This window comes from Ptychodera flava, chromosome 13 (assembly GCF_041260155.1).
Source record: "Ptychodera flava strain L36383 chromosome 13, AS_Pfla_20210202, whole genome shotgun sequence".
Taxonomy (NCBI): Eukaryota; Metazoa; Hemichordata; class Enteropneusta; family Ptychoderidae; genus Ptychodera; species Ptychodera flava.
The window spans coordinates 12,985,510-13,097,512 of record NC_091940.1 but is presented as its reverse complement, the minus strand read 5'-3'; the positions used below and the strand labels follow the sequence as shown (position 1 = coordinate 13,097,512).

Below are 112,003 nucleotides of genomic sequence, written 5' to 3'. Positions count from 1 at the left end.
ACATAAAATATTTGATGTTCTTTTTGAAACTATTAAGAGTGGATGACTGGCGCACTTAACTAATGGGACATTGTTCCTGGTGAGGGCTGTGCAGCGCTTGGGATGCACGATTGGCATAGGTTTGTCGGTTACGACGTGGTACATAAAGCAGAACTTTGTCATTAGATCAAAGAACCCTAGGCGAATCTTTCGAAACTTTGAGATGGATAAGGTCCGATACTTAGGTAAGAGTATTGATGTATTGTTGTTCAGAGCTTTATAGGTGATGAGGAGGAGTTTATACCAGTTTCTGGTGTATACCGGTAACCAGTGCAATTCTATGAGAATGGGAATGATGTGGTCAGACCTCTGGGCGCGAGACATAATTCAGGCCGCATAATTATAGCAACTGAAGTAGAAAAATGGAAGCTTATGATATACCGTACATAAGTGAATTACAGTTATTTAGTTTTGGTGTGATCAGGGTGGCATGAACCAACGTCTGAGAGATTTCCTTGGTGAGGTATTCTCGAATATAGCTTATTTAACGGAAATGGCATTACATTTAATGTCTCGTTGATGTGCTTACGCTGAGAGTAGACTTCATCAAATGCCGATATTAATTGCAGAGTTGACAATTTCAAATGAACTTGATCCAATGTTCATGTTCAATTCGACGAGGTGATTAGTTGAAGTGAGATCGTATCACAAGATCGTATCACAAGAACTTTAGCTTTTCCCTCATTGAGTTGGAGTTTATTATGGTCATCCAGGTATATATCTAATGAACTGCTTTTGCCTCCCATGTACTGTCAGACTGCGTAGGGGTGATTTTCATCGGCGCACTGGTGAAAGGTAATATTGTGATGTCGAATTAGCTGAGCAAGTGGTTAGGCGTAAAAGATGAACAAGAGGGGGCCTGGCACTGAACCTTGTGGTGCTCCAAACTGCAGATGTTGAGATTCTGATATCGAGCCATGTATGGACAAAAACTCTTGTCTGTTCTTTAGATATGATGAAAACAGTTTCCAATAAATTGACTTGGTTTTGACATCGCTTTTTGTCAGACCATATTTCTCTAAGTCTAAAGTCTCATAGTTTTCTTCATTTCGGATGTCTGAAGTGATGATTGTTTCCAGGAATCTGGAATAGAATTGAGGAGTGTTTCATACTCTGTCTTAATTCTCTTGTCATTCCTCTTGCACATGTCTATTTGTACCTCCTCTAATTTTTGCAAGTATTTCTCATTGTTGAAACCAGCCATTTCTGTTATCATTCCAGATATCTTTAAACCTTAAAATTCTACTCTTTGACCATTTTTCATAAAAAGGACACTTTCTTCATTCTTAATATAGTCATTATACCGCCGAACTTCAATAAGAAGATTCTGTTTTGATGTTGGTAAGGGACTGGTCAGTTTCTTCGGCCTGGGGGTGGATTTATGGGGGGGGGGTCACCCTGTTTTTGACTTTGGTGATAGGGGAGTCACCATGTTTTTGAAATGCCCAATTGGGGGGGTCAGTGTGTTTTTGAATTTCGACATGGCTCATACTTGCGAAAAATGCATTGTGCTAGCCACAAATTTCATCTTTCAGTTGCATTTTTCGGCGCACCCTTCGGGCGCGTTACTTTAATAATAATAATATGACATATTTTTCAGAGCCCCATCCTAGTGCAAAACTTCAATATATCAGACATATATATATATATATATATATATATATATATATATATATATATATATATATATATATATATATATATATATATATATATATCTGAGATACAATGTTTAAAATTTTTCGGCACGCCCTTTGGGCGCATTTCTTTAAAATATCAAACAATATTTTATAGCATGCCCTTCAGCTGCATGACTTTCATATATCAGATATGTATATATATCAGAGATATCTGCATGTTTAATATTTTTCGCAATAAATTAATATATCAGAGATACATGTCAGATATATCTTGATGTCTGTAAATTGAAAGTCTGTTTTGCAAAGTGTATCATTATGAAATCTGCAGTTCATATCAAAAGCATGACAAGTTACTGAATTAGATACTTTTCTGTTTTATCTATGAGAATTCAGTATTAGAAAGCAACATGTACTAACACTTCACAATCACATTTTTCTTACAACAGTTCTGGACATCTGCTATGCATAAAAAGAGCGGAGTTCATTCACTGCTCATTCAAAATACTGTATTCAAACTGCGGGGGGAGGGGAGGGTCACCCTGTTTTCGGAAGTTGGAATAGGGGTCACCCTGTTTACGAAAGTTTGAACTTTCGAAAGTTGGAATAGGGGGGGTCAGCCACTTTTTGACGTCGGCAAAAAATAATCCACCACCCCCCGGCCGATGAAACTGACCAGTCCCTAAATTCACTCTTGTAAGTCTAAGTGACTTCCAGGTATTCAACATATTTGCATACACCATTGGATTCGGTTGTTGTTGACTTTCAAATTTAGATTGAGATCGTCACTATTCAGTTTATTGCCAAAATTTGCAATGGAATACTTTGATAGCTGGGCCATTTAGAGATTCCTTTATTTTCATAAGGCACTTTAATTGAGTGCGTTAATTTTTTCTTCAATGTCGACAACTTTTTTGCCACAGTCATCATATCTTTGAAGGAAAATGCCCCTTTTTATAACTTCTCGTTTGCCTCTCCAAATAAAATTCAATAATTTACTATTTGCTTCATTAATAATTTCCTTAGGTACGTGATCAAATGATACCAGGTACCAAAATTTTGATGCAGCCAGCATATAAGCTACTATTGCCCCTGCCTTTAAAGGACAGATTTCTAGTTTTCCAGATCTTTAGGCAGTTCGTAAATTTCTCCATCACTGTTTCAAGTTTTCTCTAGATGTGTTACTGTTTCTAAATCCAACTCCCAAGATCTGTAAAACCTTCTTTGAAAAATCGATCGCTTCCACTTAATCGGTGCGGTTTTTAAAACTCCTAGCCTATAAACCTTTGGATTTCTTCTTGTTCTGCTTTGCATCTGTTGCTTTTTCATATTTGTTTAACATTTTCGACGACTGTATAATGCTTTCTATATATATATATATATATATATATATATATATATATATATATATAATATATATATATATATATATATATTATATTTCTCAAGTATAGAGTCGTATCCTCTGCATAACTCCTAATTTTTCCTCTTGTTTGTCTGGCAGTATGAATCCCGCTATGCTGTCATCTTTACGCATATTTTTGGCTAGCACTTCTGCTGGCATAATATACAGTAATGGTGATAAGGGGAACCCTTGTCTCACGCCCTTATGAAGTTGAACACTGCAAGAAAGAAAGCCATTGCACTAAATTTTGCATGTAGTGTTGTTATAAAGAATTTTTATCCGCTTGATGAAGTCACTGCCAAAATTGAATTTGTCAAGGACTTGAAAAAGAGAATGTCTGTTTAGCCTGTAAAAAGCTTTTGTTTGGTCAAGTCTTATGACAATAAGAGGTTCTGAAAACTTTCGAATGTGGATCCAAATCAGAAGCGCCCTCTGGTGGACAAGAATGTGCGTATTGTATCATCTTTTAACTGATAATCGTCGCTGAGTCGACGGCGCGAGGACAGAGAAAAGCATCCATTGTTTGAACAGCATATTGACCGAGAACAGGTCGCTAGCATCAGTGACATCAAAACTGTAGGAGGACCATCAAACGACAAAGCGTTTCTAAATCAACAGCAACGTAATGTTTACTGTAATATCAATATCATCTTTCATGTCGTTTGTCTGAATATCCTTCACACAGTGTATGTTTGTGTTTTTTTTTCTATATTCGCAGACACTGTCCTTTGGTATTCGAAAGAGAGTTCACACGGCTACGTAAATATAATTGTAATGCCATCACTATTCGCATCGCTGTTTCAAAATGCCATTCAAAACATGATGTTCACATAACAATAGAACATTTGTTGCCGGCGGTCCTCATTTACTTCTATTATTATATTTCAAACATCAACAGTTTTATGCATAAATCAGGCTCAGTTCTCTGACGCTGTCCAAAATTGAAAGCGCAAATTCCTTGCTTAAAATTGATTATTTTTAGGATGCAGAACTGAAGGACTTGTCACCAAATTGAACAGTTTCACTGCCTATTCAAATTTTTTCAATGTTCCTTGAAAAGAAAGAAATTTCATCAGTGAAAGTGAGCAAAAGTTAAAAATACAAAGAAACTACTGGTTCGAAAAAAGGTGTTCCACACACAAGACTATGATAGTTTGCTGTTTGGGAATATATCAATTGCAAGCTCGATGTGGATTTACATAATTCAAACTTAAAGGCGCCCTTCTCAATCCCAGGTTCTCGCATTGGCGAATGTGTCAATAGCCCATTAACAGTTTGTCATTCATTTGTTTTCCATTGAATATTTCATCAAGTAACTAATATTTATATTAGATAAATCTGATAATTAAGGGGGGCTTTAAATCGCCCGTTTCGTATAGAAAAAAAACACTTGTCGGAGTGGATCATGTTTACGTGAAAACTATTTTTGATCAGAAACCAAAATACGTCACGTCCAAGCAAGGTGCATTAAAAGTAGTGATTTTGTGTAATATACAGGGTAAATTGGCCGCAACTTTGTATTTGCTACTTTCCCTGTCACTGCCACTATTCCAATCCATACATTTCTTTCCTTTCCTTGGAAGCAATTGCAAGCGGATAATAAACGTTACTCATTGTATGTTTTATTGTGCTCTTTAATTACTTCGAAGTAATCAAACATTGGATATGTAGGCCTAACCGCCCGAAATAACTAATGGATTTATACAATGGCGGACAAAGCCGCTCATTGTCACCGATTAATAAGTACACGTAAGATCGTAGATTCTCATTAATTACATTGAGCTGTTGATCGACTGTTTCAGAGCTTGCTCCATTTAATGAGTCATTGATTGATTGATCGATCGATCGATAGACTGACTCCGATAGTTAGTTGGTTGATTTATTAAACACGGTGCAAAGGCACCTACTAAATAACGTGCCTGTAAAAATATGTATGCACAAAATCCATCTGAGTAAACTACGCATAATTTACTACACATAATACACTCAGCAATGAGAAATATAAAAACTGTATAACATCAATCACTCTACAGATAGGATTTACAGAAAAGCTTGAAGAGAAGCAAGTTAAGGAGAAACATCACGATTAGAATAATATAAAAGCATTTTGAAGGCCTCAGCTCCTTTGATTAAAAAGAAAACTTGTAAACATTTACTCATGCAAAACTAAATTGACGAATGCAAAGCTGAATTTGACGTGATAAGGAAGGAAGGGAAGAAATATGGCGTCCAAACAAACGCAATTATCCAAATGATACAAGCTAATAAAATTACCTGGTGTCATAAACACAAATATTTACAATTTAATGGAGGACCATCTTGAACGACGAATATATACGTGGAACATGGTGTCCGCAATAGGGAAGCGTACCCTGCCAGGATGCTGCACCCGTCAAGAATGGCCCGAAATCAATTAGTAATACAGTGAAGCTACTGAATCAATTTAGCAGTCAAATTTAGAAATACTGTCACATATCATTTGTGTAACAGATATGTTGCATTTTGAAACTATGTCTCCATACCTACCACAGAACGTCTTAAACGATTTTTCAAAGAATTTATTTTATAACAATTACGCTGAGAACGGTGTCTACCTTTTAAAAGTGATAGGTGAAGCAACTGTATAAAAACATGCTCATTAATAAGTTCGTTGAGTTTTATACTGACTGTAAGACATGGGTCTATTGAAGAAAACGGTTCTGTACATATCAGAATTGTTGATCACAACTTTACAAAAAGCGACTATGCAACTGAACAGAACTCAAGTGTACTCGAGTGTACTTCCACCAAGTAAATATACATCCTTTAGGTGCATTACTGTCAAGCTTCAAGGGCGTAAGCTTAAGATCATATTATATTTACGGTAGGCCTAATATATACATAGTTAGTGATGAATTACCATGGTATGTCGCATCTTGGAGTGTCCCCACAAGTCAAATGACGTATTGGTCATTCCATTAACGAATGATCACTTGGCAATATGCAGCATGATATAAAAATGTCACTTACACCTAAAGACTCTTCATGTATATCTGAAATTACATTTTTATAGTGATAATAATATCGACAAATATAGAATATGTGTTTCTATTCTCTTTTACTCTATTTGTATCGTGACTTATTCAAAATCGGGGAACAACTTTTGCGTGCATTTGTCGATCATCTTGTGTATTCTTTGTATCGCTTCTACTGAATAAGGATGTAAAGTAAGAGACAACGGAAACAAGTTTGATTAATTTCAGTTTATAATTTAAATTTAGCGTCTCCAGTCATCAACGTCACTTCTCCCTGGTACTTTGTCGGGCGGATATGGCGGGTTTTTACATAGATGTGTGAAATGACCTTTCATTCTGCACTTTGTGCACTGTGAGTCTTTAGCAGGACAGTCACTGACATGAGGAAATGGACCACCACACCTATAGCACCTTTTATACGGGTGGCTTGGAGATGCAGGATACGACGTTCGAGCTGTTGCATCGTATGTGGCTTGAGAGGGGTTGCGCTGTTGACTGCCATAGGCTAGTGGTAGAGCGATGTTACTTCTAAACGTCAGCAGCTCTCCGGGCTTAAGTTGGTGCTCAACAACATCATATAGCAACCTGTACGTGCCTCGTAATGACGATTTTTCTGCGAACATTGTTTTGATTGCGTTGTCAAGATTTACCTCACGATTAGTTGATTCTAATGTTTCGCATGTTTGGTGAATCGTTGTTCCTTCGTACAATTTTGTCATGTCCGGCATTGGATAGGGTTCACCCAGGACGCTGTTCAGATATGATGCATAGTACATACAACTCTGCCACTGTGCATAGGCCTGGAAACAATGTTTCTCTTTACACACGAATGATTCACTGCTTTTCGCCGTCTGGCGAGCCGCAGTACTTTCGAAATAACCTTTGTGGATGCAATGAAGCAATGCATGTAGTTCAGTGTCAAACACTTTCGGATTTGCATTCTTAATCCAGTAAATGGTAACCGCCATCGGAAGTCGCAGTCCAGGATCATTTAACTGATCATCTAATTTCTGCGTGTTCACTTTCAGAGTTTTAGAAATGATCGCTTTTTTATCAGACTCACTTGCTGATTGAATGTCACCTAGACTTGGTAATGTAGAACAATCTTCATACTTGAGTGTTATTAATGAAGGTACATGGTAGTGTTCGCCATCTTTTCGAATGTATTCAGTTACTCTGACTGGGCTATCCCCTGTGCTATCTCCATCAATTTCCTCTTTCAGCAGTATGCCATATAGAGTTTTCCTGATACTGAGGGAGGCTTTGTTGCAGCTCGGTTGCTCTTTATTTTCAATTGTTGTTCTGGTTATGAGTCGTTTGTTAGTAATCACATTAACTGCACTGGGTGTTAATTTCCTACATCTATAGCTTTCAGTATAGCTGTCCGGCAAATGCTGCATCCTAGGTTTTGTTGAACTACCTTCAAAACATTTGAGAAACTTCGACCCGTCCTTTACATCATACATTGCTAGTGCATTCTCTAATTTCTCTTTCATGTACTCGATCATCTCACGTTTTACATCAGCGACGTTTCTGCCGGACAACCAGTCTAGTATATTCATTATCTTGCCATCTTCACCATCATATTTTGTTATTATATTATTATGGTAAAAAGTTTCAAACATACAACCCGGAATGTAATCATTTCCTACAAGATTTGCAAAGACAGGCATGAACTCCTTTTGGATCCCGAATCTTTCAAGGAACTTTTTGAGGTGATAGATTTTTGCCTTCAAGACCGGACATTCTTGATCTAACTCACTCTGAGGGATATCACGCCACTGCAGCTCGGATATTGGTATATAACCGGATGTGATCTCAAAGATGAAAAAATCACTGTCTGTAGCGATAACGGGGCACCTCAATTCATTAGCAAGTGCTACGATATCATTGTCGGCTTCAAAATCACATACAGTATAAGGTATATCTTTCTTGGTCATTGTTTTGGTAAATACTTCATGTGCAAAAAGTGGAATCATCCCTTCATGAAACTTTGTGCCTCTGCGGCCACTCAAAGATTTTCTGGTTTTGCTATTGGCACGACCCATAATCGTGTGTATCTTGGCGTCCCCCGGGTCATATGCCCCATCGAGGAGTACATACGGTTTTATTCTGCATTTCTCTAGTACTTCAAAAAACATCATGCACTCATCTTGATATTCTTGGTAGTTGCCTCCATGAATATCGTCGATTCTTTTGTCCTTACCAAGGTATAAGTGGTAAGCAAGACTATTGCCATCAATCACGACTTTCTTGTTAAATAACTCATAATCTTCCAGTAGCGAGTCACTGTTGTTTCTGATGAAGCTGGTCAGTTGATCAACTCCCATGGTGGTAATCTGTTTGTTAGAACCAAACAAATGAATATTTCAGCATGTATGGTGTCCAACCCATGCCAAAATTACTACTTTGATTTTACAACTTGACATGCAACTCCGTTTTCTATTTCACTACTCAACATGCTATTCCGCTGCTCCCATTCTACACCTGTGTATGCTATTCCGAATTCTATTTCACAATTCAACATGCTGTTCTGAATTTCATTTAACAACACAACATGCCATTCCGAATTCTATTTCACAATTCAACATGCTGTTCTGAATTTCATTTAACAACACAACATGCCATTCCGAATTCTATTTCACAATTCAACATGCTGTTCTGAATTTCATTTGACAACACAACATGCCATCCGCATTCTACTTCACAATTCAACATGCTGTTCTGAATTTCATTTCACAACACAACATGCCATCCGCATTCTACTTCACAATTCAACATGCTGTTCTGAATTTCATTTCACAACACAACATGCCATTCCGAATTCTATTTCACAACATTCCCATCCCATTCTAGACCAAGTTCTGCATGGCAGGGCTGTGTGTTACCAGCATTATACGGCCTCCCACCACACCCTTGCAGACTGCTATAGGCAAAACCGCTGCCGATGGTAGCTCCTAGGAAATAGGGCACGCAGTTTCTCCGCCGAAAACAGCCGATTTTGAATCCAAAACTTGCATTGATCTTCGTTTTCGAGCACACCCATCTCGCCTAGGTACACGATGTGCTCAGCCGCGCTTGTAAACTTACGCAAAGCCTACTTTTCTCTCTCTATGCGAGGGAAGCGTTCGTATCCGCCGCCATTGTTAATCTCATTCAACCCATGAGCACTCGGGCGAAAACAAGCCTTGCAAACAAAAGAGCATCGAGATGTAGCACTCTGTAATTAACATTATTTCTAACCACCACTCAGCTATGTACAATCTACGATGATCATTTTCTGTTGACAAAATAATTTTCTTTTTCTCTTCAGAAGTTTTACATATTTCACAATTTTCTCTTGTTCCACTCCTCTCAGAACGTCGACTTTCGAAGTTCGACATCGCGATGCTCTTTTGTTTGCAAGACTGTTTTTCGCATACAAAAAACGGTAAAGTACACAATTTACACACACAACAGGGCGGATACTTCTCGATACAGGCTGGAAAAGTAGGAAAAGGTCACCTTTTTCAAAATATATTTTTAATCCTACATTAGAATTAGAAATACGCAGAGTTAAAGAGGTTGGTGTAGTTAAAACATAGTTTGTTCAGCGCTAACTCTAGTAGACAATAACGCAATGTAACCAAAATGGTGACAGAATGTTGAGTTATTTACACCGTGCACTGAACAACATGTATGTCAAAAGAATGGTGTAGCGCAGGTGCTGCACTGGCCTTGTACACGCCAAACAGGATAGCGCGATATTTCGCGATACAGTAAATGTGGAGCGAGATGTTGATATGGACACATGTAACGCGATTTGTGCGCACTGTAATCGAAATACAGCCAAACCGTCTCCCCCTAAACACAGAAGTTACGTTTGCCGTGTTTCAATTATTCACGGCCCTTATTGCGTTCTCGCAAGCGTGGCTTAACGCTTAGAACAAAGCAGTGAAGCCTACCTGTTCGTTGTGGCTGACTGTTTACAGTTTCTTTCGACGAATCGCCTCAACCTCTCACTGTCCACCTCCACGAATTAGCTAGGTTGTTGGCCAAACAAGGACGATGGGGCATACAACATATCCTCAGTTGCCCATTGTTAAAAACCCTAATCAGAATGCGACATCATCTGTGAATAACGCTGCGTTATAAACTACCAGTATCCCCACTTTGACCTTTAAATTTGGCGTAGGTTCTCGGAAATTCCAAAGTCCTGAATACTCGGAATTCCCAGCGTATAATAATGGCGTCATGACAAGGTTGATATTGGAATATCACAGCTGTACTTCTCTTTTCATTTCGTCGTAGTTTTGTCCTGATATGTTCATAGCGTTAAATTTATTATGTACTTGTAATGTTTTTAGGTCAGTTACAGTATTGCAGGTCACGAAAATTTGAAAAACGAATCCAAATCCTAATAGATCTCCAGAAAAATTAGGCCTACTTCGCGCTCAGACTAAACGAAGCCACAGTGTCAGGTATTGTAAAACAAGCAAGACCGAGTAACGTTTTATAAACGCCATCATGAGTAGATGTTACAGAAATAAGCGCGCACAATCAGAATAATATTATATATCGCAAGAGTGGATAAAAATACCCAGTACACGTACTTGCAGTACGGGGTCAAAATACATAGGTCACAGCATTTACTCGGTTTCAGTGGGTAAATTTTAAGTTTTAACCAACCTAATGGTTGGGCGATGGTAAAAGATCGTCAACCTTCCGCCATCATGTGCCTCGAAAGCTAAAGGGTTCTCGCAGAGTTTGTGCGGTGCAGTGTACCCGATTCAATCCTGAAGTTTGCCCATTGTTGGTATAAATTATGCAGGTATGCGCTGCAACACAAACAAATGTATCGTGACCTTAGTTGACCCGTTCGCCGAAACATAGACATGTCGCATACATTGAACAACAGTACTCCAAACATTGCGGTACACCTTTCATAGTCATGATAGTTTTATTATGAAAACATTGACAGGTGATGTCACGTTTACGTGCCTTGATACCATGCTCATTAACAATCCAATGAATTCGAACAGGAGTTATCAAAGTAGAGTTACTTTCATTTTGTAGGCCGTATCCTTTATTTACTAAGGACGAATGTCCATTTCTGGGTTTCAGGAACAGAAATTTCGATTTGAAGCCAGCCATCCTTACGTCAGTGCGCCGACATTGAATCTTTAGTCGCCGACTCGTCTTAGTGTTCAAAGCACTCACCAGACAGCTTATCACATGAACACTGAATCTACCAGAGTTCGATAAACTCAAGCTCGCTAAAGGGGACTGAATTTCTGTCTCTTGAAAATTATAAATCAAGGGCATAGGGGAATGAATACACGTCGATTTTTGAAAATCTTGTTACTCAAAGACATTGAATCTCAGGTCAGACATTGATCTGTTTGAGACACAGACAAACATAGACAGATTCGCAACGTGTATTGTTTAAGGCGTGAAGCGGTTACGTAACTCAGCCATGCTCGCCTCGCCTCAGGTTGCTCTCGCCTCTCTTTTCCGAAGAGTGCCGACCATGCATCCTTCGGTAATTTTCGGACTTTCGTCAATTGTTAAGCGTTTTAATTGGCGTTAAGCAGTGTTTCTGGCCTGAGAGCTCACAAAGTACTATGGTTGCTACGCGACTGGCAGTACGATGCCACCTCGTCGTATTTTTCGCATAATCTCGTGTAATTATCAACCACAAACAAAGCCTCCAAAAAGTTTAACACCTTTGAAGCTCATTTTAATATGATAAGCCAATAGTCTACCGAGACGACCATGGAACAAAACGCATGCAGCGTTTCCAGTCTATCTATACTATTTGTCTGTGGTTGAGATAAATTAAAATTTTGATTAAATGATTATACTTATTTTAGATTAATATTCAACCTTTGGTTATGCTTTTCGAAATTTCACTCCTTTCTATAAATAATTCTCAAATCCAGGCTTGAACGTGTTTAGCGAGAAAAGCCCCATTAATTGTAATTCGAATTCTGTCGTGATCTTCTGAAATTGTACAAAGGTGATAACCTCAACATTCACATCAGCTACTGTGAATATTATGGTTCGATGAAATAGTAGGCGCGGCATTACAATTTGACTTTCGTTTTGTTTAAGTGAAAGTCTTGTGAATACGTGGAATTCCAGGGTCGCGACTTATCATCGCAGCAGTCAGATTACGTGGAATTTCCAAGCGCCTATGTCCGTAACAGCGTACTGTGTTCTGCGTTACCCATTTATGAATAACATCATGAGTGAGTGGATAATACTGCAGTGTAAATTGACGAAAAGGACACGACTATAATGTCTGCATGACATTGTAAGTTCATTCATACGAATATTTCAAACTACGAGCTGAATGTAAAGATATATGTATTCCTTTTCTAATTCTCTACAAAGCAAACAAAGTTGGGGAATTAATTGACCCCTACGTGAGGACAAACAATCGGATGGTAAATTTCCTTAAGTTCAAATAAAATGTTTTCTTAACTCGGTACCCAAAGCTTTCATAAAATGATTTCAAAGGGTATATTTTAAATTGTTTTCTTAAATGTGTGGATGAATATTATTAGTAGGTACTTCTAAACTAAAAATGCACATATCCATATCAATTTTGTACGAGAAAGCAAGATGTAATTTGAAATTTTAGAATACGTACCATCGACATGAAAAAGTATGTTGTCGGATATCGCATACTTAATTTGTTGTACTCATAAAAATACAGATGATGTCACAACTTTTAGTAAAGTGGTCTAAATCATAGTACTTAAGAATTGTCATTACGATTGATGAATACAAATTCTTAAACAGACTGTAACACAAAATGCAGTTACGGTGTCATAAAAAGAATTGAAGAATAATTACAGATTTGATCCTGAAAAAACAGACATTGACCTCAGCATACATATGATTATACAACAGAGAAGCTGATTAAATGTCTTTCAATCAGTTGTATAGCTGGTAAAAGTTAAAGTGAGAAAGTACGAATACTCGTGCAGGTCAAACAACTAGTTGCAGTACAATACTTTTGTCACATGCTTTCAGCTTTAGAAGAAATCTTTCAGAATGTGAGGGCGCTGCTAGAGGAAGCCAATTTAGTGTCAATTATGTCGGGCAGAAATTTATCACAGCACAGTAAAAGGCCAATACTTCAAATACACAATGCTTTATGCTGACTCGCGCATTGTTTTAAAACGTGAGATAAAATCTTGTCTTTCAGGATAACATCGCAGTTTACTTTAAAAGGTATAAAAAGAATAATGGAAACAATGTATAGTGCTTAAAAACACCTTCAGAACGCTAAGCCTTATTCTGGCGTTTCTTTGCGGCTTTCTTCTTGGCTGATTTTTTAAACGCTTCATTTTAAAAATATTTTTTCCCACACCGATATCTCCATCAAAATCACCAGGTTCTCTCTTACGCTTTCTTTTAATGGTTTGGTCCTGCACACAGTGATCCCGTTGCTCTTTAGATGAAGTTTGAATAGTACTTCTTGTTTCGCTAGGAGAAGGCTAAGATTGTTCCTTTTCATTCAATTCGGCATCATGAACTTATCTGTCAGTGTCCTATTTTGAGGCATATTTGGAAAATGTCCGCTACCTGTCCGCTACCCTCCGCTCAACTTGTCTCCTATGGGCTACCGATTTTGACTCCTCAAAACAATCTTTTGCTGAAAATAATGTCTAAAACCTCTCGGCTACCCGTCCGCTACCCTCCGCTGCCTTGTGTTCTATGCGCTACCGATTTTGAGCACATTCCGGATTGGAAGAGTGTCTGCTACCCTCCGCTACCTTGTCTCCTATGGACTACCGATTTTGACTCCTCCAAACAATCTTTTAGTGAAAATAAAGTCTAAAACTTGTCCGCTACCCGTCGCTACCCTCCGCTACCTTGTGTTTTATGCGCTACCGATTTTGAGCATATTTTGGACGGGAAAATGTCCGCTACCCTCCGCTATATTACCTTGTCTCCTATGGGCTACCGATTTTGAGCATGTTCTGGATGGGAAAATGTCCGCAGCTGTCCGCTACCCTCCGCTACTTTGCGTCCTATTGGCTACCAATTTTGACTCCTCCAAACATTATTTTAGTGAAAATAGTGTCTGAAACTCGTCGGCTACCCTCCGTTACCTTGTGTTCTATGCGCTACCGATTTTGAGCACATTCTGAATGGGGAAAATGTCCGCTACCCTCTGCTACCTCGCGTCCTATGGGCTACCGATTTTGACTCCTCCAAACAATCTTTTAGTGAAAATAATGTCTCTAAGTTGTCTGCTACCTCCGTTCTACCTTGTGTCCTATGTGCTACCGATTTTTGGTCAAATTCCGGGAGGGAAAATGTCCGCTACCTTGTAAGGTTAAAAACATTTCACACTTGTACTAATTTGAAATCTTCGGTTCAGCCAAAGCACCCGTTTATCCGTGACCCCATTCATGTGACTACAAATACTGCACATTTAGTTTCACTGGTATTTTAGACAATTTAAAACTAAGCACTCTTTCATAAAAAGTTCCGGTTTTCCATAATAGTCTGACATGTATGATTTAGAAAAAAGTCTGGCTTTCTATAGAATCGTTAACACTTCTACCAGCGCACTTACGGTTTGAAGTCTATGTATTTCAAGATTATTCCGTTACCGCTACCCCCGCTACCGCTCGGTACGTAGCGGAGACATAAGGGAAAAAAAGATTGTGCCCCGAATCCTGCATTGTATATTTAGCCCAAGTGTTCACACACGTGAGCTAATGTCGCAGCAATGTGTGTCTGTCTGTGTGTCTGTCTGCCTGTGTGTCTGTCTGTCTGTCTGTCTGTCTGTCTGTCTGTCTGTCTGTCTGTCTGTCTGTCTGTCAGTCTGTGTGCTCGAAACGGCTCAAAACGATCTCAAAAACGGCTCGTCAGATCAGAATCAAATCTGGTACATTCAGTTTTCAAATGGCAAGAACTGATTAGTTTTTGGTAGGTGTGGCTTGCTTAATTTTTGCTCATTTGCATAATTAATGATTTTAGAAAAAATGGATATATATTTTGAGAACGACTGCACACAATTTAATGAGATTTTCTGCAAATGTTCATCACACCAAGATATATCAGCCGTGAAAGTATTAAGGGGTGACATGAAAGATAATTGCTAATTTGCATGTTTCATGAACTTTTCTAATTAGGGATATATATCTTACTTGACTTTATCAAAATTGACGAAACTTATTATGCATTGTTATGATACCATGACTTAACATTATTGAAAGTCATTAAGCATTTTTACTTCAGCAAATTTCTAATTTGCATATTTAATAAACTTTCCTTATTACAGATATATATCTGAAGTGACTTGACTTAAAGTTCATGGAACTTGCTACGTACATTGAAGATAATATGATATAACATTATTGAAAGTCATTAAACTGTTTTACTTCAGCCAATTCCTTATTTGCATATTTAATGAACTTTACTAATAAGGGATATTTATCTGTGTTGACTAGACAAAGTTGACAAAACTTGCTATGTATATTAAAGATACTAATACACATTATTGAAAGTAATTAAGCATTTTTAGTTTCAGCCACTGCCTATTTTCATATTTAATGAACTTTTTAATAAGGGATATATATTTGAATTGACATGACCAAAGTTGATAAACTTGCTATGTACATTAAAGATACTATGAAGCTAACATTATTAAAAGTCATAAGCATTTTACTTCAGCAAAGTCCTAATTTGCATATTTTGTGACAACATTTCAGTTAATTCCTAATTTCCTAAGAAGGGATATATACTTGGATTTACATGATCAAAGTTGGCAAGGTACATTGATGATTATACCAGGTTATAACAATATTGAAAGTCATTTCGCATTTTCATATCAGCTTAGTTATAATTTGCATATCTAATGAACTTTCACAGTTTGGCATATATAACTTGAAGGACTTGACCAAAGGCAATTACACTTGCTATATAAAGTGGTGATACAATGACAGCAGTCAAAGAAAGTAAGTATTTTATTTCAGCTAATTAAATATTTGAATACTTAATGACCTTTAGAATTAATCTGTGGTGAATATTGTTCATGATGTTGATCATAACACTTTCAATGAAGTTGCAAAAATGTGGTAAAGGTTCAAATTTACACATAACTGTAATATGTAATGAAACACGTGAGCTTTTTCAGTATCTCCATGCATCGTCGTCTGACAGTTACCAAAATATGTGTATATGCCTTGTCCATTCTATTCGCTTGCTAATTTTTAGCCCACGTGTCACGCACGTGAGCTAATGTCGTAGCAATGTCTGTCTGTCTGTCTGTCCGTGTGTGTGTGAGTGTGTTTTTGCGTGTGTGTCTGTCTGTCTGTTACACGATAACTCAAAATCGCCTGAACAGATTCAAATCAGATTTGGTAGACAGGTACTGTATGCTTATTGCAAGAATTGATTAGATTTTGGTTAGTGTGGCTTGCATATTAATGAAGTTATGACATATCAATGAAGTTATGACATATCCTTTTTTTCATATAATGGTTTCCCTATGGAGACAGTAATGACCGTATCGACATAAGAAATACTGAACAAAATTTCACGAAACTTTTCACAGATGACAGTCTCAGAACATGATGATGGTACTGTGAGTGTTATGTCAATTATCTGCTCACTTGCATATTTAATGAACTCTTGTATTTAGTGACATAATTCCGAAATTCCTGCACAAAATTTGATGATACATGCAACAAATATCGACGTGATATATATCTAGTTGTCCCATGAAGCATTAGGCAGTGCTTAGTTTATAAATAGCTCATTTGCATATTTCTGAAGTTTTGTAATTAGTCATATAAATCCGAAATAACTGCACCAAATTTAATGAAATCTGCTGCAGATACTGATACGACAGATATCTGACTGTGGTGTCTGACTGTGGTGTAAAGCATTTAGTAGTGTGAAGTTCATTAAGGATTCATTTGCATATTTAATGAACTTTGTAATTAGGTATATAACTCTGGAATTACGGCACCCACTTTGGTGAAACCTGCTTCAGATATTGATCTGATTATTGTACTCAGAAACATTGGTAGTGTCAAGTTTATTAATAGCTATTTTGCTTATTTTATGAAGTTTTGTAATTAGTGATATAACTCCGAAATAAATGCACCAAATTGTGATGAAATCTGCTGCAGATACTGATCCGACAGATATCTGACTGTCTTTTAAAGCATTTAGTAATGTTAAGTTAATTAAGGGTCCATTTACATATTTTGTGAACTTTGCAATTAGGTATATAACTCTGAAATTACGGCACTAAATTTGGTGAAACCTGCTACAGATATTGATCTGATATATATATAATTGCACTAGAAGCATTAGGCAGTGTTAAGTTAATTAATAGCTCATTTGCATATTTTATGAAGTTTTGTAATTAGCATAAACTCCGAAATAACTGCACCAAATTTAATGAAATCTGCTGCAGATACTGATACGACAGATATCTGACTGTGGTGTCTGACTGTGGTGTAAAGCATTTAGTAGTGTGAAGTTCATTAAGGATTCATTTGCATATTTAATGAACTTTGTAATTAGTATATAACTCGAAATTACGGCACCCAATTTGATGAAACTTGCTACAGATTTGATCTGAATATCAATTGTACTGAGAAGCATTGAGCAGTGTCAAGTTAATAATTAGCTCATTTGCTTATTTTCATGAAGTTTTGTAATTAGTCATATAACTCCGAAATAAATGCACCAAATTTGATGAAATCTGCTACAGATACTGATCCGACAGATATCTGACTGTCTTTTAAAGCATTTAGTAATGTTAAGTTAATTAAGGGTCCATTTACATATTTGTGAACTTTGCAATTAGGTATATAACTCTGAAATTACGGCACTAAATTTGGTGAAACCTGCTACAGATATTGATCTGATATATATATAATTGTGCTATGAATATTGAGCTGTGTCAAGTTAATTAAGGGGTTCATTTGCATATCTAATAAACTTTGCAATTAGTGATATTCCTCAAAATTACTGCATTAAATTTGATGAAACGTGCTACATATGTTGATCTGATATATATCTAATTGTCCCATGAAGCAATGAGCAGTGTCAATTTAATAAACAGCTCATTTGCATATTAAATAAAGTTTGTAATTAGTGATTTAACTCTGAGAGTACTGTGCGAAAGTTGATGAAACCTGCTACATATAATGATATAACAGATATCTGATTGTTCTGTGAAGCGTACTACTATTAATGAACCTGTTATAAAACACGTGAGCACATTCAGTTCACATCTGGTTAGTGTTTGCATTTATCATTTCATCGATTGTAGGCCTGATTCAGAATCCCTTGTTTCCCATAAATTGACCATGTCAACATACCGTTCGGCTTGGATTTAGGACCCTAAATTGATTTTCATGAAAATGATAACCAGATTGAATTTTTGTGCTCTGTATCTTCAAGTGCTACCTTTATCAAACAAGTATGATATAACAACAAGCAGCTCAAGTAAAGAAAAGTGCCAGAAAAGACCCTTCAAGTCACTCAAATAAAACAAATCACTATACATTGCTAAAAAACGTGAAAATTATTTCGACGGTCGCTCAAAAATACTCTGTTTTCAATTTCTAATTTTCTGGAAGTTCCTACCAATGAACTCATGCTCCCATGGTAACCATGGCCATCATATAGTGAGCTTTCTAAATTGTGAAGTGTGGAGGGCATTAAAACCGAAATAAATTGTTCATATGTTCTTAAGGTAACATTCTGAACTAGCTAAAATGAACTCAACATGTACCGTTTCCACGTCTATGATGCACATAATGATATACTGTGGTTTATTAAAAAAGTTATTTTAATAGAGTCACCCTTCTAATTGCCCGACCCAATACATGTGCAAGAAGTGAGAATTGATTGATTTCACATATGACAATGCATCGTAAGACAGCTCAACATAGCTCGATGCGAAACGATATTCATTATCAGATTGAAATGACTATCACAATTTATGATTTTGACAATCACATGTGTGAATAGAAACGGTCGTTGAAGATCACCGCAGCTAAAGCTGGCAAAAATTCTCGTCTACGCTATTGCCAAAGTATATAGGATCATCACTGCCCAACTTGAATACTTTCAAGTATGTTGGGGTTTCAGTCTAAACTTTACTTTGAAGGAATGAATTAATTTTCAACAAACCCTGTCGTGTTTTCATTTTATTCGAGGAGCGAATGTACTGACCGTGAAAGCCCATGGGACAATAGCATTCACCGAGTTTAGGCTTCATTCACATATACCTCTGGAGAAGGGGGGGCGGGAGATTCCGCAAAAAGTTATCAGATGTTTTCAAATACCCCCTACCAACTCACAATGTATTCAAGTCCCCCTTCTGACTTGCTATAATTTTGAAGTCCCCCCCCCCCTTCAAAGGAGGCAACATGTGGCCGACATAGTGCTTCGTCCCAAAAATATCAAATCACATTCATGGTAGCCTATTGGTCACACCTTTAACATTTTTCCCATATCTCCTATATTTATATATGTGTTTTATAATTCATGTAAATGTACTTTGCGTGAAGTGGCAGGTAAAAAGTGAGTGTGTGTACAAAAAATTGATTTTTTTATTTCATCGATAATGTTGCTTCACTGTACAAAGTAGTCTATGAGAAAACTATGAACGCGTATTTTTCAAACTAGCAATATCTGTTCATCTATAGACTTTTGATAACTGATATAAATGTACTTGATTTGCATGGGGTGTTTACAAGTGCACATGTGTACAAGAAAATTAATTTTGGAATTTCGCCGAAAATGTTGATTATCTGTACACTGGAATCTCATACAAAAGTTAATATTTTTACCAGTTTAAACGTTGCAATATTTGTGCATATATGGACCCTGAATAATTGACATATTTGTACTTGATTAGAAGAGGGTGTTACCTGTGCATATGTGTACAGGAAATTTGATTTCAGAATTTTGCCGAAAATGTTGATCCTAGTCCATGACAAAATTGTGAATAATTTTTTTCCCAATTAAAACTTGCAATATTTGTGCATATATTGACCCTGAATAATTGACATAATTGTACTTGATTAGAAGAGGGCGGTTACATTTGCATATGTGTACAAGAAATTTGATTTTGGAATTTCACTGAAAATGTTGATTCACTATACATTGTAGTCTATGAGAAATACGAATAACACATAGGTTATCATCTCCAAAATTGTTATTCAGAGGTTGTTTGACCTGAAGCTTCCAGTTTTTGTTGATGACACTGTGCACTATTCTTAATAGTTTGTATTCTGTCAAAGTCCTCAAAAATGTACATACGGCGACATGAACATTTAACACTGACCTAGACCCGTTATTGTCAATGTGTGAAGGTTATCAAATACGTTATCTCCCAAATTGTTATTGGAAGGTTAAGTCGAAACTTTTAGTCATTATGGAGGACAGTTTTGCACAACAGAGGGTTAAGTAGGAATCATGTCAACCTAAATCTTTTGCCTCCAGGTGGCTGCTTGTATCATCAATATATTGTTTAATATACCCTTAAATTTGCGCTCGACGCAGAAAATGGAAATGGCCGGAAATGAAAATGCCAGAAGGTATTTGAAAAGGAATTTGATATTCACTAAATTTTCGAGTCCCATCCCTTTGTAATGTCAATTTTTTTCAGTCCCCTAGCATGTTGTATATTTTTCAATTCCCCCTCCAGAGGTGTTTGTGAACGCAGCATTATGAAGAGAAAACACTAAGCATCTTTATATAAAACGGAAAAGTTGACGCTATGTCCATATTTTCTATCATGATCAAGTCATCATGACTAAAATGACATCAGCGGTGAATACTAAGTAAGGTTGGTTGATACAAAATTATGATATAATTTCCAACAAAAACGTTCTTGGGAAAAAGCCTGTCTTACCGTAGTTAGAAATGTTTTATACATTTTGTGTGTCTCTCTCCGATGAACCCATTTTCTTCCCTTTCCGAACAAACAGCATACCGTACACATTTAGTCATGTAGATCTTAGAGCTGGGTCTAATATTTAATGTAGTTGTTGTTTTGTTCGCCTTCGTTGGCAATGTTAGTTATATAAAGTATCTATCTGTAAAACGACCTTCCTATCTATCTATCTCTCTGTCTATCTATCTGTCTGTCTGTCTGTCTGTCTGTCTGTCTGTTTTACGTTGTCTCTATGTCTGACTCTGCGTCTGCTTGTTTGTCTATCTTACACCCGCTAAGTAGTTAACGTATTGAATCAATCATTCTATTCATGCACTTTGGTTTAGGTCTAGATTATCGTGCCCATCCTCACAATCTTTATCTTCTTGTTTTAAGATTTTACATGTTCTCAAAGGCTTGAACTGTAACCGACTCTGTACTGTAAAACTCATCGAGTACGAAATCGAAGCCAAATTAAAGCCAGCATGGTTCGCGGTTTGACTACCAACATCTATGAAACCCCTGGGTTTCGGAAGTCTCACGAACTGCGCGGAACTCGAATCGTCATCAATGGCAAGGGTCTCATGCACATTCTCTTCTTTGACTTTGGTGTCGATTTCCGTCACGGCGGCGACTATCAAGAGTCCACAGAGGTGTGCACTAAGTTCTTTCGCGGACTTCAGCACTGCGGTGTCGAACTGTACGTGCTGTTTGACGGAGCAGACGATCTGCAGGATGTCAAGTTTGAAACCCTTGTGGAGCGAGCTCAGAAAGAAATTGAAAACTCCGTCAAAATCAGCGGTGGTCAGGATGGAAGATCAAGACTGCGACCGGCATTCACAGCCGATGTATTCATCAAAGCCGTCTGTGACCTTGACATCCTGCTCATCGTATGCGACTTTGAGGCTGACGAGCAGGTCGTTGCTTTAGCAAACAATTGGAAGTGCCCTGTACTCGGAGAAGACAGCGATTCTTTGTTTTCGACATTAAAGGTGGTTACATACCAATCGAGCACCTACGCTGACGAGAAGTCGATGTCAACAATGTTGGTGAGCGACCCCCCGCAATAAGCCGCAAGATTTATCGAGCCTAAGATTTCTGGCGTCATTTCAGGATGACGCAAGAAATGTTTCTCTTGTTGGCTACCTTACTGGGAAACGATACACAGATGGAAAGTCATTTGACGACCTCTATCACAGCAAGATTAAGAGGCAAGTTAACATCCCAGGAAGTCCAGGTGTTCGCGTACCCCGTATCGTAACATGGGTCTCTCAACAAAGGTCAACTGACGCCTTGTACAGAAAAATAGAGACTTCTCTGATGTCTTCAGGCACGGCCATTCATCAGATGAAAAGATCCATTGAGATTTACGGCGCGGAACTTGCAACTTCAAAGTTTCATGTTTATCTTGCAAATGGTGGCGCACTGCCAGAGATTCCTGGATGGGCACTTCCTCAGTGGTGTGCGGAGTTCTACCGTCGGGGACTTTTGCCTCCTACATTTAGGGAGCCTTCAGTCACTACAGGGGGTGAGCCGGGAGAATTGGAGGGAGGGTCACTTTTTAGAAAATAGTTCAAGGGGGAGGGTCACTTTTATAAACTTATCTTGGGAGGACGGTCACTTTTGACAGAAGCTGATATTATGGCCAAAACATTGATTGTCCATATGATATTTCCTGAATAGGAAATCACCAACAAAATACGCACACACTTATAGACCGCCATGCATAGTGAATTGACATTTTGGTGAAATTCAAAATCAAATTTCTTACACAACCATAGACTTGTAACCACTCTAGTCTAATCAAGAACAATAATCTAAATAATCAAGCATACATAAATGCACAGATTGATCTAATTTTGTACTGAAAAAAATTATTCATAGTTTCATCATAGACCCCAATGCATAGTGTATTGACATTTTGGTGAAATTCCAAAATCATATTTCTTGCACAACCATGGACTTGTAACCACTCTAGTCTAATCAAGAACAATAATCTAAATAATCAAGCATACATAAATGAACATATTTATCTAATTTTGTACTGAAAAAAAATTATTCATAGTTTCACCATAGACCGCAATGCATAGTGAATCCACATTTCAGTGAAATTCCAAAATCAAATTTCTTACACAACCATAGACTTGTAACCATTCTAGTCTAATCACTGTTACACCGTATATACGCAACAGCCAGACTGCAGCAAGACGTTAATCCAGACTAGGTTCAGACTGACGTACTGAGTGGCTCTCGAGCGGCTGTTGCCTTGTTTCGACAAACACTCTCATGAGGAACTCAAGCCAAACTTTTCATTTAATACATTGAAACGCACGGCAAAATTTTATATTGGTTCTCTCAAAACTGATGTAAGAATATCGTTTAAATGTATCTTTAATGACTCAGCCACAAGTGAAATTAAAATAAATATCAAATCTAAAGATGTTCAAACCGTAGACAGTAATATTTACCCTTTCTCGACAACTTGATATTGTGGAAAATTTCATCTGTACATGTTGCGAACGTAAATCCCAACCAATGAGTGTTTTACTTTTTTCCGTATGTCACTCTGCCGGATAAAATTCAAAATAGCAGGTTTTCAAATTCACAGCACAATTATAATGCATAATACGTCTATATGCTATACAAATGGACAAACTTCGAAAAAGTAAAAGGTGAAAAAGCTGTTTCTAGTATCTTCGTAACACACTGTTTGATTGAAATGTTTACATTTTAATGCAGACTCTTCAAATTTAAATGACAATTTAGTAATTCATCAGTATATGTCGCTTAGCAAAAATATTTTATCGTAATTCCAGTTAAAAGATACAAGCTGATTTATTCTGCTGTCATGCGAGATTCGATGGCTTCCGATGCACAATATATCCTGCTGACTTAAAACTTCTCTGACTGTTCACGATAGCAATAAACTAAAATACAGCATCGTCAACGAAGGTAACTCTTATATGATTGATTATGATTGTCTGCGCTGAAGTTAATCACATGGTTCTTAAAAAATATGTTTTTAAATGAAATATAGTGTTTATAGCTTTACTTTTCCCACTGTAAACAACTCTGACTTGTTACGTTGATCATAACAGTCTAAGCTACAATGAGTTCAAACACATGCTCAGTATTAGTTGACGAGTACATAGCAATAAAGGGTTAAATTCACCGCTCTGGAAGTTTTTCTGGCTTAAAGAATTTGTTTTAGAAGGTTTAATAAAATTTGAGACACACTTTGAAAGATCTTTATAACAGCTTGCACTCACACAAATTTCAGCTTTACATCTCAAGCATTGAAACAAAACATACTAAAACCGATTTTTGAAAGGTTATGCAAATTACCTGTCACGTGATAGTTATGTAAACAATGGTGACACTATGGTGAGCAAAATGTTACCCTATATCTAGGCTTCCAGAAAATGTATAATTTACGGGGACTCGGAGCTTATTAATCACCAGAAAACTGTTAGCTTCAAAGGTCAATTTCTTGTCTTGGAACCTTAAGCTTCTTTTGCATTAGTTGAAAGTACATGGCCTGATGCTTAATTTTATCCTAAATGTAAACCCCTCTTAGGCCTAATTGTGGCTTCAGTGATTAGTGGTTTCTTAGTGATCACATGCAATATATTCTCAGTGCAAATCTCCTACACCAATAGTTTGTTTGGCAAGAGTTACGTCTTAGATTTTGTTGACCAACTGTAGAGACGTATGAGAAACTTCAATCGATCCTTTGCTTCCTATATTTCTTGTGTACTCTTTAATTTTTTATTTTTTTAATCAAACATAGTGTTACATTATTAGCGACTTTCCGCCACAAGGACACTTTAGTATATTTATTGTCTATCAATCTTCATCTCCACATTCTTGTATTATGTTTCCCGATGTAGTCGAAAGAGTTCTTTCTTAAGGTTAGCAACTCACATGTATCCATGAACTTTTGGTCATATCGCAGCAATATCACATCTAATGGTAAAACAAATTGAATCAGATGTATGTACGTGTAATGAAACTCTTTGTCAAAATGCCAAGTCATAATACTTATGTATCGTTCAAATTGTAACAAATGTATATAAATTAATTTGGTTTGAACGTCATGAGGTTGTGCTGAAAGTACAATCAATGAAACTACAAGTTTACAGGATTGACAGACATCTAGTATCTGCTGATTTTTGTATCACGCAGTGTGTCATATCATTCAAGTACATGTGAGAAAAAGAAAGTCATTTTGAAGAATGGATGATGTCTGAGCTTACATTACGGCGAGGATAGATTTGTAAATCAATCAATCAATCAATCAATCAATCAATCAATCAAACAAACTAAACCCTACCGGTCTCTATGTCTTCAAATACACAATTTATGGCCATGTAATACACTATCGGCTAGCGTTTGCAGAGAACGTTGCGTCAGTATGAGAGCATTTGTATGGTAAACCCTAAAGAGAATATATACAGACTGTCAGCACTGGTGAAGAATTAATGGCCATCTCTCGGAAAAATGAACTAGGAGGCGCTGCACGTTACGCAGCGTACTTTGCTCAAAATTGGTTTTCGTAAATATTCATTCAAATTTAATTTTGACCCAAGATTTAAATAATGCTTGGGTTAACCTTTATGCTTATGAAGCAGTAATAAGTTGGGTGATAAAAACGTGTAAATTTATGCAGATTTATGGCTTTCTTATATCAAAATTTCAAGCTTTCTAAAGAATTTAAGTCTACTCTGGTTGGGTCAAAATTTCTGAAATTAAATACTATTAAACAAAACAAGCATTTTGTTTGGCAATATGTTCTTATATTTTGAATCAGGGGCATTTTAATTTTGCTTTTCATGACTTGAATCACTTTCTTTGGTGTCAGTCTTTCAACCCCTGTAATTTTAGTATGAGAATACATAATGCAAAATAAAACTTCTTATTCTTCTACATGTACTCATGTTATAAGTGAAATATTAGATTTCAGAAAAAAGATTCAAGTTTTTGACTTAAATTATTTTTCACCATTAATACCAAAATTGAGGCTTTTTACCCGATATTTATGCCCTTTCATTTTTCGAGGAATCTATTGCTTCCACACTAAACTGTAGATTCTCTGCTTTATGAAAAATATAGTTTGAGGGAGGTTACTTGTTATCTTAAATAAGAAATATTGCTTTGAAGAAAAAAATGTGCATGTAACATGCTACTCAACCTTCAATGAATTCCCAGTTTATGAGTAAACTTCGTTTCGGCCACGTTGATATTGACTGATGTATTGCGTTTAATGACAGAAAGATAAATCTGATCGAGTCAATTCACAGTTAGTTCCTTCAAAACAACAACAACAACAACACAACAAAAACAACAAAAACAATAATAATAATAATAATAATAATAATAATAATAATAATAATAATAATAATAATATAATAATAACAAGGCAGTATTGCTGAAGGCAATGAGTACTTGGGCCGTGATAGAGTAATTTTGAGGACAATATATACGACTATTCAAATATGGTCTTGAATTTCCTCCTGTCAATTAGGCATTTGATTAACTGGTTATTAAACGAAGCAATGGCATGGCAATTGGCAAAATATGTTAGCAAACTTTTTGGTCTTTGAGGAGGGGTTCTTATTTATAGTGGAAATGCTTAAAGCCCATATTTGTAACTTTTAACATTTTTTTCATATTTTTGATTAAAATGACATCCTCAGTATGTAAAAGTAGACCATAATTAATACTGAATCGCATGGTTTGCATGCCCAGCCCGCCTCACGATTAACAGTAAAAGGCGTGAAAAATGACTTCTGTCCGGACCAGAAGTCAGCTTTGTTGACACACGAAACGAAACGTAATCACACCACCGCGCATGCTCAACCACATCTACGCAAGTTTTACTGTGGCGTCCGTAGAAACCATACGCTCTTCGAAAAGGTCTGGTCCATCGAAACTGGAGACTTAGCTAAAAACGAAAGTTGGGTGAAATACCGGAAAGATATAAATATGTAAGTTTTTACAGATTGTTCCGACTATTATGAGCCGTGCAAACAAACGTCTTGAACAGCTAACTAACGACGGAGGCAGTCGATTGTAAGCTTCATGCAAGGCACTGCACGTTGTGACCGATGGTACGGAGATCAAGTTTGCTGAATCATAGACCCTAAAAACATAGGGTCTATGGCTGAATGAATTGAGAGAGAAAAACATGTATGAATAAAAATTCAACACTTCACCATTGTAATCATTGAACTAGTCGTTTCTTCCATTATGGAGTATAATGAAAATTTCGTTGAAAATAAATGACGGGACTGATTCTGCTCCGTCTATTCAAACGAAGTTTTGTGTACGGCCAGGCTACGCTGCAGGCAACACAGCCTATCAACTTCGCATATCGTTGCCGTACGGCGTAATTGAAAACGCTCAGAAAGGAAAAATTATATCTTGAATGCAGTACAAAAGTCTTACTCATTAAATTTAAAAGTATGTCAAAATAATATCGAACGTAACGGGTATCTAATCCTCAGAAGGACTACAGTAGTACAATTATCGGCTAGCTGCGATGCGATGGAGCTCCAGGCATTGTAAGCTTAGAAGTTCGAACACAAGAGAGATCCCGGCCTCACTGCAAAGTCGTCCCCTGCGCACCCGGCCCGACAGCAAACTAACCTCTTGGTTTGATTCTGTTGTTTATATATTTTTGTATAAAATTCATGATACATATATCTGACTTTCACAACTGTACAATTTGCTCAGGACTGTGAGTTTGGCTGTAGTCTACAGACGATCGGAGGGAGCTAAGGCAGGCCCCAAATTTGCATGGACAATGTCCGGGACAATTATAGACGCAGCTCGATGAGAAAGTCATTCACATAAACCTAAATGAAGTGATCAATACAAAACTTTTAAACACCACTGGTTCTGAAAATTTATGATCAACGGTTCTGACCTACGGATTTTACACTGCGACGTTGTTTTTTGCGTGTTTGGCCGGCTACTAGTCCTGTAAGGCGGTACTACATGGAGGTAGTAGACTGTACAAGTGCAGCGGGCGGCCGGGCCGAGATTGGTGTGGGCCTGCAGCAAGGTAAAATTGACAGCGTCCATTGCAGAATGCCCGCGTGTTATCCTTTCTCGTTTGGGAGGAAATTTACCGCTGTATTCAGAATGCCTTTTACCAGTATAAAAGCTCAGTAACTGATGCATAAAGAGCGAAGAGTCTGTAAATTTCTTAGCAGTAGCTCCATTGTTTTTTTCTAAATTTTCGCTGAGATACAGCAGTGCGTATACTGGTCCCGATCGTTCTGACTCAGGCGTTCACAGCTGTTTAGGGAGCCGTCATTATTTACGATCTGGGGGTCGGAGGAATTACATTAGAAACTCCGAAATTTTGAGTCACACCCCAGCCAACCATGATGACTTTGAGTAACCCCCTCTCTAACAGAAAGTTTGGCTTACCTGAGCCCATGTAACAATATGTAGATATAAAAGATCACCTAATAAGCAGTCTCCGACCATATAGTATTGCTAAATTTGGATGGGTAGCATGTCATTATGGTATGGTTAAATGTCCAAATGATTGTTGAACTCAAGTAAAATAAAATATACATTTCTATGGTAATATAAAGGATGAAGTCACAACAGTCCAGTTTTGTCCTAGATCCTGTGCACTTACAGTGATATCTGTCGAGAACATTTCTCCATGACCTAGCCTCTCCTTCCACCTCTGATAACAACTACAGAAAACTACTGTGTGACATCATCATCACCACTGTTGATCCTCATCTTTACTGTCGCTGGTGCCATTGCGTACATGAACAACGATATCATTCTCATCGTCACTATCTTCTCTTTCATAAAAAGTATTGCTAGTAGTAGCACCTACTTGTAGTTTTTTTCCCTTCCTTCATCTAGTTGATATTTATTTGTACTGCTAGAGTATTTATTTTCTTTTCATTTAATATGTATCAGAGTAAAATATATCATTATTTCATTGAGGACAGAGTAAGACAAAGAAAAACATTTTGAGCACCCCCTTATAACTTTCAATTTTTAATGACCCCCAGGCCGTAAATACTGACGGTTCCCTTACTTGCCGCCAAAGGCCATCGCGTTCACTGCATTCGACTGCTTACCATACATTGCCAAACTATGTTGCTTCGATTTCGCAATCACCTTGCCGCTAAAGCGACAATCAGCTGAAATTTATTACTTCAAGTTACTCAATTTTGATAGGTATTTGCCTACAGAAGTGAGCCAAGTGTATATAGTGTCGTCTTGATTTTACATCGGTACCCGGAGTTCTGAGTAACCAACTGCCAGCAGGTGGCGCATCGGTGCACTGCCGACTGCAGTTTGAATAATCCGTATATAACGCACACTGTACCAGAATAGAATGTCAGCCTCCTCTGCCAAGTTCTGTATCCTCTGAAATACAGTAGCAGTACGTATTTGAACGGAGAAGAACAAAATAAAACCATTCGCAGGTCATTCAGCCGGCGACCATGGCGATTACCCAGGCAGTGTGGCGTGGCATGGCCAGGCCCCAGGAATGTTGCAGGCTCGACGATGTCATCAGTATCGGCGTTCTCGATCACGTGCACAGCCTACAAGTTGTCAACAAACCCGCGCGGCAATCCAACTCGATCGGGCAATATTTAGCGTTTGTATGTCACTACAGGAGCACAAATTTGGCTTATTTCTTTACTGAACAACATTTCACGATGGATGTAAGAGAATAACATGTAATTTCGAACATAAAAAGGTTAAAAGTTACAAATACTGGGGCTTTAAACTCCTTAAATATTCAAATTACAGCAAATTTCTTTTGTTCTCGATGGTAGATGTCTAATATTTAGATGGGCATATTTAGATTTCTACCCTATAGTTATCCCTATATACCAAAAATCGGACATCCAGCTCTATTGGCTTGCTCAGAATTAGATATGCACATAATTAATGAGGTACAATATGTGGTGTCATAAGGTGTCGCATCATACCAAATATGAAGGGTGTAGCACTTGTGGTTACTGAGTTGTGGACAAATATATATATTTGAGGTCAAAGGTCATTGAGGTCACGTGACTATTTTGTCAAAATAATTGTATTGCTAAGTTATTCCTATATACCAAAATCAGACTCTAGCTGTATTGGCTCGCTCACGACGGATATGACCCAATCTATAAGCCCCCTGGACTTTATCCGTGGGGACAAAAAACTGTGTCACTGCATCGTTTAGGCAATATGAATACGATGAGAACTACATTTTTATTTTTCTTGGCCTTATACATGGGAGTCTATGGAGAACTGCCTTATACATGTGAGTCTATGGAGGTGTAAACTAAAAAGTCCTCTAACACGGCCAAATTCGATCGCATTGTAAACAAATCAACGTGCATCTGTATGGGGTTGGGTACTATTCTTGTGCAAAGTTTGAAAGAAATTGACCAGGGCATGTCTGAGATATCTGCGTGAACGGACGGCCGGACTGACATGACCAAACCTATAACTCCCCCAGGACTTCGTCCGTGGGCACTAAAAACAACACAACAGTTATTACAGCTACACCGGCGGTAGGTTCATATCCAGAGCCCCGTACAGTCTGCCGCCGTCGCTTGAAAACAATCTCATAAACCTGGCCTTATGGACAACTGTGTATGGCAGCATGGATGCTTGACTTCCCGGAGAAGGCGAGCTGTCACGTTCAAGCTCAGGATTATTTGTCGATCAAATTTCAGTAAATTTACCTTACCTAGATGAAATTTTGTCTAAAGGCTGAAATTTCGCCGAAGTTTGACAAAATTGCATCGATTTTTCTGGTTCATATCCGACATTTTGAGTGCAGACACTGTCAGAAATAAGTTTTGAGGCAACATGGCTGCGACCCCATGTTGACCCCTAGCCCTGCGTACGATGCTATGTGCTACAGCTAACACACAGCATCGTACGCAGGGCTAGCGAGAGAGTTGCTGACATCGACGGTTATTTACGAGAAGTGAATAAAAGACTGTCATTTTTGGAAGCGATCGAGTAGCTGGGGTAGGCTGGGATACGACTTGGGCCCAAGAACGCTGAATTTCGGCAGTAATTTGGCTTTTTACGTCAAGTCCCAAAATGGATTTGAAGTCACCGACCCTACGTACGGGTCTTTGCAGGGCTGTGGTGAGCGGGCCGATTAGCTGTAGTGGAACACACAGCATCGTACGCAGGGCTAGTTGACCCCAAGTGAAAATGTGTTCGCGATCAAATCTTCCTGTATTTTTTTCAGAATTTTCGACAAAATCATTGCTTCTTAAATCTTTTGTAAAATATAAAATACTAAAATAAAAATGCGATGTGCCATGTCTCCAGATTTCTAAAATATCGTTCGTTGACCGTTCGACGGAATACTCATTTCGCAAACTTGTGACGCAGTTGAAATTCAATACTGACCGCCAAATAATCTTAATGAGACAAGATCATTCTAGACATCCTCCAAATTATCCAACCATTCGCGTTAGAGTTCAGCTCGCTCAGAGTATCATAACATTCTTCGGCCTTCGTTTAGATCGACCCTAATCTCTCCCATTTAGGAAATAAATACACAAGCTACCTTGACAAAACTTCGTGCACCATCCAGGACCAAACGCACTACAAATCTGTCTGGACGTCATCATCTCCTTACATGGTAATCGGCATACCGTATTTTTTAGCAAAGGAGACACAGAATACGTCGGAGTATTCAGTTTCAAAACGTATTACATTGTGTGATGTTGTCAAAAAAAGGTAATGTTACTGCAGTGGTATAAATTACAAAACACAAAAGTTCAAATCAGTTTATTTTGGACTGGCTTTACCCAACATTTCATATTGTTTCTTATGCCAGATTTGACCACGTGCTTACTGGCGACCCCTTTACATGCAAATTTTGTGTCAAATGGCTGTGTGTTCTCCTGCAAAAACAAACGTACGATTTCTATATGAAGGAGGCGAAATTTGCCCTCAAAACTCGAAACCACCCCTTTATGGGGTGTACCTAGCTATTTTGAACGAGCTTCTCGAATCTGCAGCTCTATTTCGAAATGATGGTCTGGTTTTCTCAGCTCAAGGATAAGTGTTCTCCATCGCTGTGGGCATTACTATTCTCAACTGGGGGTACAGTTCCAGTCGTAATGTTTTTCATTGTGTCCAGGATATAAAACCTCTCCTTTTACACTTTTACTTTGATTATCACTAGTCCACATCTTGTCAGCGATTAAACATGTTTCAAGTTTAAATGTTAAATTCTGGTATCCAGCCCTCTTGTTCGACCAAACTGAAATTACCCCTCCCACTTTGGCTCGTCCAGTGGGTGTAGCAAGGGTCGTGCCATCGCCTAGGAAACGGAGGGTGCATTAATTGTTGCATTTCGATGCACATTTTGATTATATTCAGAAGATTTTGTGGCAAAAACTCAGATAGAGAAGCATTAATATTCACATCTCACTTATTCAAGACTGGCTGAGAGCAGCACTTCCATTCAGTTAACATCATTACGCCATTTATTATGCCAAGAAAGATGAGCCAAGACATTTTGCCCTCCCTGGTCTCAGCCAGAAATGGTTATACCTTACAGAGTTTTTTCCCACGGAATGAAAACAAATGTACTTGGGCCGAGGCCCAAGTACAATAATAATAATAATGATAATAATAATTTGTTGTTTAAAAACCACTACACATATTGTGTCAGCAGTCTGTACATTACGGTAAATTACAAGTTGAAATTTAAAAAAATTGATAATGATACAAATAAACTCAGTGAGAAAGGGTGTAATTAAAACCGTCCAAAAAACAAGTAGACTAAGATAAAAATAAAGAAACCAACCTGTATGCGTTGAAGCTTGCTCAATTTATATGCAGGTAGGCCCAAAAGTGGACTATTACAATAATCCAACTTTGAAATTACAAAAACGTGAACTAATATTTCAGCACTTGAATGGTCTAACAATTTTCAAATTTCACTTATTCGCCAAAGTGATTGAGATGCCACCCTACAAACGTAGCAAATATGCTCCTATACTCGAGGAGTTACTGTTGGTTTCCAGTAGACGGACGAGGTCTGTTTTAAATTTCTTCGTCCGTTTGTTTAAGAATCTCACCTGTACTCAATTTCCGTTCGTATCCCCGCTTAAAAGATGACATGTAATTGACCAGTGGTACTGTGAATTTATCTCACTCTCGGAACAATGACTAACTAAATGAATACGCAGAAACGTTTCTATTTCCAGGATGTAAATTCTCGATAAAGGTTTCATTATTAATTAAAACACAGGTGAGCGGGATACAGTGCGTATTTACAGAATTTGACTGGTAAAAATTCGTTGATGAGAGGATGAAGGCTTTTGTTTAACTTTGTTTATAAACAGGTTTAAAAATACGAAAAGAACGTGATTACGTACCAAAAGAAATCGAAGTGAAGTTCCCTAATTAAACTGATGTCAAACCCCTAAACAAGAGAGTCTCACTGTTGGAACTGATGCGACAATCTTAGACGGTGCCTAAGGGCCAGCTAATTTATTTATGAGTGGATACTACCGGCGTATGCGTTTAGTGTCAAGCGGTTAGTCAATAAGCAGATGTTAATTATGCAACTCGATAATTTATACAGTCCATCAGGTAATGCTCAAAAGGCAAAGTGGAAGGTGTGCACAACAAACCAAAGACACGTAGTACAGAAATTTTTCAAATGACTCTTTTGGGTAATCTTCCAAGGTCGACTTTAACATTCGAGAAGCTTCATGTTTATATACAACTGGTTTGCATTGGTTTGAGTGCATTTGTGTCCTTTATTGTCAACGCTATTGAGATTCCACCTAACAGGTTCAGTATTCAAGCTTTGGGGGTTTTTGACGAAATATTCTTTTTTGAGATCCTAAAGTATGATCTGCATGACCCGTAGATCCACATTCATCACAGAATTTGCTTTTTGCCTGCCGACTATAACTGTTCTCTTTAGAATCATCATTTCGATTATATTCTTTTGAGTATCTTCGACCGTATTCATGTGTTCTACTCACATGACGAATGAAGGTATCTTCTCTAGATTTAACATTGTGTAATAGCTGATGTAACCTCTCGGGTGTCTCTACCATCCTGAGTGCATCAGTTTGAACTTTAAACTGCATTATATAAAATGCTATACTGAGTTCTTGCTGTATTTACATTCTGAAGCAATTTTTCGACGCATGCAACAGCATCCATGTTCTTGGTTATGCCATAGTCTAGTTGAGTGCAAATTCTGTGGACCATTGTTCCCTGGTACAATTTCGTTATATCTGGAACTGGAAATGGTTCATTGAGAACAGCGTTAAGGTATGATGTATAGTATAAACAACTTTGCCACTGCGCGTAGGCCTGGATAGCCTGTGAGTATGCTATCTCAGAATGACTCCCAATCTCTCCTTCGACCAGTGTAGAAAAAAGCGGCGTCTCAAAATACCCATGTTGGAAGACAAGAAGCAAAGAGTGAAGTTCACTCACAAACATTTTTGGATTCGATTTCTGCACCCAGTAAATGGTGGCCGCAACTGGCAGATGTAGACATTTGTCCATTATGGCTTCTTCTAATGCTCTTCCATCAACTCCTAATGTTCGTAGGATAAGCTCTTTACTGCGTTCTCTATTATCATTCATCAAAATTGTGCAGGGAACTGTTGATACTTTTCTCTTATCTGCTTCTCTGTCATGTTCAGTTATGTAAAGGTTGGCATTACCAGGTTCTGTGTGCGCCATTAGAACACCAAAGATAGCTTGTCTGATGTGAAGAGAGGCTCCATGGCAACTGGGTTGTAACTCGTTTTCAAATATTGGTTTCGTGAAATGTCGTTTGTTGACCATAACGTTCACGGCACTTGGAGGGACAGTTCTCGTCCGATATTCTTTTGTTAAGTGGTCGGGTAAACCTTGCATCCTTGGTGCTGGCTCAGTCTCCGCCCTTGGTGAATATAGCGACTGAAGATAGCTTAAGAATTTTGATCTTCTTACTACATTGTACATAGTCAGAGCTCTCTGCAAGGTCTCCCTCAAGCAGTATTTCAGCATTAGCCTCCGCACTTCGACTGTATCATTCACAGATAACCAATATAACGTTTTTTCTATTTTTTCGTCAGAGTTGATAAAAGATGAAAATTGTAAGTCTTGTTGATAGAAAGTGTTAAACGCATCACGTGGAATATAGTCATTTCCTTGTAGACAAGAGAAAGTAACTAGCTGTTCGGATGTAATGTTGTTGAATTCCCGACGGAGACTTTCCTGATTGTACATCTTCACGTCTATGAACAATGCTTCTTCATTGTCCCTACATTTCCTTGTATTTGTGTTACACCAATTGAGACTTGACAATGGAACGTAACCATTTTCGATGGTAAAGATGAAGAAGTCACTGTCTTCACCAACAACCGGACATCTCAACTCATTGGCTAAAGTAACAATTTCGCTGTCAGCTTCAGAATCACAAACTACGTAGGGTACCTGACACTTTTTCATTGCTTGTGTGAATACTTCAAATGCAAAGATTGGTAGCAGAATGGCTTCAGAAAGACCTTTACCGATGCTGACAGAAATTTTTATCTTGTCGTCTGCACGTTTTTTTATGGTCTCAATCTTGCTATCTGCGACATCGTCGGCCCCGTCCAGGAGAACATAGGATTTGATCTTACATTTATTGAGTGATTCGAAAAAGTCAACACATTTCTTTTCAAATTCCCGATAATTGCCTCCATGAATGCAGTCAATTTTTTTATTTTTGCACCTTCTGCTGTGCTGCGTGCAACTGCAAGTACAAAGCGAGGAGGAACTTGTGCCGTGATACAAATAGTACACCAAACCATTACCATCGATAACAATCTTTGTGTCGTGTAAAATTTAACTTTTCAACAATTTGTACTCTTCACTTTTTCTCCTTACGAATGTCGCTAGGCCTTTTACTCCCATTGTGATATAGCTTCAAACGTTGAAATACTGAAGTGGGTGCTCAAGTTAAAGGAAATCTCCTTCCTTTATTGAATAAATTTATGATTCATTCAGATCTTAAGCTTTCATGTTAACATTGGAACGCCAAAAAAGCAAAAGTTTCTAAAACCAAGGATGATTTTTAAATTTGCCGGGGCAAACACTTTAGTGTCCGAAGGTTTCAAATACGGTAGGTCATGTTACAGTATTATTTGGTGTCAGCAAAAGATGTCCTATTCACATGAACCTACCATCAAATGTGGACACCATATGAAAAGCTAAAAAAACACGTTCAAAAGGTAGTGAACATGAAGAAATAAAATTACTACTGGCTGTGGCTACTTTCTACGACCAAAAAGGTTTTTACCACGAAAAAAGGTAAAAAGGTTGAATATGTTCACAGATTGACGGCAGCTATGCGTCACACCTAATTGTCTTCTGGAGCAAAAGTCGCTAGGTAAGTTGCAATGTTTCTAAATAAATATACTCTCAATATTTCCATAAACAGCCAAAGCTAAGGCAAGACACAGCCACAGAAGTGCGATTCCATGGAAGTGAAAGTGCATCTTTCATAAATGTAAACGAGGTACTGGAGCAATAGGTGACCGGAAGGGACAGGCATTTACGAGTTTACAATAATCACCTATTATAGTGAATGTCACAGATGTTTATAACTCATGTATATATAATAAGTTCCACGAAGCACAAACAAAAGTGAGAGATTTAATTTGAAGCGCTAAATATGACAATGTACAGCAGCATTTGATCCGACGCAATAATATGACATCAAATCGATTCCAGCAATCATTATCATTCAAGGCAAATAATGAGTCAAAGTCGGGAATACTGTCTTTCATCATCTGAGTGACAGATTTGCCATATTTAGATATAAGATCTCCATATCTACCATAGAACTTCTTAAAAGATCTAACCAACCTACTTTGTGAAAATCCTTGTCTCATAAGCTTTAAGACTAATAAGCTGTGTCTCTCTTGAAAATCTCCATATGAATCACAAGCTCTACAGTATCTCAGTAGTTGTGAAATGTACACACCATAAGCTGGACTCGACGGAATATTTACTGGTCAAGTAGGGAAAGTTAATGATTTCAAAATTAAAATCATCCCTTTTATCATACAACTTGATGTGTATTGCATTGTGTCTAATTTCAATAAATAGATCAAGATACGATGCTGAGTTCATGCTCTCCGTTGTTTCTTTAATTTCTAATTCATCTGGATATATGTGATGGAGGTAATTAGAAATTCCAGGATTGTTCAAACTGATGAGATCATCAATATATCTATAGGTATTATTAAAGGACTAATAATAATTATCGCCAATAAAGAGTTTTTAGAAGGACATGGCCACGCAGCTACGTCAGTATCTTTGGCTCTTTGTCTTTGTCTGCCCATTAATTATGTAGCCTGCGTGACACATTTCACTACATCAAAATTTTTGAATCATTTCAGCACAATGACTTGAAGGCTATCTATGATCACTGATTTTTATATTATTGAAACAAAATAATGCTACAACCAAACGTGGAACTCAACATTAAGAACGCTGTACACTTATGATAAATACGATTTTCGTCAAGTGAGTATGGAGTATAAATCCGCTATCAAGATCGCACTACAGCTGATTTTTCTAATTGTGTATCGTTATTTTGTGGCTATAACCTAAACATTACCTGACTCGTGTAAGCATTTAAAAAAGCACAAAAGCTGCTAGAGCGATAGAAACAAAATGAATCTCTCACAGTAAGCCCAATTAGTTCCTTTAAATGAAAATTTTGCTTGCTTAGCCAGACAATATGTCCGTTTCTGTGTAAGATTACGTGCTTTCAAGGAAAACGAGTAGTTACAGTTATTTCCCATTTGTTATGATAACAAAGAACTCACCCTAATCTCAAATAAAAGTCTTATAACGTACATTACCATCATCATGTACCATTCACCTACACAAGCATGTTCAACCCTATCCACCTCTACGTGCGCATAATCTATCTAACTTTTGCTCATGTGTGCCAGCTTGAAAAAATGCAGCTTCGCGTAGCGCATCCGCACAAGAGATCTGGGGTTCACTCACATCATGGATGAGGCCACAGTAGGTAGTACGAACGTTAATTTTGTGACTCAAATACGCATCATTTAGTAAACACATTTTACAATATATGTACATGTATATCTTTTCAAACAAAAAGATGCCGTGTACGTTATGAGACGCTTATTTGAGATTAGGGCAAGTACTTTGGTATCATCCGAATGGAAAATAACTGTAATTACGAGAAGGGTAGGTCTGTGGTGAGATGGTTTTTACGTATAATGGGGAACGACCCATAAACATTTGACAAAGTCAAGCGTGATTTTTTCAAAGTAAACGGTCGGAGGCTCCTAAATAGGGTATAGGTGGAGGTACCAGAAGCACAGTGTACATATTTTTTTAATTTGGCCGTACCAAAATGTGCTCTTTGAATTTACCTATCATCTTGTGTTAACAGAATTAAAAACTTATAGAACAGTCAAAGAATAATGAACATGAACATTCCGGAAAAAAACTAGGACGAAACGCAACACTGATGCTAAATTAATAGTACTACTAGCAAGGACTTCTAAATGTTACCAATATGAATTTCACAGGGGAAAAACGACTATAGAAAAAAATGTTACGATAAAAGAAAGCGTGTGCTATCAATGCAAATATTTCAATGTTACCGTTAGCAATGCGTTAAACCTCTTGATAGCCTGGTGTACGCGCTGTCCTGGGGATCCAAAGCTTTCTCTCCTGAAATGTGAAATCGCGAGGGCAAGATAGTTTGTTTCTAAATGAGCATACGTTTGGTTTTTCTACATAATATTAACGCGCTTTCACTTCCATAAATTATAATATGACACTTCCATATTAAATGAGTTCAAAGAAGAGACACGAGGATTTGCATGACAGAGCAAGCGGTCTCTATTTACGGGTTCGATTCTGTCTGATAATAGTAACAGGTGTTCACTTCTTGTATATGTAATGAATTCCAGTGAACACATACCAAGTGAAGGGTCTAATTTGCAGTGTTGAAGTATACAGGTTCCTACAGATGACCTTATTTACATTTGTTAAAATTGTGATGAAATAGGCAAATTTGTATTTCTAAGGCAATAGACTGTCTACATATTTCACAACGTGACTAATTAAAAGATAATTATTGGTCTCTTCCCAATAAATATTGATTATTTTGTTCCCTATTCATCGTCATTGTTTCTGTGACCCCATTGAGTTGTCACAAATAATAGGAGAGTCCAAGGTTTTCAACTGTTGAGCCATAGTAATAGCTTCCGAGAATTTACAGCAGGTGTGAACTTTCATTTCATACCTGTTGTTGACGTTAAGTGCAGATTCTGTCAAAAGTTGTGACTAGAGAAGCATGTTACAGTATTTTCCTAAGCGTTCAAAATATATAGATGAAGAGTGTGACATGTAGCTGTCCAGCTATTACAAATTTATAAATCAATCAATCAATCAATCCATGGATTTCTATAGCGCGAAACGCCGTTGTTTCGCAGAGTTGTATGCTCTATTAAACATAAAATATTTGATGTTCTTTTTGAAACTATCAAGAGTGGATGACTGGCGCACTTAACTAATGGGACATTGTTCCTGGTGAGGGCTGTGCAGCGCTTGGGATGCACGATTGGCATAGGTTTGTCGGTTACGACGTGGTACATAAAGCAGAACTTTGTCATTAGATCAAAGAACCCTAGGCGAATCTTTCGAAACTTTGAGATGGATAAGGTCCGATACTTAGGTAAGAGTATTGATGTATTGTTGTTCAGAGCTTTATAGGTGATGAGGAGGAGTTTATACCAGTTTCTGGTGTATACCGGTAACCAGTGCAATTCTATGAAAATGGGAGTGATGTGGTCAGACCTCTGGGCGCGAGACATAATTCTGGCCGCATAATTATAGCAACTGAAGTAGAAAAATGGAAGCTTATGATATACCGTACATAAGTGAATTACAGTTATTTAGTTTTGGTGTGATCAGGGTGGCATGAACCAACGTCTGAGAGATTTCCTTGGTGAGGTATTCTCGAATATAGCTTATTTAACGGAAATGGCATTACATTTAATGTCATGTTGATGTGGTTACGCTGAGAGTAGACTTCATCAAATGCCGATATTCATTGCAGAGTTGACAATTTCAAATGAACTTGATCCAATGTTCATGTTCAATTCGACGAGGTGATTAGTTGAAGTGAGATCGTATCACAAGAACTTTAGCTTTTCCCTCATTGAGTTGGAGTTTGTTATGGTCATCCAGGTATATATCTAATGAACTGCTTTTTTCCTCCCATGTACTGTCAGACTGCGTAGGGGTGATTTTCATCGGCGCACTGGTGAAAGGTAATATTGTGATGTCGAATTAGCTGAGCAAGTGGTTAGGCGTGAACAAGAGGGGACCTGGCACTGAACCTCATGGTGCTCCAAACTGCAGATGTTGAGATTCTGATATCGAGCCATGTATGGACAAAAACTCTTGTCTGTTCTTTAGATATGATGAAAACCATTTCCAATAAATTGACTTGGTTTTGACATCGCTTTTTGTCAGACCATAATTCTCTAAGTCTAAAGTCTCATAGTTTTCTTCATTTCGGATGTCTGAAGTGATGATTTGTTTCCAGGAATCTGGAATAGCATTGAGGAGTGTTTCATACTCTGTCTTAATTTCCTCTTGCACATGTCTATTTGTACCTCCTCTAATTTTTGCAAGTATTTCTCATTGTTGAAGCCAGTCATTTCTGTTATCATTCCAGATATCTTTAAACCTTGAAATTCTACTCTTTGACCATTTTTCATAAAAAGGACACTTTCTTCATTCTTAATATAGTCATTATACCGCCGAACTTCAATAAGAAGATTCTGTTTTGATGTTGGTAAGGGACTGGTCAGTTTCTTCGGCCTGGGGGTGGATTTATGGGGGGGGGGTCACCCTGTTTTTGACTTTGGTGATAGGGGAGTCACCATGTTTTTGAAATGCCCAATTGGGGGGGTCAGTGTGTTTTTGAATTTCGACATGGCTCATACTTGCGAAAAATGCATTGTGCTAGCCACAAATTTCATCTTTCAGTTGCATTTTTCGGCGCACCCTTCGGGCGCGTTATTTTAATAATAATAATATGACATATTTTTCAGAGCCCCATCCTAGTGCAAAACTTCAATATATCAGACATATATATATATATATATATATATATATATATATATATATATATATATATATATTATATATATCTGAGATACAATGTTTAAAATTTTTTGGCGCGCCCTTTGGGCGCATTTCTTTAAAATATCAAACAATATTTTATAGCATGCCCTTCAGCTGCATGACTTTCATATATCAGATATGTATATATATCAGAGATATCTGCATGTCTAATATTTTTCGCAATAAATTAATATATCAGAGATACATGTCAGATATATCTTGATGTCTGTAAATTGAAAGTCTGTTTTGCAAAGTGTACTAATCATTATGAAATCAGCAGTTCATATGAAAAGCATGACAAGTTACTGAATCAGATACTTTCTGTTTTATCTATGAGAATTCAGTATTAGAAAGCAACATGTACTAACACTTCACAATCACATTTTCTTACAACAGTTCTGGACATCTGCTATGCATAAAAAGAGCGGAGTACATTCACAGCTCATTCAAAATACTGTATTCAAACTGCGGGGGGGGGGTCACCCTGTTTTCGGAAGTTGGAATGGGGGGTCACCCTGTTTACGAAAGTTTGAACTTTCGAAAGTTGGAATAGGGGGGGTCAGCCACTTTTTGACGTCGGCAAAAAATAATCCACCACCCCCCGGCCGATGAAACTGACCAGTCCCTAAATTCACTCTTGTAAGTCTAAGTGACTTCCAGGTATTCAACATATTTGCATACACCATTGGATTCGGTTGTTGTTGACTTTCAAATTTAGATTGAGATCGTCACTATTCAGTTTATTTCCAAAATTTGCATTGGAATACTTTGATAAGCTGGCCCATTTAGGGGTCCCTTTATTTTCATAGGCACTTTAATTGAGTGCGTTAATTTTTTCTTCAATGTCGACATTGTTTTTTGCCACTGTCATCATATCTTTGAATGAAAATACCCCTTTTTATAACTTCTCGTTTGCCTCTCCAAATAAAATTCAATAATTTACTATTTGCTTCATTAATAATTTCCTTTTGTACGTGATCAAATGATACCAGGTACCATAATTTTGATGTAGCCAGCATATAAGCTTCTATTGCCTTGTCTTTAAAGGACAGATTTCTAGTTTTCCAGATATTTAGGCAGTTCGTAAATTTCTACATCACGGTTTTCCAGTTTTTCTCTAGATGTGTTACTGTTTCTAAATCCAACTCCCAAGATCGGTAAAACCTTGTTTGAAAAATTGATCACTTCCACTGAATCAGTTTAACATTTTCAACGACTGTATAATGCATATATATATATATATATATATATATATATATATATATATATATATATATATATATATATATATATATATATATATATATATATATTTCTCTGTCTGGCAGTATGAATCTCGCTATGCTGTCATCTTTACGCATATTTTTGGCTAGCACTTCTGCTGCCATAATATACAGTAATGGTGATAAGGGGAACCCTTGTCTCACGCCGTTATGAAGTTGAACACTGCGAGAAAGAAAGCCATTGCACTAAATTTTGCATGTAGTGTTGTTATAAAGAATGTTTATCCACTTGATGAAGTCACAGCCAAAATTGAATTTGTCAAGGACTTGAAAAAGAGAATGTCTGTTTAGCCTGTCAAAAGCTTTTGTTTGGCAAGACTTATGAAAACAAGTCATCGTTGATGACACAGTCCTCGCTTGTCCATTTTGTTAGGTAGCTATGGTCTAGGTAGCTGTGGAATGACATTGATGCAACGAGTGCATCAGGCCTTTGACTTGCATAAAAAAGTAATCTGAGGAACGTTCAATAAAATTGACCCATCTCTGCCGGTAATGACCATAGAAGGAACTTTTGATTACATCACACATAACGATGCCCTCACTGCCTCTAGTGTCATGATGGCGCATACTATACACATGGTTTGGTGGAATTTTAGAAATGGTATGGGATCGGGTATGTTGTTGTAATCAGCCATTTCGGATCATATAATGAAACAAATTAATGTGCACAAGAATGCAGCCATATCACGTTTAAACTAAATCAGTCCATCGAAGGACAGTGACCTATGTTTATGTTTCAAAGACATAAAAAAGCACACCAAATTGAAATCAAACGGCTGTCAATAGACCATATGGATCAAAGCACAAAATTAGTAGACATGCATATGTATGCCATAGTACTTTGTCTTTGCACCAAGTCTCAACAACATTGGATAAGGAATATTTGCATATGATTAAGCCTCAAAGACATGAAGAAATCCAAAAATGACCATCTGGCAGCGATATTGGGGAAAAATGACAATCTGGCAACCATATTGGAACATGTCACGAAGTACATTGACATGTAAATGTATGCCATAGTGCATGATCTTTGTGCCAAGTTTGGACAAAATCGGTGTAATGACATTTGAATTAAGCTTCAAAGACATGCAAAATTCAAACAAAATGGCAGTTCTGCAGCCATATCGGCTCCTATCGCAAGGTTAATTGATACATGCGTATGTATGCCATAGTGCTTGTTTGAACAGAATCGGTTCAAGGATATTTGAGTTATGGTTCAAAGACATGAAAAATCGCAAAAAAATGGCCGCCTCACGCCCATATTGGATCGTATCGCAATATAATGCGACATGCATATGTAGGCCATAGTGTTATGCCTTTGTGCCAAGTTGGAACAGAATCGGTTCAAGGATGTTTGAGCTAATTGTTCAAAGACACAGAAAAAATTGCAAACAAGATGGCCGTCTCACGCCAATTTTGGATTGTATCACAAAATAATTTGACATGCATATGTAGGCCATAGTGTTATGCCGTTGTGCCAAGTTTGAACAGAATCGGTTCAAGGATGTTTGAGTTATGGTTCAAAGACATGAAAAATCGCAAACCAAATGACTGCCTCACGCCCATATTGGATCGCATCGCAATATAATGCGACATGCATATGTACGCCATAGAGTTATGCCTTTGTGCCAAGTTTGAACTGAATCTTTTCAAGGATGTCTGACTTATGGTTCAAAGACATGAAAAATTGCAAACCAAATGGCCGCCTTACGCCCATATTGGATCGTATCGCAATATAAAATCGACATGCATATGTAGGTCATAGTGTTATGCCTTTGTGCCAAGTTTGAACAGAATCGGTTCAAGGATGTTTGAGTTATGGTTCAAAGACATGAAAAATCGCAAAAATATGGCCACCTTGCGGCCATATTGGATCGTATCGGAAAATACATCAATGTGTATCTGTAGGTCATAGTGCTATGCCTTTGTGCCAAGTTTGAACAGAATCGATTCAAGGATGTCTGAGTTATGGTTCAAAGACATGAAAAATCGCAAAAATATGGCCACCTTGCGGCCATATTGAATCGTATCGCAAAATAAATCGATGTGCATCTGTAGGTCATAGTGCTATGCCTTTGTGCCAAGTTTGAACAAAATTGGTTCAGCAGTGTCTGAGAAACGGCTCCGGACGGATGCACGGACGGACGGACGGACGCACGGACGGACGGGACCCAATCTATAAGTCCCCGCGACTAATAAGAGGTTCTGAACACTGCGGATGTGGTTCCAAATCAGAAGCGCCCTCTGGTGGCCAAGAATGTGCATATTTTGTAGTCTTTAACTGATAATCGTCGCTGAGTCGACAGCGCGAGGACACAGACAAGCATCCATTGTTTTAACAGCATATTGACCGAGAACAGGTCGCTAGCATCAGTTACACCAAAACTGTAGAACGACCGTCAAACGACAAAGCGTTTCGAAATCAACAGCAACGTAGTTTTTACTGTACTATCAATATCATCTTTATATCGTTTGTCCTTGACACAGTGTATGTTTGTGTTTTTTTGCTATATTCGCAGACATTGTCCTTTGGTATTCGACAGAGAGTTCACACGGCTACTTAAATATAATTGTAATGCCATCCCTATTCTCGTCGCTGTTTAAAAATGCCGTTCAAAACATGTTGTTCACATTACACTAGAACATTTGTCGCCAACGGTCCTCATTTACTTCCATTGTTATTATGCATAAATGCATCTAACTCTGGCAAAAATCGAAAGCGCAAATTCCTTGCTTAAAATTTATTATTGTTGGGGGCAGAACCGAAGGACTTGTCACCAAATTGAATAGTGTCACTGCCTATTCAATTTTTTTCAATGTTCCGTGGAATGAAAGAAATTACACCAGTGAAACTGAACATAAGTTAAAAATACAGAGGAACTACTTGTTCGAAAAAGGTGTTCCATACACAAGACTATGATAGTTTGCTGTTTGGGAAGATATCAATGGCAAGCTCGATGTGGATTTACATAATTCAAACTTAAATCGCCCGTTTCGTATAGAAAAAAAATTGTCGGAGTGGGAAGGAAACTATGTTTTGATCAGAAGCCAATAAACGTCACGTCCAAGCAAGGTGCATTAAAAGTTGTGATTTTGTGTAATATACAGGGTAAATTGGCCGCAACTTTGTATTTGCTACTTTCCCTGTCACTGCCACTATTCCAATCCATACAGTTCTTTTTTTTTTTTTTTTCTTTTTTTTTTTTTTTTTTCTTTTTTTTATTAATTTTTATTTACTTTGAAGAAAAAAAGCGCAAAAAACGACAACAAAACAATACATAACACAGAAATCACAGGTGTACGAGGTAAAGAAGCTTACATTACTAGGGGCACAAACATACCCCATTTCGTATTAAATTTCGTTTCACTTAAAACTTTCCGTTCAATGGCCATTATTTCTTTTACTTTCTTAGTGATGGATATTTAAGATGGTGTAATTTTTGTATATCTGCTTGCATACAATAGATATTTCCCAATAAGTATGATATGATTCAGTACATTAGAATCACTTGGAGAACCTAATATAATGGTCTTACATGAAAATGACACACTTACATAGACCTTCAAAAAATTTTCTATAGCTTTCCACAACTTTTGTGCAATTTCACAATGCCAAAATAAATGCTCTACAGTTTCAATCTGGCTACAATGTTCACAAGTATTATCAGTTCTTACTTTATTTTTGAAAAGGAAGAGATTTGTTGCTATGATACGATGAAGAACCTTAAACTGGAAAACTCTAAGCTTTTCCTCCTTGGTAACTTTGTAAGGAAGATGCCAAATTTGTTTCCAGTTACTTCTGTATCTTTAACATAGTCCATTTGCTCAAACTTAATCTCAGCAGTAGGTCTTACAAATTTTCTTTTAACAAGTAAACTATAAAAGTCCTGTGATTTACCTTTACCAATATCCACAACAATCCTCTCACAAATATCTACATTTGAAATGTGGTTACAAGCAAAATTAAATCTTTCCATTCTCTTGGTATGGCATTAATAATGCCCAAATACGTTACAAAATCAGTGGAAACACTATATTTACTAATAAAGGTAGCATATGACATGAATTTACCATCATCATCAATAAGATTATGAATATATACGATGCCCTTGTTAATCCACTTATTATAACAAACTGATTTACCTTCAACTAGAATATTCTCATTATTCCAATTATCTCTGAGATAGCATCTTGAGGAGTTGTAGGTAAACTATAATTTTGTAACTCTTTCCAAAATCTCAGAACATCCCTGTAAAACAAGGGGATGATGGTTTGCATTCTATGAATATTGTAATTACACTTCAATAAAAATTTCAATCCCCCATAAGGACGGAAATAAAATTTGGGTATTATTCCCATGAAGCAGTACTTTCAGCAATACGTACGGCCCATGCTAATTTGAAGGCCTTATTTTGAATTTCAATGTCAATCATACGTAGTCCACCCTCTTCCAACCCTCCAATCAGCGAGTCATTTTTTATATGGTGTTTCTTTCCCCTCCACAAAAAGCTGAACAAATGAGACCTTGTACAACTTATGTCCTTATCTGGAATTGAAATCGAATTCAAAACATAAAGTAAGTTTGAGACTCCAAAGCTTTTAAAAGTACCACTTTTCCTCTAAGAGAAAAATCTCTTGATTTCCAAATATTTAACTTGTCCCACATTTTTTTAATTTTACAACTGAAGTTAAGATATAAATTCTTTGAGACATTGTGGCCTAGAAAGATACCTAAATACCTTATTGGATCATTTGTGGGTGTTATTTCATCCATCGCTTTCCACTGATGTTTCAAAGTACCCAAAAGCAATAATTCTGTCTTCTCTAAGTTAACTTCCAACCCTGAAAAGTCTTTAAAATGGCTAAGCATTGACAAAGCAATTTTAACAGATTTTTGATCTTTTAAAATTAAAGTGGTATCATCTGCAAATCCAGAAATGGTTTGTTTTTGCCCATTTGGTAGTCTTATACCTTCTAAATTACAATTGGAGCGAGCTGCTATAGCCAGTAGCTCTATTGCTATCACAAAAAGTGCAGTAGACAGGGGACAACCTTGTCTAATTCCCCTTTGTAATTTGAACCAACCAGTAGAGTGACCATTGTTAAGAACACAGCTTTCAATATTATTGTAAAATACAGATACCCATTTCTTAAAGGAATCTCCAAAATTAAATAAATCAATGGCTTTGTTCAAAAAATTCCATTCTAAGGTGTCAAACGCTTTAGTAAAATCGATAAACATCATTGCTGCTGGTTGCCCAGTGCTTTCACACAAATCTATAATATCTGAAATTAAGCGAATATTGTCAATAATTTTTCTTCCTGGGATAAATGCGGACTGATCCTCATGAATAATTAACGGCAAAACATTTTCCAATCTTTTGGCAATACATCTACTAGCCAGCTTGTAATCAGTATTGAGCAGAGATACTGGTCTCCAATTACGAAGCTGGGATAGGTCTTTGTCAGGCTTTGGTAATAAAGTAATGACAGCTTGTTTTTGTGAATTTGAGAGCATTCCTCTGTTATAAGCAAAGTTCAGAGAGGCTAACAAGGCATCACTAATTACTTCCCAGAAAAACAAGTAAAACTCTGGAGGTAGACCATCACTACCAGGAGACTTATTTTTTGGAGCTCGTTTTAGTGCTTTAAAGATCTCATCCTTTGTCAGGGGACCTTCACACAGATGAACTTTATCTGGAGGCACTTTTGGAATATTTGAATGATTGAAAAAACCATAATCATCAGATGTATCTAAATCTACGGAAGACGAAGAATACAAATTGGAATAAAATGTTTTTATCTCATGCAAAATCTGTTTTTCACCTTGAATAAGGTGATTACTCACTCTCAGTTGACTTATTGTTTTCTTAGTATAGTTTCTTTTTTTCTAAATTGAAAAATATTTTGAACTCTTTTCACCTTCTTTATACCACTGTTCTCTAGGTCTGACAGCTGATCCATTCACCTTTACATCTGTTATCTTATCTAATTCTATTTTTACAGACTCATGTTGATTCAGAACCCCTTCATTAAGATTATCATCAATTCTTTCTTTCTTCTTCCAATCTATGCAATTCTAAATAAAGTTCTCTTTCCTTATCTTTTCTGTCTCTGGCTTTCTTTTTTGAATATGTAATTGTTGAATCCCTTATCTTATATTTTAAAAAATCAAAAAGAGCACTATCACTTAAGTTAGCATTCTCATGTATTGTTTCTGTAATCAGTGTATTTATCATTTGCGTGTATTGTGTATCTTCTAATAAACTGCAATTAAATTTCCAAAACCTGGGCCTCTTCTGCTTGTTGAGATCTCTAATGTAAGCGTTATTGCATCATGATCTGATTTGATGCTAGGAATAATATCACACTGTTTTACTTGCTTCTGAATTGAAGAAGGTATAAAAAAGTAGTCTAAACGGGATGCCGAGTTGCCCCTTCTCCATGTGAATCTATAAGCGTTTGGATTGCGTATTCTAAAAATATCTACAAGGCTAAGAGTGTCAATAAATTTATGGACCTCACTTCTAAAAACATTTCTAGTGTCGAGAGTATCTCCTCGTTTGTCCATTATTGGATCCAACGTAATATTAATATCACCCCCTACAATAACTTTACTGTGAGGAAAATTTGCATGGAAAGCTGCTGATGCACTTTCCAAAAACTCAATTTGCTCACGTTCTTTGTTTGGGACATAAAAACTTGCAATAACAATCATAAAGTCCTCAATACCGATTTCAGCATATACAAATCTACCAAAAGTATCCTTTACAACACTGTTGAGGTGAACTTAAACTTTCTATGAAAAGAATAGCAGTACCACAGCTATTATTTGTCCCATGCGAATAAATTATATTACCACCCCACTCTGATTTCCATTTGCATTCAACTTCCAAAGTACTGTGGGTTTCTTGCAGAAGGATAATATCTGCTTGTTGTCTTCGGCAAAATCTGAAAATAGCTTTTCGTTTAGTATATTCCCTTATACCTCGTACATTAAGACTTACAATTTTTACAGACATTCAACAAGAAAGAAAACAAAAAAAGGACACAAAATGCTGCCAAACAAAGAAATCAAGAAAAAAAAAAACAGGCAGCTGGAAAGTTATTCCGGAGAACAAATTTCAGTTTTCAATTTACAAAACTTGAAATGCTGTTGATAGTACTATCGGGATATTTTGAGTGTTCAAGCAGAGTACATTTGTCCGTTTACATACAGTTTTCCATTCCGGAAAGACGGCTTCTTCCCTTCAGCGTACGCTTTTTTCATGACCTCGCCGAGAGACCGTTTCTTTTGATAATCTTCTTGTATTAAGTCCTGCGTTACAAAAATACCAGTTTCTTTGAGCACTTTTCTTGCTTGTATTTTAATCTTCTCTTTCGCTGGTCGGCTGTAGAATCTCACAATAATATGTCCGGGAGAATTTTTCTTCCTTTGGCCTCGTACTCGATGGGCGTTCTCGACTCTGTCCACACCTGGTGCCATCTTGAATTTATCAACCAGCAATTCCTCGATTATCTGTTTGCAATTTTCATTTTCCCGTCTCTTTTAGCCCACCAAAGCGCAAGTTGTATCCTCTACTGTGTCTTTCCATGCTCTTTTGTTTTTCATTCATTTTCTGCATATTCTGTTTCAACTCTGTGTTTTCTCGCTCCAGTGTTTCCACTCTCGACGTCAGCACAGTTAGCTTTTGTGTCAATGCATGGGCGCTTTGCTTTTGCGTTTCTACCAACTAGTCAAAGTTTACCTGTCTTTCTTCTAACTCTTTTTCCACTCTAACCACTCTTTCTGTCGTGTTAGCGATATCTCCTACCAGTCTCTTCAGGTTGTTGTCCATTCTCAGAATGGCATCTCTCATGAATTTCCGAAAGTCTTCTTCACTCTGCGCCTCATTGTCCGCAACTGCACCTGTACCTTCCACGTCGTCGCATACTGCCACGTATTGCGTAATTGATGGCTGCGTATCTGCTTTTCCTGTGGCAGGAGTTCCATCCTTTTTTGCCTTGCTTTTAGCTCGAGTTCCTCTCTCCATCCTATCAAAATTGCACTCGTCGGTGTCTCTTGAACGTATGCACTCTGCTTGTAGCACACTTTCGATAAAGTTTCGAAGTTTTCAGCAGAGATAATTTAGTGTTCTCCGGAGCAACGTGTAGGCACGTCCTACCAGTACGCCATTACAAAAGCCATCATACAGTTCTTTCCTTTCTTTGGAAGCAATTGCAAGCGGATAATAAACGTTACTCATTGTATGTTTTATTGTGCTCTTTAATGTGCTTCGAAGTAATCAAACATTGGATATGTAGGCCTAACCGCCCGAAATAACTAATGGATTAATACAATTGCGGGCAAGACCGCTCATTGTCACCAATTCATAAGTACATGTAAGATCTTCGTAGATACTCATTAATTACATTTAGCTGTTGATCGACTGTTCCATTTAATGATTCATTGATTGATTGATCGATAGACTGACTCGGATAGTTAGTTGGTTGATTTATTGAACACGGTGCAAAGGCACCTACTAAATGACGTGCCTGTAAATATATGTATGCACAAAATCCATCTACGTAAACTACGCGCAATTTACTACACATATACACTCTGCATAGAGAAATATAAAAACTGTATTTAGAGGTTATAACCCATTATCGCCTGTTCCTGTGTCGTATCAGCATGAGTGTCATTTGTGCTGCGTCAGACACTCTGACGCAGCACAAATGACACTCATGCTGATACGACACAGGAACAGGCGATATTGGGTATTATTATCATATACCCATGCCATTGCTACATCCTAGTGACGTTCACCGTAAAAATCAGCCGTGATATTTCACAATAACCATAGGGAACCCAGACACCTGGTTGCTGTTGTTGTTTGTATTGTCGTTTATGTGTTAATGTTGTTGTTGACCAATAAAATTCGACGAACATAACTGTTGTGTTGTTGTTAATGTTTCAAACGTAACGTAGATGTCATAAGAAACGCTACAAGGACACTACCATTACTTGGCCCGATACAACTCTCTGCTAACGTACACTCTCTTCATACACTTAAACAAGGGGTGCAATCTCAGCACCCTTCCAGCTCATGCATCCCAATTTCTGAGCCCTAAAATAACCTTCTATTTACGAGCGATCGAGTTAAAAGCAGCATGACGAGACCTCAAATAGACATAACAAAGCTAATGTGGGGTTTACTTTACCTCACATCTCGAAAATCGCTCGAAAAACCGCGATTTTCACGTCGTAATAGCATATTGCACCTTAAAAAGTTCCTTCTGTAAGAAGAAAGAGACCGGTATACAAAAATCGTCATACAGAAGGAACTTTTTAAGGTGCGATATGCTATTAGGCCTACAATTGTAACCTATCAAAAACTGTGCTCAGCTTTAAATCTATCCTGATTTCGATCGTCGTACGGCACGGAGCTCGCGCGGAGAGGAGACGCCATTTTGTTAGTTTACCCTGAGAGTTGCCATGTCAACAGTCGTCGCGCGCGCGACATCGCTGTCACGCCACGCGCTCACTACCTGTTCGGGGGAGACCGTGCACAGTGCCGGCGCCGTGCGAACGGCAGAATGTTTGCTAGAACTTGACAGAAAATACCATGGGAAAACATTTCAAGACTCAACATGTTATTTCCGTATTTTGCAACCAGAAATACCCGTGTTCCTCGAAGCCCTTCAAGTTTTTACGTCGGCGACATCGCTTCGCAGGCGGGGAGCGGCAGCCATTTTGTTGTTTACTTTGTTTACCAACAAACTGCTAATATAGTTCGGGAAAGCTCTAAAACTGATGACGTTCATCGTGCTTATCTCGACGTTTACCGTGAAATATCACGGCTGATATTTTACTGTGAACGTCACTAGGATGTAGCAATATAGGCATTGGTAGGCCTGTATGATAAAACATCAATATTCTTCAGATAGGATTTACAGAAATGCTTGAAGAGAAGCAAGTTAAGGAGAAATATCACGATTAGAATAATATAAAAGCATTTTGAAGGCCTCAGCTCCTTTGATTAAAAAGAAAACTTGTTAAAATTTACCCATGCAAAACTAAGTTGACGGACACAAAGATGAATTTGACGTGATAATGAAGGAAGGGAATAACAAGCGCAACAAACGCAATTATCCAAATCGTACAAGCTAATAAAATTACCTGGTCTCATAAACACAAATATTTACAATTTAATGAAGGACAATCTTGGACGACGAATATATACGTGGTACAAGGTGTCCGGGATGGGAAAGCGTACTCTGCCAGCATGCTGCACCCGTCAAAAATGGCCCGAAATCAAGTAGTAATACAGTGAAGCTACTGACTCACTTTAGTAGTCAAAGTTAGAAATACTGTCACGTATCATTTGTGTAACATTTTGAAACTATGTCTCCATACAAACCACAGAACTTCTTAAACGATTTTGCAAAGAACTTCTTTCACTAATACAGTGCGTTTCACCTAGGTACCGCAACTCTGCGTATGAGACGGACACAATCCACGTACAAAACAAACGATAAGCTTGGGTATCACGACACATTTCAAAGCAACCGACTCATTGATTAATTACAGTAAACCAGCATGTGGCAGCCGCTCTGTCTAGACTGAGAGATACACTTGATCTACATTGTATTGCTTTTTTAGTTAGTTTCTGTTGAGAATACCTTCACCTCTTGAACTCTTAGCTAAAATTGTAAAAGAAACAGTTACATTGTAGATCAAGTCTAGTCAACTGTTTATCTCTCAGTCCAGACAGCGGCTGCCCCATGCTGGTTTACTTTAATTAATCGACGAGTCGGTGACTTTGAAATGTGTCCGTGATACCCAAGCTAATCGTGTGTTTTGTACGTGGATTGTGTCCGTCTCAAACGTTGAGTTGCGGTACTTAGGTGAAATGCACTGTAATTACGCCGAGAACGGTATAAAAGTGATAGTTGAAGCAACTGTTTAAAAACATGCTCATTAGTAAGTTCGTTGAGTTACTGATTTAAAGACATGGATACTATTGAAGAAAACGGTGCTGTACATACCAGAATTGTCGATCACAACTTTACAAAAAGCGATTATGCAACTGAACCGTACTCAAGTGTACTCAAGTGTACTTCCACCAAGCAAATATACATCATAATATATAATGTAACAACTTAGCCGGCTATTGAACCACTCCTTTTTGGGAGTGGAGATTTAGCCAAGCGGTTCCGTCTGTGGCCTCTCAGCTAGGCGACTGATGCCGTATGTTGTGGGTTCGAATCCGATTGAAAACTAGCCGTATTTTTTACCCTGGGTTGGTAACACTGCTGGTGGACAGAATTGTCCCCGAGGTTATCGTTCGCCCAGTTTAAGCGATGAAATTCGTTTCTTCGCTTCGATAAAGTGTGTATGTGCGATGTATGATAGTGAGCATGCGTGCGTGAGTGCTTCACGAACTCTACAACGTGTTGAGCGGTCTCAGTCAGAAAAATGTAACAACTTGCTATTGAACCACTCCTTTTTGGGAGTGGAGATTTAGCCGGGCGGTTCTGTCTGTGGCCTCTCAGCTAGGCGACTGATGCCGTACGTTGTGGGTTCGAATCCGATTGAAAACTATCCGTATCCTTTAGGTGCATTACTGTCAAGCTTCAAGGGCGTAAGCTTAAGATCATGTTATATTTACGGTAGGCCTAATATATACATAGTTAGTGATGAATTACCATGGTATGTCGCATCACTCACACGTTGACTGAAAAACTCACTCAATAATGATTGTTTACCATTCCTAATTCTTTTCCGAAAATGGTAGCTGGAGAAACAGTTTGTCGACTAGTGTACTGCCGATCAATTATTTTTACCATCAGCACTGGCACTGGTCTGAATTCTTGGAGTGTCTCCACAAGTCAAATGACATATTGGCCATTCAATGAACGAATGATCACTTGGCATATATGTCATTTACACCTAAAGACTTCTCCTGTATATCTGCAATTTTAGTTTGATAGTGATAATAATCTCGACAAATATAGAATATCTGTTTCTGTTCTCTTTTACTCTATTTGTATCGTGACTTATTCAAAATCGGGGAACAACTTTTGCGTGCATTTGTCGATCATCTTGTGTATTCTTTGTATCGCTTCTACTGAATAAGGATGTAAAGTAAGAGACAATGGAAACAAGTTTGATTAATTTCATTTTATAATTTAAATTTAGCGTCTCCAGTCATCAACGTCACTTCTCCCTGGTACTTTGTCGGGCGGATATGGCGGGTTTTTACATAGATGTGTGAAATGACCTTTCATTCTGCACTTTGTGCACTGTGAGTCTTTAGCAGGACAGTCACCGGCATGAGGAAATGGACCGCCACACCTATAGCACCTTTTATACGGTTGGCTTGGAGATGCAGGATACGACGTTCGAGCTGTTGCATCGTATGTGGCTTGAGAGGGGTTGCGCTGTTGACTGCCATAGGCTAGTGGTAGAGCGATGTTACTTCTAAACGTCTGGAGCTCTCCGGGCTTAAGTTGGTGGTCAACAACATCATATAGCAACCTGTACGTGCCTCGTAATGACGATTTTTCTGCGAACATTGTTTTGATTGCGTTGTCAAGATTTACCTCACGGTTAGTTGATTCTAATGTTTCGCATATTTGGTGAATCGTTAATCCTTCGTACAATTTTGTCATGTCCGGCATTGGATAGGGTTCACCCAGGACGCTGTTTAGATATGATGCATAGTACATACAACTCTGCCACTGTGCATAGGCCTGGAAACAATGTTTCTGTTTACACAAGAATGATTCACTGCTTTTCGTCTTCTGGCGAGCCGCAGCACTTTCGAAATAACCTTTGTGGAAGCAACGAAGCAATGCATGTAGTTCAGTGTCAAACACTTTTGGATTTGCATTCTTTATCCAGTAAATGGTAACCGCCATCGGAAGTCGCAGTCCAGGATCATTTAACTGATCATCTAATTTCTGCGTGTTCACTTTCAGAGTTTTAGAAATGATCGCTTTCTTATCAGACTCACTTGCTGATTGAATGTCACCTAGACTTGGTAATGTAGAACAATCCTCATACTTGAGTGTTATAAATGAAGGTACTTGATAGTGTTCGCCATCTTTTCGAATGTATTCAGTTACTCTGACTGAGTTATCCCCTGTGCGATCTCCATCAATTTCCTCTTTCAGCAGTATACCATATAGACTTTTCCTAATGTTGACGGAGGCTTTGTTGCAGCTTGGTTGATCTATATTTTCATTAATTGGTCTAGTGATTAGTCGTTTGTTAGTAATCACATTAACTGCACTGGGTGTCAACTTCCTGCGCCGATAACTTTCGGTACAGCTGTCCGGTAAATGTTGCATTTTAGGTTTTGTTGAACCACCTTCAATACATTGGAGAAACTTTGATCCATTCTTTACATCATATACTTCTAGAGCATTCTCTAACTTCTGTTTCATGTAATCGAACATCTCACGTTTTACATCCGCGACGTTTCTGCCGGACAACCAGTCTAGTATATTCATTATCTTGCCATCTCCACCATCATATTTTGTTATTATATTTGTATGGTAAAAAGTTACAAACAAACAACCCGGAATGTAATCATTTCCTACAAGATTTGCAAAGACTGGCATAAACTCCTTCGGGATCCGGAATCTCTTAAGGAAGTTTTTGAGGTGATAGATTTTTGCCTTCAAGACCGGACAATCACGATCTGACTCATTCTGATAGATATCACGCCACTGCAGTTTGGCTATTGGTATATAACCGGCTGTGATATCAAAGATGAAAAAATCACTGTCGTCAGCGATAACGGGGCACCTCAACTCATTAGCAAGTGCTACGATATCATTGTCGGCTTCGAAATCACAAACAGTATAAGGTATACGTTTCTGGACCATAGTTTGAGTAAAAACTTCATGCGCAAAAAGTGGAATCAGCCCTTCACGAAACTTGGTGCCTTTGTGGCCACTCAAAGATTTGTGGGTTTTCTCTTTGGCACGATCCATAATAGTGTGTATCTTGGCGTCTCCTGCGTCATTAGCCCCATCGAGGAGTACATACGGTTTTATTCTGCATTTCTCTAGTACTTCAAAAAACTTTATGCACTCATCTTGATATTCTTGGTAGTTGCCTCCATGAATATCGTCGATTCTTTTGTCCTTACCAAGGTATAAGTGGTAAGCTAGACTATTGCCATCAATCACGACTTTCTTGTTAAATAACTCATAATCTTCCAGTAGCGAGTCACTCTTGTTTCCGATGAAGGTAGTCAGTTGATCAACTCCCATGGTTGTCTTCTGGTTGCTAGAACCAAACAAATGAATATTTCAGCGTGGTTCCACATGGATTTGTTGCAAGCTGCGAAGTTCTGTACATAGTTGAAATACTCCATGAAGAACATACAGTGCGGACGCAGATATGCGATTTTTCCGTTGTTGCTAAGCATGCTTATGCCAAATTCCATCGTTGCCAAGGGGTCCTGGCGTGCGCTTCAGAGCAACATCAGACTGACTGGGTGACGGTTCAGGTAGGTGGAGCTCTCCAAATTTTCGTTTAATTTCGCAAAGTAAGTTTGAGATCGAATATTTTAAGTAATCTTATTTTAAGAATACTGGTCTCCGATCAAAATTGAATGTTCATGCAGTAATCCTCCTCTAAATAATGTAAATATGCCCAAAGAAAATTGACATTGCTGACGATAGTGGATTGCATCGTTAGGAGAAAGTTGTCAGTATTATGTCCTGCTTTCTGATGTTAACATTTCCGTCTCACGGCCTTATCTTGAACAATTTTGGTAATTTCCGTGACAGTTTATTTATAGGAATAGATTTTGTGAATATCGCTTCTGGAGGAGGTCATTTGACAGTGCGATAGCGTATGAAATGCAGACACCTGAAAACCGGAAGTACATTAACTTTCCAGGCGATATAATTGATGATAACTTCGTTCACAATATTCATATTTAGTATCACGGTCGTTTAATCCAGTTATTTGTTAGGGAAGCATTAAGTTGACAACCTTCTGTCGCTTACTTAATGTATTATCATGCAGAATAGCTATAACCGTCGCGGTATTTCAAAAACAATACCATGCAAGTTACCCTCGAGCCACAGTCACTTGCTGTTCGATATACGGCGATGGCCGCTTTGGTATGCATTAGAAACATAGAAAGTCGGGAAATGGAATAGCCGCTATACGCACGTACAGCCGAGTTCGGAGACGGATTTTCCTGACAAAAAGCTATAGTTTACTTAATAAACCAGCATCAATGGCTTCCAATACGTCTCTGAATCCATACCTGTTATAGTCTATCGTCAATAACGACCTTCTTGCATTTTTGGGTACGATTTCCGATTCTTCTCTCGATTTTTCTCTGACTGTCTACAATGTGACGTAGTATTAAACATGAAAAATACAAAGTCCCCTTCCTATGACCCGCGTCTTTAGCCATAGCAGTGACTATTTTTTAGCTTCACCAGTGTACACATTAGCGAAAATGTTAGTCTAGAGGGCGATGCTGTATACTAATTAGGCTGAAGTTCATATCAAGCATATGGAGTCTATTGGGAGTTCACGTCGGATGTGCATTAAGTTTGGGAGATGAGATCCTATCAGAAACAAATGAGAGCATTTAAGTCGGACGATTCCACAGAACAGCTGATATGGAAGGATGTTTTGTGAAAATCCTGTTTTATATAACAATATCTGCTACTGATATTTGTTAATATATCATGCATGTTTATCCATTGAAGTGATAATTTTCAAAGAGTGTCATTCTTTATACAATTTACGCACTAAATTGTCCTAACAATTGACTGAGGACTTGATAAATAATCATTGACAAATACTTTTAAAACATATGTATAATAAATGATAAATTTGCTGGTTTTTAATATGCATGTATATTAATAAGTGGTGTGAACTTATTCTTTCAGATCAACACTACATGGACTGACGGCCAGTGAACGTTATGCGTGACAAGACTGAAACATTTAAATTTCTTTTTGACATGTCATTACAACAATGATTTATTGCCATTAAAGACATTTATTACAATCTAGATTTGCTGCAATTTTATGAATTTTGGTTCAACGAAGTACAAAGATCGACAAAGATTTTAAGATTTATTAGTAATAAAGCTCTACAAGTTACATTTGCTAGAACCGAATTATTTAAGCAGTCTTTTTGAGTAATTACCTGTACAACAATTTGCCTTCAGCAATAAGAAGTTGTACAAGTGTTAGAGGTTTTAAGCAGGCTTGTTACAAATTTTATCGACAAAGCTTTTTCGACACTTTTACATGAAACCTGTCTGTGTTGTAATGTTGTTGTTATCCTGTACTCTGTCTTCTGTGTATAAGTTTCTTTGTGTTTGACCCTTGTGAAAGGAGGCGTATACCTATCATGGCTATAGAGTTAAAATAAAGTTTATAGGGCATATTGTTGTTGTATTGTTGTAAGATACTTATTGCATCAAATTGTAAAAGATTTATAAAAAATACGTATTTTAATTTAGGTAAATCGCATAACCTCATCATTAATTAAACCTGTACTTTTAGAACAATAATTGTTAAAATAATTGAACTCAGGTATAGCCTTGAAGCTGTGATACTTGTAATTTTTTTCCCTTTCTGGCTCAATATGCAAGTGTGCATTTCAGAAAAATAAGTGACAATCAGTAATAGTTCATTTATGCTTTTTTAATAAATTCATATTGGCCACTTTAGAGATACAAGGCTTCAGTAAATCGCCTCATTTTTTCTGCTTAATTTTCTACCCTTTTATAGGGGAGATACTTTGTCTAGTGCAAAAGTTCCGGATGAGAAACGGTAAACGGTAACCGACTGGTTTAGTGTGAGGCCTAGCAGCTAGGCGATATTGCTGTGAGTGTGTGGCGGTTCGAATCCCGTTTGGGTTATAGTAAAAATTATATTTGAGAAGCGCTATAATGAGTATCGTCGCTAGAGGGCAACCTTCACGCATGCGCTTTAGCTGTTATTTTAGGGATTTGCAAGGACAACCTGTACCCGCCAGTGCTATTTTAAGTTAACATTTCCGTCTCACGGCCTTATCGCCAAAACTGAGGGCGTAGCGTTTCAGTTGGATGTCTGTGTAAAAGGACAGTGACAAAATCAAACTTGGAGAAGAAACATGTAATGAGCATGACCGGAAAATTCAGGAGTGAATGAGTTGTATTTTCTGTCAAAACGCACGAGACAACATTTTGACTTCGCGATTTTCAGCGATATAAACTAATAAGACACTAAATAATGTACGATTTGGTAAATCTAACTATTTATCTTTCAATTCGCCTAGTTATAATTAACATAAGTTGAATTCTCGGTGAACTACAGGCGATATTTCTTTACAATGTGTAGCGCTAGATTTAGTGATTTTTTTTGAAATTTTCGCGTTCCATACCACCCACGAAGGAAAATCGATTTTGCGCGTCTCGGGTATCTGCGTCCGCACTGCATAAGCAAGGACAAAGAACAAAAGTGTTGGACAGTGAAGGACGCCTAGAAAACCTAAATAAGTGGCGATACAGGGACAAGAACAAAGTGTTGGACAGTGAAGGACGCATAGAAAACCTAAATAAGTGGCGATACAGTATTTTGTTGGCGTAATTACGTGAAGGACAACATTTTCAGTGCAGGAAAAGATGTTGGCAGGGGTGATTAATGTATGTTTTACTCTGCTGTGAAAGACAGCAGGTCAGGGTAAAGGACGGTACTATCAAAATCCATTAAACAATAGTTTGAAAGACGCCAGGTTTAGATAACGAGCTGTATTAATGGTGCAGAGTCAGGTAAGGAAAAGTATTTCCACCTTTTTCACTACAGATAAGGGTGAATGGCGGTATTTTCACCACAGAATAGGTGATAGGACAATTCAGTGGTTTTATCTGGGTAAAAGATTTTATGTCGTACCAATTCGGAAAAAAAAGATGTCGGCATCCCTCTCCCAAATCTAATGAAACGTCCGTTTGGACACCAAATAGAATGATCGATACCAAAAACGATTAAGGACATAACTTTCACCTTACGACTGGGCGGATACCTCTCCATACAGGCTGAAAAAAGTAGGAAAAGGTCACCTAACATTTCAAAACATATTTTGGTCCTACATTAGAATTAAAATGTACAGCGTTAGAGAGGTTGGTGAAGTTAAAATATGCCGAATTTTAATGGCTATATACATGTAAGGCGTTTCATGGACCAAAATGTCAGGTCTATTATCTGTTATGCTGAGATATGCTGAAGTACGCCAAAGGTCACCCAAATGGGGGTGTGTCCCATAATGGTCTCCCTATCCACCAAACAGCGATGCTTTAATGCTCTTAGTTATATCTGCCTCAATTAATAGTATGCGCGAAACTTCCATATGACTGAGGTCAAGATCATCCAGAACTTTTTTGGCGCACAATCACGATAGCCTATTAATCATTTGTGGTTTGTGTTGTGAATGCTTGTCCTCAACTCTTTGTATTTTGGGAACAAATTGTTCAGTTATTATGGGCAAGTCGATTATTGTTCCTGGCACACTGTGTACAGCAAACAAATATGACCTTTTGTATTTCTCTATGTCATTTCAATACATAATACTCTATACCTGTTGTACATTAACTCTTTTACAAACATTGTGTCATCGCAAGGGGAAACAGGTCATATGATGTTTGGTAACGTCTAATTTTGGCCTCCTGCTCACATTTCATCAGTCCCTGTCAAAATAATTGCACGTATAAATAGCATTGATAGACAGGTTTGGCTACACGCTTTACGTGAACGTGAACGCGTAACGTCACGAATTTCTGCGATGATGTCATCGACTTGTGCGTACGTTCTCCACGTACACGGAGCCGGCGTCGCGTATTTACGTGGAGACAGCTGTTTTCACGTAATTTGTAAACTTGTAAGTTTATTCTCATCTTTAGGTATCAAAACATGATATAAACTGTGAATCATTCATGCACATTGTTAGTTGGATATATGATAGTGACATCCTCAAAGATATTCATGTATTTTCGTTATTTTTATGTGAAATTTCTTCGTCGATTCGCGGCATACCTGGTAACCATTGAGCTATCTCTGTGATGCGAAAACAGACTACGCGGACCCAAGCCGAGCCGAATCATTTCTTGCGCGTGCCACACGAACGGGTGACGTAACGCGTAGCCAAACGGATTTTTGCACGCGAACGTGTACGCCAACGCCAACGTGGATTCTACGCGTTCACGTTCACGTAAAACGTGTAGCCAAACCTTTCATTAATTTTGCTACTCAGCCTTACCTACCAAAAATTTTACTGACAAATTGAAACTCAAAGCTTTTGAAAGGATATCCTTCATTTCACACACAGTGTAAATCATTCTCACTAAATACAGGGTCCGAACATTTCGTCGTCGCAGTGTTTCTTCAAGACCACAAATACACAAAAGTTCAAGTTCAGCCAAAGATTGCACAGTTCATGTTTTTGCACTTTTGCATTTTTGCGCAAATTTTTACACGATATCCGATAAGCTAAATTCAAACAATCATTTTATTGTTCGACTAATGGTCCCTGAATATAACCGACAAGCTTTTAATGAAAAAAAAGAGATTATATGAAATCTGACATGAAAAATAACTGTCCAAGTTAGGACCAGGGTTCAAAATTCCACATTTGAAACGAAATGATGCCTATATTTTTTGATAATTTTTTCAAGTAATTGAAACAGATAACAATGGCTGCCATTGCTGGGTGTATGTTCATGGTGCTCCTGAAATGTATCATTCATAACCTGTACTGCAGCAGTCCATCAGACCCAAACTTTGAGAATAAGTCCATAAAGACTCATGGAATGTTTTGGCCGACCGTCAAGTCCTTTGCAAACTTTTATGGAAAGGAAATTATTGTCCGGTGTTGGGGATAGGGAATTACTGCTCAGCACACAGCAGAAAGTCGGCTAGACGTGTCAATACATCATTCTACCTAGCCTTACTGTGTTTGCTTCTGTCGAATGACATTGACACCAATCCAGGACCAGGTGTAGGCCTGGCCTAGTCGCTGTCAACAGGAACCAGGAAAGTTGTCCCACTACTCTGGAATTACACTCAGGTTGTAACTCTATCATTTATTTTTACGATACGCAAGTGTACTATATTTGCTGCTACAGATCATGGCACAAACAATGTCTTGACGAACAGCTGTTGAAAGGCAGTGACGCAACGCTATTAAAATGGTATTGTGATGCATGCCTTGCCGACACAGAATCACCTGTGCATGCATCAAACATCTCGCCTTGTCCGATAATTATTCCTTGTAACTCTCCGAAAGGCTTACAGATATGCACATGGAATATTAGGAGTATTTACAAACATTTCGACGAACTCAAATGCATACTAACTGAGTCGAATTTACAAGTCTGTGGCATTACCGAAACTTGGCTTAATGACAGCCACAGTAATGTAACCTGCAATATTCACGGTTATACTCTTATTAGAAGAGATCGGCACACTAAATCCGCCGGTGGTGTTGCGATGTACTTATCGTCAACCCTGAAATATATAGAGAGGCCTGACCTTCAAACCAGTGGCATCGAAGATCTATGGATACAACTCAACTTCACAAACTCAAAACCAATTCTCCTCGGTACCATATACAGGCCTCCAGATTCCACCGCCGCATGGTTTACTACTTTTGAATCTACGTTGGACCGAGTGATCAGCGAAAATTTTGAAGTAATTATCATGGGTGACTTTAATGTAGATATTTTAACGGAAAGTAGAAATTGTAAAGAATGGACATCGATTTGTAGTTCATTTGGGTTGGTAAATATGATAAACTCACCCACAAGGGTGATGAATTCTAGTACTTGTATCGATCATATTTTGACGACAGACCCTGAAAAGATAATTCATACTGGCGTAGCGTGTATTGGATTAAGCGATCACTTCCCTGCTTAAATATTATTAGACAAACTTCTAGCAAATCTATTGGTAAAGGTAAACACACAATTAAATACAGATGTACAAAGAAATTTGAGTCGGAAACATTTTGTAGAGATCTTGCAGAAGTTCCATGGTCAATTGTCAGCAGTTCTGATAATATCACTGATATGTTAGACACATGGAATAAGTTATTTCTAGGTGTTGTGAACAAACATGCACCAATCAAAGAAAAACGTGTAAAATATCCAAAAATTCCAGAATGGTGGAATGAGGATATTGAACTCTCAAGCAAGATTGGAGATAATCACAAACAAATAAATCATTTGAATTATACAAGAAATGAGAAATAAAGTCACAGGTTTAATCAGGGCAGCTAAACGTGATTTTTACAATGGTATGTTGAATAATTGCTCAAACGATTTTCGGAAAGTTTTCAAACATCTCGTTCCACGCTCACAATCACAGAATCCTACATTTCTTATCAGAGAAGGTAATGACATTTCTGACAATAAAGACATTGCTGACACTTTAACAACTTTTTCACAAATGTAGCTTCAGAATACATAAAACAAGCAAACAACAACGATGACTTTCTCAACAAATTGACAAATTTTATAACAAAACACCTTCCGGATGATGCAAAATTCAATATACCATTGCTAAAAGACTCAGACATTTTGAAATATCTATGAATTTAAATTGTAACAAATCCACTGGTTTAGACGGCATCAGTTCAAGATTTTGAAAATTGGCGCAGGTCAAATCACACCGAGTCTCACAGCTCTTTTTAATTATGTAATCACAACAAGTACTTTTCCAAGTCAATGGAAGTCCGCTAAAGTAACTCCTCTGTTCAAAAGGGTATCAAAGATAACATCTCAAACTACAGACCTATTTCAGTCCTTCTGTTCTGTCAAAATTGTTAGAAAGACATGTACATAGTCATTTTTACAATTTTCTTTCATTTCACAATTTACTGTCAGATAAACAATCCGGTTTTCGTACGTTTCACTCTTGTCAAACAGCTTTGACTAACATTACCAACTCATGGTACCAGGCAATCGATAGTGGAAATCTAATAGGTGTTTTACTCGTTGATTTTAGAAAAGCCTTTGACCTAGTTCACCATGGTACTTTACTTAAGAAACTCAGACTTTATGGTTGTTCAGAGCAGACAATGGGCTTTTTCACTTCATACCTAACAGAACTCAGTAGGTTTCTTTTAACGGAACCCCAAGTGACCCCTTTCTGTCAGTACAGGCGTACCACAGGGATCTATTTTAGGGCCCTTGCTCTCCCCTCTATTTATAAATGACTTCACACTGGTTTCTGAACATTCTGATATGTATGCTGATGACACTGCAGCTCAGGTGATCAGTCCCAAAATTAACGAAATTGAAACCAAGCTGAGCAGAGATATGAATCTGATCACACGCTGGTGCGATCAAAAAATTCTCTGTGTTAATTCACAGAAAACTAAGGTTATTTTCATTGGTACAACGCAGAAAAAAGCCAGAACGAAAAATCACATCAATGTTATGTGTGGCAATGATCAGCTCGATTGTGTAACCCATGAAAAATTGTTGGGTGTAACCATTGACGACACCCTAAATTCGGAAAAGCAAGTAAATTCAGTTTGTAGTAAGGTAGCCTTTAAATTGCTGCATCTAAAACGTATTCGTCCCTTTTTAACTCAGAGAGCTAAGATGATATTTTACAATTGTTTTATATTACCCCATTTTGACTATTGTTCTATCATATGGGGTCATTGTTCCAACAAACTTTTACTTCGTGTTGAAAGACTACAGAAAGCTGTAGCCAGAGTACTTTTAGACTCAGATTTTAGCACTCCTAGTCGTAATTTATTCGACGTTTTTAAACTGGTTACCATTTAGAGAAAGGATTGTTTTTAATGAATCAGTCTTGATGTACAAAGTCCAAAATAATTTGGCTCCTAATTATTTGAATGTTTTTAGAAGTGTCCAGAACGTCCACTGTCGTAGTACAAGATCTGTAGACAGAAATGAATTATATATTCCAAGACACAGAACTCAAATTTTTAAGAGGAGTTTTACGTATAGCGGTGTCAAAATATGGAATAGTTTACCAGCAGATGTCAAATTTTGCTCTACTCTTCACTCTTTTAAAACGAAATGTAAGTCTCATCTTTTGGGCAAAATGTAATTTTTAAGCCATTTTTGGCGTTTTTTATATTTTGTCGTCTGTTTCTTGCTGTCTTAATGTTTTGTTTTTCTCTGTTCCGTTTTTTATATTCTTTAATGTACATATTGTATATTTCTTGCATCTCGACACTGTGTGAGAAGAGCCTTCGGCTCAACAGTCTATCGAGTTTAAATAAAGTCTAATAATAATAATAATAATAATAATGAAAGCCATATAGACTGTCTACATTGTTCACAGCTTAAATAATTCTTAATTATTTCTATTTCCCTTTTATCGTCATTTTATTGTGTGACGTCATTGAGTTTTCATAAATAATAGGAAAGTCCCGGCTTTTCACCTGTTGAGGCATCGTCATGGCTTCCGAGAATTCACTGCAGGTTTGAACTTTCATTTCATACTTGTTCTGACGTAAAGTGCAGCTTCCGTCGACAAGAACTGCACACTATTTCCCCAAGTATTCAAAATATATAGGTAAGGAGCGTGATATGTAGCTGTCTAACAAGTACAAGATTAAGTTCAAGGACCTATTTTTATACAATGGTTTTGTGCCTAGGAGATAGCTTGCACAGTCCAATCATACCCTAAATGTTTGTATGTGTTGCTAATAGTGATAACCGTCGTGTCAATGGCGATGACCGAATTTCTGGAGCAGAGGAAAACTGCACCAGCTATGTTTTCCAAATATTCAAAATGTATGCATTATGAGTATTAGGTGTCCGATAACTTCAAAGTTCAAGAACCGATCTTAGTACGATGATCAAATATTTTAGCATATCATATTAAATGTCCTGGACGTGACGCCCGTAGTTCAATAATACTTTCAATGTCTGTGTTGTTAAAAGCAATGACCGTTTTGTTTATGGTAGTTGATTAATGTTCCGTAAGCATTCAAGGTTTAACTCTCTTGCCAAACATTAGTTTTCGTTCTGCCCAATATCGTGCAAACTTGAAAGGAAACCTTAAATCATTCTCTTCAATTAGAAAGAAAGAAAAATCAATCATTTCACAAATAATACGGTGTTTACTTTATGTGCTGCGCGAGACGCAAAAATGAGTTCACAAAGAAACATCGGCAAAATAATTACATGAGTTACTAAAAGAGTATTTCAAGTGAAATTGACAGTCACTGAACACATAATTGTGACATGCTTTCGACCAAGAGACAATAAAATTAGAGGATTAGGATTAGAGGGGTATTCCAGAAATGACTGAAATGGTTGACGTAAAAGTATTTTGGCCACCTACAAAATGGCTTCCACTGACGTTAACTCTTCTCTATGAATTGGGGTTTGTTTTTCTGACACAAAGCGAGCTTTTCAGAGTTACGACCTGAAACATTGGCTTTTTGCAGGTCGACCACAATGTAACAACCTGTACGTATTTGATGTCTACGAGGAAGACAAAAACCATAGATTTTGACTGTTGTATGAATTACCTTCACGTCGTTTGGAGCGGCTAGCTTCTTTGTGTGATTCACGAAATGCCTGGGTGCGTTGGTACGGTGCCGTGGTCGACTTTTGACGGTATTGTTAGCCTTTCTTCACCTGGACTGAAATGCGAGCTTACAGGGTACGTCGACACTGAAATATGCAATGTGCCACTAAACTGTCACGCGGAAAACAATGATTAATAAATCAAACGGTAACGTGTTGCTCCTACAATATTTAGATGGAAGGTCAGTTGAGTTCAACATGTCCGTCTTTACTGAGCTTTTCAAAAGACCCGAAAATATTTGTCCTGAAAGCCGGGCCATGGGTTCTTGGAGACGGTCTCTGTTTGTTAAAAACTCAATCTTTTTATAAATTATTTGTGTCCGCAGCTAATAATAGCATCGCAAACTCGGAGTATAAGACAGTAAGGGAAATGTTTTTAAAGAAATTGAGGACAAGACATATTTTTTATTATTTCTAAATGATACAAAAATTGACAGACAAATGACAATTATTGTGTCGATGATGCTAATACCGAGCTATAAGAAATCAGAAGCAACGGAGAAACTTCACCATTTCCTAAAGCATGACCAAAGTGTATGGTAAGTGAATGGTTTAAAATTTCATTGAGAAAAATTTGAGCAAAGGTTTTAGTCTTTCGCTTTCGACGTGCATACACCTTTGTTGTGTCTGAATTACAATGTCTTGTTCTATCATAACACAACTTAATTTACGAAATACCAGGCATTCACAATGTCAATAAATCATTTCTACACTAGACATTAAATATTTTTGCTTTTAAGTGAGTGGAAGCTTTTGGTGTGCAAAATTCACGACTTTTGACCTTTTCGCTACCGGTTGCATTGCGTACTACAGTCACCAGGCAAACCGTTACGCCGCATTGTGGAATGACGTCACAAAGGTAGTTATTTATTAAAGAATTATTTCATGGATACGTCCAAACTAAGATCTAAAATATACCCATGATCGATAAGTCTCTCAGAGGTGACATTTCTTCATATTGAAAAGTCATATTCTCACATATTAGTTTATTTTATATCTAGACATCAGGTCATATTATAGTAGTTACAATGCAAAGTGGATACACTCAGACAAGGATTCGATTTCGGAAAACGTCAAATTATGATAAAACAGAAACAAAATATATGCACAATGATAATAAGTGAACAGTTCAGAAAGAACTGCTTCTCTGGAAGTGAGATTCTGTAAAATGGCATGAGTAAGGCCCAACACAAACTCTTCAGGGATATATTTTAAACGTCCTTAAGACGATATTCAAATGACGTGAAATCCGTGCTCAAACGTAATCACGTAGACATATCGCCAATGACCAGACTGTCTAAATTTACTTAAGGTTCCAAGACAAGTAATTGACTTTTTTAAGCTAACGATTCTGTAGTGGTTGATAAGCTCATAATCTCCGTAAATTATATACTTTCGGAAAGCCTAGATATAGGGGAACATTTTGATAACCATAGTGTCACCATTGTTTACATAACTCCGACGTGACAGGTAATTTGCATAACCTTTCAAAAATCGAGTTTCTCTATGTTTTGTTTCAATGCTTTGAGATATGTGTCTCAGAAATTTTTTAAACCTTCTAAAACTATTTTTATGTCAGAAAACTTCCAGAACGGTGAATAATAACCCTAGTTGATTTCTTAAAAATTGTGCTCCAAAAAAACCTAGCAAGATATAAAAAATCAGACACATTTTGGAAGAGCGTTGTGACAGCTTGCATTCCAGCAAGTTCGAGTAAGATATTTTGAAGTATTGAGACAATCTGCTCATTGCAAGCGATGCTCTTATCACATAGGACCTGTGTAGTAGCAGATGAAAACTTGTTAAACTATTGATGTCATTGAACAAGCATTAACTCTGAATTTGTGAGTCGATCTTTTTCTTTTCAGGATGAAAAAGCTCAAACAGTCGATCCTTTTCTTTTCAGGATGAAAAGCTCAATAAGGACAACACATTTAGGAATCATGATGTTCGATTATCGATCTTCTCCATGTCTATGCTGTCCTTACTAAACACGTTTGATTAAAACAAGATTTCACCTTTTAGATTGTCAAGCAGTCGTGAGTTGCGTGATACAAAAATTCTTAATTTAGGCAAATGTATGCAATTCACCCGATCTCGAATTCCTTGCTTGTTTTTTCCAAATTTCAAGATTTCCAAAGAATTTAACTCCAATCTTGCTGGGTCAATTTTTCCGAAATTTTCTCATTATGTTCTTTAAATACCATATAGCAAAACGACTATTTCGTTTCGCAATAAAGTTCTTACATTTTGAAAAGAGGCATTTTAATTTTGATAATCATGATTGTAATCACTTTTTAGGAGCGTCAGTCTTTCAACCCAAGCCATTTTACAATGAGGATGGATAATGCAAATTAAAGTAGTCGTTTTTTTCTACATACACTCTTCTTTCAAATGAAATATTTCATTTCAGAAAATAGCATCAAGTTTTTGACTTAAATTAATTATTATCATTAGTAACAAAGTTGAGGTTTTTCACCCAAAATATACACCCCTTTTATCCATCGGATAAACTACGTCCACCATACTAAACTTAAGAGTCTCTGCTTTTTGAAAATGTATAGTATGAGGGGGGTTCCTTGTCATCTTTGATGAGAAATATTGCTTTGAAAAAATATGCGTTGGCAACATGCAGCTCCACCTTAACAGTTCATCAAAATTGGTGTTCAGGTGACTTTAACCTGCAACCAAGCGTTCTAAATCGCCTGTCGAGTAACAAGTATTTGATTTTAACCGTCTTCCCCATTCCCTTTTCGTAATAGTTTGTGAATTCAGCGTAAATTACACTGCTGATACATGGTAAACCTTCAACTAAGTACCATGTTTTAGTGTACGCCACTATGAACGCAAAACACACCGGGAAAGTTTATTTTCAAAACATCTTTTCAATTCCCACCGTTAATAGGGTATCAAACACATTAATTCACACGTCTATTTTAATATTTATTTATCATATTACCATGCATTAAATATTGGCAGAAATGCTTTGATCGGTTGATTGAAGAGGCGTCATCCCGGGACCATGCATGTTAGTCTAAGATTGTGAGACAGTCACATTTTAAATCGACAGTTTACAGTATTACCGTAACATCGATCTGTGTCACTGATTCTGGTAAAAAAAAATAAGCGAAATTTATTGAAAATTTAGAAAATTGACCCACACCTGCCTACTTCCATTCTATTTCCTATTAATTGGCAGAATTAACATGGTGGTACAGGGTAGCTAACATTACACATATTTTTAAATAAGTTTTTATTGGGGTCATCAAAATAGTTTACAATCTCAATAGTAGGAGGGTACATACATGTCGATTACAAACACTACAACGCAATGATATCAATAAATGTCAGTCAAGAATTCTTAGAGACTATATGCATATGGAAAAAAATAGAATACGATTTTCCAACTACATTAAATAAATTCACTGCATTGTGGTTCTAGGAATGTGAACAGAGGGGGTCATATAGTCTCTGGTCGCTTCCGTTTTTTATCTACGACACATAGTCAATATCTGTTGCATTTATTGGAAAATTGTCGTGGGAAAGAAAGAAGTTTTTTTTTTAATTTGACGGTAAAAGATCATGTACGTATAATTAAGTTACATTCACGGCATTTTCTTCATGACTTTCTTTTTTGAATGAAATTTATGATGGTAACACCAATCAGTGTAAGCGTAGTACCGCCAATTTCTCTAAGGGATGTCTAGTGGGAATGACCCAAGTATGACTCAACTTCAAACAGTTTCCGTGACTGTCTTGGAATGCTATGTTAGGACAACTGATATACCATAAGGAAAGTTGACAGATAGGCTTTGGTGACAAATTTATTGTAAAATAAGTGAGATATGGTATGGTGTTATCAAATACACCCTACAGACGTATGAAAACAAGTGAAAAATACATGTAAAACTATGAATAACATATAAAATTTTTATGTCTTAAGACGCCATACATCTATACGATATGGAGGTCATCATATCTACAAACTAGTGGTTTTTCATCCTTGTTGCATAATGTGGTAAATTATAGGATCGAAAATACCATACTGCAAAGGGGATCATAACTAGAAGATGAAATTACATACCAAAAAGACTCAGACATCAAACTTTATAATTATCGACCTACTTTGGAGGAAAAACAGAGCAACGACATTGTATCTCTCTATCATCAGACTTTCTAAAACTTTAATATATAAAAATATATAGTATGCAAACTAGCTCTAAGTGTCATGAATAAAAATGCGTATCGTACATTATACTGTATTGAGCACAATATAAGGATGTAAATTCACTAAAATTCCTAGGGATTCTAGAATTAATCAATCAACTTGTTGAAAGTGCATATTGATTCAAATGGAAAAGATCCCGGATGTTAAACATATAAAAAGGGCTTCTTACTACAGGAAAATAACTACCTGATCAAACTGTAAAGAATTCTACTAGAAAGATCACTTCTAGAACAGCAAGGACAAAACTTCCGCGCAATTATTTAGTCCTACAAGGCAGTACCAACCTACTGCATGGAAGCTAAGCTCGACGTAGGCAAATAATTATTCTAGTGACTTGGTTCTTCTTACCAGCAACAAAGACGACATGGATGGTCTGTTTTGCATAGCCTGTGATGTTTTAGGTAGGTCGTCACATTTGATACATTGCTAGATTTAATTTGTAACTCTTCATTGTGTAACAAAAAAACAGGCCCATTGTGAAGCAGATTGATGAGACCATAATTATGCGCTTGCCAGATCGGACCGTATACCAATAGTAGTATCATTAGTAGTAGTAGTAGTAGTAGTAGTAGTAGTAGTAGTAGTAGTAGTAGTAGTAGTAGTAGTAGTAGTAGTAGTAGTAGTAGTAGTAGTAGTAGTAGTAGTAGTAGTAGTAGTAGTAGTAGTAGTAGTAGTAGTAGTAGTAGTAGTAGTAGTAGTTACTTTTTTGCTGTGAATAACATTAAGAGGAAATTGCAACACGATTGTTTCTTAACTTTTTTATTTGTCTAAAAGAATTTTATATGCATTGAGTTTAGCTATTATTATTATTATTATTGTATTTGTTGGTATCCTATCAAGAAGATCTATAATGAAAGATAGATATCAACGTTAGTATTGTATATATAATAAGTAAAAAGAGTATAAGAGGGAAAGGGAAGAAGATTATTAAGGAAGGAATCATACAAAGATTTTATAGTATGTTCCCAAAGACCTAATGACAAGCACGATGGCTATGCACTTTCTCCTGACGAAAACAAACTTCATAGAAAAGTAAGATTATATCTGTTTAAAATAATTATATATCACAATAAAGTCAACGAACTAGTCATAAGCCTTATAAAGAAGAAATCTACACCTAAAAATATAATACTATAAACACACATAAAGATGTAAAATCAATTCTCGATGGGAATGGAATTCAGAGTGCGACATCTTTACTTAAATTCGTTATAATTCTACAATTTAATACATCATCATTGTCAAAAAATATATTGATTCAACTATAAAAAATCTCTTGCGCTTAGTTGTTATTCTAAAGTTTGCGGCTAATGTATCTACATACTATATTTTGACAGATGACATAAATGCATTGTATCCAGTAAAACTGCTAAAACAATTAAAATATGAAATATAAAATGATTTGGAAATACTCACAGCTAAGCGCATGAGATATACACTTATATACCTAACAAGTTAGAAGTGACATGCATTAAGTATGTCATCAATTATTTGTTTTTGTTACAACAGCGAAATCTATTCGATGGCGTTACAGAAACACGTCAGCTTTGCAAACGCAAGATTATGACACATATCCTCGTTGCAGATAAATTCTCTAGCTCGATCGGACTTAAGGCCGGATTACAACAATGAAAACACAAACAAGCTGTGTTGACAGGCCGAACACGAAGAACTTCGACGTGAATCGGGTAGCAGGACAAAACATTGTATTAATAACCAAAATACAAATATCGGTAAACATATTTAAAAATACAGTTACCGGAGCTTTAGAAATACTTCAAGAAAAATTTGAAAGTCGTTGACTGCTTTGAAAGCACACACTTAAAAATAAGCAGAAAATTATTTGGAAATATACGTTTAAAATACATTAATCCTACATCAATGAATAGCTAATACTTTAGTAAAATATCATTCCATGTGAATTTAAGTAAGAAAATCAGAATTTACACTATAGATATTGTGTCATGGTTGATTCATAATAAAGGTCTTTCGACATCATGTCTTACAAATGACAGCAATTACTTTTTATAAAGTAGTGTAATGGGGAAAAACCATGCCTCAGCATGTCACTGAACATGTACAGATAAAACATTGTACAACGCCACTTGTTTCATATACAACATTTTTGTTGCTAAGTCTCATCTGTGCATGTGTGATGTCACACTACTGCAATTTTATTTTCTTATTAATGTCTTTATGATTTTTAATCTCGTGATGTTTTCTTTATACTATTAATGTTCAGTTGTTCTGCTGCAGTCGTTACGATCGCAGGCAATGGAATTGGGCATATGGTATCAACTTCATTTATTTACTGTCCTTTCGATGGAGAAGATCATCATCGCACCTATCTTCTGTGCTGTGTAGGCTTTGTTACTTTGAAGGTAATAAGTATGAGGGGTCACGTCTAAATGGTATCTTTTTAGTGGACTGCCATTATTGATAATAGTTATCCTGTATTTGAGCTGCTAACCTCACAGCGATCCCTAGGCCGCTTTGCGATTATTGCTCGATTGATATGAAAAGAACTTATGAAGAAAGGATCACATGATTGAGCTTACACGACTGGATCCGTTATAGTGGTGGCATTGAACTTTACTCCAATTCAAGGTGGTGGCTGCCTTTTCATTACACCTTCCTTGATTTCACCAACTTCATTTTGAATTGCAGTCAAACATTCCTTGATGCTACCAACATCATTTACAACTTCGTCCACCCTAGCATTTTACCAATGAAAAGATACAAAACATTGTAAAAAATGTAACTTGGAACTTGTGAACAACATATTGTAAGCAACAGTACAAAAAGGTTACGTCAGTACAAACCGTTTGTCAGAAATTATACAGTACGAAAACCGATAAGATGATAAGTATACTAAACAATTGCGTGGGTAGGTAGATGGAATTATATAAACAAATCGTTTACAGTTGATGAATCGATTAATTGACGGATTGACGATTTGAGTGAGGGTGGAAAGGCTTGAACTCACTGGCGGATGATGAGACGGGTGCATGGATGAGGAACCTGAAACCTAAAGCACCTTTTTCTGCGGAAGTAAGGGTAATTTCCACAGAATGTATCGTTTGTTGATTTAACTTTTTTACGTCTCTCTCTTGATGTTTTCCCTAAAAGAGTTTACGATGTGTCTTTTCATTCTATTGGAGTTGTCAAATATCGTATGAGGGTAATCCAGCGTTATAGACCTAAGTTGTTGGTTTTTTTGAAAGCCCAGTTTGAAAACGATTGGTCTGTCATATTGTGAACGTAGCAAGTCGAACGTAACCTTTGTATAAGTATTATCAATACCACTACGACCTCAAACCAATTTTTGTCTAGCTCCCTAAATACTAACAATCAGACTTATTTCGACAGTTTTATGCAAATAACGGAGCGTCGAATAAGGCATAATTATACACAATGGGTAATCTCTCCTCTTTGACAACATGGCGCCGTTGTTGAAAGGCGCAACGAAACATTGGGTGTGCCATGTACTAAGTCTGTACACACCCAACGCTCTGTCCCTATAGCCAGTGTCTTCAAATTCTCTATTTATTTTTTAATTGGACTACACTCGAGGGTTGAATATCCACACTGACAGTGAATCCATCGCACCTTGTGGGTAGCTATATGTTTTCAAATTTACGTCCCATACATATTTTTCTGTACACTGAAATCAGTTTTAAAACTAGGACGAAACCCTTTTTAAAAAATACCGCCAATGATACGGTGTTGCTCACATTCGATCTGAATTGGTACATTTTAGTATTGGTACCAAAGATCAACGATGAATGTTGTTTCTATCTGTTCAGTGCAGCAAAATTCTACATTGATGTTATGACAATGATTTCTACACAGTACAACCAGAAAAACAAGAATAACAAAAGCAAATAACATAGGTACTGGAGGTAAACTTTAGAAACATGCATACCAACTTCTACATCGATGGGACAAGCAGATTCTACATACATTAACAAATGGCAATGAAAAAGTCAGCCAGAGAAGGCTTGACAAAAAGAAAAGGTGAGAGAGTGGAGAAATGTACAGTAGGTGAGTTATTCACAACCTTGGGGATTTTTTAAATGTTATCAGTGCTGTCATTGGAATGTAAACAGCACTGAAGTTAGTTGCAGATGGTAAAATGCCTTCCACTGTGGGGGTGATTATGACATCTGGAATTATCCTGGATCAAAATTTCTTATCAGTTCTTGTGTGTCTTATATGGAAAAGTTGTAAACATTGGTCCAAAATGAAAAAAATAAACTCAGGTTTGTTTTCTGGATCAAATGTCACTACAAATTGATACCAAATATGACAAAATTATGTTCACAGCTTTAACCACGGTCTCACAACATATCCTGGGTTGGTATAGGTCATTTAAGGTCACAGACTGAGAAAAATTACCTAAATAATACAAATTTGGGGTTTCCCAACACTCTGAGCAGAAGATAACATCCTTTAGGACTTTTGTACCAAATTACAAAGCTATCAGACAAGTAGTTTTTGAGAACAAATTTTCTTGACCAAAAATGACAAAATTGTTTTAAAAATATGTGTTCTTGACCAAAAATGACAAAATTGTCTTAAAAATATAAATTTGCATATTTCTGGACATTTTCCATATATCCAACTATTGCCATCCCTGGGCATCTGTATACCAAATACCAAAGCTATAAGATTAGTAGTTTTTGGATAAAAGAATTTTGACCATAAATTCGGAAAATTGCCCCAAAATTGCAAATATGAAAATTTCAATTCAATTTGTATAAACTTGACTGGGGTTATCCTGAGGAACATGTATACCAACTTTCAAAGCAATCGGACGAGTAGTTTCAGAGAAAAAGATTTTTTGACTAAACACTGAAAAAAATTACCCCAAAAACAGAAACATGCAAATTTCATCCCAATTTTTACACACCTAATGAAGAATACCTACAGGAACCTGCATGCGAGGTTTCAACCCAATGTGACCGACAATTACAGAGTTTTAGCACTTTCCAGGGTTTTTCCTTTTTTCCCCTCATTTGCATATTTTTGACACTGACAAGTTCATTTGAACAAATTCACATCTCCACCCCTAGGTGCACCTGTACACCAAATACTAAGACAGTAGGGGTTGCGGTTTAGGAGTTTTTGATGTGAACGGACAGACATACATACATATATACGTACATATATACATATATACAGACATGCAAATGGTATGCAAATGAACTGATTCAGCTTATACGATAACCTCTCATTGGTATACCAAATGTGAGCTAAAAGTAGACGAGAACAAATTTAACACCGACGATCAAACCTCTAAAAATACTTTGGAATAAAGAGTTTACAATTTGCTACGAGAGATTCAGACGAATAAACAATTGTGATTTGGACAGTTATCATAGTGAACACCTATTGCCTGGTCATGAGGGCTATAGCGCCCGTCTATTACCCCGAGGGGCCGTGTGTTACCAGAAACACATCGTTATTCCCCGAGGCCGTAGGCCGAGGGGTATAGCGATGTGTTTCTGGTAACACACGGCCACGAGGGGTAATAGACGAGCGCTATAGCCCGAGCAATGACCAGGCTATAGGTGTTTTATAACACACCACATGCTCATGTTGTATTGTTATAGTTTTAATGTGTTTTGATATTTGCACCGCAACAATCCATTATGACAAGTTTACTGGGCGATGTTTCCACAGCGGTTCCAGTTGTCAGTACGTGGTACCACTATCTTTCAAAAATATTCTAAGCATACCTAGCGACATCCTTAGTTGCACTTTAATCTTTTCCGTCGATGAGCTGTTCAAGTTCCTACGCAGTTGGAATGTTGGAAAATGTTGGAAAATCTATTTCAGAGAATGTGTCGTCACCTATCCCGGACGCACATCACGTTCTAGTCACCCGCCATTGTTGCAAAGTTGCAGACGACACTACGGTCACGTGACCGGGCACTTTTCCAAATTTGGTCAGAACTATTTCCCTAGGGAAATAGCTTTTCAAAAAATACCCTCTGACGTCACTTTTGTCGATCCGGTGGGAACTAGACGTATCTATTTTCTCGTCACGTGACGTATTCTGGCGAATCGCGGCACGGAATGAGCATGTGGTGTGTTATAGTTGCCACTACTGACACTTCGATCGTTTTAATAGCAGGATACCAGAGATCAACCAGAGTAGTGGCTTGTAGATGACAAATAAGAATCTTTATTTCTTAGACGAAGATGCTTACAGAAGAGCCCGCGGATGATAAAAGCTGCTATACCAAACCTAATATTTAACTATATACTTTCTTAACGTAATTATAATGCATATTTGATTCAACCCATTACAGTAATTCAAGGTAAAACTTAATCATTTAAACAATTCTAAAAACAATCAACAAAAATAATTTACATAATAAGTGACACAATGCAATAATTTCCTCTTCAGGGGAAACTATCGTACATTAATTAACCACTAGCGAAAACAACAGATGTTATTACAATTGTCTACCCTCAAACTTCCAGCTTGTTTGTGCTGACATCTGCTTATGCTGACACCATCTCATACTGATATCAGCTTGATGACTTTGTGGATGTTCCGACAATTAAGCGTACGTGTAGATTAGATGGCACTGAAGTGCTAAGTTACCACCAACTTTGTGTCGTTTGTCACTGTTTCAAATTAACACACCACTGTCCGAATTCATGAAGTCGGTTTTACGTTAAATGTATTGAACTTTGTACCAGTATTAACGAGCGTTTTCTGAGGCGCAAATTTCCTCCGTAATACCCCCTTCCCCTAAGGCGATTCGTTCTCGTATTACAATTCATAATAAAGCAATAAAAGCAGCGACAACAACAATAATAACAACAACAAAAATAATAATAATAATAATAATAATAATAATAATAATATGTCAATATCTTAACTATTCCATCGATAAAACTTACATATCAATAATAACACTAAATCTTATGAAATTGCACTTATATCAATTATAAATAACCATAAACAGTTAATTGTGCTTATATTTTATTCCATCACCGACAATTTTTTCAATAATAATAAAGAAAAAATATATACTAGTTAAAACAACCAAATACATATATGCCGCCCAAATAATCTAATACTTATTTATGCTACTCCGTAATTCTTCTTACAACTTAAAAGTAACTCCTGCTTCGCCCGAGTTAAAATGACATAAATTTCAAGGGAACCGTCATTATTTACGGCCAGGGGGTAGGAGGAATTTCATCGGAAAGTCTGAAATTTCGAGTTACCCCGACAGCCAACTATGATGAACTTGAATAACCTCTCTGGCACATATTTTGACTGCCCCCCGACAGACATACACACACTTAGGAAAGTTAAGTATAGGGCCTAAGTACAATTTTTTGTAAAATTAACAAAATCACAGCAATAGTAAAGACCATTCAAATCCTGGTTTACCCTGCTAGATTATCATCGGTCATCTAATGACGGTTGAAAAAGGTGAAACCAACAAAATAAAATTCGAAGTCAAAATGTAGATATAAATTATAAGCTCACCATTATCCAACCATATGATGGGCAGGGCAGACTTTGAAAGTACAGGGGGAGAAAACTTGAGAGGCGAGCTGAGGAGGAAAGTGTCAGAGGGGTGTCCCCTCTCTTGATTGGAAATATTTTTAGAAAGTGATGTTTGAAGTGGTGCAGTCTGGTATAATCTGAGAGGTGGTTTTAATTTGTTTGATTTTACTCAATAAAACTTACGACACCCGAATGGGGAAAGCACGAGAGAATTAAGTGCAAATTTACCATCAACTTTGTGTTGTTTGTCACTGTTTCCATTTAACGCATAACTGTCCAAATTCATGAAGTCTGCTTAAGTAAAATTCATGTACAGTCGATTTACGTAAAATATATTGAGCTTCGCACCAGTTTTAATGAAAGTTTTCCGGGGAGTATATTTCCTCCGTAACATAGTGACGCAAGAGAAATAACATTGTGATTCAACTGAATATGGATAAAATAATTGATCGTTGATCTTAAGGCGACACGATTTTAATTTCTTCCATGGCATGTTCACTTTCCCTGCCTTCACAAAATAATTAAAGTGAAACGAGGGAAAGTATTTTTGGGTTGGTTTTTTTTTCACTTGTTCCTGATTTTCGTTATCTTTGTATTGTGACCGTAGTCACATGTTGGCCTGACCAAAAAAAATCTTGAAAGATCGGAGGCAAACAAACTAGAAAAGCTGTAACGTCAAGTGAGAAACACAAAGAGATATATAGTGAATTGAAACTGTTGGAAGACCTATATTTAACAGCGCAGAAACTTAGTAGACTGATACAGTAAATATTACTAGACACAACTAGTATCATTCTAGCGTTATTTTCACAGTCCACTATGAGATTCTGAGCGATGTAGGTAACCAGAAAAGTTTGCTCAAGACAGTCCGTTCAATGATTCGACCGTCCCTTGAGTTGGGCAAGGACTGCAGACCAAAGCGTTGACCGCCGACTGTCGACTGTAGACTACGAAACAGCTCACTAGATTCGGAATAGCTACACATTTAAAGCACTGGTTTTGTTGACATGAATGTATGCTATCAACCGTCCGACACCAGCTTAGCACACTGGTATTGAAACGACAGCCTGGCACACTGGTGTCTACGGCACAGGGCGTGTACACAAACACTGAGAGAACTGTCTCAATTAACACTGGTGACAGTGACGGCATTTGCATCTTTGACACAAACACATCTTTCCGACGTAGCATTTCCTTGCTACATTTGCTTTAAATAAGTCCATATATGACTCAAACTTGATGCTGATCGGTGCCATACTGACAAACAACAGGTGCTGCTCTAGGTATATGTAGATCACCGTTCATTCACTCGACACTAAATTTTAAACACAGGGTGCAATAAATTTCAATACACAACTGTAATAGTAAGTCACTGTACCACAAAAGACAACTTTTACCCGTGCACCAACCCTCAGAGTCCATTCAGTCAAATCAGGAAAACTATTCATAATTATAATATAAACTACACCCTGACAACCATTAACACAAGCACATGGGGGCAGAGATCGACCTAACTTTATGTATATTGTTATGTAGGTCATTTCCCCCACACTCATCATGACCTGAGTTCAATTAGTCTAGAACATTCTCAAGGTCACTGCCCCTGATGACCTAACAACCTTGAATTCAATTAGTCATGTTTGGAATGTTCTGGAAAGTTGATTAGTTGTGTAAGGGAGATAATTTTAGAACAGTAATTAGCATGTCAATAAAAGTTCTAGATTGTTCTTATATGCCTTTATAAAAGGGACGTGCTCAGCTTCCAGTCAGACTTTTGGGATCGTGTCTCTTGTGTGTTACTAAACTCCAGCAGTAGTCATTCTCAAGACTTTTCAAGACCTTCACTGTCAACGCTGGATTTATACTGTGGACTTTGTGCAGCTTCAAGCCTGCAAGCCAAAGGACTGTTCATTCATTCGACTGACTGTTACAACTCTGAGACTGGAGCTTTGCCGTCCCAGCTGAGATAAGTAGTCTGTACACTTTTAGAGCTTGTACTCTATCCCTGACTTAGCAATTAGTTTTATTTTTGTAATAAATTTTGTTTAAACGTTAACTGCTGAGTTCACCCTTTTGTTCGTTTTCTCTGCACGTAACAAATTGGGGGCTCGTCCGGGAGACGAACATTTTGAGCCGTTTGACAACATTTTGACAGCCTTTTCAAAACTACTGTATACTGTGAACTCAGCGAAATTTAATCATGGCGGAATTTAAACCAGACGAATTTATGGATGACCTTGATCAGGACACATTTAATTCCCTCAGAAAAGACAACCTCATAACACTGGCCAATTTCCTTAAAGTAGAAGTCAAAAGATCTATGCGCAAGAGGGAAATACAGTACCGTATTGCCAAACATCTAGTTGATTTAGGCCAATTTGAGGATCCACCCTGAAAGATTATGAGCCCGAGTCTACCTCTGAACTCAGAAAATTAGAATTAGAAATGCAGCAAATTTGGAGATCAAGAAACTAGAATTACAAATGAGAGAGAAAGAATTACAAATGGAAGAAAGACAGAGAGAAAAGGAGAGAGAATTGGAAGAACATCGACTACAGTTAGAAATGAGACGTTTAGAGCTTGGACAGTCAGGAAAATTCTTCCTTCAGACAAGTTTGACATCACTAAGCATTTCAGGTTAGTTCCCCCTTTCCAAGAAAAGGATGTTGATAAATATTTCTCCATTTTGAGAAAATTGCTCAGAGTCTGAATTGGCCTAAGGAGTCCTGGTCTATGCTTTTGCAGAGTGCTTTGGTGGGTAAGCCAGAGAATTTACATTCAGTTGTCAGTAGAGCAGGCTTCAGATTATGATTCTGTGAAGGAATTAATTCTCAAGGGCTATGAGTTGGTGCCTGAAGCTTACCGTCAGAAATTTAGGGATTGTGAGAAGGTGAAGGATCAAACTTATGTTGATTTGCTCGAACAAAAGAACAACTGTTTGATCGTTGGTGTTCTTCTGAAAAGGTCAGTCAGAATTATGACAAATTACGACAGCTCGTTTTGATTGAGGAATTTAAAAGGTGCATCCGGAGTGACATCAAGACATTTATCAATGAACAAAAGGCAGATACATTGGAGGTTGCTGCACGTTTGGCCGATGATTATTCATTGACCCACAAATCTTCATTTCTCAGCAAACCATCCCAGTCCTTTCCATACAGAAACAATGCAGGTAAATTTAACTCCTCCTTTTCATCCAAGAATTTTTCAAAGGAGAGTAGGAAATCAAATGACAACAGTTCACAAAATTCAAGTAACACTTCCACATCATCAGACATTCCCCCATCATCAGATCCCAAGTCTCAATCTCCTTCTGACAAACAGTTCGGTACACTTTCTTGTAATTATTGCAAGAAAGACGGCCATTTAATGTCAGAGTGTTTCAAATTGAAAAGAAAACGTGAAGGTCAAAGTGGTCAAAGTGGATCTAAGCCCACCGGCTTTATTTCTTCATCAACTCAATTAGAGTCTAATAATGTGTGCAACACATTTCTGAGGTTAACCCCTCTTATCCCCAATTAATGAGGTCAAGGTCAATTCTTCTCAAGATAGCATTATGGTATTTTCGAACCATTTATTCATGATGGTTTATATCACTTTCTAGTGATTTCTCTTCCGCTACCCCTGTCAAAATTTTAAGAGATACCGGGGCGTCCCAGTCTCTTTTGTTGGCAGATACCCTGCCGTTTTCTGAAAAGTCATTTTCAGGTTCTAAAGTTCTTATTAAGGGGGTAGATTGTAATGACTACATTCCTGTTCCTCTCCATAATGTCTATTTGTCTTCGGACTTTGTTTCTGGACCTGTGGCTTTAGGTATTAGGCCTTTTTTGCCTTTTGAAGGGATTCACCTTCTTCTTGGAAACGACCTTGCTGGGGACAAGGTCATTACTAATCCACTTGTGACTGATAATCCTACTTTAGATCAGGATCCAGAGCCAATTGAACAAGAGATACCCGATTTATTTCCTTCATGTGCTATTACTCGAGCCATGTCAAAGAAAACTTCCGAGAATCAAAATACTCTCAAAATAATGTCACAGATGTTGACTTAATGACACCTTTCTCAGTCAGGTGTTTGACACGGATCATTCCGTTATCCCTCGTGGATTTGAAACTTCCAGTAAAACTTCTGCTGACCAAAGTCAGACATTTTCTAGATCAAATCTCATTGCAGAACAACACAAAGACCCAGATATTTTGTCTTTGTTGACAGGGTAGATGATGAAGGTAAAACTTCGGATAGCTCTGTTTCCTATTATACAAAATCTGGTATTCTCATGCGTAAATGGAGACCTCCAGATGTTTTGGTTGATGACGATTGGGCTATAAAACATCAAATTGTGGTTCCAAAGCCCTACCATGCTGAAATATTGCGCCTAGCCCATGAAACCCCCTGGGCTGGTCACTTAGGAGTCAGGAAAACTTATCATAAAATTCTCAGTCACTTTTATTGGCCTAATCTCAGGCAGGATGTAGCACATTTCTGTAAAACTTGTCACACATGTCAAATGGTAGGAAAGCCAAATCAGACTATTCCAAAGGCCCCTTTACAGCCAATTCCTGCATTTCAAGAACCATTTAGTAGGATACTAATAGACTGTGTTGGGCCCCTACCAAAAACAAGATCAGGAAATGAGTACATGTTGACAATTATGTGTACATCAACTCGGTTCCCCGAAGCCATACACTGAGAAATATAAAGACAAAGACTATAGTGAGAGCTTTAGTCAAATTTTTCACTTTATTCGGCCTCCCTAAATGTGTCCAGTCTGATCAAGGCTCCAACTTTATGTCTGGAATTTTTCAACAAGTAATGGATCAGCTAGGCATTAAACAGTATAGGTCATCCGCCTATCATCCAGAAAGTCAGGGTGCTCTTGAGCGATTTCATCAAACTTTGAAAAATATGATTAGGACCTACTGTTTTGACACAGAGAAGCAGTGGGATGAAGGAATTCATTTTTTGCTCTTTGCTGTTAGAGAGTCAATTCAAGAGTCTCTTGGTTTTAGCCCATTTGAGCTTGTATTTGGACATACAGTCCGTGGCCCACTCAAGCTCGTTAAAGAGAAATTCCTATCAGACGATGATGATTGTCTGAATATTTTGCAATATGTCTCAGATTTTCGTACAAAACTCTCTAAAGCATGTGAATTAGCCAGAGAAAATCTTGAGTCATCTCAGCAGTCAATGAAAACCAAATATGATAAAAGCACCTCAAACGGAAGTTTGAACCGGGTCAAAAAGTTCTTGTTCTACTTCCGATTCCTGGCAAACCACTCCATGCTCGTTACTTTGGGCCATATCTAATTGATAAGAAATTGAGTGATTTAAATTACATCATAATAACACCTGACAGGCGAAAACAAAAACAGCTATGTCACATAAATATGCTTAAGCCATATTTGGATAGGGATAATCCTACTATAACTCAGCCTGTCAGTGCAGTCAGTTCAAACCATTATGAAGATAGTGATACTGAAACTGACTTGAGTGAAAATACTCTAAACTCAAAGCTGGGCTCGGTCAAGCTTCAGAACTCAGAAATCTGGAGAAGCTGGAGTCTACAAAGTTGGCACACCTCCAGCCAGAACAACAACAACAGGTGAAAGAACTGCTCCACGAATATAAACACCTGTTTCAAGATGTTCCAACGAGGACAAACGTCATCTATCACGACGTTGATGTTGGGGACAGTAAGCCTGTAAAACAACATCCATACAGACTGAATCCAACAAAAGCGAAATATCTCCAGGAAGAAGTCAAATACCTGCTGGACAATGACTTTATTGAACCCAGTAAAAGTAACTGGAGTTCGCCGTGCATACTTGTTCCCAAATCAGATCACAGTTATCGTATGTGCACGGACTTTAGGAAGGTCAACACCTTAACAAAGACAGACACTTTCCCAATCCCGAGGATTGATGACTGCATCGACCGAGTGGGAAAAGCCAAGTATGTGACAAAATTTGACCTACTGAAGGGATTTTGGCAAGTCCCTCTGACGGATCGTGCTCGTGAAATATCCGCCTTTGTTACACCAGACGGATTGTTCCAGTACAAGGTGATGCCATTCGGAATGAAGAACTCTCCGGCAACGTTCCAACGGATGATCAACGACGTCTATCCGGGCTAGACGGGTGTGCAGCCTACGTTGACGACGTCGTCCTGTATAGTGACACCTGGGAGGAACACATCAAGCTCATGCGGAAGTTCTTTGAGAGACTGAGCAAAGCAATGTTGACTGTCAACCTTGCCAAATCTGAGTTTGGTTGGGCAAGGGTAACTTACCTCGGACATACTGTAGGACAGGGTGAGGTAAAACCTGTTGATGCCAAAATCAGTGCCATTTCAAGTTTTCCCATACCAAACTGCAAACGACAACTGATGCGCTTTCTCGGTATGGCTGGTTACTACAGAAAATTCTGTCCAAATTTCTCCACAATTACTGAGCCTTTGACTAACTTACTTAAAAAGAAAGTAAAGTTTGTTTGGTCAGAGCAATGCCAACAGGCATTTGATACACTTAAAGCCATACTGCAAAGTGCCCCAGTGTTGTCTGCACCAGATTTCATTTTGCCATTCAAATTAGCTGTAGATGCTAGTGATACGGCTGCTGGTGCTGTTTTATTGCAAGAGGATAGTCATGGTATAGATCATCCTGTTTGCTATTTTTCACGCAAATTTAACAAATCCCAGAGAAACTACTACAATTGAAAAAGAGTGTTTATCTTTGATATTAGCTTTACAGCATTTTGAAGTTTATGTTACTTCTTCAAATCAGCCAATAGTGGTTTATATTGATCACAACCCTCTTGTTTTTCTGCAGAAATTTAAAGGCAAAAATCAGAGATTGCTAAGATGGAGTTTAATGTTACAGGAGTTTAATCTTGACATTAGACATATCAAAGGCAGAGACAATTTAATTGCAGACTGTCTCTCTCGTATTTAGAGTTTATTGTTGTTCACTTTCAAGAAATTTTACTTTAGAGTAAAACAAAATTGAGTACTTAAATCCTTTTCAAGATTACATTTGTAAAAGAAAGATTTTTCTTTGAAAAATTTTCTTTTTTTGAAGAGGGGGTGTGTTATGTAGGTCATTTCCCCACACTCATCATGACCTGAGTTCAATTAGTCTAGAACATTCTCAAGGTCACTGCCCCTGATGACCTAACAACCTTGAATTCAATAGTCATGTTTGGAATGTTCTGGAAAGTTGATTAGTTGTGTAAGGGAGATAATTTTAGAACAGTAATTAGCATGTCAATAAAAGTTCTAGATTGTTCTTATATGCCTTTATAAAGGGACGTGCTCAGCTTCCAGTCAGACTTTTGGGATCGTGTCTCTTGTGTGTTACTAAACTCCAGCAGTAGTCATTCTCAAGACTTTTCAAGACCTTCACTGTCAACGCTGGATTTATACTGTGGACTTTGTGCAGCTTCAAGCCTGCAAGCCAAAGGACTGTTCATTCATCGACTGACTGTTACAACTCTGAGACTGGAGCTTTGCCGTCCCAGCTGAGATAAGTAGTCTGTACACTTTTAAGCTTGTACTCTATCCCTGACTTAGCAATTAGTTTTATTTTTGTAATAAATTTTGTTTTAAACGTTAACTGCTGAGTTCACCCTTTTGTTCGTTTTCTCTGCGTAACAATATGTGTTAGCCTTTAAAGTCGCAATTCTTAAAACATAAGCCTGTATGTTATGTCAAAATCAGTTTATAAAACTATCGTGGCAATAAACAGTAGGTTGTTTATAGATTTGAGCAAAACGTAATTGAAGAAAGGCATTCAAACGCAATTCAATTGTCGAAGGAACCGTCTACTACAAATCAGCATAAAATACGTAGAAATCTTTGAAGTACTTTGAAATGACGCTATAATAGTGAAATCAAAAGGCTCCATTTTATTAACGTTCTCTGATTTCACAAGGTTTTAGCGAAAGCAAATAATCAGTGCTATGTATCATAATGTTTCTATAATTTGGAAATATGAGGGACATCGTTAAATACCATGAGAAATGGGAACGGGCGACTCTCTTGATGACATTTGAATGTGAATTCTAAGCTACACAACAATCAAAATAATTTTTACTATAACCCAAACGGGATTCGAACCCCCATACACTTCACGGCATCATCGAGATTACTTGTACACTAAGGATATTTTTTTCTGCATTTTAAGGATTTTCAAAAAACATAATTAAAGATGGCAGGTTCCTCATCATCTTTATTTCTAAACAAACTGATTAACTAGACACGAAACTCTTAGGAGAACATGGAACATAGGGATTGCCGCTTTGATTCGACGACTGGTGTTTCTCTTTTGAAGCGTTTCCTCGTTATGGCCACGCCTTTACTGATTCTGTGCAACACCATCCAGATGTCGGAACAAGGCAAGTGCCGCCGGAGAGCCTCTTAGTACATCCGTCTCAACCCAGTCTGGATTGACGTCTCGCTGTAGTCTGGTTGTTGCGTATATACGGTGTAACAGCGTGCCGTGGTACAGCTTGGTCGCGTCGGGAGTTGGATATGGTCTGTTGACGAGTGTGTTAAGATGCATTGTGTAGTACATACAGCTTTGCCATTCTGCAAACGCCTGCACTGCGGTGCGATTCATGACTCGTGGGGCCTCTTTAAGATTTCCCTTCACGTCATCCATGTTCAGGTCTTCCCTAGAGTAACATATTGCGATACCGAGCAGTATAACACGCATAAGATGATGACCAGACTCAGTCACAGGTAGATCCAACTTCGATCTCCAGTATATAGTTGTGGCGACAGGTAGCTTCAGATCATCTCGAATTGCTTGAACTCTACCATGATCAACTTCCAGTACTTCCATGACCAGGACCTTCCTTCGTTCTTCTTCCAGGTCTATCATTCTCTCCAGGTTCGGGAGGGAGCCAAATTCTGGCAAGCTTGGCATGCCTGTGACGATGAACACCTTTATATCTTGACCTTCACGACCAGTTTCTTGAACTGCTCTGTCATGGAGACCGTGTAGAAGTATTCCGTAGATTGCTTCTCTGATGCGCTGGGATATGAGATGGCAACTTGGCCTTATATAATCCTCGACCAGATTTGGAAGTAACTTCTTCCTGTTATTCCTAAATTTCAGGTTGATGTAATCTGCCGGGAAGGCTCCTCTGCGGTAGAGATCCACATAAGCTGCTGGTAGTGGACAGTCGGGTATGTCTACCATGGATGGATCCTGCTGAAGGTAGGCTTGATACCTCGACTCGGGGGCGATGTGATAGGCCTGCAAAGACTTCTCAATGCATTCCTCTTTACCTTGTCTCCGTGCTTCATCTTTCAGCAGCCTTTTAGCGCCATCGGCAAAATTCTGTCGTGATTGTAAAAAGCGAATAGTACGAGGGATGCGTACGTTTGGTCCATTCGGTATGTTCCCCGACCTTTTTATTACTCGATGGTACAGGTCGTCAAACGTTTCCCTTGAAACATAATCATTGCCGAGCAAAATGGCAAGCAGTGGGACCATTTCTCTTCGCATGCTATAAGCCTGGCAAAAGTGGTCAAGTGAGTATTTTTCACACGGAATTGAAAGTTGCCGCGCTTCCTTCCAGCGAAGACTCGAGAGGGGTATGTACCCACCGGTGAGATCGAATACGAAGAAATCGCTGTCATTTCCGATCACTGGGCATCCCATTATGTTAGCTAAGGCTACGATCTCGCTGTCAGCTTCAAAGTCGCAAAAGACATAGCCAACCTCTTTGCTTTCCAATACCTTGAGAAAGACAGCGGTTGTGAAAGGTGGTCGTAATTTTGGCGACTCGGGATCCCCATCTATGATCTTCGCGGAGTCTTGGATTCTTTCTCTGCAACGGCCAAGCAGAGTGTCGACTTTGCTGTCATCTGGGTTGCTTGCGCCATCAAACAGAATGAAGGGCTTGACACCGCGCTGATGCAACGCTTCGATGAACTCGGTGCATATGGTTTCGTATTCCCTGTAATCACCACCGTGTTTGCAGTCCACGTCATTTTCGAAATAAAGCCACTGAAGCAGACCCTTTCCGTCTATGACCACAGGGGTGTTTGAAAGTTGATGAGGTCTTAATAAAGTTGTACTGCCATCATGGGTATACGAAGGGTTTTTGACAAAGGTCGTTAAGCCACGTACGCCCATTGTGATATCTTGTTATCTCCTCAAAACACTTCACTTTGACGTAACAGCACCTGCAAGAAATTAATCGATCGCGGTTAATACAAGGCACAAGGTAATGCCGTTGTTGCCTGTCATTAAAATGCTTTCGACCAATCGAAAATCTTGATCAATCGTATGTGCTACAAAATTCCGAGTTTGGTCTATCTTGTCGGGCACTTGACCAACTTTCACTTATAAATAATTATGTAATTCCACCGTCAAACATGCAGTTCGCTATCTGTTGCCTTCACAGGATGAAATTGAAATAGAACTAAAATGTTCAACCTGGATTTTTTAAGGTAATTACATAGGGCGCAATACACTCTCAGTGACTTCACATGGAAAGCATTAATTGTAAATTAAATAATTCAAGTACCTCGGTTACCCGTAAAAATATCAAACAGAGCAAATCTCATCATAGTTTTAGCGTCATATTATGCTTCGAAACCAAATGTTCATTTATGAATTTTTGTCGAAACTTAAAACATAATGAAAAGAAACAGAACAAAGATATGTCAATTAGGGAAAGCAAGTGGGGAATGCTTCTGGTACAAATAACCATAATCCGGAGTTATCGACATATATTAACTTATAACCAATAATTTGCAATGGTTACTCATCAGCATTGAGCTATTTTCACTATAGGGAAAAAGTGCGTGACTAGAGCGAGAAACTGACGCTTTCTCGCAATCGGTGAGAATCTGTTCTTATTCTCACCGCTTTCTGTGAGAAAATTTTAATCTCCACTGGAGATTGGTGAGAAATGCACTCCTTGGCGAGAATCAAGTGTGAGAACAAATTCTCACCGGTGAGTATAAAAATTCTCACTAAGTACAGCGAGAATTGAAATTCACTGGCGAGAATCATCAAGACTCGCCGTTCATTGGCAAGAATCATAAAGACTCTGAAAGGCGAGTCTTGATGATTCTCGCCAGTGAATTTCAATTCTCGCTGTACTTAGTGAGAATTTCCATTCTCACTGGTGAGAATTTGTTCTCACACTTGATTCTCGCCAAGGAATGCATTTCTCACCAAGCTACAGTGGAGATTAAAATTTTCTCACCGACAGCTGTGAGAATAAGAACAGATTCTCACCGATTGCGAGAAAGCGTCAGTTTCTCGCTCTAGTCACGCACTTTTTCCCTATAGTGTATGGTTGCGGGGTAGCCAACCTGCCGATTTTGAGAAATTGTTAGCTGAGGTAAAGAGAGCTCCGCTTAGCTATGGTATTCTGAACAAAAGAAACATCGGTGTTTTATAATAGCCGCGAATGACTGCCCCACCACGATTAGAAAATTCTCCCTTACATCGCCTGTCAGACTAGGGTACCCGTGGTTTTTCCCTCTTTCCGTTCTTGACCAGGAAATATAATCGTTTCTCTTCTCTCCACAAAAACACCTCAACTGCCCTCTCTCCATTGCAAACGTCCTTGTTGCCACCACCGTGATTGCGGTCCAGTTCATCTCTTTGACAAATGCACCCAGCCTGTTATCGAAAAACTCCCGAGACCAACCGAATTCCGTATCGTTCGATTGTACTAGCCTCCCGCCCGATCATAATAGACCTCCCTGGATTATTTTATCAATTCACAAATAGTCGTTATGTACAACCACAATCTGAGTGGAACATATGGCTATTGTCATGATAGTGACGATGACGAGATGCGCGACACCTACGCTGTGAAGTCACTTAATATGATATTCCTTTCCTTGCCGACAGAAGTAGGACTTCACAGTCGGGTTTCAAAAATCTCGATCAATAAAATTCGATCGTTACGTTACAGTTGAAAACAAGCACTCCGATTTAGTCGGGTTTTTTAACATGTATATAGATAAAGTACGATTATTTCGATAGCATCAAACTCAAAACTAGCACCTGGATTTCGCTCCCTAAATGAACACTATAAGTCGGACTTTTGAACGTCTCGACTTTCAGTACGAGCCGATATTTTAGTTAAGCTCACAGAACAACTGAAATCTGGCAATTACGTTTCGCTTGGAGAGTCTGGATCAAGTACAATTGGACCATTTCGATGCTATTTCGATACCGTATGATGAACATTCAATAGACCAAATCAGGTTTTTGGACCGTACACTACGCGGCCCGTTATGGCCATGGGTCAAAATCGCGGAGCATGAGTTGTCTGTTGCATAAAATAAAACAAATCCTTGGCATAAAAATCTGCATAACATTGCATTAATTAGGATAAATTAGTGACGATTTTACGATTTAGCGGTGACACCACAGGGTACAGGGGAAAGTCCCCTGGGGTGGGGAGGAAGGTGTTTTTTGTGCAAGGGTTTACCTTATTTGATTTTATCACAGAGAAACATAGACAGAGTGGCAACACTTGCATGCCTTTCGTTCCATGGTCGTCTCGGTAGACTATTGACTTTTCATATTAAAATGAGCTCCAAAGGTGTTAAGCTTTTTGGAGGCTTTGTTTGTGGTTGATAATTACACGAGATTATGCGAAAAATACGACGAGATGGCATCGTACTGCCAGTCGCGTAGCAACCATAGTTACTTTGTGAGCTCTCAGGCCAGAAACACTGCTTCACGCCAATCAAAACATAACACGCCAGCAGTTTCATAAACATGTCCTTCCTTGACGCACGTGTAAAAGACGGTATGACTGACCGTAAACCATTGAGTAAAACCAGACAGTATCGATAAAAGACTTTCAAATTTGGTTCAAACACACTCATTATATATTCATAAAAATATGAGAGGAATTTTTAAAACGGTACAACTCATTTTCCTGAAGCTCAAAACACTCCCGTTTTCGCAAGCACGTCAATTTTGCTCAGCACCACACGACAACAACAACACAAACTTTGCCGAACATACTTTCGCTTAACAATTGGCGAAAATCCGAAAATTACCGAAGGATTCATGGTCGGCACTCTTCGGAAAAGAGAGGCGAGAGCAACCTGAGGCGAGGCGAACATGGATGGGTTACGTAACCGCTTCACGCCTTAAACAATACCCGTTGCCACTCTATCTATCTTTCTCTATGATTTTATTAATTTTGACTGTGATATTTCAAATAAAGAGTTCAACTCCACCGTCTGACTGCTTTATCATTACCGACAAGTCCTTATCTCCTCTCCAGCTTGTGTATACACCACTGTAATTGCTCCGAAAACATTGCCAACTTGCTAATCCGCTGTCCGTATCAGCGGATTAAGTGATTGAGTCAACACCACAGCCGTCCCACACGCATTAAAATCCTTATCGGTATCCGCGTCTGGGTTTGGCTAAGACAAGTTCTCGTCAGGCGCTCATACGTAAAATGAAAATAACTACAGCTTTTTCGGGATATTTATACGTTTTGGCATGATTGAGTTTAGCACCGCCCACTTTCTTCTACAAAACGGTGAAATTCATAAGTTGAAACGATCTCTTTGTTACAGTTCTGCATATTAAATTAGTTCCTGGAAAAGCTAATAGCAGCGCATTATGGAAAAGCAGAAGAAGTCATCATTGCTAGCGTACAATTTGGTTGTGTCTTACAAAAAATAACTGCATCAGTTTACCCTGTACGGTATGGTAGCTTCATGAAATAAAACACGAAAATGATCGTCCTATAATCTTGTGTCAAATTTTATAATGCACGTACCATTTCTAGGGAAAGTAGATTCGAATTGTGATGATGGATGACACTACACACATGCGTGGGTGGTTATCTGTGATGTATCGTCGAAGACAAGTCTGTGATCTCCTATGATACTGGTCGGCAATAATTATACATGGAGTCTGCAGGTAGCTCAATTATATGCAGGCCTACACCCAGCGTGATTTGAGGTGTGTAATACACATGTACAAGACTTACATGTAATATGCTTTCGCCGACATAATGGATTTGCTAAGTGTACCGACCTGCAATATGTGAGAGTGACAGTTTTTCACACTTTTAGTCGATATAATTAATGAAAAAATTGTCTTTGGCACATTTAACTTCAAAATACTACTCTCATCATGTTTATTTCGATACTTTGAACACCTCGATTAATTATTGTTATATGTATGTAGCCGCTGGTGAGACAGAATGGTGAGCGATGTGAGTTAAGCTTCACGTCTATGTAAGCTCACTGTTGAATACATCAGTTTTTGATCAGTTGTATCGTCCAGTTTACAATGGCAGTTTTAACCGGTTGTGACCCAGTCATCTCCAGAATTGCTGTTAATACACGCATACGTTGTGATGTTTTCAGATTGCATACCAGTCTCTTCTGCTTGACTGTTTTTCGGCAGCATTTTCGAAAGAGAAATATCACAGTTTTAATTCAAGTAAAGTCATCAGAGTAGAAACGACTCTGAGTTTTTGTATCGAAGCTTTTTTCTATTCTTGAATTCTTACGGCTTTGAGTTGTATATGTGAGTTTATCGATATCTTTGAAACACGACAACAGACGGCTAAGAGACTAAGATAGAAACTAACCAAGGCCTGTCACCCTGCCATTGCATTTGGCAGCCTTCCCAGAGTGCACTGCGATCTTACCAGTTTGATTTTGCTTACTCCCTTTTGGTATGTAAACAGACCATGCACCAGTGCATTGCTGATTCACAAATTAAATTTGCGTGACACAGCTTGACCTCATCATGAGGACAGTCGCTGCAGGACGATGTTGGCACATGCAAGGTGTAATTAAATAATAGGCGTGTTTGTCAAACTTTGTCCCCGTGACTGAACACGAATGGACGTTGAATAAACAAAACAAAACAAGCATGTAGAAAACAAATTGTTTGTTTCTGTTTAAAGCGCTCAGAAAATAGAATAGGTCGGTTGGGAACTGTTTAAATCTTTCTTAGTGTTATCCCAAAAAAAACTGCAAAATTTGGACAAAAGGGACACAGATAACACATTGTTTTCGATTCAATTGATTAATTTGTATGAATAATATTATGCAGCTCTTCAATGCTGATTGCCGTTGAATAAGTATACCGCCATCATGGTTGTGAGATTATAATGTTACAGTGTAAATTGACGGAGGGAAGCGGTCTTGTTGGCCTTATTCATTCCCCCATTGGGCTGTAGTTGCATTTTTGCACTCTCTCTCGTTGGTGTGCAATGAGTTCACATATGGGGAAATAATACCGTTAAAGGAAACCCCCCCCCCCTCCTTTCCGTCAATTTGTGTAAATCCAGCTCTGCAATTCATAAGTAGGGCAAAGCCTACACCAATCCGCCAATGAAGTATTCATGGAACGAACAAAGTTGAAACGAAAGGACGGGGAGGAAATTAGCACGTAAAAGATCTAAAGTCTCTTCTTTCAGTCATTTTACACTATGGTACAATCCACTTACAGTGATGATAATGACGGATTTATCTAGCATCTGTATAAGATTGAAGAGCGACATAGGGCAAAAAAAACTGTTTGTGTTTCCGGTGACCCAATCGACCCTAAAAACTTTTTTTTCGCGTTTTCAAAAGATTTCTGGCAAATTCTCGAAAATTAACCGTAGCACCCAGTCATTCTTTTTGGGGGGCGGGAGAGGGGGGGTCACTCATTAAATTTTGCTGAGTCATCACATTCAAATTCGATTATTAAAGGAATAGCATAAAAATATATTAGAGCACGGATACACTTATCAATAAGCCAAGCAAATAAACCATCATCATTTACATCATTTTTTTTTCTTTTTTTAACAAACTTTAACATTGAATGACTGAGCAAAGCAAATCAAATGAGCGAAACCCCAAAGCCATAATACCAGAAACATACAATATTATCTTTTGGCTTAATATTATTCATACATTTGTACAAAGGGACAAAGAACGGCGTCCAAACATCGGCGTCGTACATTTAAATGGCTGTCTTCCAACTGAATGCAACTCAACACAGCTTCCTGGAACCCTGATTGGTATATTATTATGATATTCTTTCTCTTTCATTTCGTATATTGTGTCGATATATATGTGCAGTCCTGGTGTCAGTGATGGTAATCGTGCGTTGTGTAGGCCCTATTTTTTTCTGATTGCGCCAACTTTAACTAAATATACACCTTTAGGAAATTCAGCATTCCATAAATGTCACTGTCAAAAAAGACCGACTGATAGACAATGCTCGATCAAATAGCTAAAAATAACCATGATGGTATGACTTTACAATGACCAAAGGAAGGCGAGAACAGTGTCATCTCGGCTATCAAGATTTATTCATCACAGCAAAAGACAAACAAACAAACAAATGAAAATGCTTATTGCTCTATTTTTCAACCCTGCACTCCCTTCCAGGTGCAAAAATGGTTTTTGTCAGAGGAACCCCTTCTAATCAGTCCTCTCCCCATCGTGCTTAGTGAGGCACTTTGAACGTTAACTGTTTTATTTTCAATCTCGGGGAAGACAATCTTACTTTTTGTCGGAAAATGGTTATATTATAGTCTATACGGGTCTATAAACTGAAAGGTTGAGTGTGTGGTGAAAGTGCTTCGGGACATCCGACACAACCATTTCCCATTTAGATAATCCACTGTGTGCAGTCATTCCTGTTTATGTCGACTAAATTTATTTCACTGTGGTTAAATCTTTTTAGCTCATAAAAAGAAAGAAAATTAAATATCGCCTGATTTTTAGGCAAGAGATCGAAGATGAGAAACAAATCAGTTTTGGCGTTATTGGGGTTGCCATAGTGCTAATGACTATGTCGCGACCCTGGGAATTCCACGTATTCGACTGTTACAATACCATGTCGCGATCCCGGGGAATTCTACGTACTCATGCACGCTTTCGCCGTAACTGAAACGAAAGTGAATTGTAATGCCGTGAATAGAATCTCAACGGACCGCAGTAGCTTGTATTCAGTATAGTAATAAAGGATTAGGCCCACAAAAATTAAAGTAGTTCTAATTTTGATCACTTGTGTTTTAAGTTTATTTGGATTATTGCTGATAAACAAGGCGATTTATAGCGTGAATATATGATAAAGCAATGGAGTCGTTACATGCATGCGAGATGCCTGTTTACGTCAGCCAGTGGGTCACTTCAGGTCACGATACTTATATCTGTTGGTGTTGCTAAGCCTATTCGGTGTATAATTTATACCACACATGACAAAATAGGCACACATAAGAACCGCATAGTCTCTGTGAGAAACATACAGAATTCCGGAGAATAACATCAATTTTGATCACTTGTTTCGTCCAGTTTCCGATGACAGTTTTTGACCGGCTGTGATCGGTCCATATCCAGAGGCGCTGTTAAGCATACATTATGATGTTGTCAAAATCGCATACCAGTCGCTGGGGTGCTATATCCCTGAACCTTATATTCAAATATCAACAAATCTCAAGGCAAGTGTTTTATTGCTTCATGTAAGGCATTATCGATATAAAAATATATTTTACTTAACTGTTTTCCGGCAGCATTTTCGATAATGAAAATCATGGAGTTTTAATGAACATAAGGTCATCGGTAGGAATAGAGTAGCAACGACCCTTGAGCTTTTGTAACGAGGCTTTTCCATTTGTAAGGCGTTGTTGTATGTGTGAGTCAGTGAAGCAGTTTGAAATGTTTTGCTTTCCACTCTCGGGCAAGACAATCTAAATTTTTTGTCGGAAAATGATAACATCTGTAGGTTGTACGGTTCTATAAACTGAAAGGCTGAGTGTGCGGTGAAAGATGCTTCGGGACATCCGAGCCAACCATTTTCCATAATAGATAAACCGCTGTTTGTGTATGCATTCCTGTTTTTTGTTGAGTAAAATTTATTTTCATGTTGAATGGTTGGAGCTTTGAGCTAAAAAGAGAGAGAAAATAAAACATCACATCATTTTTTGCAAGAGATCGTCGAAGATGAGAAACAAATCCATGTTTGCATGGGCGCTATGGGCGTTGCCAGAATTCCAATGACTATGAGGATGATACGTTGCAACCCTGGGAATTCCATGTATTCTACAATAATACGTCGCGACTCTGATAATTCCACGTACTCAGCACAGTTTCACCTTAAACAAAACGAAAGCGAATTGTAATGCCGTGCATATCTAAGCGGACCGCAATAGCTGGCATTCAGTGTAGAAATAAAGGATTATGCCCTCAAAAATGAAAGTAGCTCTCATTTTGATCACCTCCGTACTATTTTTTTTTGTTTATTGCAGATAAACAAGGCGAGTTAACGTGATGCTATGATAGGGTACGTAAAGCAATACCTTGAGTAACGTTACTTGTATGCGAGATGTCTGTTTAAGTCAGCCAGAGCGCTAGCGGGTCGCTTAGGTCACGGTACTTATATATTGTTAAGCCTACTGTGTATAAATACCACACGTGGCACAATAGGCAAACTTCAGGACAGTACAATCGCTGCGAGAAGCATTCGAAATTTCTTGGGAATAATATCTCTTGACACACATCGTTGCAGAACGCCGACGAGCTTTAAAATCGCATGAACCTTCTTAAACCTATCGGTTTACCAGCGGGTGAATAATCACATGATTGAAGTACAGTGAACAATTATTAATAGTGAGACCTTTGTATTTTGATCCCGTGCTACAAGCCTTGAATGTGATAAATACTGAGTATTTTTCAAATCTTGCGATATGAAGGGGTGATTTGATTGTGAACACATTTTTGTGTAAAATCTAACAACTTGAAGATGACGCAAGCATTTAGGCGTGTAGACATGTCTTTCGTTTATTTGCAATAATACATGACGCTGTGCGATCGTGCTGGTACAGACCTAATAGGATTGAGATTCAGCTTTCAAATTTCCGCGACGTAAAACATTGTACCTGACCCAAAACGCTACAAGTTCAACACAAACTCAATATGGACTAATCAAGACTCAAAAAATACGAAATGAGAAGGAAAAGTACTGCTTTGATATGCCAGTACTACGCCTTGCCATGACGTCACCATTACATCTCGGGATTTCCGAGTATTCAAGGCTAAGGAATTTCCTGAAATACAATCAAATACAAAGTTCAGAGCAGGGGTACTTTGAGCTGAGCTATGACTCATGTCATGTACCGACTGTGATTTTAACAAAGGATAACTGAGGCTATATAGACCCTCGTCGTTCTGTGGCCAAAGCAAATCCAGGCAATCCTTCAAGGTGGACATTGAGTGGGTGATTCGTCCGATATCATAGACAGTCCAGCAACCACGGGAAGGTAGGCTTTGTTACTTTGCTTGCTTCTAGTACTGACTTTCATTGTCGCTCGGGCAACGACAACCAAAGACTTGGCATAGTATCTTGTCCATTCTATTTACTTTTTTTTCATATTTTAACTTTTTTCTTCATTGTCGTCCTTTCAAAAATTTACTGGCCCGCTTCGCAGATCCTAGTTTCCCCATATATCAACCATATCAATGTATCACGCCTGTTTTGATTTCGTCGTGTAGGTCCCAACTTTAAGTTTCATGAAAGAGGGCGTTCCGTTGTGTTCTCGTGCGCGGTATCTTCACGAGCTGCGGTGACCGATGAAGTTTGATTTAACTACTTGATTCAACAACTAGCGGCCCTGATTGTAAGTGCATACAGAGGACCGTTCAAGCCGTATGAATAACAAAATATGCCAAGATACATTACCAGACACTTACGTAAGATGAATGGAAAATATTGTCATCGCGAGTCGTAGCGTTGATAGGTCAATCTTCCTTTTTACAACTTTCTGGAACTCTCCACAAAATCCGTGTTCTCATGGTAATTAACCAGTGTCACCAAATAGCGCCCTAACAAGTGTTTTGTGTAGAGTCCGGTATTATATATCGTCCTAAGTCAGTGCGTAACTTCAAGTTGAATATATTACGGGAATGAATTTCAGCAAACTGATTTGACTTGTATATATGTTGATGCTATATCTTTAGTTTCCTTCCTGATCCAACAGCTAAACCAAAGGTGAATGCTAAGATTTGTTGATTTCCATTAATCTGAAATAATTTTCCATAAGACCATTCTGGGGAAGAGCCTATTTTACCATGATGCATTTTTGCGCCCCTTTTCCAGATGAGCCTCGTTTTCTCTCCCCTCCAAAAACATTGTTACGATACTACACCATGAGTCTGATTATAAAAGATCTTACAGCTATAACTAATGTTTGATATACTACCTGTTTGTAACTTCTTTGAGCACGATCGTTAGCCACGTCAGCTATACAAGTATTTATACATACTGCAATCTCTGTGTCTCTCTATCTGCCTTCGTGTCTATCCTAGTGTCTTTCTGTCTGTCTCTCCCTCTGTCTGTTTGTCCATCGTGTACCAACAAATAGTTAATCTAGTCCATCTTTCTTTCAATGATTCACACATTGATTAGATCCATACATTTTGGTTTATATCTGTGTGCCGTGCTCGTGCTTACAGTCTGTGTCTTTGTGGGTAAATCTACAGGTTCTCAAGAGCTATAACCGACTCTACACCGTGTAAACTCATCGAGTTAGAAGCCACACTAAAGCCAGCATGGTTCGCGGTTTGACTACATACATCTACGAAACCCCTGGGTTTCTGAAGTCTCACCAACTGCGTGGAACTCGAATCGTTATCGATGGCAAGGGTCTCATGCATATCCTCTTCTTTGACTTTGGTGTCGATTTCCGTCACGGCGGCGACTACCGAGAGTTCAGAGAGCTGTGCACCAAGTTCTTCCGTGCACTTCTGCACTGTGGCGTCGAACCGTATGTGCTGTTTGACGGAGCAGACGATCTGCAGGATGTCAAGTTTGAAACCCTTATGGAGCGAGCTCAGAAGAAAATCGAATACTCCCATCAAATCGCCAGCGGTCAGGTGAAAAGGACAAGACTGCGACCAGCGTTCACTACTCAAGTATTCATCCAGGCCGTCCGTGACCTTGATATTCCACTCATCGTATGTGACTTCGAGGCTGATGACCAGCTTGTTGCCTTGGCAAACCAGTGGCAATGTCCAGTCCTCGGCGAAGACAGTGATTTCTTCGTTTTCGACATTAAAGGTGGCTACATACCGATCGAGCACCTACGCTGGCGAGAAGTCAATATCAATGACGTAGGCAAGGGATCCTCGGCAGTAGGCTGCAAGATTTATCGAGTCCAAGATTTCTGCCGCCATTTTGGGATGACGAAAGAAATTCTTCCCCTGTTGGCAACCTTACTTGGCAACAACTACATAGATGGCAAGGCATTTGACGACCTCTATCACAGCAAGATAAAGCGGGAAGTTAACATCCCAGGAAGACCAGGTGTTCGCGTGCCTCGTATCGTAACATGGGTCTCTCAACAAAGGTCAGCTGACGCCTTGTACAGAAAAATGGAGACTTCTCTGACGTTTTCAGGCACGGCCATCGTTCAGATGAAAAAATCCATTGAGATTTACGGTGCGGAACTTGCAACTTCAAAGTTTCACGGTTATCTTGAAAACGGTGGCCCACTGCCAGAGATTCCTGGATGGTCACTTCCTCAGTGGTGTGCGGAGTTCTACCGTCGGGGACTTTTGCCTCCCACCTTTATGAACATAAAATACCAACGGAAGAACTTCCTGACAGCATTTGTGGAAGACAACTCGAAGCCAAGTTGCAACCAGACATCCAAACGAATCAGACAAGTCATCTACGGCATACTTTTGCAGAGAGCTGGAGGCAGCCTGGAGGGCGAGCCGTCGTCCGCTGCAGACGTGCAAAGTGTCGATGAGATTGATAGAGAAGGCACACAGGTGCGATGCAGGCCCATCGCACTCATGACGTCATTGCCAGTGTTCGGTCCCCTGCCGGATCTAGAGAGAGTGACAAATCTTGACGAAGAAGAAAGAAAGGGTTTAATCTTGGAAGTACTGGAAGTAGATCAGGGAAGACTGCAAGAAATCCCAGACGAACTGAAGCTACCGGTCGCCACTACCATCTACTGGAGAAAAAAGTCAGATCCACAAGTGTCCGATCATCTTGTGCGTGTTTTACTGCTCGGCGTCACAATTTGTCACTATGGCGACGACCTGACCATGGATGAAGTCAGCACAAATCTTGAAGATGTCCCACGAGTCATGAATCTGACTGCAGTGCAAGCATTTTCTCAATGGCATAGCTGCATGGACTACACATCCAAGCTAAACGCGCTACTCAACACACCGTATCCAACTCCCGACGCTACCAAGTTGTACAACGGCACGCTTTTACACCGTATATACGCAACAACCAGACCACAGCAAGACGTCAATCCAGACTGGGTTAAGACCGATGTGCTGAGTGGCTCTCCAGCAGCACTTGCCCTGTTCCGACAACTGGATGGTGTTGTGCAGAAACCATAAACCGTATACATGAAACCAAAGACTTCATGAATGCAATGCACCGCAAACTTTATATTTACATAGTTGTTAAAATTAATGTCAGTAATTGAAGTACTTACTATCGCTTTGGCTAATCAGTTTTGTAAAAAAATACAAAGCATAATATAGATAAAAGTACACTTGTAAAAATATGAACTATATCATGAGTGAAGTCGCTTTCCTTTACTGCATTTATCTTTTAGGCCCCAGAAAAAAGTGAACGCCATGGGAAAATCACGTCTCCAGATGTACTAACCGTATACAATAAATGTTAAAATCATTTTAGCAACTGGATCTGCGACATAGCGGAAAATGTAGCTGTTTCTAATATAAGTCCCATTAAGTGAGCTTTCTTTTTTGTCAAAGATTAGGTTTAAAACTTATTCAATTAAAGCTTATACATGTAATTTCTTTACAGTACAATAACCCGGAAAAAAGTAGCACGCTAATCAAGTGAAAAAAGGTTTTCATGGCCAAGGTGTTCAGAACCACAGGCTTTTTTTGTTTCCACAAAAACTTAAGCCACATACATTTGTAAACTTTCGAGATTTTTGTTAATGACAATATCAATCATGGCGCGTTAAGAATTCCATTTTTTCAGTGACAGGGGTAGTATGAATTAACTGTAGGTTAAGTGTAAGCTCTAGCATGTGCATAGCACAGCATAGTCCTCTTCCGTCTCATAGGTTGGTCAATTCTCGAGGACACTCACTCTATTTTCAAACAGTTGAGCCCTGGACAATGCAAGGCATGAACAGAAACAACAGGTTTTTTTCACAAAATTCGCGGTCAAAATTTATATTTAGTTCTGAATATGGAGTTGAAACCCTTCATACTTTTTACATAATTATTGGTCAAAACAGTGCTGGAGGCAAAAAAAACGGGGATTTTCAACATTTGCCTGATCAAAAATGAGTCAATATATGGCGAAGAAGGCGACAAAATCGCTGTACTTATGTAATATGTCCTTATGGCAGTGCTTGCCCAGACCAATTCTGATGTTCAATAGAAGAATACTATGTTCTAGATTTCATCAAAATTTCTTGCCTGTATCATCCTACTCGATGTTTAGTCTTATTCAAACTCTTAAAATTTACATGCAATCATTTACACAATCCGTCAGTGATTGTTGTTTGCCTAAATAAATTTCATGGTAATCAAAGTTAAACAGTCACAGCCTAATTTACCAGTACTCTACTATCATGAGGGATTTGAAAGTTTTCAAAGCATAATGTAGCCAGTGGATTTTCGGGTTACTAATTTTTCAAACATCACTGAGTGTTCCTGACTTAACAGAAAAAAAATTCTGAGATTCACATGGCAATCAGCAATCAGCTCCAATGTAATGCAGTCGAAGCCACAAGGAGTTCGGCCTCATAGCTTATTAAGGGCAATTGTACATTGTGTTGATATATTTTTGTGTAACAATAAATGATAAACATTTTAGTGCAGAAATGTTGTCTTTGGAGTTGTAAAAACAAATCTGTGCCCAAGGAACAAGTGACTGTGATATGCTTTCAGTATTGTACAGTTGTTGTCGAGTCAGTCTCTCTCTCTCTCTCTCTCTCTCTCTCTCTCTCTCTCTCTCTCTCTCTCTCTCTCTCTCTCGCTCTCTCTCTCACACACACACACACATACACACACACTTTTTCTCTAAAGTTACACTCAAACGATTCAACGTTCTCACACATGCTCGTGCTATCACATATCAAAAAGTGTTACTGAAGTTGAAAGTACATGGCTCCTTCCATAATTGTAGCCTTACAACATACTCTCTCCATGTGTCGGAGAGCAGACTATCAAAGGTATTTTCAATTTTCTCGACCGCTAAGTTGGAGCATAGACCCCAAGGCCTGTCTTGGGATTCACATCGACTTAAATATCCAAACTGTAAAACACTGCGTAAACCTACAAAGTTTGTCATCAGAACGGAACTCTTTGTAGTTTCAACAATTTTGCGTCCATGCAGGAAAGGTGATTGCAAGTATAATATAAATCTGAACATCCGTTTCTGTAAAACAAAAGACGATAAAAATCGAACAGTGGTGGCGCTCGACAATTCATGTGCTCTTCAATTCATATCAACAGGTCAAAGTCGAAGACAGTTCTTGCTGTTCGCTGTCTCTGATATCGTTTTAACTTCTGAAGCTTGTACTAAGCTTACCTTCATGGTATTATGATTCGATGCAATATCTTCAATTTTTCTTCATATTTTCATTTACCAACTATTTACCAGTACTATTATTCATTTAGTCACCCAAGACACAATGGCTTCAAAATTGCTGGAAAAAGACGAAGCAATAAGGTAGAGCAAATCATAGACCCTGGACTGAGAACATTCTAAACACCACGGCCACAGTCTCGATCGTATCACAAAAATCGAAAAGTACATGTCTATAAATGGACGTGTACATTGTTTACATTGTCCTGTTGTTACTGGGTAGTCTGAGTTACAAATGAATAGTGTAATTTCCCCTAGAGCCTTCTAAGACTAAGAGCTCGAAAAAGTACATGCGTATAAATAGCAAATACATGTACATAGAGCAAGTGTACAAAATAGATGACGAACATCTTCACATTTCAAAAGGAAATATTTTAATCTAAATATGAACCTTTATTAGTAAACTTCATCATAATATAATCACTCTACTTTCGAAAACTGGAAAAAGTTGAGCTGTTTCTACTTGAAGGCGGTTTTGTATTCCACTAACTCATAGCACGGAAAGAAAAAGACTTTTAACCTGGGTTAGTCTTGAATTTTGGAAGATACAAATTACTATGACAGGCATGTGTACGGCCCCAGACGCACTGCCCAACCTCCCCGGACGGCTTGAAAACGAAATACAGAAAAGGAAACGCGAAAATAAATCTTCGTCGACTGATCGTTCGTGACAAAATAGCCAAAATTTGTCGTTGATTTTTTTAAGTTCGGGTTTATAGTGTTCCATCAAGGTACTATGCGCCTCAAAATTGACACATACACACTTTCGCTCTGAAATTTCCCCAGGAAAACAACACCATTCTCTTTCAAGTTCAAGAATAAAAATCATGGGATCACCGTGCAAAAATTTGGTTACAGGGACAGAAACTATCCAATATTCCCGACACTTGAAAATCAAAACGGCCACTATCATTATGTTAACGCTATGGGGAAGGGAGAGGGCGGATAAATTTTCAATTGTCATAAAGCCGGTGAAAACTCCATTTATCACATCAGCTTAAAATGAGCCCTCACTAGTAGAAGACAAAAAGTACTGTATAGACTCTGTAAGTTTGGGAGTCTGAACATCTGCCCTCCAGGAGCATGCTACGTTAAGTCAACATATACCTTCACCAGTGGCCGAATGCATAAAGGAAGACTCAATGGCGAGCTTAAAGGTCACCCTCCACCCAGTCTGCAATTTTTATGTGTCACTTTAACGACTAAAAATTAAAGATGCCGTTTGAGAAATACTATATCAGCATGTTCGACAGATCTGCCGACGTTGCAAGTGGAAATAGGCCTATAAGCTTACACTAAATAAACTAGACAACCGAGGCAATGAAATCCATTGGAACCGTGTCGATCAAATTCCCTATGAATTGCATTGCTTTCTACCATATTGGTGAACTAGGTAGCCTGTCAGTTCCACCAAACACTAGAAAAAAACCCAAAGATCTTTCCTCTCTTTCTGGGTGAAAATTAAAGCAACATGATTACACCTAAAAATCGCAGAATTAAAATATTATTTATTTCCCTCTACAAATCACGGCAAAGGCATACTGTAGTTTCCCACAAATGTGTTTTTTCACAGCAGGGTTATTCCATGAATGACTGGCAAAAAAAGGATTGTTTCTCTTCCTAGGTCTCGATAGAAAAATCATGCAGTGACATATTTTTTGAGCTCACAAGATCACACTACCAACACGAAAACATAAAAAACAGGAATGTTTAAACACTAGGGTGTGCCCACACTGAAACTACCGGTACAAATAAGTGGCTAGGTTGGAGGTCTAAGAGCGCCCTCTCACAATTGAATCTTTCAGTGGTACTTGTCACATGCGAGCCTATCAAAATCAATATTTTCTACCTTATGTTGAATTAAATTATTTTTGTACTTGTCTAAGTTGACACGCGTGAGGATGAAAAACAATTTTTGTGCGTGTGTTCACTGGCTTTATTCATTGTTGGTGAAACAAAACCATTTAAAGAATATAATAATTACTCAAAAAAATAGTTAGGATATCAGATTAAAGAACTAATTGACTATCAGTCTGTCAAGAAAAGGTGCATTGGAAATGAACTTCAGTGTGAAAGGAATACAGCATACAGGTTGCCTGTCGGGATGACGAATGGATGTCTCTCCCTTTGCAGCAAAAATTTGATATGAGATACACATACCTTACCTGACCTTACCTTTGTTGCAAAAATGTGGGATTTGATTCAAATTTTGCCTGCCGATAGCAGATTCTCAACGAAATTCGTGTAGATATTTGGTATAGTGCCTATATTGTATGTGTGAGCACAGTCTCTCCATGAGTTACTGTCAGCTCCGTTCCCAGTTAAGATTTTAGTACAGCATTTTTCAGTTCTCAGACAGTACAGTTGTGGAGAGAGCAATGCCAATGTTCGTGGAGTAAAGTGGTTATGTTCTTTTAAACTGTAGCACAGCACTTTGCTACAGCTTACCTGTGCTAATCTTGTCTTTGAGGATCTGCAGCTAGAAGGCAGTGCTTGCAACATTTCAACAACTTCAATACATTTGGATTTGAAGAACATAACCAAGTTATTGATTTGATGACCTATACATGAATACTATCGTTGAATATACACAGAAATTTTCTGTATAAAATCTCAACTGGTGGCACTGCAAATGGCGATATGTAAACAGGCAAAAATCAATGATGATTGAAATCTAACTTACACCATTTTGACATCTAGTTTGTCTCATTTCTGTTTTCACTTCCTTTTCATTGACACTAAATAATCTTTTCTCCAAAAGGTTATGCAGAGTATTTATTTCTCCTGAGAACAAGTTACACATTTTTGAAGTCAGCAATGTAAAAGGTCATCTGAATCTTACAATGAACACATAAATAAATGTACTCCAATAGTGGTAACTTCTAGTGACATTTTTTGTTTGATAACCACTTCAACAAACCTGAAAGAAAACATCCTAAGAAACCTGAAATTTTGAACTTCAGAGAAATCATCACAAAGGTTTACAAGGTTTATACATGTACCTCAAATAGCAAAAATATAAACATTCAAACATTGAAGACAGAACTATAAAGTGAACAAAGCTGCATCAAGTATAGCTAAATATCAAACTAACCTAACCAGTACGGTAGTTACCACGTTTTTTGAGTTTGATCATTTTAACATGTTTTGCCAGTTGATAGGCCCAACAAAATGACCATTTGAACATCTGGCACAGTCAACTAAAGACTCATCTACAGACAAACATTAAAGTGATGGATACTGTGGTGATAAAGTTTTTACAGGCAACTGAAAAATACATTTACACAAGTGTACTTTTACATATAGAAACAAAATACAAATGTTGAATTTCAATTGATTAAAATGGTTCCCCATGTGATAGACACTCTGCAAATAAGTTAAAACATAGAAAAACACACAATTTGCATTCACAAAATCAAAATTGAACTATTTCCCTTTGTCAGCCAAAATTCGAAAATTCGAAGGCAAAATGAAACAAGGTGAAAATATGATGAAATTTGAAAACATCCAATCAGTGATGATTGATATACATATTAATACAATAATAGGTATGATAATCAATTATTTTTCAGTGATGATGTAAAAATATACTATGATATATATATCATAAAATATACTGACTATATATATATATATAATATATATATATATGTATATACACACACACACACACACACACACACACACACACACACACACACACACATATATATATATATATATATATATATATATATATATATATATATATACACAAAATGTATACAATGTAATACAAATTACTTCAAGTACAACATAATAATGTTACTTAAGTTTCATACATCCTGTAATCCTTTTGACAGAAGTACATTTTCCCTAGCTCTTCGCTGTCATTTATATTACGTGTTATGGTTAGGATGTGCCATTATACTGTGGTTTTAGGTGTAATTGAAATTCCATAAATAATGTTTGTTTTGGCGTCGACATTTTGAAACCAACTCAGAGCTTTTGTTTAACAGCGTAGATTTGTTAGCATTGATATTGTGCACCTTTTCTGATTGACAAATTACATTGCTTGCTTATGTTACAGTAACTCGATGCTCTGGAATTAATTAACCATGACACATCAAAGTTCCAGTCCTTGTTCTTGTTTTTGAGAGACCAAATAAACTTTGATAGTTCAGTACTGTTCTCATACTTTTTGTTATGGAACAATGCCTTAGATTAGCGAAGCGTGTCCTGAAGGTGTTATAATTGAGGCATATATATATATATATATATATATATATATATATATATATATATATATATATATATATATATATATATATATATATATATATATATATATATATATATATATATATATATATATATATATATATATATATATAATATATATATATATATATATATTATATATATATATATATATATATTATATACTTTGACCATTCCACTTCTGGGTTTGAAGGAAAGCGGGGCAGTTTCTGCATGCCTTTTTTTAATTGTTTTAACCTTGATAAAGTGGGATTACTCCAACGAAACGTCGGTGTAATAAATTTTATAAATGAAGAGCTTGGTGTCCTGAGTTGGTGCATCTTGACCTGCTTTGTTGTACACTATATATATATATATATATATATATATATATATATATATATATATATATATATATATATATATATATATATATATATATATATATATATATATATATATATATATATATATATATATATATATATATATATATCTATATATATATATATATATATATATATATATATATATATATATATATATATATATATATATATATATATATATATATATATATATATATATATATATATATATATAAAGGAAGTCAAATTTATTTTACAGAATTCTAGAGATTAATCCTCATCAGTTGTCAAGAGACCAGCAAATCTATTGAGTATGTCACAGTTCACTTCATAAGTCACAGGTTGACTGGTGGTCAAGGGCACCTGGCCATTGGCCTCTGAACTTTGACCCCTTCCGACAGATTTCACTTTTCTTGACTTTTTCTGAAAGAACGCACCAGGAAGCAGACAGGATGTGATTGATGTGTAAAGAGACAAGTAGAGATCATAGGCTTCTGGTAGACCATTAAGCAGAGTTGATTTGATCCAGTCATCTGGTTCAACTTTCACCAAAGACTGCAACATGCAGTTCATGCCGTGTACTAACGTACCACTGTATAGCTTGGTGAGATCGGGGATGGGATATGGTTGACAGAGAACCAAGTTCAAGAATGAGGCGTATTTCATGCAGCTTTGCCATTGAGCGTATGCCTGGACTGCCGGGAAATTCAGTCTGTCCTGTTTGTAGGTTTTTTGATACTTCCTAAATGTTTCGATAGCAACTGTTTCACATTTGTCCGTTCATCAGTCCCACTCACAAAGGAAGCAGCACCCTGCTGAGTGACTGATGGCTCATCTCCCTTGACTTTGGCACTGTCCTCACCTGGAACTTCTTTGCTTTCTGATAAATTGTCATCCTCATGAGTTTCTGGGCAGTGTTGTGTTTCCTGATCCAAACTTTCTGAGAGACATCCTTTCAAAAATCCGAGCAAAAGTGCCTGCAAGTGGCTTGGTACAATTTCTGGATCTGCATTATGTACCCAGAATACAGTAACAGCAACTGGGAGTTGAATGTCAAGCGGGAAGCTTTCCACCATCACTGGATCAATTCCGAGTACTTCCATCAAAAGGCACTTTCTAGAGGCTACTGCAAGTTCTGGAATGTTGGATATACCGGGAACATTACCACACTTTGGAAGGTGAAACAATGGTTCAACCCGGGTCTGCCGTAGGTCTAAATTGTCCCTATCAAACTCCATCACATGCAGTGTTTTCTTGCTCTTATCAACCTGTCCTCCCTGCATAATATCTCTGTTGTTTTCACTCTCTTCTATACTAAACTGTTTCAACAGTATTCCATATAGGACTCTCCTAACATTAAGAGGACCACGGTTGCAGCTCTTCTGAGTTACGTCCTCGATAAGGTTGAAGGTGAAATGTCTTCTTTGACACAGAACAGTAGTACAGAAGAAAGGAAATTTTCCATGTCTGAACAAAGCCACAGCCCAGCCTGGCAATGCTGGACAATGTTGAAATGTGAGCAGTCCTGAATCCATGTGACATCTTTCAAAATAGTTCTTGAACTTTGACCCGACCTGTAGGTCATACATTTGCATGGAAGTTTCTAGCTTCTGTCTAATTTGCTCTCTTTCAGTCTTCCTCAAGTACTTCAACACAGCAGTGATGGCGGTATTCAATTCTTCAAACTCTGACAACCAGTAGATGGTTCCCTGAATGTGAGAATTTCTCTTGGACACACTTCTGACAAAACGGGCTGGCAGTCGCACCTGGCAGTAGAAATCATTGAGTGTTTCTGATGGATGTAATCATTTCCAAGCATACTGGCCATCAAGGGCACCAGTTGCAAGTTCAAATTAAAATGGGAACAAAACCCTTTCAGTGTGTACATTTCAGCTTTAATATAATACCTCTTAACCATTGGTGCCTCTTCATCTGGTACAGGGCAGCCCTGGTCTTCATCCTCACCCTTCTTGGCGTGAAGAATGCAAGGATTTTTCCACCAGAAATGAGACAACTGTATATAACCAGCCTTGACGTCAAAGACAAAGAAGTCACTGTCTTGACTGAGGACTGAACATCCCCATGCATTGGCCAGGGCAACTATGTCATTATCTGCTTCAAAGTCACAATACACAAACGGTATCTCCATCCCGTCCATGACTTTCACAAACACTTCAAATGCAAACACAGGTAGTATTCTGTCGCCCCCTCCATTGATTATGTTCAAGGACCTCTGAATCTGTTGCTTTGCCCGCTCTTTCGTTGTTCTAAACTTCTTGTCCTCCAGGTCATGAGCACCATCAAACAAGATGTACACTTTGATGTTGCAGAGGTTCAGAAATTTGAAGAACTTCACGCAGAGATCTTCATATTCACTATAATTGCCTCCATGTCTGTAACCAATTTTGCTGTGGTGAAACAAATAGTGGACAAGGCCGTGCCCATCCACCACAAGCCTGGTGTCATGAATTTTCAGGGGAAGCAGAAGCTGCGGAGTATTTTCCACAAAGGAGGTGAGTCCCAGAACTCCCATCTTCCAGCAAAAGCATACACAGCAATGCTTGGAGTTGTCAGAAACTGCATGTACAGGTACTGAAAAAAAAATTAAATACCACACAATATGAAGCATTATCGTGGATGGAACACACAGCTGTTAGTATCAGACTAAATCAACAAGTCAAGCAGGCTTAAGTGTTAGTAATGGATCATTAGGTATTGGGAGTAGTCAGCATAACTGTGTAATTGTTGCTGCTTTCAAAGATTTAATACTAGTATATACTTTTACGGATGGCAGTGCATGTCCTTACTTTTTGTGAATCCTACATCTTCTTACTATTTTCCTGTCATATATAATTTCTGCAAAAGCAGCGGTCCTGAACTGTTTTGGTAATTTTCAGTCATTACATTTTGTTTCCTCTAGATCAACCTCAAGCACCGATGTATCCTTCCTATGCGCAACTTTACAACTAGTAATGTGCGTGGTATTGTGCTGTGAGCATTTGATATGGCCATGGTACTCCTATGGTTCATGCCCTACCATAGGCGCTTTGTATCATACACCCTGGTCGCTATGAGGTGCTAACATAGTACCAGCTAAGTTCATACAACTGCAGGCCACTGTTCACAAAACCGGATGTGTAAGTTTTGCAGTAAATAAAAACAGATTTGTACTGTCCAACATTTTATTTATAATCTTCAGCATCTAGTATGTTATCGAACACCTCTGTCATTCAAGACAAAGATTCCTGGTGCATCGCAAGTTGAACATCACACTCTGACAATTGATTCTCACATCTATTAATTCTAATTCCCTTTCTTGAGGATGACAGCTAACTCGCACCTTTTCCAACCTACCAAGAACCAACTCACCTGATTCCAAAGGGAGTGGAGGGCTACGGATCCGCAGCAACTCAATGGTTTGACAGACCATGGATGTACAAAAATATTGTACATCCATGGACAGACCATATATCCACATGGAGACTGCGATCGGACATTACTTGGAGTCTATGATTTGTCAGGATGAGGATATCATAGAAATCACACAAATTGGTTTGGGAGAGTTGGTATCAGGCGAGTTGGTTCCGGGAGGATTGGAAAAGTGCGAGTTAAATGGTACCCTTTAGCTGCACTTGGAGTCTATGATTTGTCAGGATGTCAGGATGAGGATATCATAGAAATCACACAAATTGGTTTGGGAGAGTTGGTATCAGGCGAGTTGGTTCCGGGAGGATTGGAAAAGGTGCGAGTTAAATGGTACCCTTTAGCTGCAAAATTACAGCGCTACGGAGAGGCGGTCGGTGATTTTGGTTTTTGCGACTTCGCTCACCAGTAGCCCTACAATGCCGATGGCTCCGTGGAGTATAAAATAAGCGCATCCCACTGGACTAGGCGTGTTGATGTGAAATGCTACATATTTACTGCATTTGGTCGTACTGA

At 37.9% G+C, this 112,003-nt stretch overlaps 5 protein-coding genes across 6 annotated transcripts; 1 reads left to right on the top strand and 4 right to left on the bottom strand.

Annotated features, from left to right (window-relative positions):
* Positions 1–6,308: 6,308 nt before the first annotated feature.
* On the bottom strand, positions 6,309–67,187 carry LOC139147474 (single-strand DNA endonuclease ASTE1-like). Of its 2 annotated transcripts, none has more exons than XM_070718582.1 (2): positions 67,021–67,187; positions 6,309–8,434 (listed from the first exon to the last, which is right to left on the bottom strand). In XM_070718582.1, the coding sequence occupies exon 2, from the start codon at positions 8,423–8,425 to the stop codon at positions 6,338–6,340; it is 2,088 nt and encodes a 695-aa protein (XP_070574683.1). In that variant the 5' UTR covers positions 8,426–8,434; positions 67,021–67,187; the 3' UTR covers positions 6,309–6,337. The 2 variants fall into 2 exon arrangements, with proteins under 2 accessions (XP_070574683.1, XP_070574684.1); XM_070718583.1 differs by lacking the exon at positions 67,021–67,187 and adding an exon at positions 10,040–10,411.
* Positions 54,672–56,759, bottom strand: LOC139147007 (single-strand DNA endonuclease ASTE1-like). Its single transcript, XM_070717859.1, has one exon. The coding sequence runs from the start codon at positions 56,757–56,759 to the stop codon at positions 54,672–54,674; it is 2,088 nt and encodes a 695-aa protein (XP_070573960.1).
* Positions 67,188–87,194: 20,007 nt separating the features above from the next.
* LOC139147006 (single-strand DNA endonuclease ASTE1-like) lies at positions 87,195–88,985 on the bottom strand. The gene has a single exon (XM_070717857.1). It carries the CDS (start codon positions 88,983–88,985, stop codon positions 87,195–87,197), a length of 1,791 nt encoding a protein of 596 aa, XP_070573958.1.
* Positions 88,986–97,914: 8,929 nt separating this feature from the next.
* On the top strand, positions 97,915–102,011 carry LOC139147473 (single-strand DNA endonuclease ASTE1-like). Its single transcript, XM_070718581.1, has 2 exons — positions 97,915–98,118; positions 99,338–102,011. The coding sequence occupies exon 2, from the start codon at positions 99,407–99,409 to the stop codon at positions 101,216–101,218; it is 1,812 nt and encodes a 603-aa protein (XP_070574682.1). The 5' UTR covers positions 97,915–98,118; positions 99,338–99,406; the 3' UTR covers positions 101,219–102,011.
* Positions 102,012–108,771: 6,760 nt separating this feature from the next.
* Positions 108,772–110,597, bottom strand: LOC139147005 (single-strand DNA endonuclease ASTE1-like). The gene is made up of 2 exons (XM_070717856.1): positions 109,980–110,597; positions 108,772–109,830 (listed from the first exon to the last, which is right to left on the bottom strand). Exons 1-2 carry the CDS (start codon positions 110,595–110,597, stop codon positions 108,772–108,774), a joined length of 1,677 nt encoding a protein of 558 aa, XP_070573957.1.
* Positions 110,598–112,003: the final 1,406 nt, after the last annotated feature.

Bases quoted from the DNA above. Each gene is read 5' to 3' on its own strand.
- LOC139147007 (XM_070717859.1), bottom strand. From the start codon at position 56,759: ATGGGAGTTGATCAACTGACTACCTTCATCGGAAACAAGAGTGACTCG.
- LOC139147474 (XM_070718582.1), bottom strand. From the start codon at position 8,425: ATGGGAGTTGATCAACTGACCAGCTTCATCAGAAACAACAGTGACTCG.
- LOC139147473 (XM_070718581.1), top strand. From the start codon at position 99,407: ATGGTTCGCGGTTTGACTACATACATCTACGAAACCCCTGGGTTTCTG.
- LOC139147005 (XM_070717856.1), bottom strand. From the start codon at position 110,597: ATGGGAGTTCTGGGACTCACCTCCTTTGTGGAAAATACTCCGCAGCTT. The intron at 109,831-109,979 runs GTTAAGAGGTAT...TTCTACTGCCAG, and splicing joins CAGATGAAGAGGCACCAATG to GTGCGACTGCCAGCCCGTTT.
- LOC139147006 (XM_070717857.1), bottom strand. From the start codon at position 88,985: ATGGGCGTACGTGGCTTAACGACCTTTGTCAAAAACCCTTCGTATACC.